The 104825-nt window shown below is 44.4% G+C and overlaps 2 protein-coding genes across 5 annotated transcripts; one reads left to right on the top strand and one right to left on the bottom strand.

Moving 5' to 3' along the window:
* The first annotated feature begins 2602 nt into the window (after positions 1-2602).
* On the top strand, positions 2603-32617 carry ADPGK (ADP dependent glucokinase). 2 transcript variants are annotated; one of them, XM_090029624.1, is made up of 7 exons: positions 2603-2945; positions 9905-10130; positions 10925-10987; positions 12177-12297; positions 16978-17174; positions 17948-18046; positions 21387-32617. In XM_090029624.1, the coding sequence occupies exons 1-7, from the start codon at positions 2737-2739 to the stop codon at positions 21936-21938; spliced, it is 1467 nt and encodes a 488-aa protein (XP_089885750.1). In that variant the 5' UTR covers positions 2603-2736; the 3' UTR covers positions 21939-32617. The 2 variants fall into 2 exon arrangements, with proteins under 2 accessions (XP_089885750.1, XP_089885751.1); XM_090029625.1 differs by having other exon boundaries at positions 2606-2945; positions 21390-32615.
* A 56-nt stretch (positions 32618-32673) lies between these two features.
* On the bottom strand, positions 32674-102820 carry BBS4 (Bardet-Biedl syndrome 4). Of its 3 annotated transcripts, XM_090029620.1 has the most exons (16): positions 101344-102819; positions 90572-90623; positions 66930-67009; positions 59302-59365; positions 57504-57615; positions 56556-56628; positions 55465-55518; positions 52649-52776; positions 49724-49778; positions 46213-46281; positions 43870-44022; positions 43563-43734; positions 42496-42565; positions 35945-36086; positions 34574-34781; positions 32674-32892 (listed from the first exon to the last, which is right to left on the bottom strand). In XM_090029620.1, exons 1-16 carry the CDS (start codon positions 101704-101706, stop codon positions 32750-32752), a joined length of 1938 nt encoding a protein of 645 aa, XP_089885746.1. In that variant the 5' UTR covers positions 101707-102819; the 3' UTR covers positions 32674-32749. The 3 variants fall into 3 exon arrangements, with proteins under 3 accessions (XP_089885746.1, XP_089885748.1, XP_089885747.1); XM_090029622.1 differs by lacking the exon at positions 34574-34781 and having other exon boundaries at positions 101344-102820; XM_090029621.1 differs by lacking the exon at positions 46213-46281.
* Between the last annotated feature and the right edge of the window lie 2005 nt (positions 102821-104825).

The following is a 104825-nucleotide window of genomic DNA, read 5'->3' on the forward strand; positions in this document are numbered from 1 at the left end:
TTTCCAAGGGAGGCTATAACAATAGCTCTTCTGTGAGCTTTATTGTCCTCATAGCTGAGTTGAATTGGCTCTTGAACAATAGAGAAGCAGCTTCAGAAGATGACCTGTTTATAGGGCAAGGGGTCTTGGCTTCCAACTGTGACTAGCTGGCAAAGGTTACAGTAAATGATCTTTTCATGGAGTTGATGAGCCCTGGTAGAGAAGGTACTGGATGACAAGTAGGAGACCTGCATTCTTCTAGCTCTAATGTTGGCTTGCTGGGTGATCTTGAACATGTTCCTTTGTAATGACTCTTGTCTTCTTTGTCTAGTGCTTTGAGATCTAGGTACGAAGACTGCTAAAGGAATAAATATAAAAAAATAAGCATTCTAGTTTATTACAATGACTGAAGCTTATGGTATTTCCAAGATCTTTCCTGGGTCATTTACCTCTCCCCAGAGTCAGTTACTTTATATTTTATTTCAGTAAGCAGAAAAAGAAGGGAATGATTTGAAACATCTGCAGGTGGTTCTGACCTTTGCAACTGAGAGGAGAGGGCGTGTGGGAGAAGGTCAGGAAGCCACCAGGAGTTGGGAGGAGTATTCACTGGGAAGTAAGTGACTGGAAATCACCAACAGGTAGGACAAAGAGTTGTGGACACTTGTGATGGTACTGGCTGTATAATGAAGATTGTTGGAGGGACTATAAATGGGAGAAACCCCTGCTGCAGGAGATAAAAGCTGCAGCCTCCTGTAATAAGAAAGCAAGATGTGGCCTAATGTCACACCTTTCAGCTCAGTGTCCACTAAGTCTCTCTGCATCTTCTAATCTCTGTTCCATTATGACTAAAAATGCATATGGAAAGAAATGTGAAGGGGAGACATGCTTCTGCCATACAAGAGGTGTGAAATTTTAGGCAACACGAGTTGGAGACAGAACTAGGGCTCTTATTTAAAAAAACGTGTGTGTGTCGGGGGGGAGTTTTAGTGCTGAAGCTGAAATGAACCCTTCATTAGCTGTAGGCATGTTGGAGGTGGTATGTGTTCTAGCCGCCCCACGGTAGGGATGACTGCTTCCCCCCAGCTGTTCTCAGAGAGGAGGTCACAGGGCTGCGCTGGGGAGTGCCATGCTTTAGTAATGTCATGGGCTTCTAAGGAGGCAGGCTAATCTGCAGCCAGGAGGAAAGAGGTAGGGTGGGGAACTGCAGGGAAGCGATGAAGGTGGTGTGGTGGTGTGCAGGAGGACTGAAGGGTGAACCAAGAGTGTGTGCAGGATAGGAGTCCAGCAAAGGGATGGAAATGGGAGGGGTTGGAGGAGATGGAGTCTAAGGCAGTGGTTTTCAAACTTCCTAGTCACACAACCTTTTTGTATCACTGCTGCCACAGAAACCCTACACCCATCTTAAAGAGCTGGCATGGCGTCAGGTGACTCAGCCTGGCGATGGTGGCATGCTGCTTCTCAGCCTGCTCAGCCATTACCCCGATCTCTTTGCAGAACCCCGATGACCAGGGTTTGGTGAAACATACTGAAAACCACTGGTCTAAGACACACAGGGGAAAGGGGTGATGGAAAAGAGAAACAAGAAGTGGGAAGCAGAGAGGCAGAGTGTGAGCGGGGAAAAGGGGTCTAGGGCTGTGCTAAGTGACTTGAGCGATGCCTAGCCCCTGTGCCCCGAGCTGCGGGCAAGGATGCATGGTGTCACAGGAGGCAGCCGGCAGGAAAGCCGTGTTTGGGAGGCTATGTCCATGGGCGGAGCTGAACTTTTGCGGAAGGGGTGCAGGTAGCAAGGGGCATCATCACGTATGAAAACAACACATTGTTTTCTCCTGTTAAAAATAAACTAGAAGCCTTATTAAGATGCTAGGGGCCCTAAGCTGTGTTACTCTGTTTAAGGTGGAAGCAGAAACAAACATAACTTCACGGGAGTTCACGCACAACAGCCGGCAGGGCGGCATGACCAGAGCGCCGGGAGCAGATGGCAGCCTTGCACGACACAGAGCAGCTTGACTGGTGGAGTGTCAAGACTGTAACAAGGAGAGAGGGGCCAGGGCACTTCTGGGAGGAAGAACGCAGAAAGGGGCAGGTAGATGACAACGAGCCGCGAAGTCCAGAGACTCCCTCAGCACTGCCAGGCTTTGGGGTTCAAACTGTGGCTGGAGCAGCAATCAAAACGGGGTGCAAGTGCACCAGGGCACCCCCACGTCAGTGCAAGCCGAGCAGTGGTGTCTGCGGGCGCTGGCTGGTGCGAGGGCTTGGGAGCCACAAGGCAGGTTTGCACACATCGTGGGGTTTTCTTTGTTGCGAATCTCGTTGTTCTGCGCCCATCTCAAGTCCTCTGGGGTCGCCGCCGTGATTCGTGATTACTGGGGTGAGGGCAGGAGGAGGAAGGGGCAGTCCGCGCGGGGCACCCCCAGCTCGGGCCATCTGCACTCAGGGCCCCTCAAGGCCCTCCGCTCCCCCCGCCCGGGCCTCGTGCAGTGGTACGTTCCGCCGCGGCACCTTCCCAGCTCTTCCCTCCCCTGATGTTGGTTCGCTCCAGCGAGCGAGGGCCAGCCGCTGCGCTCCGTGCTATTCTGGAAGCGCGGCCGCTGCGAAGACTGCGCAGACGCAGTTGAGGCGGTCCGCGCTGTTTCTGTAGAGCGCGGCGCTATTCTCGAAGGCGGGTTACGATGGGCGGAGGGCGGCGCGGGCCTGGCGCCACGCAGATGGCGTAGGGGGCGCTTCCGCCAGTGGACCCGGCGGCCGGGACGTGGCGGGATGCGGCACGCGCTGTGCGGGGCCCTGCTGGCCCTGGCGCTCGGCGGCCTCCTCGTGCTGCAGCCGGGGCTGCCCGACGCCGCGCTGCGCTACCTCACGGCCGCGCTGCGCCGGCTCCCGGGCGCCGCCTCGGCCGAGGGCAGCGTGGCGGCCGCCTGGGACGCGCTCATCCTGAGGCCCGCGCGGCGCTGGGGCAGGGTGGCCGTCGGGTAAGCGGCGCGGCGCGGCGCGGGGCCTGGGGGGAGGGAGGGAGGAAGGAGCGAAATATGAATGGAGGGATGGATGCACGCATGGAAGGACAGAGGGAGGGATGATGGATGGAGGGAGGGAGGGACAGAAGGAATGAAAGACCAGTGGAGGGGTGCATGGAAGGAGAGATGGCCGGATGGAGGGAAGGAAGGACAGAGGGATGACTGACGGACGGAGGGATGGACCAACGAGCAGGTGGAGAGAGGGGTGGATGGACAGAAGGAAGCAAGGACTGGTGAAGGAGGGAAGGCTGGATAGAAGGAACAAAAGACGAATGGAGGGGCGGATGGAGGGAGGGAGGGATGGAAGGAAGGACGGAGGACTGGACCAGCAGACAGACAAATGGGTGGACAGCTGGCTGGCTGGGCTTGCGCAGGGCAGCGTGTTGCATCCTCCTTGCCCCCTTGGCAGACCCCAGGCTGTGGGATCAGAGACTGGAAGGGGAGAGCAGAGCCAGCGACACCTGCTGCAAGCTGCTGGCTGGGAGAGGTGCGGGCAGGAAGAGCCACTTCTGTGGGCTGATGTGAACAGGCAAGGAGGCCCCAGCTCCCTTCTGCTGCAAGGCCCCTCCTGAAGTAGCGTCCACACTGAGCTGCTGCTCCAGTTGGGAGATATCTCACCTCAGGCCTGTAGTTGGGGATCAGATGCCTTGGAAGGGCCTGTTCCGATGAGCCTCCACCTGGACTAGGGCATGGCCCATACCTCACGCCAGCACAAGTGCCACTGGTGCTGCCTCATTGCATCAGCTGTGCAATGTTGAGTTGATTCCTTGCACACGGGGCTTGGCTTGCAGGTTCCCCCACTGCTTGGCCTCTTGATTTGAATACAGGAACATCAGACGCTGAGCCAGGACTGTTGCAACATTTGCATTTTAAATAAATCAAGCTCTGTACAACTTCAGGGACCCATCTTCCATTGGCCTGAGATCCAGCCACAGACATTAGAACACTTTTCTCCAGGAAAAATCAGTCATCTAAGGAAAGCAGGTGCATAAATATCCTTCTGATTTGGGTTCAGTCAGACTCCTCGCTCACCAGTCAGCATTCATGAGGAAGAAAGTTCTAGTGGTTAGAGCAGCAGGAGACTAGGAGGGGGCACCCTTATAGGTTTTTCTGATCTCCAGCACTTGCTATGTGACCTGGAAGTCCATTTATCTCTGCATTGGTGTATCTGCCTGTAGCAAGGATACATTAATACACCTGGGTTGTGAGTGCCCAGAATTCAAACAGCGGTCTGTGGTGCCTAAGCGTTCCTGAGGTCCTCCCCCAAGACTACTTCAAGGTCTAGATAACAGTTTAGGGGCATGAGCTTGACCAAGAAACCATAAATCTGAGTTTTTACAGTAGCACTCGAGTGAGGCGTCCTGGGCCTCTAGCCCTGATCTGCTTCCTCAGCAGACTGGAGACTTGAACGGATCGCTGCACATCTCAGCATGACTCCTGGCCAGACCTTTTCTCTGACATGGACTATGTTGTCCTTCTTAGGCAGGATGGAAATAAACAGAATTGTACTGTTAGGAGGAACTTTGAGAGTTACCTACTCCAACTCCCTGTGTCGATGTAGGAGTTGCTATTCCTGCATAGGTGCCTATTCAGCCTCTTGAATCTCTGCTGAAGGAGAGTTTCACAGCTTCTCTAAGCAGTTTGACCCTTTATCCCAATACTCTTTTTGTCAGGAAGCTTCTCCTAAGATTTAAGCTAAATCTGCTTTTTGCTGCATCTTAAACGCATAGCCATGGGTCCTCCCCTCCATGGTGCGGGAGCATGATGTTTCTCCGTCTTCTTTAGGGCAGCCTGACAGCTGCTATCATATACCCTTTTAATCTCTTCTCTCTAAACTAAATATACCTAGTTCCTTCATATAGCTTGGTTTCCAACCCCTTTATTAACTTTGCTGTTTACATCTGGACTCTGCTGTTTCTCTATATCCTCTTTAAAGTGTGGTGCCCAAGACTGCACTCCATTACTCCAGCTGAAGCCTAGCTAGGGTATGGCAGAATGGTACTATAACTTCTGTTGTCTTGTGTACAATGCTTTCATTAATGCAGCCCAAAATCGCATTTGCTTTTTGTGACAATATCGCATTGCCGATTTATGTTGTGTATGTGATTTCCTCATAACTTGTAGCAATCTTAAAGATGCACTGGAGAGCTTCTGGTGAGAGACAGCTACTTTCTGGCTACCGCTTTCTTATGCAAAGACCAATATCTAGAGCACTGATGCATTTCAACCTGATTAATGATCATGGAAGCAGTGGGCGATTGACCTACTCTAATTGATCAGATTAAGCCAGACTTATCGAGAAGGACGAACCTCACAGCTTCAGCAATGAAGGACCTTCATGTGGTCTGGAGTCAAGAAGGTGAAGCTGTCTGCAAAGGTATGGACCCATCAGACCTACTTCATTCCAGTGCTTGTGTATGGATCTGAGCATGCATAATGATTGGGAAAGATATCAAGGGACTGGAAGTATTCTATCTGCTCTGTCAGAGGCAGCTGCTTGGAATAAGCTGGTCTTATTTCCAGTAGAGGTAGCAGAGAGAACTGACCTTGGGAGAGTTAAAGTCAAAACAGTTTTCAGAAGAGAAAGCTCTTGAAAATTGGGCACTGAAGATCAGAAAGGGACACAGCCCCCCTCCGTGTTAGAAGTGGCTGCAAGGTCATCCTTAGTTTACATCAGATAAGTGAGAATCATGTAAATACTGATTCTGAAGTTGTAATGTACAGTCATGGACAGTAACACTGTGGACTCCTGCTGTCTTGTTTAATTGCTACTGCTGCTTCATATATCTTGCGGAAACTGGAGGTGGAGATTCTTGAATTCCTGCTAGGAAGAGCTCTGTTTCCCTCCTGCTGGAACATTATGCTGCTTTGAATAATAGGAACAGAAACCTTAATACATGTTATGACATACACGAGCATACTGTTGGCAGGTATTTCATAGATTTCATAGACATTAGGGCTGGAAGGCACCTCGGGAGATCATCGAGTCCAGCGCCCCGCCCAAAGGGCAGGAAGTCAGCTGGGGTCATAGGATCCCAGCAAGATAAGCATCCAGTTTGCTCTTGAAGGTGTTCAGTGTAGGTGCTTGAACCACCTCCGCTGGCAGACTGTTCCAGACCTTGGGGGCTCGGACAGTAAAGAAATTCTTCCTTATGTCCAGCCTGAAATGGTCTTGTAGTCGTTTATGACTATTCGACCTCGTCATCCCTTGGGGCGCTCCGGTGAACAAGTGTTCCTCCAGAAACTGGTGGTCACCCCGATAAATTTATAGGTGGCCATCAGATCACCCCTGAGCCTGCGCTTCTCCAGGTTTAAAGAGCCCCATGGCTCTCAGCCTGTCGTCGTAAGCTCTGTTTTCCTGACCTCTGATCATGCGCATGACTCTCCTCTGGACTCTCTAAAGCTTCTCCACATCCGTTTTGAATTGTGGAGCCCAAAACTGGACGCAGTACTCGAGCTGTAGCCTCACCAAGGCTGAGTACAGGGGGAGAATGATGTCCCAGGATTTGCTTGAGAAGCATCTATGGATGCAAGCCACCATTTTGGTGGCTTTACTAGCCGCAGCATTGCATTGTATTAATTATGATGCTAGCAGTACCTCAGCTAAAAGAACATTTCTTCTAGCCCAAGCTCAGAGAGGGACTCTTTAGTTCTTTTCCCAGACATTACACACCACATGATTTAAATACTTCCTTTTCAGATATACATGTCATCAGTTGCACATCCAGAGACTGGAAAAAGATGTTCTTGTTGAAAATTCATCATGGTGAAATGTGTTTTTCATCTAGATGCTGCTGAATACTGTGTGTCATAAACTAGCCATAATGACAGGTTTATTTTAGTTGCTTCTGTGTATCCTATAGACTTGTCAGTGCTTCAGTTTGTTAAGCCTGTAGCTTTTCCAGTGTGTGGACTCCCACAGATGGATGCTATAGTGTAAAAAAAAAAAAAATCTCAGATAGAGCTTACCCAGAGACTAGCCTGTGTTTACCGCCTTGCACAAGGGTCAGACAGAGAAGAGCAAATGCTTATTTCCTTACAACCCTGTTGAGAATCACTGCCCTAGAAACATGGCATTAGGAAATGGGAATAAGGAGTGTAGGAGGATGAGACAGAGACTGCTACTTTTTGAGGGATATGTGGAAAAAAAATAAATGTAAAGACTGCATGTAGAGGACATGACCTAGAGTAAGTGGACAGTAAGTAAAAGGTGGTGGGGAGGAGGGAAGTAAAGGCACTGAAACTTTAAGCTTTAGGCTGGTAGCCTTAGTCCTTGGACGTGGAGAAACTTCTAAAATCTTCCATGATTTATTGCATAGCTGGCATTGTAGCTGCTGGGGACTGAAGTGCCTGGGGGGTGAAACTTGATGGAAATTTTCCCTGAAAATGAGAGAACCGAAAGTGTGAGATGGCATATGGTGTCTGACTGACTTTTTGCTTTTTGCCCTACCTAGACTGAAAAAGCCCTTTCACTTTTATTCTGTCTGCACGTCAGGTTGTATCTGTGTAATGCCCTTAAAGAGACTGAACTCTGCGTACACTAAACACCTGCAGCCTCAAGGTTCACTAGTGGGAGCAGATCAGTAGTAGTTAAGGGAATTCATTAAAAACATGAAGCAAGCATGTAGGTAGAGCAATGGTATGGGAGGCAGATAGAAGATACCAGTAGTTAAATGATTAGAGGTCTAGGTGAAGCCTTCTCACTTGAAACAACTGTAACTGCTTCACATCATTACTGCATTGTTACTAGGATATTAAAACATGGGACTGCTGACCTTTTGCTGCTCTCAGTTTGAGGTTAAAATGCTGCTTGATCTCACTACAGTGCATGGGGAACGATGGCTTGGGGAATGATGGCTTTTGTAGCATGTCAGATCAGGGTACAGAGACATTTCTGACAGAACGAGTTGCAATACTGTATAAACTGAGAACCTGCCAGGCCTTTTATGCCCTTTAGTTTGTGTCATGCTGTTTTCACTTACAACAGTGCAAATTGCACAAGAAGGATTGCTGAGATAGAGCAGTACTGAATAGGTGTGCCTGCTAAGCTTATTTTCCTTGACCGAGGTCATTTAGGAAGTAGTTGAGTACAATGATGATAGGGCCATGGAAGCACATAGTGTCAGCTGGATGGACCGCGCAAGCTGTGTGGATAATAAGGAGCTCTGGAACAAGGGTGCGAGGAAAGGTAACACTGACTTGTATTCAGACAGGTGCCCCACTTCAGGGGTGCTCAGATAAGGCCTGCAATGCTGTGTCTTCCAGCCTGTGGAGCTCCCCATGAGTCCAGAAATTTGGTGGCGGGGAAACAGATTTCCAGACATGTTGGATTGTGTGCCTGATCCCAGGACACAGGGTCAGGTAGGGCAGCACTAGGCCCCAGGGCCCAATTCTGGCTTGTGGGGGCCCAATCTCAGAGTGGAGGCCTTAGAGGGTGCCTGGGGCCCAGTCCTGGTGTGCGAGACTGGCTCCAGATCACTTATCTGGCCTGTAGGGCCAAAAATTTGAGCACCACGGCATGATAGGTAATTACTGGGGTTTCTCTTGAAGCAGTGTTTTGAGGACTGTAATCAACTTAAGAGCACCATGCTCATATGCTGATATTTTGCACTCCTATATGTCATGGCAAAGAACTGTCTGTAATAGCCATAGAGTTTAGGTCTCTGAACAAATGTAAAATACTAACTCAGGGCTTGGACAAATGTACACTTAGAGCGGCTTCAGAAGGGGTAGGGGAGCTGCTACTTAGGACAGGGCAGCAGCCCTTTTTGTTGTAACAGTGGGGGGCCAACTCTTTTAGCAGGTATGCCATAAATTAGCCTCCTTGGCTGGGGTGCAGGGTGCCTCAAGATGGGGGAACAGGCAGCTCTGGGCTGGCTGCTCTCCTGCCTCCACATGCCTCAGGGCAGGCACTTTTTTTCTTCCTGCTGCTGGGAAATCCTGGTAGCAAATTTTGCCCTGGTGCTGCAAACTAGCAGCACCATGCATGGTTTAATGTGCAGTTTGTGGCACTGCACATGCCTGCACATCTGGATCCAGCCCCTGAGTCCACCCTCCCCCGCCTGATCTGCTGCTTTGCTTTCTGTTTCCTGCCCTTTCCACTGCTGTGTGTCCTGTCTTCTCCCTCTGCTGTGTGCCACATGCAGAGGCTGCCCATTCCACAGGTTGGTTACCTCTGCTGTAAAACTTGCATGTACATGATACTGTAGTGATCCAGGTAAGCTAATCTGCCCAAACTTTGAACCTGGAGGGGTAGGGTTAAAGCTGAAATTGTTTTGCTATATACTTGTAATGCTACAGAATCATGCTCTGAGCAGCTACTTCCCATCCCTTTTTGAAGCCTCTTCAAGTACACGTCTGTCCATGTCCTTAGGTGAGCATAGAAGACCAGTGGATTTTTTTTTTCCTGCTGAGAGGAAAGAAGCATCCATTGACTATGTTGCAGGATGATGAGAATAGGAGAGTTGTTATCAGAGAGCCCAGATACAGTCCTCATTTCTTGGTGTCACTGTTTTCCTTTTACTGCTTTCTGTCTGATCTTAGTTTTTAACTCTTACTGTGTCCATTCTGTTTGATGTGGGTACAATAGATACACAACATTGAATTGACAGGGGGAACAGAAAGTTGGTTTTGTGTGGAAGTAAGCAACTTGTTCCGGGCCCTGTTTTAATTTAAACACAGTGTTGGAAATAACATCCATTTTACATATTCTTGGAGCTCAAAAAATGTCAGAAGCAGGACACTGTAGTAGTAAATCAGCACAAGATGGTTTTCTTGAGGAAATTCTGTGCAGTTCCAGTGTCAACCAATCCTAAATGCTGTATGAAAAACTGCCCTGTCCCATGGCTCATGGGATGCCCCTGGTGTCACATTCAGTGTTCCCAACACCTCTTTTCCTTGTGTCCCCTTCTCTGCAGAGTCAATGCCTGCGTAGATGTGGTCCTCTCTGGTGTGAAGCTGTTGCAGGCACTTGGTCTTGATCCTGGGAATGGGGAAGATCATGCTGTTCTGAATTCCAAAAAGGACCTGAAAGAAGCGTTTTCTCATTTCATGCGAAAAGGGGCAGCTGCTGAACGCTTTTTCAGTGATGCAGAGTCTTTCCATCACATTGCACAGGCGGCCTCCGAGTACCCTGGAGCACAGGTATGTTTTTCATCTTAAGGCCATCCTTGAAAGCCTTGTACAGTTATTCATGGCTCTTTTCATCCTTGAAATGCATGGGGAAGAGATTCAGAAAACAAATTTTGTTCTGCTCTTTTAGTGTATTAATGAACCTTAAACAAACCTGCCTGTCAACTGATATCCCAGATTTCAGTTGCTTTTAATCCCCCACTTCTGTAACCTTCCAGAGTATGAGTTGCTTATGCTTTAGCTCTATTAATTTGAAGAGAATCAATGAGAGCAGGTCTGAAGGTGTCCCAAACATAGGTAAAAACCTTATATTTTATGGCAGCAGGACAGGGATGACACAGTATAAACAGCTCTAACTTTTCTATGTGGTGCAAATGGTAAAATTACAGATTTAAGAATAATGATCTGGAAACCATTTCCATACACTTCAACAGCTCCATAGAGCAAGATTTGGAAGTGTACATCTAGCTCACTAATTAAAAAAACTATAACTTGCCAAAAAAAGAGATTAAATGGACAGAATTCAGGAATACTTATTGGATGAATAAATTGATTCGGATGGTGCACTGGTCGGCCAGAAGGCAAATACTAGCTAACTAATAAGCTGGGACAAAAATTACTGAATTTATGGAATTATTTTGGCTTCAATCCCTCTAAAGCACTTTATCAGTTTTGTTAGTATCTCATAAGCTATTGCAGATCTACAAAACCTATTTAAAGTTATCAGACCATGCTAGAGACTAAGCATCTATAAAAAAAACTTTTGGAATAACAGATTGCACACGCATGTTTGATCCATCTTGCAGTTCTATGTGGGAGGAAACGCTGCTCTAATTGGCCAGAAGCTTGCAACAAATCCACACCTGAAGGTAAGGCTTTCAAAAACTTGGTTTCCTTCATTTGTTGTTGTCAGTAGGACTAGAATCACTTGTATGTTGTATAATTGAAAAATTCCTCTAAGATTTCATTTTTTAGTGGAGGCAGACACTTTGCTAGCAAAGATGCTGTTAACTGATGTTACACAAAGGAAACAAATAGCTGGCTTACAAGTTTCTCTGTATCTCTTAAACTTAGTATCTGTACCTGTAGCTTAGTAACAGCATTCTCTTTAGTGTGCCTCATGAATGACGGTCTTCTGCTCATCCGTAATTTTTATGTTGACATTATCTTTAATAGGCCAAATATGCATGATTAAGCGGTTTTGATCCTCCATTAATTTCTGCTATTCTTTTGGTGAGTTCAGTGAAACTCAAGACTTCTTTGTGGTGCAGTGAGTGAGCACCAGATTGTTTGAAACCCATTCACCCATGCATTTGATTATTCAGTTCCTTGTTGGATCATTAGGGAGCTACTGGTACAATTCTGTTTAACCTCGTGATGCCTGAAGTCAGGACTTTCTTACCCCACAAATGTTTCACAGCCAGTATTTACAGAATCGATCTGATTTGTTTGCGTTCACGCACGCACGTGCATGCGCACGTATGTATATGTGTGTGTGTGTGTGTGTATTACATTTCATACAGACACTTAGGTACATTCTTTGACAAGCAAATGAAGCCACTGGGTTAATACCGTACCAATTCATCATTTAAGGTAACACTTCAAGTTTGGAAAGTGTCTGATAGGCATTTTTCCACGATACAGTTATTGCACTCCTTCAGAAAGAGAAGTCTTTCCACGCATTCTTTTCTCAGCCAGGATTGAAGTAGTAAGGATGTTGCATGTTAGGATTAAAGGGATTGTTGGAAAAGTTTTTAGAAGCTTGACAGCACTTGGTCATTTGACCCTCACCTCCATGGGCATCACATTCATTATGTAAACAAGTTTTTAAAAAAAACATCCTGAAGAAAGCCTGTTGCCTTGTCTGCATATGACACATGTATGTGTTTGTACTAGCCAAGGAGATGAGCAGATATTGGACCAGTCTGCAGGCTGATACTTGATCTTCATATATTTTTGAAAGGAACCCAAAAGGAAATGCAGAAATGCTTATGGATCCTAGGTCCATATGGTTCATGCCAGTCTATCCTTGTTAATGTGTGTTCTTTTGGCTTCTAGGTCCTTCTTTGTGGCCCAGTTGGTCCTAAACTCCATGAACTACTTGATGATAATGTAATTGTCCCACCAGAATCTATGCAGGAAATCGATGAATTCCACCTTATTTTGGAGTATCAAGCAGGTACTTTGCCCGTTATAGAACATTGTAAGGCTAAATATTTATTGGGTCCAGTTATATTTCTGAGTACACTGTTCTGTAATGGTTTTCAAACTGTGGCTGGACTGTGGAGCCATTCTTTGTTACAGTTGTGAAACATAATTTGGTCTTTGAACAGGGAAAGGTTTACTGTTAGTTGTATGCCTGTGAATGAAATTTTTAGGATTTCTAGATGCATTAACTCAGAAAACAGGTAATTTGTTCATGTAGTAGTTCATTAAACTTTGAGTGTACTGTTATGGTATAAGTTCAGCACCAGTCAGAGATGCAGATGCCAGAACTGGGAAGGGCAGTGCAAACTTGAGAGGACAAAACCACACTGCAAAATAGGCTAGAGAAAATGGGGCAAAAAAGGAAGGGAGAGTCACACGTGAGACGTCCTACAATATATTGAGATAAGAAATAATGGTACTGGAACTTACCAACCACATCCATTGCAGCAACACAGGACTGTCCTTGTCTGTTTATATTGGCCTAATTTTCTTTTACAGTCAAGTTTTTATTGAGCATAAGAACATATAAGAAGACGAGAAGTGCCATGCTGGGTCAGATCATAGATTTCATAGACATTAGGGCTGGAAGGGACCTCGGGAGATCATTGAGTCCAGCCCCCTGCCCAAAGGGCAGGAAGTCAGCTGGGGTCATAGGATCCCAGCAAGATAAGCATCCAATTTGCTCTTGAAGGTGTTCAATGTAGGTGCTTGAATCACCTCCGCTGGCAGACTATTCCAGACCTTGGGGGCTCGGACAGTAAAGAAATTCTTCCTTATGTCCAGCCTGAAACGGTCTTGCAGGAGTTTGTGACCATTCGACCTCGTCATCCCTTGGGGCGCTCTGGTGAACAGACGTTCACCCAGATCCTGGTGGTCACCCCTGATAAACTTATAGGTGGCCATCAGATCACCCCTGAGCCTGCGCTTTTCCAGGCTAAAGATTATCCATCACTAACATGCAACCGCTGGTATAAAACATGGCAGCTAGCCTGCATCAGCTAGAACAGTACTTTTTAAAAGAAGATAGTGAAGATTAAGAAGGCAAGATGCAGTTTCTCCATATGCTAGTCTAATCCAAGCTTTCATATTCTTCCTAGAAAGAGCACAGAATGGATATGCAGGTGACCACAAAACAGACCTCTACCTTTGGTCAGAATGGCTCTGTTTAGAAGCTCAGTATCTGAAGTTATTCTTAGGCACATGATTCCTAAAAAAAGATGCCAGGTACTGAAATCACTGGGTACTACCTATCACCAAGCCAGGTTTTCCATAGTTGTCTCCCAAACCATGGCTAAGATCAGTCCTCTAACTCAGGCCAAATCCAGCCCATGGAGCCCCATTACCTGACCCCAGTGCTGCCTCTACATTTGATCTGACCTGAACCAACCCGGAGGGCAGGGCCTGGGATGCGGACTGTACATGGCACCCACTCCTGCCACTCCAGGAACCGTGCTGCACATGGTACCCATCCCAGGCACCCCCAGACATGCACTACACAAGGACAGCTTACAGATGTAAAAAAAAAGCGCTTTAGTTTATACTCGGTGCACCCCCACACCGAGCCGGGCACATGCTTAAAAAAAAGGTACTGTGCTAGTTGGATCTGGCTCGCGCAACATCTGTATAGATCAGGCACTTTAGTGGGACTTTTTGGGTGTTTTTATCTAATAGTTGATTGAATCAGCTATTACATAAAAGTGCCCAAAAGGCCTGCTAAAGTGTGCGATCTTTACAGATGTTGGGTGAGCCGGGTCCAACTAAGGTGCTGCTTCTTCCTGTAAAGTCCATTTTTAGTTTTTTATTCCCCACATCTGTCAGTAGTCATGGTGCCTGGTCCAGCCAGTTTGAGACAAACAGTGCATATGGCATCCACAGACACCACATACAGTGGTGGGTCCTGGACCAGCTGAAGCAGGCAATGCACAGAGGACAGTCCCAGAACAACCACCAGGGGTGCTGCATTGAACAGATTTGGGAGCAGCTGAAACAGGCACTGTAGGTGACAGTCCAGCCAGGGTGGGCACCACGTGTAACATAGTGCCTGGTCTGGGATCCATGCTACATGTGGTGACTGCCTCAGCTGGAATGTACAGCTTGCAGTGCCCATTCTGGCTACTCTGAGATTCACATGCTGCATGCAGTGCGGATCCTGGTGCAGCAGAAGTGGGCACTGGAAATGGCATGAGGGGGTTAGGAGTGGGAGAGTGGCAGGGGTACATGGACCCATTGTCACTTATCCAGCCCACAGGACCAGATAAACTCGACACCCCTCTTCTAACTGATGGTGGGTCACAGCGCAATGGCAGAGGTACTATAATGTTGTAGTTTCCCCTTATATAAGCTATCTAATAGGCAGAACACCTTGGTAATCACTTCCCATACACTTGCTATAATGAGGTGCAGGATGATGGCAAATGCCAGGAAGGGTAATGAACAGAGGATAAATTACTGTAGTCTAGGTACATGTACAGTTTGATGCCCTCCCTCTAATCTAAAGCATCTGCTCTTGCCACTATTGGAGACAGGATAGTGAGCTAGATGGACCATTGATGGAAGATCACTAGTCCAGAGTCTTCAAGCTCCTCTAGATTTTCTTCAGCTGTGGAAGAGGGGACTTAGGCTACCCAGTAACTGGTCCTGGTTGATAGATCATAGAAAAGTAGGCTGGAAGGGACCTTGGAGGGTCATCTGGTTCAGTCCCCTGCTTATCATCTCTATCTAGACCATCCTAGTCTGACCTGTCTGACCTGTTCTTAAAACTTCACGAACAACCCTCTCACTCAGCTACCGGTCACTTTGCCCAAAACATCAAAAACACTGCAAGTAAAGCAGAACAAGGTACTCTTAGTGTCCTCACACTGCAAGGACAGGAGTACTTATAGAAATTATAGTTAAGATACCTGCTAAACAAGACCAATGTATTCGTGAGATGATTGTCCTGCTTTTTTTTGCAAATCCAGTAGGGATTTAAAATAAACCTGCCGTGTATGGTATTTTAAATAGCAAGGTAAGAGATGCCTTGTGTAAAATTCTAATGTATTTCTGGTTTTGTAATATGTTTTCTAAACTTCCTGCGAGCCAGTTAGTTTCAGAACTGTGCAAGTTATCGGCATTAGCAGTTGGCACTGGGAGGCAATCTGATAGCTTCATTAGTTTTCCAGAGCTGAGGTAGCCTGCTAGGTGAATAAGCATCCTAAACTGTTTTGAAGGTCTTATTTTCCTTTGAACTGTGGTCTGTATAAATGTTGTCATCCTATCAGAGTTCTGTCAGCTGTGTAAGCCAAAAGCTAATCTAGAGTCGTCATGACTCTGATCCATGCCTACAGCTGTTATAAGTATATAGCCTAAGCAAAAAAAATCTTAGCTTACCAAATATGCCAATATTGAAAAGGACCCTAAGTACAAAAGGAGGGCACCAGTTAGCCTGAACTCTCTGTCTGCGCACAGCTAACAAATGACAGAATAGTCAGCTTTTTGCACCATGAGCAACAAACAAGAGAGGGAAATGGCAGCTGTACTTTCCAGCTCAGCAGGAAGATCGTAGTTAAAAAGCTCCACGTATGGTTAAAAAATTTATCCTTTGTCATATTTGCCAGTTCTATCAATGGCCCAGCACTTATGCAAGCCTGGCTGATTCAACTTTCTGATATTTCCTTTTTTTACTGCATTCTGTTTTGTATGAACTCAGTTTTCCATCTAAAGAACTCTTGATGTAGGTCAGTTAATGATGATTGATGACAGTCAATGGAAAACGCACTGGGTAGCTTCAGGTAGATCTTGTTCTTTCCCTGCTTCTGCAAGCATACCTGGAGTAGCTATGCTGTTTGGAAAAGGAGCACATCCTTGTCTTCTGGGCTTTGATTTGTTGGAATACACTGCTCTGTAGACCATAAAATCCAGTCCTAGATAGAATTTAGTGCATGCTTCATTGTGCAGTGCATTACTGCCCTTCAGGAAAGTTTATGAATTGTTGCTGGATAAACTGTAACATAAAGCAGCCTAAGAGTTTCTATATCAGGCAATGGCCATATTTACTGTTGGATATCTAAGGAGGGCTCTGAGGTCTGAGTGAACAGGCTCCCACACTAGCTGATTTGGAAGCTTGCTCTGGGATTAGGTCAAAAAATACTCTTGGGGAGTCTTCCATCATGCAAAATTTCCTCCTTTCAAATGACAGCTAACAATGCAATTAAAAAAAAAAAAATTCTGTTACTTGCTGTCTCTACACTTGGCTGCCTCTGTTGCCTTCATTCCTTTAATCCAACCCATTTAACATTGTAGGTGTGGGGAAGCTGTCTTTGTTTTGCTGTGGTACTAAGGCTGTATCAGTGAACACTTGGATATTGGTGCAGAGCTGCCCAGTTGGCATGGTTTACATAATCGGTGTCCCCATTTAGCAAGTCGTTGCTAATTCAGTTGTTTTCCCCGCCTCGGTGGGCTGGATGGAACCATTTTGCATGTATTCAGACCTGAGTATGAAGCACAGCTAAAGTGTTGGGTACTGATCAAACTCAGGCCCTCTGCAGGGAGTTGCCTTGTTAGGAGTGATGACAGCCCTGACTGATGCTTGTATTTTAACAGGAGATCAAAAAACAGCCCTCCAGTTATCTGGCTTGATTGTTTTCTTTGTTGACTGGCGATTTCTTCCTAGGTGAAGAATGGGGACAGATGAGAGCTCCCAATGCCAACCGTTTTATTTTCTCTCATGATCTGTCAAATGGTGCCATGAATATGCTGGAGGTGTTTGTGGCGAGCCTGGATGAATTTCAGCCAGACCTTGTGGTACTCTCAGGCCTTCATATGATGGAAGGACAGAGCAAGGAAATACGTGCAAAGAGACTATTGGAGGTAAGAAACCCAAGAGGCAGAGCACTGTATTGTCTCTTTAATTTCAGTCCCAGTGAATGCTGTAGTACAACCCCTCTTTCTAAGATTTCAGCTTCTAAATACAGGATGTCTTTAGACAGTCTCTCATCCCACTATTGCAGGTCAAAGGCATATCCTCTTAGACTCCTCAAACCTCATGATCATCCCAAAGGTTCAGTGGAGATCATTGAAAGCCCCTGTTGTTTCTTGGATCTAGTGGGTTCTGTCTAAGAGAGAGACATCACTTTCTGGTGGCCAGGGTGGAGCAGATTTAGCTAAGTACTAGAGCTAAATCCAATGGCTGAATGCATTGTTTCTATTCCATATATGACTATAATCCAGCCTACAACCAAGACTCAAGTTTTGTAGGCAGCAGGTATGTCAGGTTATCCAGTTGGGGCGTAAGGAATTTGTTGTTATTTTTTTCTTATAATAACATCCTGATTCATTGAGTTCTCCTTGCACTTCAGGGACAAACAGTCTGTGGCTACTACAGGGTTGGGCAGTCTTCTGTAATAATCAGTTAAAAATGCTGAATAGGGCATGGATGACAGTCTGATACCTTTTGCCTGCTTAGAGATTCTGAAAGCAAGAGGCTTTCTCTTACTCAGAGCAACATGTTTTCTTCTTTGACCCTTTGCTAGGCAGGTCACTTAAAAATGTAATTGCATCTAGACAAATACGCTAAATGGTACTTATGTTTCTGAGCTAAACACCTTTTGTTCTTAATAAATGTCTTCCTTTTCTTTCTGCAGGCTGTGACTTCCCTCTCAGATATCCCCACTGATATTCCTGTACACCTGGAATTGGCCAGTATGACTGACCAGGATCTTATGAGCAAGATTATGCTTCAGGTAACCAAAGTGATAAGACATGCCCCATTTCATCCCACCTTTTCCAGCACTGTTGTAGTGGACATGCTGGTGGGTGATTTATAAGTGGAGACTTAGAATTGAGACTGTATTTTGGCACTGATATTCTAGGATTTCCAAACTCTATGTGCAGTACTTGGTTTGACAGTGAAGCGTGCAGTCCTCAGAACAGAGAATATATATTTTTTGAAAACATCTTAATGGAGCACTCCATTGAGGAGCTGTCATCCACTGCCCTCAGCTGCTCAGCATACTGCTTTCTCTGATGTATTGAAAATGACACGCTGTGACACCTAAATCAGGTTTATGCAAAACTGAAAGTGTTCAGCATCTGCAGTCCCATGACTTTCCGCAGGGAAACACCATGTATTCTACAACTTCTTATACTTCCTTGTTGTTCAAATTCATAAGCCTAGTTTTGAACCACAGTAAGGATATGACCAGAGCTGGTGTCCAGTATGAATGTAATACTGACCTGTAGTCAGCCAGTTCGGATGATCTCCACCCTAGAGTTCTAAAGGAACTGGCCGAGGTCATTGCAAGTCCCCTGGCACGGCTTTACGAGCACTCGTGGTGCTCTGGTGAGGTACTGGAGGACTGGAAGAGGGCCAACATGGTTCCCATCTTCAAAAAAAGGCAGGAAGGAGGACCCGGGAAACTATAGGCCGGTTAGTCTCACCTCGATCCTAGGCAAGCTGTTTGAGAAAATTATGCTGGCACACATCCAGGAGGGGCCAGCAGGGGACTGCACGCTTAGGGGCAACCAACACGGGTTCATCAGTGGCAGGTCCTGTCAGACCAACCTGGTGGCCTTTTACGATCAGATCACCAGATCATTAGACGCAGGGGTAGCAGTGGATATAGTCTTCCTGGACTTCTGGAAGGCTTTTGACACTGTCTCTCACCCCGGTCTCATTAAGAAACTGGGGGGCTGTGGTGTAGACACCCACACAGTCAAATGGGTCGCCACCTGGCTGGAGGGCCGCACCCAGAGGGTGTTAGTGGATGGGTCCTTCTCAACCTGGAAGGACGTGGGCAGTGGGGTCCCCCAGGGCTCGGTCCTCGGGCCCGCACTGTTCAACATCTTCATCAGTGATTTGGACGAGGGGGTAAAAAGCACCCTGTTCAAATTTGCTGATGACACTAAGATGTGGGGGGACGTGGGCACACTGGAAGGATGCAACAGGCTACAATCAGACCTCGACAGGTTACAAGGGTGGGTGGATGAGAATAGGATGGGTTTCAACACAAAGTGCAAGGTGATGCACCTTGGGAGGAACAACCGGCACCATACCTACAGGTTAGGGAACTCCCCTCTTGTCAGCACAGAGGCGGAAAAGGATCTTGGGGTCATCACTGACTCCAAGGTGAACGTGGGGAGGCGGTTAGGAAGGCCAACCGCACCATGTCATGCATCCGCAGATGCATCTCGAGCAGGTCCATAGAGGTGATCCTCCCCCTGTATGCGGCACTGGTCAGGCCGCAGTTGGAGTACTGCGTCCAGTTCTGGGCGCCACACTTCAAGAGGGATGTCGACAGCATGGAGAGGGTCCAGAGGAGGCCACTTGTATGATCAGGGGACAGCAGGGCAGGCCTTATGAGGAGAGGCTACGGGACCTGAACCTATTCAGCCTCCAAAAGAGAAGGCTGAGGGGGGATCTTGTGGCCTGTCATAAACTAGTCAGGGGGGATCAGCAGGCATTGGGGGAGTCCCTGTTCCCCTGAGCACCGCCAGGAGTGACCAGGAATAACGGTCACAAGCTGGCAGAGGATAGGTTTAGGCTAGACATCAGGAGGCACGACTTCACGGTCAGGGCGGCTAGGGTCTGGAACCAACTTCTAAGAGAAGTGGTGCAGGCTCCTATCCTGGGGGTGTTTAAGATGGTTAGATGAACATCTTGCTGGGGTTGTTTGACCCCAGTATTCTTTCCTGCCGTGGCAGGGGGTCGGACTAGATGATCTGCTCAGGTTCCTTCCAACCCTAGAAACTATGAAACTAATTTGATTTGAGCTATTTCAGCCAGTTGTTATAGATATAGCAAGTTTATGGTATCATGATTTGAGCTGTAGTTAGTTTAAAGAACCATAGGCTGCATCCAGATGAGCACAGCTGTGCAGTATGTGGCGCACCAGATGGGTATACAGCACCACACACTGTACATTCATGCATTCCCCAAGTTGCTACCTTGCAGCACCTGGGGGTGCAGGGGGTAAACCCTGGGAGATCCCAGGGTCAAAAAAAAAAAAAAAAAAGTATGGGGAAAAAAAAGCAGGGCAGCACATGTGGTGGCAGTGTGTGCCGCCTGACACTGGAGCCTGGTTGGCTGAAGCCATACTCCAACTGCTGACCAGACTCCCAGCTGCAGGAGCATCATGGCTGCAGCTTCCCAACCCTCAGGACCCCAGGTAAGGCTGCCGGGATAACTGGGGTAAGAGCGCACCTGGTACAGGTGTTCCCCGGGGAGAAGTAGCAGTGGCACAAGATGCTGCTGCTACTTGTCCCCAGGGAACCAAAAGTCTGTGCTTGTCTGGATGTGGCCATAGGGGCTCTTGCAACATCTTCCAGATAGTAATGCCTACAATTCTTTCAGTGTTACCAAGTCTCATGAGAAGAAAAAAAAAGTGTGACACTGCTTTTAAAAACAAGCCCAACCGATTTCAAAGAGAGGGGAATGGGGGTGCTTATCAACACATGACTCTCAAAATATTAAAGCAACTTAAAAAAAAAAAAAAAAGCCCAATTTTGCTTCTTATAAGCAGATTGGCAACACTGAACTCTTCCTCCTGTAAGAGGATTTTATTCCTTTTCATTCTCAAATAACTTGTGCTTCACAGGACTTTGATGTGTTTGCTTTCACTGTTGACAGCTAATGATATTGAAATTAAAGAATTGAAAAATGGAGGCTAGAGAAAGTGAATTATGCTAAATGAATGTGTCTGATACCACATGAAGTTTCCTGCAGGAATAACTTCTTTGTGTGTCCCTTGCTGTTGGTTTTTTGTCAGATGGTGTTGGGCTTTGCCAAGTTGGGATGGGGCTCAATCTACTGTCATTGAGACCTTCCCTTTCACTCTGTCCCCAGTTGGGCAGGAGAATGTCTGGCTGCGGCTTCTGCCTTTGTGTACACCTGTAGAACAGGGTACTGTGCTGTTCAGCCTCTCCAAAGAACCAAATGTGTTCAGTTTCTGGCTTAAAGACCTATTAGGGGACCCCATGAGTACACTGTGAGGTATTGCTCTTAATAGTACCCCTGAAATAAGGAGGGATGGAAATCTGATTCTGTCTCCATAAAGAAAAACTGTTGTTCACTGTTTCTGTTAGCAGGTCTTTCCCCTGGTGAACTCTATTGGGCTAAATGAACAAGAACTGTTGTTCCTGACTCAGTCAGCTGCTGGTCCTCACGCCTCCCTGACTTCCTGGAATGGAGTTCCAGATGTGGGCATAGTCAGTGACATCCTGTTCTGGATCCTGACAGAGCATGGAAGGACCACAGACAAACCGTCTGATCTTACCCGCATCCATTTCCACACACTGGCCTACCATGTCCTTGCTACTGTGGATGGGTATTGGGGTAACCAGATTGCGGCTGTGGCTGCTGGAGCCAGAGTGGCGGGGACACAGGCTTGTGCCACTGAGACCATTGACACTGACAAAGTCTCTCTTAAAGCTCCCCTGGAGTTTGTGACCTCCCGGACAGAGACAAACACCAAAATCTCTCTCAATCCAGGGGAGCCAGTGGCACACTGGCAGAGGGAGAGCATCTCATTTCATTTCACGCCTGTTTTGGTGTGCAAAGATCCCATCCGGACCGTGGGACTTGGAGATGCTATTTCAGCTGAAGGACTCCTATATTCAGAAATATATCCTCAATAGACTATGGAAACAAGGCCCCCTTTTTCATCCAAGTCTACATAATGTCTGAGGCACCACTGTGTTCTCATAGGATTCCAGACTTTAGGGGCGTTAATCAATCTCTGGATATAAACTGAAAAGAGCCAAAGAATAATTCCAGGTATAAACATTCCAGCCACTACTTGGCAGTGACTTGAGAACATTTCTCATTTTAACGTAGAGGTTTTAGTATTTTAATGTGGAGACCATCTTTTTTTTTGTCTTCAGCTTGTCATGGGGAGGGAAGCTGGTATCAGAATCCTTGTTTGGTAATTTGTTAATTTGAGCCAGCCTTGTCTGTAGCGCTTGAATGCATGGCAGCCAAATGGAGAATTTCACGCCTATGGATCCCGGAGAGAACACAGCAGTCCTCAGCCCTGCCTTGCTTCTGATGAAGCAAAAAATAAAAGGATCTTGCTTTATCTCCTAGCAGCACATTGCTACATGGCAAGAGGAAGCCTTCCACTTGCTTGGTATTATGATTAAATTGTTCATTGACACAATTACCTCTCATCCGCAACACCCCAAACATAGGAGGAAGCCAGAGAAAAGTGCTGAACTGTGATATGTACTGTACTGGTTCTCAGATGCATGGAGCTGGAGAGATCCTGATTGAAGATTATATAGGTTGTTTGGCTACCAGTTCCCGTTATAACTGGGGATACTTAAATGCACCCATGTTTTCTACCTTTTTGGTTTCTGGGTAGGTCTGTGTAAGACAATCAATCACGCTTAATATTTTCACCGGTTGTTTAGTTACTTATCTTCAAAGTGAGCCATGAAACTAAACCGCATTAGCTATCTGGAACTACCCTGCTTTTCAGCCAGTGAGGTTCATGCCTTTTTCATTTGTTAGTTTTTGCCTAACCTCGTTCTCCAGTTCATGAATAACTATTGCTGCTGAATACTTGGTTTTTGGCTGGGTTTTTTTGTGCCAGCACAATCATATAATGCTCTTGGACCAGCTTATCTGACACAATGTGGGGGACATGTTCTTCTGGGTGGTCTCTCTGGAGACAGAAGTCATTTTTGTTTACAGAATAGCTGAACTGCACTATCCTTGGCACGTTAAAATTTCTCCTTAGTCAGTGGTCACAGATGCAAGGAGGAAGCTTTCCAGTCAAGTTCGGGGAATGTTTGTTTCTGTGTACACAATTTATTATTAGGGGCTCAAGTGTGGATATAATTCCACTGCTTAAGTCACAAAAAAGGTATGCATGTATCATCATTTGATGCGTAAGGGGACTGCTTTGTATCACGGCATATCTCACTGAGAAGTCATCTATGAAACGTTTCCATTTTCATCCTGGTACTAGCATCTCCTATTCATAACACTGTAACAGGAGCTTCTACAAGAGGCTTTTCAGAAACTCTGGGCATCTCTTTACACAGATGTGAAATATGAATTGACTTGGACTGTAAATTCCATATGATTGGCATGTCTGGGAGATCCTAGATTATAAAATAATTAGTGGTAGGGGCTTGGAGCTGGCACCCATATCTCTGTTGCAGATAGGATCAATCCAGTATTGCAGAGGTCAACACTGTGATCTGATTCACTATTGCTCTAAGTAGCAGTTTGTTTTAGGCAAAAACAAAACTGCTACAAGGGTCATAGACTTATAAGTCGAGATGGACAGACAAACTGAGGAGGTCAGTGTGAAGGTAAAACTTGGCAGCTCTTACAAGCCTTCCCAACACAACATGTGAAAGTGTTCATAAAGTAACTTGCTGGCTTCTCCAGAATTCAGAGGTAACAGAATGGTGCTAAACACCTGCTGAGGAAAGTCCCCTGTAGCACAAAGGCAGGACAAAAATTAGCTCTGTAGTGTGTGCTTGTACTTGCTGACTTACACTAGTTTTGTCTTGGGTTTGATGCTCATTTCAGTGAGGCTTCTTAATTACATGGACATTTTTTTTATTAGTGTGATTGTGCGGTATTTTGCAGACCTTGAACATATATTGAATGAACTCTCAACAATAGAGTCTTAATCTTAAAAGGAACACTGAGCAACATACATCCTGCCTTTATTCTTCTCCTTATTCTGTGTTTATGAGGGTCTTTCTAAGCCAGTATTACCTCTCTCTTGGACTTCTTGTAACGTGTAGGAGCTGTGCTGTTCTGTGTTACCACTTAATGTTGGAAAACTAGTCTCTGCACTGAGTGTGGGCAGGAGTCATGCTCTGCTTGGAGGCTTGGCGGCTTAAAATTAATGTTTGCTGGCAACTTTCAGAGCCACCAGATTCAATTAGTGAGAATGATCCCTAATAAGTGTGACTTGATGATTCATAAATTTTACTGCCATCTCCCTGGCACTCTTTCAGAACAATCCAAAAGATACCAAGGGTGAAGCTCTGGAAAGCAGCACCCTCCAGCTTTGTTCCATATTTTATTTTCTGTGTCCTAAAGCAAATCACATCTGCTTTGTAGACCAAACAGTGGAATGTAAGGACATGAAATTCACCCTAAATATTTCTCCTATGTTATAACACTATCTGCAACTACCTTGTTGCTGTGCGCAACAGCATTTAGTGTCAGCTGATCAAAGCCACTTGCTAGTTTGAATAGATTTTGCTGAACAGTAGAAATGGAGGGGTGTGGGGAAAGCTCTAAACAGCCCTAGGCTGGCATTTCAGTTATCCCTGCTGCAGTACCATTGATGCCAGCTCTAAAATACTGTGATCAAAACTGCCTTATTGCTAGGAAACATTGGTCTAGAACAATTCTGCAACATGAGTTAGCTCTGTTCTGTGAACATTTCCCCCAAATTGCATTTGATTGCCTCTCCTCCCCGTCCTTCTTTCCTTTCTTTGTAGAAGATACAAGCTCTGCATTGTGGGTATACAGGTAGGAGTCAGCATATCAACTGGACAAGGAAAAATTAAATGGAGAAGCAGAGATGTATTGAAATCATTGTTAAAACTTCCTGGGTTTTCATATAACTTTTTTTCTGTCTCTTCTTTTCTCTTCCTTCCCCTGCTTTTAATCATGCCTTGAAACTCTCACTGGTAGATTATTCAAAGCTTGATAAGCATGAGGCTCCTGAAAAAGCAGCTTTCCAGACAGTAATCTACACTCCTAAGTAGCGTGCTCAAGAATTGTCAGTGGCATGGCATTGAGCCAGCCTGCCAATGGGGGCGGGGGTGTGTGTGGGGGATGCTGGGGAGTGTTGTTCATTTGTTCATTTATGCATATTTGAATCTCATGGAGAAGAAGTTTAACTATTCAGGTGTGAGCTTGCCTGTGTTACCTGTGTTCGATCAAAACAAACCACCATTCAAACCTTGTTTAAAAAAAAGGGAAGTTTGGTACACTTCAGTAGTGTCTTTGCTTGTAAAGATCAAATGCTGATTAGCCTTGGACTTGCAGAACTGATTACTGCCAAGATGGCAACATGTAACCTCGCCACAGTGCTCTTTGTGATTGTGATTGCTGCCCTGCTGGGGGGAGCCCATTTCAAATGGGATCCAAAGACTCCTTTTTATAGACTGCTTCTCTGCCCTATAAAGATACTCAACATGTGTCTGAGTCACGTAACATTTTTGGTTCTCTTAATCTTCCCCTGTGTGACATGGAAAAGCTGATTAGGGCCACACTTCCTTTACTAGCTTTAAAAAACAAAACAAAACATTGCCATTTGCCTTGGCTTTTAGCCTGTCTCTGCAGAGACTCCTTCAGTGATTGAACTTTATCTGTTGCTGACACTTTATAATCTCATCCTGCCCTCTGCTGCAGTTGTGGAGATGCCAAGCCTTTCTGTCTGTAGACCTGTTTCCTTTGCCAACACTTTTTCATCATTTGATCATGCTTATTATTTTATGAATGGTTTGCTTAAGTTATGGTCAGTTTTGGTTTTCTTTTTTTTTAAATGAAGTGTACTGCAAGGGGCTGTAAGAGAAATAAAGGATGCCTCCTATGTTAGACTGTGAAAGCCATGTGATGGCTGTGCTTAGCTGTTTCACACATTGTAATTATGAATAATGACTGAGTAATTATGTACCACAGGCAGTTTTCCAATCACAGACTAAAACTTGTTTAAATGACTACTGGGAACAGACTTGAGAGTATGACAAAGATAGCATAATCCATTCTGGTTACAGTGATAAGATGTACAGTACTAATGTTAATGGCATCACACTCTTGGAGTGTGCCGCTTAGCTGGAAGTGAGCACTACTCTCAAAGTAGAGACAGCGCCGTTGGAAATCACGCCATTAGGTCTCTGTGTTAATCCTTCCCTATCTGGCAGAGGTTCAGGTACATGCATTTAAAGCAATCCATTCTAAAATAGTGCTGTTAACTTCTTTTGGTCCAACACATGGTCTGCTGGGACGGACATTAAGAACTTAAATTTTACTGTAAGGGGGAGGGAAACTATTCATTTTCTTTGCAGCAGTAGCCTGCTCACTTGTTAACAAGTACACTATGAACACAGCACCTGCATGCAAACCCTTATTTCACAAGTCACACTAACTACATCTTTCACTGGGCCAAATTATATTCATCAAGTAAGAAAGGACACATTAGTAGGATAAACAGTAAGATTAAACTAGTGAATGGCAATGATGCCATCTCTGTTTTTGAACACAGATACTACTGTCACTGAATAATAAAAATATAACATTGTGTGATTTAGAATTAGAAAATGTTAATTATCAGCTTGTGTACTAAGCATTTACCACAACAACAGAATTGCCTGAGCAGAGCAGAGGAATTGGTGTCTGTTGCTTATTAGTCCCATCAAACAAAGCACTTTTAATAAGCAGCAGCGAAGTAAAGAAAACTACCCCAAAAACAAAACAAGAACTTGCAGTTTCATCTGTTCAGTGTTAGGACTACTCTGTACATTGCATATTGATTCTAATAGCTAACAAGAAGAGGAACTTGTATGCATAGATTGTGGTTAAAATGCTGATTCTGTAAAAAAGATGCTAATAAGCAGTGAAAATGCCCATAGTAGAGTGCTGTTGACATTTGACTCCAATATGTAGCTGATGGGCGCTAATGCTCCTCAAAGTATTTGTCTTTTCCTTCCACCAAGTGAAGTTTTTTAACTTAGAGCAGGGTACTCTCTGATTTGCCAGCTAAAGGAGAAGCCACAACAGAACTGTATTTGAATGAGAAATGTGAGACTGGGTATGTGTCCACAAATACCCTGGCTGCAGTGTAAGCCAGGAGCTGAACTTAAGCATGTTACCTACTCTGTTGTAACTATCTGTATACATGTTCTCTTCCTATGGAAAGTGGGGGATAGGGTACCTCACTTTTGCTGAGGACTGAGCTACCTACAGGGTAGTTGATATACTTAAGGTCATCCTAGTTTATCTTGTAGTAACTTGTGTGCATGTACCTTGTGTTAGCCAGAGGGCCAGCATATATGAAGAGCCCCCTGTCAAAGCCTTCCAGTTGTTAATGAAATTGGAAAGGCTAAGTGGGGATATTAAGTGTACACATCTTGGCTGCCTTTTGGTCTTTAATATGCAGAGCCTGTGTGCTTATAATGGGAACAAACTGAAGTTGGAAAACCAGTAACTACCAAGGCTAGGATCTAAGGGTTTCTTTTCCACGCCACTTCTTGAGTGGCATGGAAAAGAAACATGGTCTTTATGTCTGTTACTAGTGAAGAGTCCTCCTACCTAGAATGCTCTACAAGATGCCTCTGTTCTACTGCATGCTGCCTGCTCACACCCAGGTCCTGAGGGTCATCAAACTTCCTCTTCAGCCAAAAATCGTTGCATCAAACTTGTGCCAGCCATATAAAACGGTTCCCTGGTCTGACTGGAGGTGGCTGTTTAAGTAAATTCTCTGATACAACAGCTGGTGAAGCTTCTTGCATATCTCAAACAGATATCAGCTGTGACCAGCCTGAATTCTCAGGGTGTTGTTGGCCCAAACTCCTGTTGCAGGATGTCAGACTGCTGAATGCTGGGAGCTTTGTGTTTCCCTGGACAAAAGAAATGAATGCAGGTGGGCCAGAGTGCATGCAGCATCTGCCATCTCAGTGCCAAGAAATAGGAAACGGCATACATTTCAAGCAGCAAGCTGTAATTTTTAAAACTCAAGCATGGTGTCATTCTGCCAGAAGAGTGGCTTACAGCAGCAGAAGCAGGCAAGCACTGGCAGCTAGGGGAGGAACAAACTTGTTAAAATGCAAGAGCCAAAAACCTCCCTTAAGAACTTCTCAGGAAAGCTGCTGTTAGCCAATACAAACTGAAGTTTGAATCTAGATTTACTGATATTGTGTGTGTGCACATGCAGGGGGCAGGGTTCTTCCACCTGTATCATTCCTATGAGGTACTGCCACAGGAAGTATCATTTCTGTGCAACTTTGCTTGAGGAGATGGTAGTACCTGCCTTGTGATCAAACTAATATAAATGGTTTTCACCGTAAACATTTTGGGAAGTGAAGTACTTTTTAAATTATGTGCTTTCAGTTTTGTCATGCATTTCTGTATAGCGCTTGACTCACTATTTTAGTAAAGCTTTTCTTGCATTCAGCTTACAAATTTGTCTGTCTTCATACAAAGGACCCTGCCAAGGGAAATCCAGCCTCTTAACCAATGACACCAGGTGTCTGACTTCTAGTTCTGAGCTACTCATTTTAGCCAAGAGTCTTTGTGTGACCTCTGAATCAATTGTGGCACCTCTTGCGAGGTAGAGGACACCAAAATGTTCTTGCAGCCTAATCTAAAGAGAGGCAGGGCCATTTTAACTGGTCTAAGGGTGTGACTATGGTCATAAAAAAGCAGATGGCTCCCATGTCCCTAGAAATCAAATTCATGACACTCTTGGATCAGATGGTTTTTCCATTGCAAATGTCTGTTTATGAAAGAAGGAAAATCATTCAGATACCATGTTTTGGGGCAAAAGCTGGTCTAAAACATAAGGAATAGATCTGCCAAACTCCTATGTTACTTAAGAACACAAGTCCCACTGAAAAATCCTGTTCTATACCCTGCCTTAGTTTTTAGACGGAAGTCAGCCTAGCCTCATCCTTGCCCCAGCACCAAAAGTTCACTGTAAACAGCTTTAGATGCAGCTACTGAGAATCCAGTTTATATCACAAGACTCAAAGGCCAAAACTAAATGGTGTCAATTCCATTTATCATCTTCAGCAGCTATGTCTCTAATTGTATATTGAAAAATGTGCTGCCCTTCTGCCCAAGGCTAGAGAGTAACAAGGTCCTGCTGTCTTCAATTTGTTTCTGTGCAAACTTCCCCTGGAAGGTTATTTTAAATCCATCTTTCAATACCTCTGAACTTTGTAAACATAGCACATGCATTGGCAGTATGTCAGTGAAATCCTTACATTACAGAAAACTTCAAAGCAGACCATCATCACAACTACAAGCATAAACAGGGACTCCAAATTTCTGGGGAGATATAACTTGACTATTCCTACTGTCTTGTAAGCTAAGGATTGCTGCTCTCTGTGGTCCAGATAAGAATCCTGAAGTTTGGCAGAGGCTGCTTAAATCAGTCAAAATAGAAAAGCTGCTTCATAACCTGCCACAAACAGCCTTAAATAAAAGTCCTTATTCCTGCCCTTCTCCACACCTGTTTGGTGTAAAGACTTAGGTTACCAAGTCCCCTCAAAGCAACATGTTACAGCCTGGCCATTACTTGGAGGTGAATTGCAGTCTTCCTGTTTCAGTTAGGCTATGGGATTTCTCTGTCACAGGCACTGTCAGTTATTGATCCATGCTCGGGTAAATTACTCTTTTTTATATAATACTCAAACTGAAATGGCCATCACCTCCCTAGCTGGAATGGAGATTTTCCTGGGCCTCAGCAGCCACCGTTAAAGCAACATTATTTTGCTCACTTCAGTTTTAAGCCTTCTTATAGCCCAATTTTGCTGGACTGCAGTTTCCTTAAGATATCATACAGGTTGTTTTTTTTAAGTGTTCCTTTCTATTTAATGCTTTCACAAGGCCATCTCTCTTTGCCATCAGTTTACTGAACTTGCATTAAAATGCAATCGGGAAGTAAAGTTAAGCTGAACTTGCCTTGGTGTTACTTTGCATGGCAGTGCATAATCAGACTCAATAGCCAGTGTTAGCCCTGACAGGAACCTGGCCCAAACTGCATTTACATTCAATAATGCCCATGCAGCTTTGCACCTTTAGACTCAGAAGGTGAACAAGATCGACAACTTGACTTCTGGAGGTGGTGGGCACCTGCTGCTCCAAACTGTCATTAAGATCTGTGAATACTCTTAACACCTGTGAACCTTGTCCCATAGTTCCTGTGACAACATTACTGAAGATGCCTTGCACCTGTTGTATTTACATGCTTTAAACATTAAATAATCACTTAAAACATAATTAGCAGCAATGTGCCCTGTGGGAGTGAAAGACAAGGGCTTGAAGAGCAATTCTGCTTTTGAGGTTTTATGCAGCAGTAGTTCTACTTTAATTTGTAGTCAGGAAATGGTTATTTTGGAGGAACTGTGACACTAAGAACAGGCCAGGGAGACATGTCTTTAGTAGTGAAATGGATGGGAGCATAAAATCTTATTTTCTTTAACTTAGTCTCAGTTTAAGCTAAACGAGCCTTTGAAAAACTCCCAGGACCTCAAGTGGGCATTAATGTTCCTTGCTGCATTTAGATGTGGAGTAGGTAGCCTGGCTGCAGCTGCAAGGGCAGTTTCTCCTGAAGGGACAGATCAGTCAACACATGACAGCTGTCTTAACAGAAAACCATAAGCCAACTAACTGGCATAACCCTCAGACAGCAAGGAGATAGAGCCTGGGCCCTGCTGTGTCCTTTCCTGAGGAAAATATGTACACAGGATCTTGTCAGACCTCTGCAAAACAGTTTACCACAGGCAAGGTTGTCTAAGTGCCCACCATACTTCAGGATACTAATGTAATTTTCTTCACAAAATAGTGACCATCATGAAGGGGGCTGTATTTGAGAGGCATTTAAGTCATCTTCCACTACTGTTGCTTCCCATCATATCAAGAAGGTTAAGCTGGCAGTTGTTTTTGAAGTAATCACCAAAAAGTTACTTTTCCAGCTGAAGGCTTTGAATGAAGTTTTATAAAAGGTTTTGCAATGCTCCCCTCTTGGGCCGAGATAACGTGGCATAGGTTGGCCTTCAAAAGCTTTTCTGTGAGGATGCTAAACAGGTACTTAGAGACTGTGGCTGTACAACTCCTCTTGCTTTAGCAGCGTTAAACATGAGGTTAGACTTTACATGGTTCAGCTTTATAGGAAGCGGATGGTTGAGAATATGCATGGGATCTGAAGATAAGTAACCCTAACTGGCTAATTCTGCTACCTGCTATCAATAAACTTACTGAAAAATGGACTTGCTGCCTCTGGAGAGAAAAACTTCCCTCTAGAACTTGAGTAGATAGAAGCAGCAAAATAAAAGACAATGCAATTTCTGTTTCTGCTTGGCTCCACGGGCCCGTCTCTTCTCCAAACCTAGGTTTTCCACTGACAGTAAGAACTGTTTTGTTTTTTGCAGTAAGGTGAATTATTACACATCTCAGTGGTGCAGCTGTCAGCCTGCCTGGGACTATTTACATGCCATTTATACCAGTGAGGTGACTCTGAGTTCAGCAGCAACTTAACTCATAAAGTTATCAGTTACTGTGATTAAACAGGCCGGCTCCTGCTCACCTGCAGCCTTTTACTAGCCGTGAATGAAGAACACAGTAACTTGCAGAGGAGCTGACAGTTAAAACCAAGTTGCCCAACCTATTTTAAAACTTCCAACAAAAAGAGGAAGTATAACTGGGACTTTTCAGAGGACACTGCAAGCTCTAACACTGGGGCACGTAGTATGAAACTGCACCAAGGTAAACTTTAACAAGGCTTATAAGTAAAAGCCTATTCTCCTTTCCCTTGCTCCCTGCCAAAAAGTCACATAGAGAGGAAGTGTCTCTATCCCCTCCACCTTGCAGGACAGGCATCACTGCATGATGGTTTCAGCCTGACTAGGGGCTCAGCACTGAGCACAGGCTGCAGGTTCCTTTCAGCTAGCTGCCCAAGGGAAGAGTATTGCAAATGCTTTTTCACACAAGGTGGAAGAGAGGTGTGACTTAATTAAACTTGCGCACTGACTGTGAACAACTCCACTGCACCAGTGCTCAGGAGCCTACAACCTCATCTCTACTGAACACAGGACTTGGCTGAGGCTCCTCCATCAGGCACAGAAGCTTTGTTCTAGGCTGGCAGCCCACAGACTGACCTGGCTGCCACTTGCTTTCTGCACTTCATCATCCTCCCCATCCCCCATTTCTACCACTGACCTTGCTGCAGGGAGGTGGCAGAGCTTCCTTGGCTGTTGACGAGGCTGCAGGCTCAGTTCCTAGAGGGGACTGATCCTCACTGTGTCCTAATGAGATAACTGCTTCAATCTGCTGCTTTAAAAGCTGCAGGATCACTGTAGTTGACAGTGCAACATGATGAGAGGCAATCTCAGCACTTCAGCACCCCTCTGGGTGGCTTACGCCTGACTTGTGTGTAAAATAACCAAGCAGCTGGTCCCTGAAGGAAAGAAGGGACCTTTCTGTCTATTCCTTCATGATGCAGTACAACAGCAATAGTGGTAACTACTTAGAAACCTCCTCTGGGTGCTGTTGAGCAAATACCCACTGTCACAGGGCAGAAGCTAACATCACTACCAGCACACAGCTGCATTTTGCCTAAGCTCTCAGTGGGGTGAATTCACTGCAGGCTATGCTAGAGGCAGCTGCCCTTCCCCACTACTTCAGTCAGCAAGTTTTGTGCTGAGTTTGCTCCCAAAGGGCCAGCAGTAGTCTGTTCACTGCTGATGTTCTATTCTGCAGCCAGTCTGCTCTTACACTTCTCTTTTCTTCGCTCTTGAGGCTCTGTAGACTCTTCAGGGCCTGTTTCTGAGCCTGGTTCAGGTTCCAGAGGCAGTGAAGGGGGCTTGGCCAGTGGAGCTGATATTCCACCACCTGAGTACAGAAGAGAGAAAGGTTATTCCAATCCTTCCTCTTTAGGCCAGAAGAAACAGTACTAGCAGAGGAGTCAAGGCTGTGCTGTGCCTGTATCATGACCTAGACATGACGTAACCCCTCCAGGCCTCAGCTTCTGCTTTCACCAACTAGTGTTGGCACATGCAGGCAGGAGCCTTTAGCAGTTTGTAACAATGCTGAGTGGAAGGGACATTGGTTAAGTAAAGCAAATAATGCTCTACTTTCAAAAAGACAGCCATGAGGAGAGAGAGGGGCAGCTGGGGATACCATAAATGGTCTTTGCAATGTTCTTGCACTCCTTACATCATTGGTGCCCTGTCTATTCTCTTCTGCAAGAATTCACTGTGCTGAGAAAAAACACAGAAGCGTGACTGAAAATGAATCACTTACAGATTGCTCATGTCTGTAATTGCAATTAGCTTGCCAATACTACTACATTCTTACAGGTTCACCAGCCACTGGTCTCGAAGCCCCTAGAGGTCTTTATTTCTGTTTCACAGAAATGGAAATGAAATGCAGGGACCAATCCAATCTGCAAAGCCAACAGTAGCCTAAAACAGTTCATATTATTTCCCCCCTCAGAGAGTCTCAAGTAGGGCTGGATTATACTCAAGTGGGAATAAAGACAGCTCACTGTTTTTGCAACAAAAGTCTGTGGGGAAAGCAGATATGAAAGAACTAAAACTACATAAAGTAATCAAAATGACCTAGTTATATTCTCAAGTAGCTATTTACATGCAGACTTGAACTGAATGTTGACTGAAGTTGCAAAGGAGCTCTGCATGGGGCTGAAGGCTGCAGAGGCAAGAAAAAAAAAATCCCTGATGCACATTTTGGCAGGCAAAACCCAATTCATTCTCTTTATATTTTGTTTTAAATTTTCCTGACAACAACTTCTGCAGGAAGCGGAGCCTGGGCTACAGAACCTCTTGCCTGCTTCAGCCCCTTGCAACTAGATTTACCTGAGCAAAAGCATCCCCACAAGCAGTGCTTTCTAACATTCTCCTCGAAACCAAAGAGTGAATGGGATAGGGAAGAAGAAGTTCAGTCCCGCAAGCTCTGGGTCAGAAGGTAGCCCCCCACCTTCCTCATATATTGCAGTTGCTCCTTCTTTGCTGAGGATGTTTCTCTCTTGAACTGCCCTGAGTAGGATGGAGCTCAGAAAAGGAAAGCCAGGTTCCATTACAAAGGAGGGCTTTGAGTGCTGCCAATGTGATCTGGACATTGTCAGACATCTCCCTTCTCCCATCAGCCTGCCCCTCGCTCTTTTTCTGTCAGCTCTCTGTCACCTGACAAATGAAGACAAGAGGCCTGGTTCCTGGGACCAGCTCCTTCCCAGAGCATGGGGGGAAGAATTAATGGTTCAGAAGTGTCAGGGACATTAAAAAACACAGGGCCAGATTTCAGGAACTGTGCAAGAGCCCTATGGTGCAACACAGCCCCAACACCAGAGTCAAAGCCCTTTTGTTCCAGGTGCTTTTACCACACAAAGTGAGGCTTGGCTGATGCTAAATTCTTAGATCTATGCTGTACCACCATCTAAGGGCCTTGTTAACATGTGCCATGCACCAGTATACAAAGAAAGGGACATACCTGCCCAGTTGCTGTACCTTCTAACACTCCCTCCTCTCCTATTTACCTACCCCATAGAGGGAATTACCTGAAGAAAGTTGAATAGTCTTCCCATACCCAGCTGCTGAAGACATAGCTTGGCCCAGGGCTTGGTTAGAGCCCAACGGCTGCTGAGTGCTGGAGGGTTTGCCAGATGCAGCTCGCTGCTTTGCTTTGGAATCTTTAATAGGTTTAGTCCAGACCAGACTCTCCCCCACCTGCAGAGCAGCTCCCATCTTCTGGGCCATGTCCACCATCTTCTCATGCGATAGAGAGCAAGAGAGAATTGCTACCAGGAATGCAATAAGGCATACAGAACAGCAGTGCCTGGCCCAGCCCAAATCACTGAGCTTCAGCATCCATGTGTGAGTTTTGGCAAAGCAATAAGAGAACAGCATCACCCTACAAGCAGTGGTGTTCAATGTTTTGGCCCCATGGGTTGAATGAGTGCTGTGAGGCTGGTCCATGGGTTGGATCAGCCCCATGTGCTAGTTTTGGGCCCTGCACTGCCTCTGCCTGGACCACTGGGAGCAGGCCGCCATGCACTAAGATTGGGCTCAGGGTCCCTGGGCCACCCATGCACATCAAGATTGGGCCCCTGCACCCCAGGATTGGGCCCTGGCACCCCACTCTTCCCCTGCACCATCCTGTAGTGGGTAGGGCCATGCTATTCAGCCTGCAGGGCTCCCCATGGACCCAGAAATTCGGCAGCAAGGGAGTGGTGGCACCACTCCCCTGCTGTCAGTTTCAGATCTGTGGGGAGCTCCATCGCTGGATGACACAGCTCTGGGGATGAGATCTGGTTCACAGGCTGAGGGTTGAGCATCCCTGCCCTAGAGGACTGACCTTTTCAGCAAGGGTGGTAGGAAAGAGCTACAGGAATTAGCTGAAAGAAGTGTGTTTCCCAGTTGGCTAAGGCAAGTCTTGCTATAAACACTTATGCACAGGAGACAAGCTTCTGCCTCCACCCATTATATTTATATCACCCAGGCCACCTTTTTTAAAAAGGTGACTGTACAATACAGCTGTAGACTCACCCCTATGGAAACGGCTGAGAGTTTCAGATAAGCAGTCTCCTGGGCTGTATGCAGGCACTGCCTTTCGCTCATTACCAATAGCTTAAAGGACCAAATTGTATGAGACTGGCTAGAACACAAGGAAGCACCACTCTGCTAATCTGTTCACTTAATTGAGAAGGAATCCTGCCTTGTTTCTTATTGATTGAAAAGCCTGATTTATTAGCGCTGAGATGAAGCAGGCCGCTTTCATGGCACAGCTGGTCTAGTTATACATGTCTACCTTACAGCTTTCTTTTTCTAATAAGTGGACTTTGGCCTCAAAAGCTGAACCTCCTGCTCTTTTAGTGCTACTCATAACAACACAGCTACTTGCTCACATCTGCTGCTTCTTACCAACCTACCTCAGGGTCAAAGTCCAGAGTGTTGGTCTCCTTCAGTACATTGACTTTCTTCTCCATTTCCTGGTACTGGCAGAGTGCTCCCTTCTTATCCCCCTGATTATACAGCAGAACAGCATAGTTCAGATTGATCAGGGGATTACACCTGTAGCAAATACACCACATAGGCTGCATGACACATGCTGCAAAGAGCTACAGTCTTAAGTTCTCTGTGTGAATCAACCCTGACTAGCCCAATACAGAGCTGAGCACAACCAGCAAAGCTGGAGCAAACAAGCCACAATGTACTACAACAACCCTGGTGACTCTCCTGGAGAACAAGGTTCTCCCTTCTTGAGAGCACGGAGGCAGAAAGGGATCTTGGAGTCATTATTGACTCCAAGATGAACATGGGCCAACAATGCGAGGTCACGGTTGGCAGGGCTAACCACACCTTGTCATGCATCCACAGGTGCATCTCATGTAGGGCCAGGGAGGTGATCCTCCCTCTCTATGCCACGCTGGTCAGCCTACAGCTGGAGTACTGCATCCAGTTCTGTGCGCCCCATTTCAGGAGGGATGTGGACAACATTAAGAGGGTCCAGAGGAGGCCACCTGCATGATCGGGGGACAACAGGGCAGACCCTACAATGAAAGACTGCGGGACCTAAACCTGTTCAGCCTTCACAAGAGAAGGCTGAGGGGGGACCTGGTGACTGTCTATAAACTGACTAGGGGGGACCAGAAGGGTTTGGGGGAGACACTGTTTCCCCTAGCGCCCCCTGGCATGACAAGGAACAATGGACACAAGTTATTAGAGAGTAGATTTAGATTAGACATCCGCAAGAACTACTTCACAGTTAGGGCGGCTAGAAGCTGGAACCAACTTCCTAGGGAAGTGGTGCTGGCTCCTACCCTGGAGATCTTTAAGAAGAGGCTTGATGCCTACCTGGCTGGACTCATTTGAGTCCAGTTTTTCTCCCGCCCAGGTGGGTGGTTGGACTTGAAGATCTACAAGGTTCCTTCCTACCCAACTGCTATGATTCTATGAAGGTACCAGAGTTATGCATGGAGGCTGCTGTCATACGAGAGTAAAGGTGGTTTGGAAGATAAAATTTGTAACCCTTGTTTTCAGTCACTTTTAACCTTTCAGGTTGACATACATGCTCTCTGTTGGATGACAAATTGTTTTTAAATAAAAATGCTTCAGGTATTTTTTGAGCAAGAATAAAGCACTCGCCCATCCCCACTCACAAAAAATGCATGGAGCTTTTGGGACCAATTCCACCAGCAAAATGGCTGGGGCTGTAAACTGAAATGCAGTGAGGAAGTGGCCTTGGAGAAATGGAGCATGTCAGTATGTTCTGAGTTTGACTTGCTACCTGGCTTTAGAGCTGCTACAGAGCAAGAGGGTCAATAAGCTTCTGTGCCCTTCATCAGGTGTGGAGCTATGGTAAAGCTTGACTGATGGGGGAGTCATTAACGATGAAATTGGTTTTGCATGGGCAATTATACACACCTGGTTCCCTAAGTTTTAAATGGGATCAGGCTCCCAGCAGTTTAATAGGGAAAGCTGTGCCCAGAGCCCATAGTCTTCCATACAAAGCCAATCTCAATATTAACAGCTCTTTTGAGAGCCCAGCATCCCCCCCAGGCTAGCCTAGTTGACCAAGTGTTCTTGTACCCAAAGACTGTGTAAGGATGACTGGAAGTGAACTATGGCTGTGCTCTTCAAGTCTCTGGCTAGAATAAGTGTTCATCAGTGAAGCTTGGAGCTGTGCTGTATTGGTCTCTCTCTTTGAGTGCAAATCTCCCCCATGTTTCTCACCTTTTGTTGTTGGATAAGGGCAGAAGGACCTTACAAAGCCTCTGTCTTGGCCCCCATACACATGGCAGTGCACACTGGCTGACTGTGTGTATGGGGGTGGGGGTGGGGGGAGGCTCTTTACAGTATACAAAGTGATCTGGATCACTGATTCACCTCAGTCTTCCAAAAGCTCCCTGCTCAGGATTATGGGACAAAACAACTTGGTGGCATGAGACCCTGTGGTTCCAGACTCCAGAACAGGCATGTGCTAGAGACAGAGCCAGCAGGGCCTCAGAGTACTGCAGAATAAATCTCTCTTTCTTTCTTTCATTCTGTTCCCTCTCCCTCGCTCAAAAAACCCCTAAACTCTCTCATGTGTAATCAGCCTCTCAGATAAATAGTAGGTAATCTAGTAAATAAAGATTCTCATAATGCATGTGCACAAAAAAGCATGGACACCCATAGCACTGCATTCCCAGATGTTCGTATGCTCTGCTGTGTAACCTCCCATTCTCCTGTGACAGCAGCGTACACAGATAAAGCATTTCAGAGATTTCTCTCCTGGAAATCTCATTCTCCAAGGCATCTAGGCTCTTTGCTAAGGCACAGCAGCCCTTTATACTTTTCCCTCTAACAGTCTCAGCAAGTGCCAGAGATATAAGCAATCTAAACAACTAAGAGAAGTATAACTCCATGCTCCACCAATTTATGGCATAACAAACTCCAATTCAGTGGTCAAGGTCTTTTTTTTAACTTGATTAGACAACAAATTTTGTTTTAAGTGGGATGCCCACATTTTGCCTGAGGGCTGCACTGACAATGCAGGAGGAGTCTGAGCTCAGTGCTTGCTTTTGAAGAAAACTGAACAAAGTGCATCTGCCTCATCTCTGATATAGAAAGATAACCCAAACAGAACCACTTCCAGCATGGAATCTACATAACCTGATGTCTGCAATTCATTCTTGCCACAGGCTAGGATGCAGACAACCAAGGCTTGCATCTGGCTAGGTCTTCTTTAAAATCAGAATTATCTTCTAAAGGGATGATTAAAAGATGCTAATAAAGTAGAGTGTAGAGTGACGGCATAATTTATAATTGTACTTCTTCCCCAGGGAGGAATGATATAACATGTATACACCAAGGTGAGACATGCACATCTATCATAACACACATGCCAGGATAATAGTGTTTTGTGCAGTCAATAAACAGTGATGCCTGAGGGGCTGGCACTTACTCCTGCTGCGCAGCAGCACTATCAGTGTTGACTAAGGAGTCCAGCACCACTATAATACCACTATGAGCCTTTCACCAAGGCTGCAACCTAGGTACTGAAGATTTAAGCTTTACAGATATCGTCCAACAAATAGAAAATCACATTACGTGCAGACCATGACAAGTCTTAGGTAACAGATGCAACAATGCTGCAACAAAGAAAACTGCTAGAAAAAAAAGATCTAGCAGCACTTAGAACTCAAATTGTTAATTTATTTCTCAAACGTATGGCCTACAGGCCAGATATGGCCCACAGAGTCCTCTTATCCAGCCCCTGGTGCTATCCCTGGGTCTGAATTGACCCAGACTAGCCCAGGGTGGGCATCACAAGCAACACCCATTTCAACCACTCTAGGAACTGCATGTGTGTTGCCTGCCCCAGGCATGCACAGCACACAGTGTCTGCTCCAGCTGGTCTGAGACTTATGCTGCATGTGGCACTCACAGGCACCATGTGCAATGTGGGTCCCAGACTGGGTGAAGCAGATACTGCATATGGTGCTGTCCTGGACCAGCTGCTGAGGGCACTGCATGGATCCCAGAGTAGCCAGTCTGGAATCCACATTACATGTGGTACTGGTCCTGGATGGACAATGTGGCCTGCAGCACCTGCCCCGGTCACTCCAGGATGCATGCTGTATGCAGCAAGGATCCCAGAGTGGCAGGAGTGGGAGCTGTGGCTGCATGGGAGGTCTAGCAAGGATCTGAAGTCTGTGAGCCTGCTGACCCAATCTGGCCCATGGATTAGGCCCATGTCACTCATCTGTCCCATGGGGCCAGACAAATTTAATACCCTTGATTTACCTTAATAGAGAAACTCAGTGATTCCACAGCTACAAACCTTGCTGCCAGTATCAAAGCCCAGGAAGCAATGCATAAAAGCTGTGAACTGGGGTAAGAGAGACCAGATTTGACTTCTGAGAATAGTAGTTAGAAATCTAGATTGATCTCTCTGTATTAGACTAGCCTTTCCCTAGGAGAGGGGAAGTGTATGGACAGGTCAGAGAATCTTTAATGGGAGGAAGAATAACCACATTCTATCCAGTGCCAGGAATAAGCAACTTCTTTTATAAAGACCTCTAAAAGGTCCTTTTCCTTCCAGACCTCACTCTGGCACCCAGGCCAGTATCATGCTGCTGCTTCTATAAAAATTATTCATGGATGTGGAAACTGAAACTGCAATCATCTTCCCAGCCAAACTGTACGAGTTATGCCAGCAAAGAATGCCCGTGGGTATGGGGATTCAACCGCAGAATAACTGGAAAAACTACAAGGGAAGTCAGCTGAACAAGCCACAAAAGATTCAAGGCTAAAAAAGTCTGGGTGTGCCTCCCAGAAGTCACTGTTAGCTCTAATTTCAGCTTTGATGAGGTTTTGTTTTTCTGGTAATTGTGCATGGCTCCAGTATCCTAAGACTGCCAGATATTTAGGCTGACTTTGTAAAGCTGAGTTCCAATTTGTGCTCTTTGATCTCCTCTCACAAACTCATAGTCATTGCTGAGCTGCCTGGATGCTCTCCCTTAAGTCATATGCCTCCCCAACTAGCCATAGAGGGCCCCTATACAAGAGCAGCGAGGATTCTCCAATGTGCTATAATTGCAGCACGTTGGAGCAGACTCAATTAATTAAGTCTGCTAGAGCATGGTAATTACTGCGCTCCAGCAGACTCCAGAGTCTTGTTTATCAGCATCCTGTACTTAAAAATGGTGGCAGGGGCACTTTTAACTAAAGCTCATTGAATGAGCTTTAGTTAAAGCACCCCTGCTGCCATTTTTAAGCATGGGGATGCTAATACACGAGATGCTCTGAGCGCTTTAATTAGAGCAGCTCTTGGGGCCGCTCTAATTACAGTGCCCCTCCTTCCCACCCCCACTCCAAGAGTACATGTATAAACGCCCAGAGTGCTTGGATTCTGAAAGTGAGGAGAAACAATGCAGCTGGACTTGCAGGCAATGACTTTGGTGGATGCTTGTTTTATAAATGCAGTGTGTTCTCTTGCTGTAACAATGCAATATAGTGTTTATGAGTCACCTCTGACATATTATTGGTGAATGTGCACTTCCACCCTGAAAAGGGATTCAGTAACTATAACATGGGGGATTCTGCGTGCCTTGTCTCTAGATGAACCTCTTGTAAGCGTGCTCTGTTGGCAAGGTTTCTGCCTGCAAATTTGTGAGCTCCAGAGTCAGCCTGAGACCTTTTCCCCTGGCACACTACGACAAGCCTGGTTGCTTCAAGGAGATTATCCGTAGTGGCAAATGAAGAAGCACCTTCCCATATAAACTGAACTTAGTTAAGAATTTGGCTGAAGTGACTCCAACTGCCTTTCCTAAAACTAGGTTGGGTTAACTGATTTAAAAAGCTTTTCTGTTCAAGCAAGCAGTGACAGCTATCCATGATAACCTATAGAGTAAGAAGGGGACACTTAAAGGGTTCATATAGCAGACGAAAACTGCAGTAAAATATCCTATGTTGTATCTGAAAAACTTGTGTCCCTTTTTATAGGGTACACAACTTTCAAAAATACCTATGACCATAAGCAAGAAAAACCATCTCATTCCTGCTACCCAGCTCTTGACAGCTGAGACTTGACTGGAGCTTTATAGTGCCACCTTGTGGCTTTTGCAGATGAAATGTTAACCTCCTATGATAACTTTTCACAGCCTGATTGTCCATATTAACAGAATGCCCAATCAGGACCACTACTTCATTGTGGCAGATGCTTGATGTATTTGCGAGGAGACACGGGTGCAAGGTTTTCATCAAATATGCTGAAAAATGCATTTTTGAGAGGCCAAAACTACTCACAGGTTCAAAATGAAATTGGTGAATGATTTGGCCAAAAATATACCAGGAAAAAGAAAAGTAAAACCCAGAAACATTAGAACAGCTCATTCTGGCATTTCTAAAACAAAATGTTCAATTTTGAGGTTGGGGACTGGGGAATTCACAGAGAGAATTGCAGGCATTGTTCACAAAATGGTGGAAGAGTCAGCTTTGCTGCCATCTGTCTCCTATGCAAGAACCCACTTGGTTAGATTCTCAGATGTTAGAGACATGAGTTCAAGTTCCCCGTGCTGCCCAATTCAGAGTAAGAACTTGTATCCAGACCTCTGCTTCCCTAAGAGAGAGCCCCAGTCTGTCAGCTATTGGCTCTCCGGAGGTGGTTCTCCTCAAGTTTCTCTTGCTGAAGCTCTTTCAAACTGGCTACATCAATACAGTAGAGCAGGGACTGGAACCTAGTTATTCTCTTTAGCCCACTGAATTCTAAAGTATTTCAGTTTGGGGTTGTTTCAAATAAAACCTTCCTCTGATTTCTTAGAATTACCACAAGTTATTTGCTTGGCTCTAATAATGAAAGCGTGCTCCCTTGTCCCAAAGGTTTTTTAAAGGAACAAAAAGATTTTACAAAGGAACAAAGTATAAGAAGGGACCCAAAGTATGAGAGGGAAGGCAGCTTGTTTAACCAACAGAGACAGGCACAATTAAGACTTACTGGTCCAATGCTACGGCTTGTTCATAGGATCGCTTTGCATTCTCAGTATCTTCAAGGTTTGTCAGAGCAACTGTACCAAAAACCAGAAAGAAGCATTTCAGGTCTCTTGCAAAACAGTAGACAATTTTTCTCCTTTTCATTTGCAAAGGGTACTTTTCAGCGTCAGCACATTATCCTATTGCCCTTCGAGACCCCAATATACAGCAAAGAAACCTCTTCTGGGGCCAATTTAAAAGCATTTAGCTCACTGAAAGCATAGTGTAAATATGCTTGGGTTACAAGAGGTCTCATTAAACCTGCCAGTCAAGGCAGCTGCAGACAACCATAATCTGTCCCCATGACGCAGCATGTCTTGCTCATATCCAGAGTCCAGGGCTACTACAATCACTTCCCTATGGATGACTGCAGTATCTCAGGAAGCAACTGGGGATGCAGCCATTGGTTCCCAGTTTGTGTTTGGATTTTAAATGTTCTATAGCTAAGCTGCCTGCTCAAAGGCTAGGTTTCTATACAGATGATCCTTATTTAATCTCTCAGTAACACTGTCAGACTGAGAAGGGCGATGAGACAGATTCCTCTCAAACATACAAACTGTTCGCCACTGAAGCTGCAATCTGGGTTTTTGTTTCTAGAAGTGGATTCAGTGCTGGTGAAGAATGCCAGACTGCAGATACAGCAGGAACCCACACACTCTGGCCCCAAAAGTCACTTCGTGAACAGAGAAGTTTCAGCTTCCTTGCATGACCTCCACAGACTCCTTGAAAAGCAAGCTGGGAAAGCAGTTCAGTGTCCATGGCCCCTTTGTTATCATACAAAGACGTGGGTTGTGATGGTGGACACCCATCTGTATCAAAAATTGTACTTAAACAAGGGGGTCATGACATGGAGTGGTCATGACTGATCTGATTCAAACCCATCAAGTCACCCAGCAGTGAAAGCTCCTAAACATGGATGTGCTGAGCTGACACTTCAACTCTGGGCTCTCTCCCATTAAAACTCTGCATGTCCCAAGGAGGATATGCTTGACCTGTTCATGTCCATGAGGAACACAGACAGAAAAAGTTTACCTGCCAGCAACATGTAGAGCTCCCCCATCTTGGGCTGGAAGTTGATGGCAGCACTTAGGAAGTGGAAAGCAGATGCATACTGCTGCATTGTCAGGTGGACCAACCCCAAGTTGTACAGAATCTTCCAATCAAAGGGAGCCAAGTAGTTAGCGCGCTTCAGGCAACTGATTGCCTACAAAAGAGAATGGCACTGTTCAATGACATGGCTTAAACAGGCCAGGTAATTCTCTAGCTTCTGCCACATGAAAAGGATTCTTCTTCCTCCACAAATAAAGTTAAACCACAGACAGAAAGGAAGGCAACTTACTGCCACATATTTCTTCTTGCCAAAGAAGCACATTCCGATGTTGTTCCATAGCGGGGGGCTTTCGGGCACAGCACAGGCTACAACCCTGTACTTGGTGAGGGCTACGTCAAAGTCTCCATGGGTCTGCATCATACTGCCTGCTGCCAAGATAGCCTGTAAAAAAAATATGATAGTGTTTGGCTGAGGGCACTCACTTCCACCATGCACAGTGGGAAGGAAATGCTACAAAGTCACTGAACTAAAAGCATTTTGAGTCCAATGCTGTGAAGGGCATCTTTCTTTTGGCAGTCCTCTGATCAGGGCTTTCAGGGTGAGACACATAATACAGAACAACTGGGAAATTCAAGAGCATGAAGGGAGAGGATTGGGCATTTGGTTCTGGCCAACATGGCTCATTAATGCTGGATTTTGACTAGCCAATAGTGTCCACTGCACAGAACACAGCTGCAGCTTCCAGAAGTCTGGTTTCTGAAAACGTCTGTGTACTTGTAGTTTCTCCCTTCCCTACCCTGACAAATTAAAACAGAAACATTCCCAAGGCAATGTAAGAAGAAATTAACACCTTCCTTAGCACCAAGACATATCCAGCAAAATCTGGCTAGCTCACACTACTGACTGCAGCTGACATTGCAAATCATTGAATAGACATGACTGAACAAAAAAACAAAACTATTTCACCAAAATTAATTTAAAACTGAACTATGCTTGTCAAATTATTCATAAGAGCTCACAGCAGTCTGACACAGAGGCTGGAAGAATAATGAACTTTTCATCTTCATAATACTTGGTTTATTCTTATATCTTGCTTTGCCACCCATAGTTCCCTGCCCTCTGCTCAGAGTCAGATTAATTGCCATATCTGGGGTCAGGAAGGAACTGCACCCCATGGTCAGACTAATAGGGACTGTGGGAGTTTTTGCCTTCCTCTGTAGCAGAGGGAGGTGGAGAGGAAGAGGGAAGCATGACCCTCTTACTGCAATCTCTCAAGCATATTTTAAGAACCTTTGCAAGCAGGAGTTTGGCTACTGTGGTCCCCCTGTTTTATCTGTGGTGGATTAGGTGTTATGTCTTGCGCTATGTCTGGGTTGACTATGTGGTTTTCCTAAAAGGTTGGATAATGGATTTATATAGGGTGATTTGGATAGGGATGATTCTGCCTCAGGCAGAGGGGTTGGACTAAATGACCTTTAGACTAGAGGTCCATTCCAGTCAAACTTCTCTCTATGATTCTATGATTATCCCCATTTTTCAGAAGAGGTAATAGTCACCAAGAACTGAAGAGTCCTGTTGGAGTCTTAACAGGGAATCAGCTTCAGAGTCAGGAACAAAATCAAGATCACATGTTTGGTTAACCAAGTCCAACACCCACCCCCCTAACACATACATACTAGGTCTAGGACGGAGGCTGAAGTTTGCATCTGGGCTGTGCAGACAAAGGAAGGTATGGACAGGATAACATGGTAGAACATTGCTTGCATCTTGTGCTTTGCTTCTGAACGTAGCAGAGGTATAACAAATGCACAGAAGCAGGACACACAACTCTTGTGATATATGTAATCAGTTTGAAACAACATGTACAAGATGTTTGCAGAAAAGTTCATTCTTCCACTATGAAAAACACACAACTTTTAATAAAAAACCCCAAAAAGACTCTTCAGCTAACATCCCCTGTTCCCTAGTGGATGAAGGTCACAGACATGTGTCCAGTTTTGGGTGCCACACTTCAAGAGGGTTGTGGACAACCTCGAGAGGGTTCAGAGAATGGCAACTTGTATGGTTAGGGGCTTGCAGGCAAAGCCCTACGAGGAGAGATAGAGGGCCGTGGATCTCTTCAGCCTCTGCAAGAGAAGGCTGAGGGGTGATCCTGTGGTTGCCTACAAATTTATCAGGGGGAGACAGCAGAGAAAAGAAGATGCCCTGTTCACCAGGGGACCCTTTGGGGTAACTAGGAACAATGGCCACAAACTGACAGAAAGCAGATTTAGGTTAGACATGAGGATAACTTCTTTACAGTGAGGGTTGCCAAAATCTGGAATGGGCTTCCAAGGGAGGTGGTGCTCTCCCCTATCTTGGGGGTCTTTAAGAGGAGGCTAGAGATACACCTAGCTGGGGTCATCTGACCCCAGCGCTCTTTCCTGCCCAGGGCAGGGGGGTGGACTCAGTGATCTGCTAAGGTCCCTTCCAACCCACACATCCATGAATCTATGCATTTTGGAACAAGTTTTTGGGGCATGGTCCCTTCCCACTTCCCCATGAACAGGAGCTGAGCATATCTAAGAAACCTCTTCCATAGGAATTAGCCTAAGGTAACCTTAACAGGCGCTTTTCTACTCCTGTTGGTACCTTATAGTTGCTGGGATCATATGTAAGTGCATTTCCAAGATGTTCAAATGCTTTCTGATAAGCCCCAAGCTGCAAAAATAATAAATAGATATATAAATAAATAAAGACTCAAATGCAGGCACAGATGGGTTAATAAATAATATACTAGTTCCAGATAACAGAGATTCTGGTTCCACCATCATCGGAAGCAAGGAATTCAGAAAAGTTACCTTTATTCTTTTCCTTCTAGGCAGTGTTTTTACTTCATAATCACCAACCAGTTGGATCCCTGCTACTCACCTAGCAACACAGGGAACGCCATGAAACCGAACACTGACCAATCAGACCAAAAGGCAGACTCCTCCATTTATGCAATGGTTCAGGCTGTACAGAAAGTCATTCTGGATTGCTATTCAGCCCCCCACCACCCAGCAGCATGTAAGGCCTGCACGAAATGGTCACATGTATTACCTACTGGCTTCAATGGAGCTAATCCAGAGATTCCATTTGCTTAAGCAAGATAAAATGTGGCCCAAAGTGTGGGGTTTTTTGTCAAAGAATTTATAATGGTTACCCAAATCCGAGATGACTCTGAATTGAAGATTCCCCCGATCCCCCAATAATTAGATTCTAGACATGGAAAATGTACACATTTGTTATAATTTTCCATGTACAGAATTTAATTTTTGGAGGATTATCTTAAATTAATTCCCCACAGCAGTAGCAGCAGCAGCAGCATGGTAGGCAGCAAAGCCTGATCTCCACCTCTTGCTGTTTGTCCCTTCTACCATTTGCTTGCCCTGCTGCCAGCCACCCCCAGTGATGCTTGTACACCAATACCTACCTCCCCATACTGCCTCCCTATGCTCGAGCACCCCACACTGTGCTCCCTGCCACTTGCTTCCCCTGCTGCCTGCCCCCCCGCTACCCAGGCATGGCCAGGTGGGGGTCAGAGGCAGCACGTGCTCCACGCTCTGTGCCCTGGGCGGGAGTACAGTCCTAGCTGGCGCTGGAGCCATGACAGAAAGGTAAGCAGTAGTGGTGGGGTGCAGGAGGGTGGGGGCAGGAAGAAGCAGAGGTGGTGGGGTGGTAGTGGTGAGAAGCAGAGGCAGGGTGTGGACAGTAGCTGTGGACCCAACTTCAACCTTCCCCCTCCATTCTCAAATCTAAAACAAGGGACTCCCCCCACCCCCAAACACACACACCATGTTGAATGAGGGGAGGGCAGGACCTCATCTTGGATTTGAATAAATATACTATTCAAACTCCATTCCCTCTCCCCGATGCACTGACACCTACTGATAGAATTGGTCTCATATCTCTTGTAGATCACAGAGACAATTAAGGCTGGTAAGAGATCTGGAGAAAGTCTTTAAAGGTTTTTAAAGTTAGTTTTAAAGTCCAAAGATGTAATAAGTTGTTAACAAAGGAAGTCAAAGTGTAGAAAGCTGGGGCTCAATTAACCAGGGGATACAGGCTCACATTGTCAAGCCTTGCCCCTAGATGCCCTGCCACCTAGTAGTATTTACAACTCTGTCAGACATTCAGGCTCCCTATACAGTGTGTGGGGAAAAAAATCAGTGCTCCAGAACTGGTTTTTACCCAAGTCACTGATGAGCAGGAAGCTGCCTAACTCAGCTAGCAGAAAACACGGAGGACAGCAGACTGGCTGGATCCAGCCCCCACCCTCACAGCCCCAGGCACTTCTCTATGGACTGGAGAAAAGTTGTCTCCTTTTGGGATTTACAGCCAAAAGCTCCTTCTACCCAAGCATGTCCATCCTTTCTTTCTTGCTGGAAGAAAGAGAAGGTGGTGGCAATGATGCTGGTGCCCATCTTTTGACTTAATCTCCTAATGGCTGGGATATGGGAAATACAGTTCAAATCAGTCCTTTACCTGAGGAGGTTCAAACCCACATTTCCCATATCCCACGAGAGTGCCATAACCCCTAGGCTACAGGATATTTTACAGTGGGTCTATCAGTCTCTTCTGTTGAAGCTGTTCCACTCTGCATGAAATAATCATTCATTAAGCATCAGGGAGAGGGAGAATGCAAGTCTCTAGCTCAGCGGCTAGGACTCATCTGGGATGAGAAAGACTTGGGTTTTGGTTTCTCCTCCAATGTATGTTTAAGTATAGAAAATGGAACAGCTTCAGCAGAAGAGATCAGGAATTTTCCAACCCAGAACAGCTTAAAGGCTAAGGGTTAGGGGGCTTTCTTGAATAAAGGAGGGATCCAAACCTGAGTCATTCACATCTCAGGTGAGTGCCCTAATCCAGGGATGTCAAAGTTATGGTCTAAGAGCTGTTATTTGGCCTGCAGGGCTGAAAATATGTGGGTGGAGTAGGTGGTGGTGGTGGTGGTAGTTGCTGTAGTTCCTAGAGCTGCAGCAAGTAATGCAGCTGCCGCTCATTCTCCGGACCCAGCTGACTCTGGTTCCTGCTTGCAGGGAGCCCTGCACTGCTTACCTGGCCTGTGGGCCTAAATGAATTTGACACCACTGCCCTAATTAATCACTAGCTTGTGAGGTAAAAGGGTGGCACTTCCTCCTGGCTCTGTACTGTGTGGAGTTAGAGGTACTTGAACATGTTTATGGAGCTGGGCCCTACAGGCAATACTAGCACAGGTATGTCTGTCACGCAGTTTGTGAATGCAGCTGGGCTCCAGTTTGAGAGACGGGTCAGGGCTCGAGGGGTTCTTTGCATGCCTACCTGCAGGTGCTGGCCCCAGCCTCCCCTACCTACCCCACCTGGGGCAACATGCCACGTGCCAGAGTGCATGTGCACAGGCTGCTGCTGTTTGTCCCCAGGGAAACAAATGTTCCAGCTCTTGGGAATGCACCCTAAATGTTCACCTTAGGTACCTAAAGAAGTAATAGCTGCCTAACTTCCCCTAGTGAATCTGGATGTGAGTGTGCAAGTTTCTGGTCACACAACCCTGGCAAGGCACTATCCCTTAATTCCCCTCTTCTGCTTCTTCCATGGCTTTGCTGGTGGACTTTGACTTGAGCCTAGTGCACCTTTGCTCTGAAAGTCCTGTAGTTCTCTAGACTGTGGTTGTACCAAATACTGCAAGGAGATAGCACTTTCAGGGAAAGATGATTTTTCATGTATAACCCCCAAGTCCACAGTAATAAATGTGCTTTTGATATTTAAATTGATTCTGTTTTTTTCTAAGGTGCATTAGCTCACAATTTCATGGCTCTTTTTCTAGGTGAGTAGCTTGCTAAGCTCCTGCTTGAGAAACCAGGGAGTGACAAGTCATGTTTTATTGCACTTGAGATGATTTGTATCACAATTAGAGCAGCTGCCAAACAGAATTCCTGCTGTGGCTCAGATCCAGGAAATCAAGGCACTTTATTTTAAATGGCCAAGTGTATAAAGAAGACACAAAAGAGCAAGTTCTGTCCTGCCTGATGCAGCCTGTAGAAAAACGTATCACACTTAAAAGGAGATACACAGATTAACTCCACATACTATCAGGACATTTAAATACACTTAAATCTACATAGTAATTAATAGATATTAGTACCTGCAAATACAGCAACCCCAGTGTTGTAAGGAGCTCTGTGTTTTCTGGAGAAAACCTGAAATACAAATTCCATGGTTTTATAGTCTCTTGATAGCACTAATAGAAAGTAAAGCACAGACCACCTGAAATGCTACTAAAAATAATAAACCACCATCTGTGAAACTATTACTCTGACTTGAACAAAACAACATCACCACCACCATGTTGCCTTCAAATAACATGTTACGCACGCACATCTCAAAATTCTTTACGAGAATGAATGAATCCTCATGAATCCCTGTGAAGTAGGTCGTATTCACTATGAGTACACCCCAGGTGTGAAAGACTAGATGACTTCAGGTCTCACAACAGGTCAGTGTAAGAACTGGAGAAAGTGCTTGGGACTCCCTTTCTGCTTTCACAACTAGGCCATTGCCCCTTAGATATAATGCAGGAGATACCTTTGTAGTTAATGGGTAACGCACACTATTCTGCTCAACAGAACTAAGACATGCTCTAAATAAAGACTTAAAATGAGTGTGCCATGTTTTTAATGATATATTTGTGATGCCCAAGCCCTCATATCTAACTGCATCTATGGACACCAGGTTTTTAAATCCTTGAAAGCCTCCCCATCACCAGGGTATTTCAGGCAAATCACAATTTGATGAAAAATCACAGCAACAAAGAAAAGGCAGGTCAGAAGCACCAAGCATTAACAAGGCAGACATTTATATATGAGAATCAGTTTTCAAATCCTAGCTAGGGTTGCAAGAAATGTGACACTTATACTGCACTGACAACTATAAGGTTTCAACCGGCGTGAAGCCTGGTGTGCCAGGTGCTGTACAAAAATATAATGACTGTCCATACCCCAAAAGCTTCCCATCTACAAAAAGCAAGACAATAACAGGTGAATGAGAGGGTAAGGGGTAACAAAAATAACAGTATGCTTTACCACAGACCAGTTGTGGGCACAGTTGTTAATTAGTAGAAATAATTGCCAGTTGTCTATCTTAAGCATTTGTCCGCTGGCTCATTTAACTTCTCTATCAATCCGTGCTCAGGAATGGCTTGACACAATGCAGATCAGGATTCAGAGACACGGATTGGGTGGCAGAAACTCACATAGCACCTCTCTGTCTCTACCAGCCTATTTAGCCCTCATGTTCATTCACGAAATAGTATATAAATCTCTAACAGGTAGGGCTGTGCGAAACAGCACCATATCATTCCAACTTTCATTTGGCTGTTTCGAAGGGACAGTGTTTCATTTCCTCATTTCATTTTGAAGTGCTGTTTCATTTTGTTTTGTCAAAACTGTTTCGTTGTTTTGACACATTTTGACATTTTGCCCATAAGCTATAATGGGGAATCATGAAAATGCCTATAACCTTGTCATTTCTTGTCTGATTCCAATAAAAAAATGCAGGGATGGCAGCCCTTTCTGAGGGCACAAAGCCTGCCAAATTTCAAGGAGATAGGTACAAGGGATTCTGGGAAACTTCATCTCAAACTGTTCAAAGCAGAACTCATATTACTTGCCAGCAGTGGCAGCCTGCTGTCATCCTGCACGCAGATCTGGGGGCCCACGCCCCCTGGGAGGGCTGTAGGGCTGTGCTGGACTCCTCCCAGGGGTGCAGACCCCCAGATCTGCACATGGCATGACAGCAGGCTGCCGCTGCCAGTTGGGGCCAGTGTCAGCACCCGAGTCTGCTTGGCACAGCTTGCACTGAGCTCCAGGAAGAACCCAATGCTGGCACTGGCGCCAACTGGCAGCGGCAGCCTGCTGTCATCCTACATGCAGATTGGGGGGCCCACACCCCCTGGGAGGAGTGGCACAGCCTCACAGCCCTGTCAGGGGGTGCGAGCCCCCAGATTGGCACGTGGGATGACAGCAGGCTGCCACTGCCGGCTGGGGCCAGCAGCAGCAATCAAGCTTCCCGGCACTTGGCACAGGCTGCACCCAGCACCAGTCCCAGCCAGCAGTGGCAGCCTGCTGTCATCCCACATGATCCAAGGGCCCGCGCCCCCCGGGAAGAGCTGGGGAAAGCAATCAGAGACCTGGGGGATCCAACCAGGAACTGGGGAAATGTTCAGGGACCTGAGCATTCCCCCAGCTTCCGGTTTGATTCCAAAGCTCCCAGCTTGATTCCCCAGCTCTTCCCGGGGAGGTGTGGGCCCCCAGATCTGCATGCTGGGTTTCATCAAGCTGCCACTACAGTTTCAGCTGGGGAAATGATCGGAGAGCTGGGGAATCGAACAACGAGCTAGATGTCAATATCAGAGAGCAGTCCTTCCCCGCTCTTCCACCTCCCTCGCCTTAGTTTCTGTTTAGGTTCAACAAGCCCAGCTTCCTTCGAAACTCAAAATGTTTTGAAACTTTCAAAACGTTTTGAGTGCCCTCCTTTCATTTTAAAGCTGTTTCAAAGCCTTTTGTTTCATTTTGATTTTGCTTTTTCGAGCTCAAAATGCGTCGAAACATCTTCGAAACGAAACACCCATCAAAATTTCACACAGCCCTGCCAACACAGGCCCAAAATTACATTTGATGGCACTGCTATTGCCAGCAATGGAGTTGTGACAGTCCCAAGCAGTTCTCAATCATTGCTAGTTCTTAAGCTTTCACACATGAATCTTAGGAGTTGGGAAGTGTAGTGTAAACACATTTGCTCCTAGGCATCTTCATTCATTTGTTCTTAATCTTTCTTTTGCCAGAGGTTTCAAATAGTTATCTCTGCCCTGACATGCTGTTGGTTGGAACAGGAGTATTGTAACTTAGAGCAATGGTGCCTAGCTCAGAAGTGCCCACAGAGGCATTGGCTGAAGTCTTGTTTTTTTAATCATGCATTTTTGTTCCAAATTCATATATAGGACACCAATCAAATTTCTCTCAGCATAGACAAAAAGGGGGAAAGGAGGGGAAAAGAAGAGTAAAAGTCTTACTCCACTGCTGTCTTATAGACTTCTATGGCTTTGTCAGTCTCCCCTTCCAGAAGGTGAATTTTTCCCAGCATTATGTATGTCAGATCATGTCTGTTCAGCTGCAGGGCTTTGTTCAGTTGGTCTCGTGCCTACATACAAACACCATGCAAACCACAGAGTGAAAATTAGTGGGGTTGTAGAATTCAGAATGAAGCAAGGGCCAAAGAGGCCTCATCTCTGAGCAGGAATGCACATGTGGCTAGCACCTCAGGGAAAGGGGATCACATTGCATGACCTGCCTTGATCTTATTACAAAGGCTTAGCTTACGGGGCAATTCTGGAAATATGTTCTGCACCAGGAGTCATGTATTTTTTTAGGGAGGGAGGAATGCAAAGCAGAAAACTTTAAAGCAAAACAAACTGATCCATCAAGGAAGAGAAATAGAGGCCAGTCTGTTCCCGTACAGAATGAGATCACTTGGGGGCTGTTAAGTTAGTTAGTTTAATGTATACATTTCCAGCTCATTTCTCTCCAAAATGCTCAGCCCACGGAGGAGCCAGGATTTCCATGTAAATGTTGAGAGAATGAATCAGCTCCAGTCACGGACACATAAATCCCCTCCAAAGGGAAACACTTCCAAACTGGGGTTACTCTTACATCTTCCTCTTTCTTCTCCATGCTGAGCCAGCAGGAAGGCAATGAACATTTGCAGTTTTCTAGCGTATGACACATTAAAGTAAGAGATGCTGACAAGGCAAGAAAATGGAAAACGAATTATGCAGTGCTGGATATTCATTACCAGTGAATGTTAAAAAACAAGTGGTCTCCCTGGGTTTCATTATATTTTATGCGTCTATGTGATAGCAGACAAGAAGCATGCACTCCCCAGGGGCTACCAATACCTCTCTCAGACTAATGGGACACTTAAGACATTAGTTGGTCTCAAATTTAAGATCCTCTTTACAAAGGCTGTTTCAGGTACATATTTTCCCTCAGCCCTGGTATGAATACAGGATCTTCATCAAGAATGGAGATGAACCTCTCTCCTAAGCATTTTATTCTTACTTTATCATAACACCCCTAACAGGGAAATGGGCAGATGCAAAAGCTTCACAGAAGCAGACTAAGAGCCTCTGACCTAAATGCAAATGAGCAGAGATACTGACCTTAACACCTGCAGAGACCTCTCAGCTCTAAAGGCCAGAAGTTTTGTTGGTGTGGTGCTCAGGTTGATTAATAAAACAGTGAGTTTTAAGAGGACTAGAGATCTCATGTTAAGGACAGACAGTACTTTCTCTCCCCAAAGGACTTATTTGTAAGGAAATTCTTACATGTTTAGTAGCAGAGAGCTGGAGTATCAAACTGGGAGCCAATCAGTCCTTTAGAAAGCTGTTGTCTTCCTGCTAAAAAGTATTTCTCATAGAATCAACAGAAGCAGCTCAGCTCTCATCATGAGCAAACAGGCAGTAAAACCTAAGGGTAATCTAGACATATGAGCAATTTACTGTGGGGTGAAAGGGGTTGGAGCTTTACTGCGTGTCAAGTGATCAATGTTAACTGCCCCTGTGCCTGACTTTACCCCAAGATAAATGACAGCTAAAGCACAGTACCTTAAGTCCTTAGTGAAAGAGGTATAATTTACAGCAATTTCGTTTTCACTTACCTTAAGGTAAAAGCAATATATAGGTAGTTACTACAGAATAGCTATAACTGTCCCACCCCTTGTTCCCAGAGATAAGTTGATTGTATGTCTATGCCCTGAATGAATAGCAGGAAATGGGATGCTCAGGTGTTAGGTTAGCAAATCCAATTTCAGATTTCTAAGGTGTTCTTTATTACTTGCTAAGCACCAAAAGCTCTGCATATATATCCACAATCCCTGCCCCTCACAGTGGCTGAGCTGCTCCAGACACAGCATGGGGGTGGTTTCTGCACCCAGTGAGCCCCTTGTGTGGTGTGAGAAGAGGGAGCAGTGAACTTTCATATAGTGACTCTGCACTCAATCTTGTCTGCTCAGTAATGGAGAGGACTTATGGCTCCTTGCTGCCTCCTACATGAGATTTCCAAATCCTGCCTCCTGCCCTGTGTGGTGGACCAACCCACTCAGCACTTGAGAAATTCCCCCAAGACATAGGCTAAATGCAGTGGCCAGGACTTAGCACTTAGACCATTCGTATCTTTTTTGCTTCAGGAAGACAACAAAGCAATAGCTACAGTCTAAGGGTTATAATTGCCTCATTAAAACTAGAAATGTATCTGCATTTCCTTTTATAAAGGCCTGGAATACAAAAGCACCTTCTTGGGTTTAGAGTGTGGTTTATTAGCTGCCTAGTCAGACCCTGCGTGGTTGTCTAATAAGGGTGAGAAAGCTTCTAAAAGCAGGCCTTTTGACTTGTGTTGAGTCACTGAGTGCCAGCTTGTTCACATTAATTCACAATATTGTAAATGCAAACAGAGATACCCAGCAAACTTGTGTGCCAATAAATGTATGTTTATTCTATGCTTCAGACTAAATCACTGATGCCTGAGACAGGGATTGCTGCATTTACATTTACAGTCCTGTTTGTTAAACCAAGTTAACTGGCCTTCTTGAATTAAAAAAGGGTATGAACTCTAGTCTATGTAGGGTCTTGGAGACTTCTACCATGAGCCACTGGGCAACTCCAAGCCTCACTCTATATCCCCTTTGCTGGCAATATATCTTTTAATGAGTGATTTTCTACTGATGAATGATTTGTAAAGTACACTGGGTTGTTAGACGAGAGTTCAAACTAGCTTGTGAACAGTTATTCTCAGCCAATGCCCCAGTCTCTGTTTGGGCAAGCACCTTAATTACCTTGTTGAAATGCTTCAGGTACATGTAGCACACACCCAGATTGTGGCTGATCTCCTAATGAGAATAAAAAGGAAAAAGTTGCATAAGGTTGAACTGTGTGCTGGACAACTAGAAAGATGATGAGCAGCAGTTGTCTTTGGTTGGAGTGGAACCTCCCTGTATCAGATAAAGCCCTTTTTTGCTTTGTAGTTCAACAAAATCAATACACTTCAGTCATTTTAAGAATCTGAGTTTAAACTTTATCCTAAAGTAAACAGCACAGCCCAAGAGAGATGAAAGCACAAGAAAAACAAAGACAAAAGACCTGTTTCAAGCCTGCCAAACAAGCAGTAAACAAAGGGTTAACACTATGCCCAACACATGCCTCAAAGTTTGCTTGATTAAGGGGAACTTGGATGAAAAGGAGGTCCATCTGCTAGAAGATTGCTTCTTTGTTTAGCATGGAGTGGGATGAAGAAGAGAGTGGTGCCAAATATACCCACGTACTGAGCCTGATTTTGAGAAGTAATGAGTTCCCAAAATCCTAGCTGAAGTTGATGGGAGTAGGGAATCAGGCCCACTACACTTTAAACCGGCAGATTAGCCATAGCTTGCTTCATGAAACCATGTACAGGAAGCCTATGCCAGCAACACACCATTTCTTCTGTAGGTATGCATTTGCATACAGAATGCTGTTCACAAGACACTGTACAACATATCCTCACTCTTTCTTCATCTCGCTCTATCTTTTACAGTCATTGCCCTTTATCATAGCCTTTTTTATCTCTCCTTTCTTCTTCTTTGTGAAGGCCTGATTTTTGCCAAGATGGAAAATACTCAGTGCAATCCCTGTCACTTGTTTTGGGAGTAACCTTTTTTAGATACTGTTTTGCCCTGGTTGGATACCAAAGGGATCAGTGGTACTGGAGGGTTTCTAGCCTGGGCAGTCATTTCCCTTGTTTATCCTTGAAGCAATTTAGCTCATTATGTACTAGAAGGCTAAGCTGGGTTTAATTTGAAGTCTGATACCCTGCAGAGCGCGCGCACACTGTTTGAGTCTAGGTTTGTGACCAAGACTCCTATAAACTATGTGAAAAAGTCCCTAGACTTACCCAGTCCTTTTCATTCAGTTTAGCTGCTTCATTGTACACTTCAATGGCTGCTTTGTGTTTCCCCAAAAGAAACCTATGAAAATAAATCAACTTTTAGTTTCTTTGCCCTGAACATGTTCCCTCCAACATGCCTGCCAAGGAGAAGTTACATTTATTCAGCTTCACAGGTCTGTAAGCTACTTTATAGCCTAACATGACAGATTTGTCCCAAGAAATTTAAAATCTAAGGGAATGTCCATACTGTATGTCTGGTGTGACTGGGGCACTACTCTCAAGCAAACCCCATCCACTTACTGGCAACTGCATGGACCAAACCAAGAAATCTCAAGCTTTCTGCATCCAGCATGCTTAGCTGTGGACATGGGGGTGTTGTGAAAATAGCTTCCAGGTCACATTTCCAGGTGTGGCACATGCAGGTGGCAGCAGGTGGGTGGGGTGCACTCAAAAGTGGACATCTCTGGCAGCACTAGGAAGGTGGTATACACACAGGCAGTGTATTAACACTGTTCCCTAGCTACTCAGAAGGGTTGCATTGACAGACACAAGGCACTCCAATCCAAGAATACAAATATACTGCTTCTTCAGTGCTGTGTTTGATGCAGGGAGAGAAACAAGTGACCAAAGTTGAACCTGTCACCTACCCCAAGACAAAGCTCTGCATAGTGCAAGCTTGATTTCACAGCTCTAGACTTAATATTCTGTCTTTAGCATTCAAAATATCAAGGCAAAAAAATGATACAAGTGCATCAGTGACGATGACTAGACAGATGCACTGTACCAGAGATTCTAATTTAATGAGAAGTGCTTGCCCAGGAAAACCAACTCAAGTGTTGATAGGAAGGAAGCATACCTGGAATTTAAATGGTATCAACTTTGCATCTGGAAGATAAACAAAACCTGCAATGTCCTGGGTGACACTTCCCAGTTTAGTAAGTAAATGACACTCACAGTGATCGTGCCACCTGCTTGAGGTTGTCAGCACTTTGAGGATTCAGAATGGAACACGTCTGGAAGAGTTCTAGAGATTCCTGGATTTTCCCTTCCAGGCGAAATATCAAAGCTGCAAAGCAACATATGCAACGTATGTTAGTTTAGTACTCCACGAAGGAGAAAGCTGCATCTCTGGCCTGCACTGTAAAGCAAGGATGAATAGATTGAAATAGTATGAAGTCTGTTTTTCCCTCTATTGCAGCAGTGTAGCCAGAAATTCTTATTTGGAATAAAGTGAGGTGCATACAGGGTTTTTCGGTTGTTTGAAGGCTACTTTAGAAGAAAGCAAGCCCCAAGTAGTAGCCTGAACCTTTCTTCAGTAACAGAAAGCCTTGATTCTTTTTCCCTCTGCTGTGTACTATAGTTTAACTACAAACACTGATGCTGGCTGATGAAATTCAGCTCTCCCCCATCCCTGCATTCTGCAACCTATCACATGGACTCTCAGATTTTAGGATCTAGTTCTGCGGGAAAAAATAATCTTGCACCCTTCCTCTTTTGCATAACACAGACTACAATGTGCTCAGGAGCTGCATGTTAATGTTATTAATTATAATACCTGTAATTTATTAGGGTAGCGCTCCAAGGTCAACCAAGAATGGGGCCCTCTTGCATAAAGTACATTACAAATATAGAGTACCAGACAGTCCCTGCTCAGAGAACCTTATGCTCCAACATTACAAGACTGACAAAGGTATGTCTATACCTCTCTCTGAAGTGAATCAAAGGCTCCCCCCTCAAGCTCCTCCCTGTCATATCATCTTGCTGCAATGGGATGTGGGAAACAGATGGAGAAAAAGTACTGGGCGGACAGACTCTTAGAAGGGAATGAATTCAAATAGAGCCTTTCTAGGAACTGCCTGCCCTTCTGCGCTTTGCTTTAATTACAGTCAGTAGAGAGAGTAGTGTAGGGCAGTGGCAGAGTGTGATATAGTCTGCTCAGAACAAGGCAGGGGAAACCATGCTAGAAGGAAGATCAGCTTTGGGGCCTGATGCTCAGGACAGCTTCTGAGACAAGTTGGACCATTTCTGGGAGTTTGTAATGTGGCACATCAGTGGAGTTTGGGCTAAAGCACAGACCTGTGAGCAGCCCCAAGCAGCAATACAGACAGTCTCTAAACAAAACAGCAGAGTGAACAGTGAGACTGCAGCACAAATGTCATGTTAACTGCATTTCTGGGGTATCAGTTTTATATAATGACTTTCATTTTCACGCCGTTCCACAGCAATGAATAGGCACTGGTAATGGATGGATTGTACAAACAAACACAGCAGCCACTGTGTGCAGACAGATGCCACACAACCTTTGACATTAAGGTATCCTTAAAAGAAACTGTGACCTAATTGGTTACCTAGAAGCACACAACTAACAGAGGCAAACATTCTTAACACATTTCAGAGGATGCAGTGAAATGCACAGGGCCAATTATAAAAAGGGGTACGCATCATTACTTTCAAGAGGATATGAAGATATCAGGTCTCCAAAAAATCCTCATACTCAAGGAGGTAAAAAAAGACCCTTAATCTGTTCACTAAACTGATAATCCTGAGTTTCAAAATTAAACCCAGCAAGTAGAAAAATGTCAGAAGTTATATCGCAAGCCTATGTACTCGAGCACGGTTTTATGAGCTCTGCTAGAGATCACATATGGAACTTGTATTTGTGAAATTTTTTTTCACTAGCAAATGCATTTTAAGACAGCAGCATATTTCAGGGTGACAAACAGATTCTTTTCATAGTCTTCATCTGGCATACCTTGAACGTAGACTGCGTATTCACACATTCCATGACTCTCCTGGAGTTGTTCTTTGATAATCATCTGAAATAGTGAAGAGATAACATTATGCCAAATGGCAGTCCTGTCACCAAAAAGCCTGTGGGACAGTGGACCGTTATTCCCTGACATAAGGGATCTAATAATAAAATACTGTAGCTTTCCTGTAAACATAGCCAGCCAAAAAAGGACTGGATAAAGTCATGAATGCTAGGTCTATAAATGGCTATTGAACAGAATGGTTGGAGATGTTTCCTCTGGCATCTCAAACCCAATAAATGATAGATGCCAGGAAGGGTACTGAATCTATAGCATCCATTTCTGCCAGTATCAGAGACAAAACACTGGGCTCAGTAGACCACTGGTCTGACCCAGTATGGCACTTATATTCTTAGGTAAACGATAACATCGCTTCATATACTAACAGTTCAGTAAACTGTAAATTTAAAGTGATGTTTATTTCAGACTGACCAAATGACTCCCTTAATCCAGTCGGAAAGCATGTTTTCCATGTACTACATTCAACTACACTATACTTCACCAATGCTTCTTACACAAGGCCCATTATCTTAATTACAGTAGAACCCCGACTTACAGATATATTGCGTTCCTGAGAAACCTCACGTATCGTGAATTTGTGCAACTTAAGGTGAATTTTCCCATAGGAAATAACAGAAAAGTGAGGGGTTGCTTTCCTTGGAACTCACATTTATGACACCAAAGGCACCAAATCAACCTTTTTCAACCAATACTTTATTTATTATGTTACAAAAACGTATTGTAAACATATTTATTCATTTACATTATAAGTAAAAGAATAAAAGAATACAAAATGGACATGCAACAATCTTCAATCCATCCATCAATGGGGAACCGAGTCTTCATCCAGGTTGAACACATCAAAAGATGGTGGTGATATCTCTCCCCCAGAAGTGGGTGGCTCTCTCCCAGAAGTGGAGGTCTGAGAGTCGGTTGATTGCGTCAAGATAGTGCTGTCCCGCTTCCTGAAGATCTTGTCCGAGGAAGACTGCACCAAGCAGCACCGCTTCTCCCTGTAAAGCTCTGTGTAGCAGGCATTGGCTTCCTTCATCAGCCTGGCAACCTGAGCACTTCTTTCACAATTGAGGTCGTTTTCATCACAGAAGGCTAGGTAACCATCCAAAAGTTTGAACGCATCAGCCATGCCTTTCATCGTGAGAACTTGGGGGAAGGGCCTTTCATTTCATTTTCTTCCATGGGCTATTTCTCTTCATAGCGCTTCCTATTCAGCCCAAGAAGATCCTCATCTGAGAGTTCCTCCCTATGGGAATTGAGCAGCTCAGCCCTGTTTTCCTCGTCGACCTGCTCAAAGCCCACACTCTTAGCCATCCCAACGATCTCATGCCTTGCATCACTGATATATTCGTCAGCAGTAAAGCCTCCAAAATCATTCACAACAGCAGACCCGATGCTTTTCCAGACACCATTAAGGCACTGCTGCGTAATATCATTCTAGGCATCTCTGATGACGTTTATAGCCATCTTGATGTTAAATGCCTTACAAAATTCTTTGACGTTTGCCTTTTCTTTTAACTTTATCTTATTGATAAGCTTCTTGAAGGTCCTCCATAGGTAACAGCTCTTGAAAGCTTGATTAGCACCCTGATCCATGGGCTGGATGAGCGACATGTTTGGTGGCAAGAACAGCATCTTAATGTTCTCACTGAGGTCGCCAAGTCTTGGGGGTGTCCTGGAGCATTATCAAGAAGCAGGAGAACTTTGAAAGACAGATTTTGCCCGTCATAATAAGCCCTCAATTCCAAATGCAGCAGACTAGAAAAATAATCTTCAAACAATGTTCCAGCAACCCATCCTTTCCAGCTGGCTCTCCAGTAAACAGGCAGGTGCCCCTTAAGCGTCTGAGGGTTTTCAGCGTAGTAAACCATCAATGGTTTGAGCTTGAAGTTGCCAGCTGCATTTGCTCTGAGCAGCAGTGTGCAGTGATCCTTTGCGGCCTTGAACCCTGGGGCTGTTCTTTCCTCGACTGAGATAAACATGTGACTCAGCATCTGTTTCCAGAAGAGACTGGTTTTGTCCAAGTTGAAAACGTGCCTCGGATCATAGCTTCCTTCCTCAATGGCAGCCTGTAGGATTGAAGGAAATTTATCTGCAGCACTTTTATCAGCAGCTGCTGCTTTGCCTGTCAGTTTGAGATTATGAAATCCATGGCATGCTTTAAATCTATTGAACCATCTGGGGCACTTGCATTAAATGGCTTGGCTTCAGGATCATCACACTTTAACACTTCATAAGTGCTGCGTGCCTTTGCTTGAATCACCTGGGTCAAAAGCGGCACATGTTCTTGATTCTGGTGCTCCATCCACGTTGTCAACATGCGTTCCATTTTGTCCATGATGGCTGACCTTGTTATTGAAACATGGGCTGTAGATAAACGTGTAGCACTCTTACAGTTCTCCGCATTGTCCCTAACTGTATGGAGAGTTGACTCACTGAGCCCTGTAGTGCACCTAATTTCCTTTGTGTTCTCACCGCTCTTGTATCTCTTCACAACTTCAAGTTTTTCTTCCAAAGTTATAGCTTTTCTTTTCCTTGTAGAGCTGAAAGCACTTGTAGTATCAGTATTAGAAGCACTCATCTTGAACATAATGGTGACACTGAGGCTGAATCCTGAATCCTGCTTGGGAAACCAAACTGAACGTAACTCCACTTGACTCAGTCTGCATATCTTATGTATATACGCGAATGGCGAGCATCTTAGGGTATATTTTTCTGCTTAGGTGCTAATATTAAATCACGTAAACGCGAGACTCGGGTGAATCAAATATGCGTAAAACAGGGTTCTACTGTCTTAGATTTCATTTGGATTCAATAAACTGCCTTATTGTACTGCCTTTGCTGCTGCTGTTTTGCTTATGAAACCAGAAAAAGTATCATTAAGTGGCTTTCACATATGATAAAACAGCAACATTCATGCAATCCAAGCCCTGCAAAATGACTTTTAAAATAAATATTCATATATAAGCCATATTGAATTATTGGAGCTAAACTCCTGTTCTGTGTTATATTGTAAACTTCCAGCATTTTCACTGTGGTTGTAGCAGCAGCCCGTACTCAAATTCTCTTATTAGCACAGTTCTTCTTTGCAGATTGTAGTTCTCCAGCTCCATTACACAGTATCTTTGCAGTTAAAAGACTAGCCCTAAGCAACTAGAGGCAAAGCATGTGGCTATATATTTTTTAAAGTTATATTTCTGATCACTTTTTTGCAGCAAAGGAGGAAGGGCATTCATGATAAGAAAAGTACATGTAACTGCACAGCAGAATTCCTGGGTTTAGAAGGTAGGGGTGGAGGAGAGGGAGGGCAGAAAATTAATCCAAACTAGAAAGTAACAGTAAAATCCAAGCACAGTATTGCAGTGTTTCCCTCGTCATTCTCATGACCAAAGAAAATTAGATATTCTTCAAGAAAAACACCACAAGGAACCTTTGAAAACCTCCTGTGCCGATAAAAGCCTCTACTCCAGGCTCTTTGTGAAGAAATAAATGAAACTGGGACAGCTGCAACACAGTCAATGAAAGTAGAATGAACAAATAACACTTGTTGGAGAGAGGAGAGGAAGGAGTTGATAAAAAAGTGTCAAACCCTTATTTGGCTACATACGGCAGGGCTGGGATGAGGGCAGAAATGTACAATAATTGCCAAATGATCTGCAGCTGCTATAATCTACTATATTCTGCTCATGGGTCAGAATGAAGAATTACCAAAGCTAGATTGGACAGAGTGGTCTTTGGAAGGGCAGGGGTTATGACTAAGAACTGGCTGTACTCATTACCAATGAAATAGAGCTCTGAGGTTTCTCCCTCATCCACAAATTGGTTTTTTGAAGAGGGGAGAAGGCTGGAATGGGTGAGGTGAGGAACTAGGAGGAGGTTAGGAGGGAATGTCTTTTTCCAATCTAGAAGTTAACTGATGCCGCTCTGATACTTCTGCAAAGGATATATACAGCACCAGCAGCCCCTGCCTAAGAGAAAGAGAGAGAAAGAGAAAGAGGAGATTGGAAACAAGGCAAGAAATAAGCCAAAAAATTAGCTCATAAAACAAATGAGCGTTCATAGGCTTATGGGTGTAGGGGAGCCTTTATTGCAATGAGTCTTTATGAAATGATTGAAGAATCTTAAATGAGGACATTCTCACTTTAGCTTGGATGTACAGAAGAGGTTCATTTGAATATCTGAGAGGAAAGAAAACCAAAGATGAGGAAAGAGAAGAAATTAAAAGAAACTCTGGGCCTCTCTTCCCTTTAAATCTGGATCTGTCAATCAAACATATTCGTTCCATACATCTTAATTTTGGCATTACACATTCAATTAGTAGTAGATGTTCATAAACAGCTCTCTCAGCTATTTCTAAATACCACTCTTTGATTATGGAAAGTGCAACATTTTCACATCCCCCACTGTATTAGCTTCTTAGTGCCAGAGAGGGCAAATTTAACTAACTCTTCAAGTCCTGTAGCCACAGGTGCCAACTCTGTGGGTGTTCTGGGACTCAAGCACCCACTGAAAAAAAATAGTGGGTGCTCAGCACCCACAGCACTCCTGCAGTGTGCAGGGCCAGCCCAGCCTGGCCCCAAAGTGCACGGCTCCCTGCACTCCCAGCCCCTTTTCCCCCAACAGGAGTCCCTGGCCCCAGCCTAGTGAGGCCTTCATCTGCATTTTCAGGCTCATAGGCAGGGAGAGCAGAAACAGCCCCAGGGTGGCCAGGAAAAGCCTCTGTCAAGCAGAGGCTTCTTGTGTCTAGCGTCCCCTGGCTCGGGGTAGGGTGGGTCAGACTAGGCTGGGGTGGGGTGGTTGCTTAACAATCAGAGCCGCAGAGACAGGGCTTACAGAGGGGCCCTGCAGGTTGGGAGGAATCACTTAGTGGGCCAGATCTGGCCCACAGGCCATATTTCACCCACCCCTGTTCTAACTCTTTAAGATCCCAAATCCTATTCCACCTCTAGGGCACCTATGTGGCACTTTGGCAGATTTCAAACACCTAAGTCACTAAACGTGATCATATTTAGCCTGTACAACTGTCAAAGCTCTACTAAGATGCTTAGATTCTTTCACGTTAGCCTGTGAAGTCCTGTATGCAAGTAGACCTGGCTCCCTGCTCTGAGGTCTTCCAGTATGGCCACCCAGGCATCTCACTGCACTTCTTCTCTGTTGGGATCTCGTTCTTCCTGGAATATGCATACATTCCCTGCAAGTCCCCAGATCCCTTCTCTGAAAAAATATGTCATGCACAGGGTAACTGCTGGATGCTGATATGAAGGCGAGAGTGGGAGCAGTGTGATGGTGATCACCTTTTAGGCAACAGTCTCATGGTTATAGCATTTACTCAGGAAAGGAGAGGTTTGGGTTGTAGGCCTACCTCACCCTCTAGGGATATGAACCCATGTGTCTCTCTCAGGACAATGCCCAAACCGCCATACTTTCTGGTTAGGCAAAGCGGAGACCATCTCCCACCCCTCCTGTTGAAGCTGGACCAGTAGGTGGAAATGAATGCAAGGAGCTCAGGTGAGTGAGAAAGAGGGAGTGTGACCCTGCCAGCCCATGAGGAAGGCAGTCATCTGGGAGAGAAAGTACAGTGATCTGCCCCCTGTTTTCTGCTCCAAGAGCTACCTATCCATCCTACCCAATGATCATTAGATGTTAAAGGGGGAAAACAGGTCTGGTAGCAAGAAACAATCCAGGATGGCCTCTGTGGCAACCATGAGTGCCTTAACTGTTAAATTAAGAGTCCCACTATCTCTTGCTCATTCCCTGGACTGTTTAATGCATACTGCAGTAGACAGACATTGGTTAAAGAAAAAAAAAGCCTGGTAGACAACCTTGTGTGAGGGAGAACCCCAAAGCACCTCCCCTCCTGATGAGCAGGATTGAGATGGATCCTGATGTGATGGAAGAATGTTAGATTGCCCTTAAGCCTGCCCAAAAATAGGAGATGGAGGAGATTCACTCTCCCACACCTTGATGCATAGGTTTAAGGTGAGCAGCACCTAAATCTTAATCACCTTACAGGCAAAATAGGATCTGGGCCTAGGACTTCAAATACTTGATTCTATAGATCACTGTGTGTGTGCACACACGTGTGTATGCACAGGGTATGGTCCAACCCTCCTAATTTAATTCTAAAAATATTTTATTTTGTGAGCTCTGAAGATCACTGGAGCTTCACAGACTAGTTTATGAGCTACTTTTTCAATGCTAACTTGCCAAGGAAAAGAAAATCACCTAGGTTCCCTGGGTTTGTCCTCCTTTTCTAGCTCTTTATGATGACCAATAAAGACCAAAATGATTCCTCTTTCCTTCAGGCCTTTATAAAGTTACTGTCCTATTTGTTTCTCATATTTGAAGTTCATTTCTTTTCTGCCTCATGGCATTCCATGTCAGACTACAGCACTGATAAATTAATAATAAGAAGCTAAAGAAATGCAAGCAGAATAAATAGATGAGGAAGAAATTTGTCTTCTATACTTTATTTGTTTATTACATTCATTTAACTTCGAGAGAAAAGGTTTCTGTCAAGGATTTAATACCCCAGATCCCTCAAGTGAACTCCTGGTCCATGTTTATTGGTCATCCAAGAAATTATCCAACAAAGATAGAAGAGACAAGACCAGATATTCCTTGATATAAAAAAACCACCAACCCAAACGAACCAACAGGACTAGCAACAAAACAATCTTTTCAGTTCTTCATTATACATCACAGAAACATACAGGCTACTCCAATTTCCGCCCCCCCCCGTCCCTTTCCAAGTCACCTTTAATAGATTGCGTTAATCTTGTCTAGAGAACATACTGTTTAAATGACTTGCTATACTCTATGTCCACTTACCATTACAGTTCTACATCAATGAACAGGCTCAAGCTATTCACTGAACCCAAGAGAAATCAAAAGGTGCAATGTATCATGGGCAAAAGGAATGAATTTCAATCACACAAAGCCAAGACCTTTCCTCATACTCTCTTGTGGGAGTGTTTTGCTCTACAGAACTATTTTCATGCTGTCTCTAAAACATCATGAGGAGACTATGCTGTTGTCTAGTGGGAAGACCCTGTTTGTCACCAAAAACAATGGAGGTCTGTATTTGCTCCAATGTTTGAATTTTTCAAGACAGACAATAAGTAAAGCCCACTGAAACCCCTGACACTGTAGAGATTTGTAAACATAAAGGTGTAAATGTTGTTGAGCAAAGCATTTTTCACATTTGCTTTGCTTATGGTCTCTCTCTGTCTTCAGGCTCCCAGGGGAAATAAGGGAAGAATGTGATTAGGACACATACTACTTTCTCCCTAAGACACTAACATGGAAACTACCATTATCCCCCTTAGGCTTTAGTAATACTAAGCCCTGTAGGCCAGACCTCAGCTAGTTTAAATTATCATTGCTGCACCGAAGGACAGAGAGTTACACCGATTAACACTGGCAGAAGATTTGAGCCTGGTGTGTTTGCAAGAGGAAGTTTAAACTCTAATAGAGAATGCAGATCAGGCTTAGGAACTAAGCAATGAAACCAGTACAACACTCCTTATTGCCATTCCTTCAAGATAGCTCTTACCTTACATGCGTCATAGTCTTTGCGGACATAGTGCAGGTGGATCAGCCAGTTCCTTCTTTCCAAGATTGGCAGCTCTGGCACTGGATTAAAAACATCGGCAGAACACAGACAACAATCAGAAATGATACAGCAGGAGCTTTTCTGTATAAGACAATGGAAATTCCCAAATGAAAAAGGAAGCCTCTGTGTGCTGTGCAATCAAACTAGAACTGCACTAGCAAGTGCTATTATTTTTTTTACCCAAAGCCTGGAGTTTGGCCTTACATGTCATAAACTACATCACAAGATGGGAAGGAGTTCAGATGGATGGAATACACCATGGGGGCCAACCTTCTTGGCAGCCATGCTACAAAGTAAGCCCTGTACCTTCACCCATGTGATGCACTGAATTATTTTCCTGCCCAATCTGCAGCTCTGCTTTCTGCTCTCTACCCTACCTGTTACTGTGTTTCCTGCTCCCTCCCTGGTCTGCCACATACCACACACACAAGCTGCCACTTGGCCAACCCTGCAATGCTCTGTTCAGCATAGAGACTAACTATGCCTCCTTAGCAGAAAACAGAATACCAATTCAGACTTGCTGCAGGCAGTGCCATCACATTTACCTGCTCATATGTTTTAACTGAAGGTTAATGCTGGTTTGATGGGGCTTAGGCTTCCACATATGCAGAAACATCTTAAGGAACAAGTTCAGCTCACGCTTTAAAAGTGCAACACAGCAGGTAAGCCACTAGGGCTGGGGGAAAAGAGAAATGGATAATAAACACAGAGAGACATTGCCATTCTGGATACACAGGAAAATACAAATAATTTAGAGAGACTAAATTTAGTTCTCTGAACCATCACAGGTGTGGGATACAGTGAAGCCAGCAGCTGATAATGTCTGTTGGATGTAGCGATAGATGAAGAGACATATGCTCCCGTACACCAACTGTAAGAAGCCTGCAGCAGCAATTATGGTAAATCACGAATGGATGTTGCTTGGTAATATTCATGTTGGGTTTAAAAGTTTAACACACTGCTGTGCATTTCATTAGGACTTGAAATGTATTGCTTGGTTACTCATTTCTGCAGCTCAGATGCTGGTAGCCCAGAAGTAACCATAGCAACTGGCAAAAATGCTATATGTTTGCAAGTCAATATTATGACAGAAGCAGGGAAGCAAAGCAAGGCAAAGACTGTTGCAACAGTAACAGCAGAAGCTATTATGATATACCATTAGACCATCTTCCTTCTAACCCCCACCCTGTGCAGTGCAGACCCAAGCAATCTCCTATAGCTGTCAAATGGAGGTGCACACTTGGCTTTAATAACTAGAGCATAGAAAGATGAGGATATCATTTTAAATGGTCCATACTAGCTGCCACCAGCCTTCAGCACAGGTCAAGATCAGCTATGAGAAAAGAGAGAGTTCAGCAGATGAATGGAATGAGTGCTGTCAGAAGACAATATAAGGACAAAATATTAGCATCTCCTAGAAACTTTGAACTTTACTAGTGTCAGGGCTATAAATTTCCACTAGTAGTAAATACACATTTCTTCATTCACCCCATGGTATAACAGTCAAAATGCTGACTGCTATATGACATTGTTTTAGCAATGAAGAGTACACTTAGACAAAGACTAAAAAAGTGATTAAAATAACAAATTTCTCTGAATATTAAAAACACCAGTTAAAATAACTGAAAATTAAAAGAATTTGTATAAGCTAATTTGCTTTTTTTTATGCTGCCAGAAAAATGAAAGAGCTGAGGTTAAGAGTAAATATCACTAATTTACACTTAAAGAGATTACAGAGATACTTTAATTATAACCCATTATAAGCCCAGGAAAGTCAGAATTAAATTTGAAAAAGAAATCTATATATGATAAAGTACAAAAAAGGCATCCAAAAGTCCTTTATTCTGTTCTGTTGTGATACCATGTAATAACCAGATGATTATGATTAAAGCTTTGTAATATGTATGGTTCCAGATTGATTTAAGATACTGCAGTTTTCCTTTTGCAGGGATGTCATTACAATGATAATGTTAAGGTTGTTGCTTAAATCTTTATTGATTTGTTGAAAATGCTGGCTTCATCAGGAGGTCAAGCAGGACAAAGCTGTTATTTTGTGATTCTCTTGGGTTAAATGGTGCATGTATACAGATTGAACATAACTTCTTTGCAGAAGGTAACCAGGGTGCAGGGGTCTGGTAGAGCTCCCTTTTCATAGAGCAGCATGACATAATTGTAAATTTAAAAACCGAGAGTCACAAAGGATAAAGTCAATCAGCCACTATGCACAATCCTAAATCCTGCTATAAAGTAACTGAATTTTGATCATCAACATTTCAACCATAGTAAGAATTACAACATACTTTGCCAGTATTGTGCTGTTTAGAGTAAGAAATCACAGTAATACACTTCAAAATGAGGAGTCTCAGACTTGCCAAGAAATGGAAGCAAGTTCTGTGCCCTGGGTGCCCATGGGAACTACTGTTTTTTGCATCCCTTCTGAGTGGACGCACAAGGGCTGGTGCCGGGTCACCTACACATACTTACACTACTGAGTGGAAGATTCAGGCCAAACAGACATAAGAAAAGCTTTTAGTGCCCTGGAAAATGGAAAAACTCCTGAAATGGAGAGAGTACATAGTCAAGCTGTTAAATGGTCAAATTCCACTGAAGTGCCTATGAATTCACCAGTATAAGCTGTAGATTCCTTAATGAGTGAAAGCAAAACCTCTTGCTTTAACACACAAGGAAATTAGACCTTTGGCAGTGTGACAGTGGAGGAGGCATTATGCCCTTCTCCACAATAAGCAAATCCCTGGCAAAAATATGGAACAAGTTAGGAACAAGTAGGGTGGGTGCAGGAAAGAAAAATATTGCACTGATCGTATTATTACCTTGATAGCGATTACTAAATAGAGTATCTTTATAAATTGATGTATTTGTCATATTTTAGAAATTACATGGCCTGAATGGATATGAAGTGGGGAACTAGACAGAGGAACACAGGAGAGACCCACTGATGCTACCAGTAAAGAAAGAAAATGGAATTCAACTAGCTATATTCAAAAAAGAAATGAGGTACTGCATGTTGTTAGATAAGCCCTAGTGAGGAAGCCTCAGGGGACACAAAGGGTACACCCACACAAGATGCTTTAAGGCGCATTAGCTTAAATTTAAGGCACATTAGGACACATGTCTACACATGAGCACCCTTAATGTGCTTTAAAAATTGTGATTTTGGGTTAACTGTGCCTAAATTTGATACCTGCAAATGCAGGTATCAAATTTAGCTGTGAACAGTTAAAACACATTAATGCACATGCAGATGTGTCAAAGCGCATTAACGCTGTGTGTGTGGACTGCCTTGGGACTAACTTTATTCCCAAGTCAGTCCACACACAGCATTAATGCATTTTAATGCCTGCATGTGTAGATGCCTGCCTAAACCTGCTTAATTTTCATTAAACTAATGTGTATTACATTTAGGTGCACTTAAATGCACATGTAGACATGTTGAAGAGAAAGAAAAGCAGAAACATTCTGGAGAAAAGGAATACATCACAAGCTAAAGGAGGCTGGTGTGACCTGAAGTTAAGTGAAACAGTGAGCCAATGACAGGAAAAGATAAAGGATTACTGTGAAGGCCCTATACTCCTCCCAGAAAGCAATGAATTAATGTGACCAAGTACTCCATCTCCTCTGGGCCAAAAAAAGCAGTTCATTCCAGTTCAAGCCTTTCCAAGTAGATGACATAAGTTTATCTCTGTAAGTTGTGATACAGAGCACTTTAGTAAGATAGACAAAACCCAAAAAAACCCCCATCTTGATTACATTCATGCTTCTAGCCAGTTAAGGAAGACTACTTTAGTGCAAGAGATCATTGTGTATTTTCTGAAGAAAAGAGAGAGGACTTGCAGGTACAAGAGGAAGGTAAAAAGGCCCTAATCAGGAAGAAAGGACAAAGAACAGGTTTTATTTCTTTTTTTCCCCAAAGGTCTGCTGCAAGGAAGATTGGTGCTAAGACTAGGCTTTATTTCCATACTGACTTTATTAAAAAGCACTGGAAATAGAGCAAGCTGGGCTGGAAAGAATGATAAAGACATTTCCACACATCCAGGTTTTGTGCGCCACATCTCCTACTGTAATGGCTTGAAGAATGGGGTCTGACTGGGTCCAACCCACTGGGGGCTGCAGTGAGAGGTCAAAGGAGCAGAGATGAAAGAGGGCATCATGTCTCAGCCCTCTAATGAGTTAGCATGAAGAAGATCAGGAACCATTTATAACAGTGGTACACTGGGGACTTCTACATGGCATATAGTATATTTGGAATCCCATCCTAATTAGTGTCTGAAACACATACTCCCACTTGACTCAATCAAAAGGCCTTTTCCACACTGAGAGGGGCTATTGAACAGGGTTAGAACCTTGCCAGACTAACGCACATTTATCAAGGTCTTTATGCAATCTACATAATTCCAGCCACGGACAAAATCAGTTGTTTGTTAATCAGTTTAGCCAAGACCCGTCCAGAGAAGACACAATTACTTTGGCCAAAATTTTTACATCTCTGTTAAGAAGGGAAGTTGGTCTTCTACTTTCATAATTATCTTCTGGGTTCTTTGGGGATTACAATAGCCTAGCATCATTCTGTGATTCAGACAGGGGGTTAGGCATCAATATATGATGATTAAATACCACAGTCAGTATAAGTGTCAGTTTCTCTGGAGGGGTCTAATAGAATTAAAGGGGCCTGCATCCAGACCCACTGTTTTCCTGGTAACCAATGATTAATTGCAGAGCCCATTGTCACCTATGTGATTTTTCTTTTCCGACAGTGCCCCTTTAAGAAACTCATTGTCATGGAAAGAAGTGACAGAATCAGTGCAAGATCTCCAGGACCATGTCTTTGCCACATTGCCATCACTCTTATTTTGCTCCCACACTACAGATTTTCTCAAAGGATTGAAATTTAGGATTCTTATCTTTTATGAAAACTTCAACATGAAATTAAACTATTTGTGCTTGCTTCTCCATATTTTGTAATTACAGCATATTTATATACATGCTATTAAACAGCTCTCTTCAAATTTAATTACAGGTTTTTGAAGTCACTGGAGCATTAAGGAGAAATATACTCTCAGGCTCCAAATACAGTGAATAAAGTATTGGGGTGAATGACTACTAGAGCAGGAGCCAATCTCTCAGGGAGGACACCAGGAGTCAAAGGAACTCTAGCTGTGTTCATAGTACACAGTACTTCAAGTTAACTGTATTATTACAATGATTATGTAGCCTTCACCTGCCAGTGGATATCTTCCACCATGCAGGTGTGCCAGCCAAAGTGGAGGACCTTAGTACTGTTAATGGCTCTCTTGGGGTAGAGAAGAACCAGATGCTCCCTGTCACCAGCTTGGTAGCTCTTGGCCTCCCTGGATGCAGAACTGAACCAGGTGAGACTAAGCTAAGGACCCATTACAATGTGCTGAACACTTCTACCACCTCTGCCCTTTGAGACGTAAAGCCTCACTTCATTTCCCTTCCCCCCAAGCTCAACTTTGAAACCCAAGATTTAGTGTATTGAGGTGAGAGTGGGAAGAGACTAATAAGGGTAAGAAAGGGCAGCAGATATGAGGAGGGGGGTAAAGATGAGAGAATCAACACGCAGAGAATGTACCAATGCCATAATATCCCATAACATGTGCCCTGTAATAGAGCAACAACAGAAGAAAAACATCTAAATTTGCAAATGAGGATTATATTTATTATTTTAACTGCAGTAGCATCTAAAGTGCCTGATGAGGGCCACTGTCCTGGGCACTGCACACACAATAAAAATATTGTCACACGCCAAATGATTTAGGATCTCTGCATACATGAAGACACCAGACATGAAGATATACAAATGGGGAAGAGAATAAGATAACAATAAACAAGTACCATAGTTTACTTACGAGCAGCAGCCACAGTTGTCTTGCTACCTAGCTGCTATCAAGCATGAGATATATTTGAGTTTCTCAGAGATGTTAATCCAGTTGTGCATAGCAATAAAACTAGATCAATAGCCAGAAGAAATTCTGAATTAAAACCTATTAAAAATCTGAATTCCCTCATTTGAAAGCATGTGCAAACAATTCTGCCTTGAAATTAAAGCTCTCAGAACAGTACTATTTACTACTTGCACTTCTGTCTTTGAGTGAAACTTGGCAATCACAGCAGATACCTTTTACAAACCCAGTGGTGCTAAAAAAAATCCAGCTTGCAAGTTGGCAGATGAACATGAATTTTGAGCAAAAGAAAAATTAATTGAAAAAAGATCAATCAGGTGTACAGGTGAAAGAGAGTAAGAAATATTGAATATGGAAATTAAGTCAGCTGTTCAGCTATTCTTTGCTAAGGTCTAACTGAAAAGTCTTTTTTAAATTCTGGTAGGTATTTGGGCTTTAAAGTGAATTCAAAATCAAAAAGAAATTGGCACAATGGGTCAAACCTGTCCCTAGTGTAACTTTGTTGGGAGTTAATGTAATAACACTGAGGAAACCTCTGGCCCAATCTAGAAGAAATTCTGGTCCCTTGAAAGTCAAGAGAGTTCCTTTTTCAGATATTATTATTATTATTTATAAGTATTATTATTACTTTAAAATATTAGCTGTCTGTTGACTTTACAAAAAAACTCATGATGGTGTATAGCAAGGTTTGGCAACATGAGGGTTGGATTTGGTTTGCATACTGGAAAGCTGGGTGGTATTCTGGTACTGGGACAAGGAAGGGAAGGTCTCTGCCCCCACCCAAACCATGGTTAGGCAGCAGGGAGTTGTGCTGGGGCTGCAGTTACAGGGTGGGGGGGGAGAAATAGAGGCAGAGATGGTGGATCCGAACACCAGCCCAACTTGCACATGAGCCAGGTCATTCTGGCCCATAGCTCTGAGAGGTTGTCAGCCACAGCTGTATAGGAAAATTCACAGCGGTGGCACTGTTATATGATCAGAAGTCAACGGAGGTTATACTGAGAAACCAAATCATATCACCATTGAGCCACAACAGTGTCCATATAGTCCCTTTGAACTTTCAGGGTATGTCTACACCAGTGGTTCTCAATCTTGTTAGACACAAGGCACCCCAATTAGACTAAAGGATCTCATTAAAATCAAGGCATGTCTCAGAAAATGCCAGCTCTTAATTTTCATTTTTTTTTTTGACTTGGGAAATGCACACTTCTGTTGCAAACAACTCAGACAGACCGCAATAGGTCAGAACATTTTTGTCACTATGGAATCCTATTTAAACTATCTGAGTTTATCTTGTGAATTATGTTTGCACACCTGGTAGTGTTAATGTTGTGTGGCACCCTGGAAAGGATCTCAAAGCACCCTGGTTGAGAATCACTGGTCTACACTGTAGCAGCAGCAATGTGTCCTGGCTGGGATATTTCTGAGCATGTCCCACTCATCTGATCCTTCTCCCATGCCCCAAACATAGAAATACCCCAGAAGACCAGAGTTTTGAGAGTGGACCACAGAGGGACCACCCCGGAGCAGGCTCAGCAGTGAATTTTCAGGTTTGGAGCAAACTCAGGAACATCCTGGCCGAGACATGCTACTGCCATATCGCAGACATACCCTTAATACACTGTAACCCAGTCTTGGTGAAATGCTCTGGCCTGACTCAACTCCTGAGCCTCATTTTAGCCACAGAGGAGTTTATCCTCATGCTAGTTCTGCAGGGAACATTAGAAGCGAAAGGGAAGTTCAGTCTCTGTGATCAACTGGTCCTGACTTTACTGCAAAGGTTACAATTACCTTAGCACGAGAGCCCTCCCACACTTTTATGCAGCACCTGTCACCATGGTATCCAAGTGCTCCACAAAATTAATGAGCAAATGCCTCAATGAAGAGGTGTTTTTCTCTCCCTCAGCTCCCTGCCAGTATTTTTCTTTTTAATTAGAGAACTGATTACACAGGAAATCCTTTTTAGAAAATGTACGTGTTATACCTTCATCTGAGCTAATAGAGTCGGTATAAATAAGTGAGCTCAGGGATGGGACCACAGTTCAGGCACCACCATAGGTGGGATTAATGCACCAGCCATTAGGGCTCAGGCCCTAAGGCTCCCTGAGATGCCTAGGTTTCCCCTTGGATGCCTGGGTTCAGTGTTGCTAGGTATACCATAATTATTCTTCAGTTTCGATCCAGTTCTCATTCACTCACGTGCCAGTTAGGGTAAGCAATATAAAGCAAATAATAAGAATACTTATATGCCTACTTATTTGTATATTATATACCAAACAACATGCAAATAAGTAGGCAAATAAATCCTCTTCTTATTTACTTTATATTGCTCACCGTAACTCACCAGTGAGTGAGAACTGGGTTGCACACCTCCACAGCACCAGGAATAGAAGATGGAAAGAGATCCCTTCCCTTCCTGCAGGGCAGAGGGGCCCCCTAACCCATTTCTTACACAGGGCCCCAAAAAATCTTAGTCCACCTCTGGGCACCACAGCCTAATTCAGATCTTAGCTTCTATGCTGAGACTAAGCAAGAAAGTGCAACTGGTACGGGGTGGGCAAAATGCAGCGTGGGGGCCAGATGCAGCCTGCCAGGCCATTCTATCCGGCCCATGGGGCCCCTAAAAAATTTAGAAAATTAATATTTATCTGCCCTGGGCTGCCTGTCATGCGGACCTCGATGGCTTGCCAAAACTCAGTAAGCAACCCTCTGCCCAAAATAATTGCCCGCCCCTGAACTAGCATCACTTGCAATACTGACATGGTACACAGTACATGTCAGTAATAAAAAGGGATGTCCAAATCCTGTGCCTGAATGATATCAGTCCATTACAAAGCAGCAAGCTTCTCTTTATCAGAGCTGACCAAGAAAGAAAGAGTATCATGGAACAAGTAATGTTGCATTCAGTTCTGTAAGCTTTCTCAAATTCAAGACATGTACCAGTGTCCTGCAGTGCTTTGTTATTTCCAGAGATCCTGGTTTTCCCTGGTGACAAAATTGCAAATTCTCTGATAAAAAATTGTAAATTATCTGACAAAAATCCCAAAATCAATTATTAAAATGAAAGGTCCCTCACTCCCCACCACAGCCTCTCCAGCCCTGCTGGTGTCCCTCACTCCCCCTCCCCAGCTCCCTGGCCCTGCTCATGCCCCTCATTCCCCTGCCAACCCCCCCTGCCCTGCTGGTGCACCTTGTCCCCCACCCACAGCCCCCCCGCCCACCCCTAGACCTGCCAGAGAGGACCTCCAGCTGCCAGGACTACAGGGCCAGGGACCTGGGTCCAGAGCCTCCTGTCCCTGGCAGCAGGTGGGGGCAGCTACTGCAGAGCAGAGTGGAATCAGGCTCCCCCCTACCTGCAGCCTGCCTGATGGAGGTTTGGGCAGGGTAGAGGGGGTGGCTCCCTGTCACTCTATGCACTCTCAGATCTGTGCACGTGGCGGGTGTAGGGTGGGCTGCCAGCTGTGGGTTCAGGCTCCTGCTCTGCTGCCCTCCCCCTGGTGTCTTTGCTGCCTGGCCTGTCCAGCCTGGCACTGCAGGGCCGCACAGGGATCTCCTTGACGCTGCAAGCTCTGAACTGCCCTGGCGACATGTCCCCTGCATGCGCAGCAGCAGTGAGGGGCACAACCCCATGTCTCCGCCCCCACTCTGCCCTCGGGGGAGGGCAACAGGGAACCCAAGCCTGCAGTATGCAGCTTGAGCCCACTCCCACCCCGCATACATCTGGGGGACATAGAGTGGTGGGGAGCCCACCCCCTTCTAACCCAGACAAACCACCTACGGCCATGTCCCACTCCCCGCTGGGATCCTGCAGCCACGCATTGTGGCCCCAGGCCCAAGCCCCATGCACCACCCAGCTGGCCAGCAGCCCCAGCCCTGCCAAACTCCCTCCCTCCTTATGGGGGCTTCAATCTCTCTCCACCCCACTTACCTGCAGGAGCTGCTCTCCAGGCTGCCTGGCAGCCATGTGCCTATACATACACATGGTGCCCCCTGCCTGACTGTCCTCCTTGTGCTCCCTCCCAGCCTCTTGTAGGCTGGAGCTCTACCAGCCTGCAGGGAACTCTTTGCAAAACTGCAAAATCCATGCGTTTCTCTATTAAAACGAGAAGTACACATTTTCCTCCAGTAAAGGGGGAAATCCGTGGTTTTCTCTGTTTTTCTGTGGGAAGCAGAAAATCTGGATCCCTAGTTATTTCTTAGTCTATCAGGGAAAGAAAATGGAACTTTCCTGTTCCTAAGGGGTGTGATGAAGCTCGCCAATGGCTGACAGCTGGCCAGGGCTGGGCTAACACTCCAGATTCAAGTCCGTTTCTTTCACTGCCATGTTTATTTAAATCTGACAGAGGTTTAGAAGAATAAAAATGTCTGCCCACTTTTCCTATTTGCCTCACTTCTAAAAGTTGTCAATGCAGTGAGTTAAAATGCATTTTTTTAAAACAGGAAGAGTAATAATGATACAGGGCCTTCATAAAAAAAATCGTATTGCAAAGGAATAAGGCTTTTTTAACAAAATATAATAGCTATAACACTACAACGAACTCCTTACATACCTGGGGGAATTGCATTTCCCACAGTAAAGAATGGAGGATGGATAAAAGGCATTTGTGAACCCTAGTATTGAGATGTCCAGAATTTAAAACAATATGCTGCTTTGATAATAGTGGAGCATTCTGGAAATCCGTAGGTGGGCAAGTAGGCAGACAGATTCAAAATGAGATATGGTATCCGCTCAAAGGCAGACTGCAAAAATACAAGTACATTGCAGCTTTAAAAGAAATATCATTACAAAAACATTGCCTATGATAAACACAAACTCTTTCTTCGGGGTTTGAAAATATCCTAGCCAAAGGTACAATTAAAAAAAATTTATTAACTGTGACAGACAAATACTACAAAATATAAAACCATTTTATAGAAAATAGTATATCCTGCACATTGCACACAGTATATGTGCATGTATGTACATACACTATGAAAACAAGGAGAGATCTTTTTATACCGCTCTTCTCCCAAAGCTGTATCAAACCCAGTCCCCTTCCCCTTTCCTTTCCTTTTGCAAATTGCTGCAGGAGCGGCTTTAAATCAAGCAATAAACCTGCATGGTTTTTAGTTATTTACAGTCAGCTGGGGTTAATAAAACTCATCATATACAATTCTGATGCTGGCAAGGAAGCCATAATTCATAGCTGTGATCTTACTATCATGTATAAATAGCTTTACTATACACGGAGAAACCTGTATGGATGCTGTTTCTATTTTTCAGTTGTTTGAAACAAAAAGCAAACATTCGTGACTCTACACCTCCCCCTAGTGGAAAATAAGCAAAAAGTTAAACCCAAGGGCTCTGTGTTACTATAAAAGCCTATCTTCAACAAACTCCACAAACGGAAAAAAAAGGAAAACCACGAAAATTTTCTATTTGCGAAACCTAAAAAGTTATTAGCCCAATGTTTAATAAGGTCTTATCTGAGATGGTCACAACTCTGATTTATTTCAAACAAAAAATATTTTTATTTGAAACTCACAAACATGTCCATCAATTATTTTATAAAGAAAGTTTCACAAGCCATACGGCTCAGGCTATACCCTTTAAAAGTGAAAAGGCAGAATCTCCATATGAATGACAAACTTGGGGTCATTTAGGTCTTTACAGCTGCGGGCATTTGGAATTTTACAATGACAAATTTCAGCAGTGACTGAATCACTTGGGCTCTTGGAGAATCTTCATTAGCTATTAGCATGACAGAGTCTGTAAGACATAGCTGAAGACTTCTGATACTGTTCAACAGATGGTGGTGACGTGTCTGTATGAATACATGCACACTAACCTGTTTTTCATACTAAAAATACTATTTCTAAGTCCTATCAGGGAACAACACCTGGGTGAAATTGAACTATAAATGCATACATATTAATATTTTAGAAATTATTTCTATACAGGTATAACTGCCCCTTCATACAGGGTTTCCAGATAGCTGTACAAAAATTGCATTTAACAACTGGCTTGTGGCTTCCCCTCTCATCCAAATTTTTCCTTTTCAAGATATCTCCCAAGTTTCCAACCATAGATTACTACTGGTCTCTGTGTATCCATCTCATCTCAGCAGCTCTCAATGCAGTAGCCAGAGCATGAAGAGCAACCCAGCCAAATGAGGGAGAATGGACAGAGAGAATATGGTATATTGTCACCATGGGGGAAAAAAAAAATATTTTAAATATTTCAGGGTAATCTAGAGTGAAAAAAGTCATCTATAGCATGATCATTCCAAATACTCTTGAGGGTTATCTGAATCTTAGTCATAGTCTTGAAAATTTCTCCTCATCCTATTTAAAGCACTCTATCTTTAGATCTCGCCTCACACTTGTCATCTTGATAGCCAAGGAGTGGGTGGTACTCCCTTTGGTCAGTGCTGTTCCTAAGTTGGACAAAGGCAGTGGAGAGAGAAGGTAGTGAGTCATCTAGGATATTATCATGTCACTGAGGATATAAACGCAGGATCATTACATATTTGATGTAACCACATATCAACACATGAAACCTAACAATGCAAAATATAACCTTATACTTTCTCTTATTTTGTTTAGATTTTGGTAGCACTCAGAATGTGCTAGATGTTTTTAAGTGCATAAAATGACACAGGCCTTGTTCCAAAGAGATTAGTATCTCAAAGATAAAGGGGAAGGAGATGGAACATGTATGCAGAGTGGACAGAAGCTGGTTGAAACGTGCATCAGTCACTGCTTTTGTATTTTTACTTGGATAAGCTACTTCTCACTACCCTCAGTTAACAACAGACTAATTTCGTATAAGCTGCCCAGCAGAAATCAGTCCTTAAGTGGTACTTGAATGGTCAGAGGAGAAGCAGCCTGGGGCATTAGCTCTCAAAGAGTTTTCTGTGTGCAGTATACAAGATTGCAGAGGTGGCAGTGGGATAAATGCATCAATAGGGCCAAGTGGAGGGAATGGACAGATGTAGAGACAAACTCAGGTTAGTAAGGAAGGGAAAAGTTACACCAGACACATCAGACAATGACAAGAAGATGGGGCATGGTGCAAAGCAGAAGAAAGAGAAGCTACCAGAGATAGTTTAAAAGTGGGGTAATAGGCCCAGAACACTGAGCAAGTGTGTTTTGTATGAGTTGGAAAGGCAAAAAAATGGGTGTTGGAGAGGTCAGCTCTACTGTGGTAACTTACATAGAAGGTTTAATGCACAGTGAATGAGACTTTTGCTGTTTGACTAGAAAAAAAAATGTCATATATTAGTAAGGTGCCGAAGCAAAAAGTCTAGAATATGGATAAATTGGAAATGAGGGTCAAATAAGGGGAATCAAATAAGGGAGAATTAAAAAGTGCTTCCAGGGTCATGGCTTCAGTGACAGAGAAGAGGTTGTGCTACCTATGCTGCTAACGAAAGGGACAGGAAAGAATTCTGAGTTCAGTTTTGGCACATTATGTTATTGGGGAAGCAATCACAAGATGTCAGAGAAAAAGATGAGAAGCAAGACTGACTGGAGATAGAAAAGGAGTGCATGCAGATTTGTGAGTCGCTGGCAGAAATGTGGTAGTTGAAGATGGCTGGTAATGAATGTAATGGTCCAAATCAGCATATAGCACAGAACAGCTCTACACATGTCATATGGAGAGAGCAAGAAGAATGCAGGCCACACTCAAGACAGAGGCTTAAAGCAGAAGAACAAGTAAAAGAGAAGCCAAGAAAGAACAATGTATCAAGCAGGAGAGTATGACTGACAGTGTTGCAAGCAGTAGAGAGGTCAGTGCTAAGGAAAGAAGAGAGTAGGTGTCAAGACTGCAGGCAAGAGTGGCTTCAACAATGTAGAAAGGGTGAAAAGCAGGAAAAGGGAGATCCAAGATGGAAGTGGAAAAGGGGCACTTGAGACACTCGTAGGTGCCACATCCAATATGACATGGATTGCAGGAGTGAAGGAAGTGTAGCATTTTTCATGTAGACAATGGGAGAAGATGGAACAACTTTTTAGGGAATAAAGTCTAGAACTGAACAGCAAAATTAATTCCTGCAGGTAGGGATTATTCAGGATTATTCTTGCAGTTTAGATTCCAGCACTCATTAGCTATGAAATGTAGCCTGAAGAGTAGTTTAAAATGGACATAGGACCACACCAGCAAAAAGGCAGAGGTTTTGCCTGCTCAAAGCTGGCAGTCTCCCTCCCATTTTCCAAGTGAGACACTTTTAAAAGTGAATCTTTGTGTGTTAGTGGGGTTGGCTGAAAAACTGTATGTACTATATTATTTGACATACTTGATCATATAGAGATTTAAATGAATGCACACAAGGGGGCAGAACTGTACTGGCATGTTCAGTCTTAACTTCCACACTCCTTAATGTTTGAGACATTTAGGCTGCAATCATAACATGGGCAGGGAATTACATCTATGAGAGAATCTACAGATTTTCCGTAAAAAGGGAAATTCAGTGAAAACAGTCCAGATTAATATTCCCCTTTAAAATGGCAACTTAAATTAAAAATCCTCTTTATTCAACAATATCTACATCCGATACTGAGTCAAAGTGTGCATGATAATGTGCATGCATGATATGAAGGTTAGAATGTATTACATAGTGAAGTATGTACCCAAGTAACATATATTTAAAACAAAAAAAAAATTCTCCTTCAGTCTTATTAGGTTAAGATGGGCCAAAAGACTTACTTCACTCTAACTAAAAAAAAAATTATTATTATGAGAATTTCCTTGGTGTTTCTTTTTTACATTCTTTTAAGCTCTTCGCTATTTGGCACACTTAAAAGCATTAATTAATTTAATTCTGAGTTTTTGTTTTTATCTGGATTTCTCAGGCAGTTTCACTTTCACAATTTCAAAGAGAGCTTTGAAGTTGGCTGAAGGAATGGATTTATATTGATTTGAAAATATTAGGAGTTCAGAAAGGGCCACCTCCACAGCACACAAAATCAACTCAGCAGAATGCTAAAAAGTTAGCGCTGTTCTAATGGATTGAACAGTCTGAATATTTCCAGGAACAGGAATGCTTCCCATCAGTTCATCTGCCTGGAGATGGAGTCAGGCATGTCCAAGGAGAGATCACTATTCATCACTTGTCAATTTTTGTATAATCTGAAGTTGCTTTATTAACCACGAGTCATGAGACAAAATGTGGATTTTGAGTTTTATCTCCGAAAGCCCATATGAACAAAATCAATACCAGATGAAGCAGGACTTGAATTAGTGTTTGGCAGATCAAGAGATACGGCTTTTAATAATAATGTATTTGAAATCATTAACTGTTTTCTCCCCTTCAAAAACAAACACCATGTCTATACAAATATAAAAGAGGGAGACTATTAATATTACTGCATACTAGATACCAACCAAATTTATCTCCACAACAGCAATGCAAATTGCTTAGGAAAATTTCAGAATCCAACTCTAGAAAGAAAACTGTAATCTGTCACATTGACATTAGCTGTGGGAACAGTATATAGAGGTCAATGGTGTGTGAATCAAATCTCTGTGATGAGTAACTGACAATTTTAAGCCACACATTGGGATAGCTAGAATAACTCTTGGTATATAGATTATAACTACACTTTTAAAACAGTTTTACACCACAGGCTTCTTCCATTCCTATTATTCCACTTTTCTGCAATAGCCAACTCATGCTGTAGCCTGTTATTTGCACACAGAACCGTGGATCCTCATGCATATATATTTGATAAACGTGTTTAATCATTTATTTTAATCTTAGTGAAGTAACTAAATGCGTCTCAGCAATGGAGAGTATATTAAAGATAAAATAAATATCAGAGATCTGAAGAAGGGTTCTGAGATACCTGAAAGATTGTCTAAATCTATCCCAGCCGTGCAGCTGATCCAATAAAAATATCACCCACAAAAACTCTTTCCTTCAGTCCCGCAGGTTCAAAATCCCACCTTGGAGCTATGTGATGTTTTGACTTGATGCCATGGTAAATTAAATACTATGCTGCCAGAAGTTGACTAAAGAATACAAGGTAGATACTCACAGGTTCTGAAACATCTAGGCACTTAATTTATTCTAAAGTAAAACTGTTGATAATATCCAAGGCACATAAGTAGTATTAGGCTCTAATTCAGCAGAACTATTTAAAGTTAACTTCATGATGATGATCATATATTTTGCTCATATGGCCTCATAACATGAAGTTTCCGGTACTCTACACATGAAGTTTCACTATACTGTAGTGTTATTTAAGGACACCATGCAAAAATTTAAGTTACCAATTCCCTTGACAGTAAAAGATTAAATTAGTTGTACCTCTTTAAACACTTTTGGGTGCTGAATTTTTTACTGATTTTAAACCTTATGAAAGGAGGAGGTTGAGAAGGTCCTGTACAGTGATTCCCTGTTGTGACAAACATGTTAAAGATCCCTGGTCAGATAGCTTTTACTGCATTGTATTGGAATGAAACTTGCCTATGCTGTTGCACATATCCAACTTTCACTTATCCTGCAGTGCTGGCCATTACTCCTTTAGAAGTGACAGTACAGAAATCAGTGAGAGATGACAACAGTCAGTGTTTTTACAGAATCCTCTAGCCAAGGCCTCAAACACTCTGCTAGCATTTACAAAGTCCCACAACATCTATGTTTGGTAACTAAACATTAAATCCACTCATGGATTCTCATTTGGGAAAATGAGAAAAAGAGGTGAAGTGAGTTGCTTAAGACCATAGTGAATCAGAGGCCAATTTAGGAGAAGACACCCCTGCTCTAATCACTAGAGAATGCTTGCATATGATTTAAGAAAGACTAGGAATTCAGGGAATACTTATCTTTCATACTCAGTGGGCCTTTATAATTCACACTGGAGGACTACCACTTAGAAAATAAACTACATGAGTCCTTTGGATAAGCAAAGAAAAAGCAGGGTGCCTCCTTAGCAATCTACTTCTTCATAATCCAACAGAACTGCATCCTCAATTTTCACCATATAGAGACTGTAAAGAAGAAAGCAACTCTGTTATGTTTTGCTATGCTACATCTCCTATATTTAAAAAAAAATAATTGGGATCCAATTTAAAGCTCTTTTACCCTCTTATAGGAAGGCCACAGTTGTATCTGAGCAAAAGTAATGAGTCTAAAATTGGTGCATAAAGCACAATATATTTAAAGTAATTCCAAAAACCCAATCAACCATGACTGGACTAACAGGAGAACTCAGGACTTCCTTTTGTAAATAATTTTTTCCATGATAAAAGGAAATAAATTGGAGTTATGTTCCGTAAAATCAGCAATGTACACTGGGAAAAAAGAGCCTTCTCCAATATAGTGCTATCAATTACTGTAAAATGATTCGATTGCAGAGCTTAGGAAAAGGAAAGTGGGAAGATGGGAGTTAGTCTATTTCAATTCAAAACCAGTAAAGCATTTCAGAAAATATCTGATTAATGTAAAATGCAGTTGGGAGATTAAAATCCTGTCTCAGCAGGCTGATATTAACTTCATACCGCTTCAAGAAGCAGGACTCCCTTTACTGTGCCACCAATTGCTTGGGGAAAAAGAATATCAACACAAGGAGAGCTATAGATCTTGATGTGGCAACAAAGGGAATTGATTTTTAGAGCCGTTCTCCCCACTGGGGGTAAAAGACAAAATAATGAATGATTTTAGCTACTAACGTGTCAGTTCCTGAATAATGGTGGGCACTGAACATACAACCAGGGGCTCCAAATGGTTCACCTCCCACCAATCCCTTTACAATTTAGAGAGTTAGATTTTAGAGATTTGAAACAAGGTTGCTGCATCCCCTTCCCCCCAGTCTGCCCCAGAACATTTACACATTCACAGAAGACTCATCACTGAGCTTTTGGATTGAACAGGACTGTGAAAAAGACACCATTTAATTTTAGCCTTCCAGCATCTAACAACCAAACAGCCATGTGATAGGTTAGCCCTGACATGCAGATAATCTGAACTAAAATTCTGCCTTTAAAAAGGTTTACCATGAGCTGAAAGAGTCCTGAAAGCAGCTTGGGAGATACTGGTTCTGGGTTTCTATCCAGGACAAGCTTGCAGAGAAAGAAGCTGACTTCCCAACTCTACAGCAAAGTGAAGAAGGCACTACAACAACAATGTGAAATCAGTTCTTCTATAGCTGCCTAGTAATAGTACTCCTGAAGCATTGTGTGCGTCAGCTTCAGACTTGGTGGAAGCAGCTTCCCTTATGTTTAAATAACTGCCTATAGCTAGCTTTAAATCTGTATTTTGCCCTTTCAATTATGATTAAGAAACAGAACCCATACTCTCATGAAAGGCAATTTAAAAGCTGTCTTCTATCCTGCACAAATACAAATAGGTCTTTATGAGATAAACTCAGCAGATTAACCTCTCCTGTCAAATAATGGAATAACTTATTTTATTTGAAAATAAAATACAAATGAAATGGAAACTTCTGCAAGGTAAAATTGGCCTGTGATACTTGGGTACCTGGACAGGGTTCATTTAGAACAAGTTTAAATACACTTTTTCATACAGCAAAGTTTACGCAGATCTCTCTAGTCTCTTAATTTAGTTCATCATGTCTTGGCTGAATGAGAACAGGCTGTTTCATTACAGCAGGCTCTCTTCATCCTGAGACTCTGGTGAAGTACTAGAATGAACTGCTGGAAAGGAACACAGCTCTTCCTTCCCAACTCCTCTCTTGCCTTGCACAGAAGTCCACACAAACCTGGCTTCCCTCCCTCCCCACACTAACCCCCTCGCCCTCTCATGCAAACACTCACACACACACCACTGTTATACCATTTCCTAATACAAATCTTGCTCTTGCCCTCCTTTTCAAGAGATTAGTATAGTAAGCAGGCAGACAAAATCAGCTTTTGCTCACTGCACTAAAAGCAATGCAGGCCAAACAGGAACTGGCAAAGCACCAAGTATTCAAAGTTTTTTACCAAAAACCCATGAGGCATACCAGGTACCAATTCTAGATCAAGAGATGTTATTTTGATTTAAAAAAAAAAAAAGTCTCACAGGCCCAATTCCCCTTTCAAAACAGGGATCATTTTAAGTTAACTGATGAAGGCAATAGAGCTGTACTGCTGTACAGCAGAGGTTCAGGCCTATAAATAACTAGAGCAGGATATTTGTATTTCCCTTGAGCTGTCCCTTTGCCAAGCCACGCACATACGTAGCTCAAGTGTTTCCTCACACTTCCACTTACCCAGTCTTCCAACCAGAGAGGAGCAATATGAGTTAATTCCCTCTCATTTCTCCATCACTACCTAACAGCAAGGTGCTCCCAAGTGCACATGATATTGCAGGAGTGGCCTGACAGTAACATACCTGCTATCCAAAGACTGCATTGGAAATGCAAAACTGATTCACTGCCTAGTGTCACACACACTTCTAGTATGGCTGCTCCATGATATTCCTTAATTTGAATTTATGCTAAGCAATATCAAATTAATTATTAAAGAACTCTGATTTACAATTTCTCTTTAAATGCCAACTGAAGGCTGAGAGGTGTTGTGGCTTGATGGCCAAACAGATGACAACTCCATTCAGAACAGAGTACTGCCCTTTAAATACCGCAAGAAAGATGTTCATAGTGTTAGCATGCAGAATATTCAAGATTTCAGAAATGTGTCCCAAACGTCTTCCTAAAAGATTTATTACACAGGCATTTCGGCTAGGGCCAGACATTCAAAAAGCCAGAGCTTGAACTGATTTGACCTTTGTAGGTTAATCTAACCTGCCCAGGTTGAACCAGTTTGTCACAGTACAGACATTCCCTCTGAACTGAGGCACTGTGGGTACATGCCTGAAGTTGCTCAGGCCAGGAGCTGAGGGGCATTAGAGTGTGCCCTTGGCTGCACGGAAGCTGGGCTGAGGAGCCATGATCAATCCAGACCTAACTGGCCAGAGAGAGGTTTAATCCCCCACTCAGCGTCCCACTGGCAGGGACCTGAGCCGGGTCTGCTGGGTGCTCCCCGCTCGCTGCTGCAGCAGTGGGCCAGTGTGGTCCAGGAAGCAGAGGGGGCAGGGAGGGGGGTTATTCTACCCCCACTGCTCCTGGGGAACCGCAGCCAGATCTGCCCACCCTGCCCCCCACTGCCCTGACCGCTGCTGACTCTCTCTGTGCTCAGGGCAAGTGGTGGGAAAAGCCCCCTCCATCAGATGCCACAGGGAGTGGGGCAGGAGCAGACTTATCCCGCTGTTTGCTCTGAGCACAGATTGAGCAGCGGCAGCAACCCAGCCAAGCAGACCCTGCAACGGTGCCCCAGGGCCAGAGGAGAGATTAACCCCACTCTCTGTGCCCCCCACAAGGGGCACTGCTGGTGGCATGTGGCCCGCTCCACCCAGCCACTGAAGCAGCGAGGGGGAAGTGCCCACAGGGTAGTGACCATGACGGAGGCAGCAGCCCCTGTCATGGTTTCCCAAAATGCGAGTCCCTTCCTGGTGGAGGGGGAAGGGGGAGTGGCAGTGCGTTGTGGGAAAGCTGCTATGAACCACAGTGCTGCGGGAAGTTTGGAGGGCGCTGGCCCCATCCAGGCCCTGGTGCTGCTGTGCACAGTCTGCTGCAGCTCTGTCCCCCCAGCAGTGCAGTGTCTCCGCTGGGAAGGCGTTCGCATTTCCTGACACTATGACAGGGGCTGCTGCTCCCATCAAGGGCCCTGCCCCCTCGCCGCTGCAATGGCTGGCAGGGATGGGGGTTATTCCCCCTCATTCTGGCATCTGGCAGAGGGGACAGAAGGAGGCTTATTCCACGCTCAGCGGTGGCGGGGGTCAGGGCGAGCAGACCTGGGTGTGGTCCCCCAGGGGCAGTGGGGGTAGAGGGGAGAATAACCCCCCTCCCTGCCCCCTCTGCCTCAGGGGCCACACTGGCCTGCCACTGTAACAGTGCGGGGGGAACACCTAGCAGACCCGGCTCGGGTCCCTGCCAGTGGGACAGGGAGGCGGGATTTAAACTTTTCTGGCCAAACCCACACCCCTGCCTGTCCCTTCTCCGGCTGGAGAGCAGAGGGGCGGGGCCAGCCCTGATCCGCTGGACAGACAGCACAGCCCACAGAGCATGCCCAGAGGCTGGGGGACTCTGGTTTACATTGGTGATGCGTATGGGGTACGTGTGGGTACATGTGCACCCCCTGAGATTGACAGTGCACCCCCTGACAGAAGCACTGCTGACGCTGCTGGTAGTGCCTGCAGGTAGTTGCTGCTCACCCCCCCCGCTGACTCTGCCAGTGGCATCTGCGGGTGGTCACTGACCAGCGGCCACCCCTGCCCCCACCGCCGCTGTGGCTGCCTGCGGGAGCTCCCTGCTCACCAGCTGGCACTTGCCCACCCCGCCAGCCTGTTGCCACCACAGCCACCTGCAGAAGCTCCCCACTCACCACCGCCACACCCTCACCAGCCTTCAGGGACACATGTCATTCATGCTGGTTTAAGTTAAACCAGGAAGCAGTCTGGGACAGACATTGCACAAACTGGTTTGAGCTAAATCAGTTAAGTCTGATACTACATTCAGCCAGGTTTATCTCAAACCAGCTTCAGCCATTTTGAAACTGGTTTATGTGCAATGAATGTCTGTTGTTACCAGTTTCTGATCACTTGAACTGGTTTATGTGTAATGCCTATTCCTAGCCTTGGTCAAAAGCTTGCACATAATATAAATCCTACCTGTCATAATGGTGGCCCCATCAAAAAAAAGTCTTAACTACCAGAGTTAGTCCTTTCCTGACCACCCATATCAAATTATGCACAAAGGAGAAGACAGACACTCGAATAACAGTTTAGCAACCAAATTGATGGAGGCAAGCCACCTTCTTTCACAGCCCACCTTCACGGCTTTACTATGCTGAGGGCCACATCTCTCCTTTTGGATTTTTTAAATTTACGTATAAATGGCAAAGGAATGGCAAAATAGATCTCCAACTGCAAGAAGAGTTGTCCAAATACTAGTTCATTCTTTGCTCTTTACAACTGCTATATTTATAGTCCTGTTCAGGGAGATGGTGCTTTAGAAAAAGACAAAAGGACAAAGATCCTTCAACCATACACAATTAATGCAAATATGACATAATACACCTGAACATCACTGCAGGTGGGGGAAGAGGGGGGGAGGAAGGGGTGGAGCAGACATTAAGGGGAAGAGATCAGGCTAGAAAGCCTTCCAGAAAAACATGACTAAAAAGGATCAGTCTTTCCATGAAGTCACAGGTTGATCATTTGATGAAAATACAGTCACAGTTGACTGCCAAGAAATCTCTTTCAGAGCAAAGGGGATTTTTGGCTGAACTACTTGGTGAGAGACCTGACACAGTAATTCTCTTTCTCTCAACTCCAAGTGGGAGTCAGTAAACTGCAGAGAAGTTGACCTCATTGCACAGGCCAACTTTAGATCTGGGTTCTGAAAATCCATGAAGGATCTTTATGCTTGAGGTATGCTGTTGCTGAAGTGCTAAAATTTGGCTGGTGAAACTAGGAGCCATACATACTTTCAGTCCGTCTGGCCTCCATTCAGGAGAGACAAAAAGTTTCTCTGAATTTGTGGACTCAGCCATAGCAGAATTCCAGTGTGATGAACAAAAAGCATTGCCTTTGGAAGCCAGCAGTTTTGGCACAGTGTGTAGTTGTCAAATAAACTCCTATTTACATGAACATCAGAAAAGGTATTTCGACACATTATCATTAAGGCTGTCTCCCATAATGGGGAATATCATGGACTTGTCACAAAGAGAGGGACGGAGTGCATTCTGACATGCATCCCCAATATCAATGAACTAAAGACATGAAATAACTTGTTTTAAAGATGTGGCTAATGGCATTGTTGATTTCACTATTAATTGTACTTCAATGACTTCCTGATTCAATTTGCTCTATGTGCAAAGAAAAATACTGTTTTAGAGCTGTCAGCTTTACAACTTCTGTCTAGGATCCAAGTGTCAAGCTAGGTTATTCCACCATTCCATAATGCAATAAGAAAGGCTTTGTAGGACAAAGGAAGCCCTTGCTTACATTTATAAAAACCCAAATATATACCAGAGGGAGTGGTTAGCTGTGGAAGCCTTTCCTCAGACACATCTTTTTACTTCCAAACCAAACAAGCTTCACATAAAAAACAAAACAAAAACAAACCTAATGAAACCCTGGGATTGTGGGGTCCTGCACTAGCATTTTTATGGCAAGACATTTTAAGAATTTAAGAGTTTATAGAATCTGCAATAAACAAACACCTTACTCAAGAAGGAAGGTAAATGAAAAACAATCAGGTGAGCAGTCCAGAAAGTATCTTACTAATACAATAAGTGGTTTTTTAGAAAGTTTTACAAAGTTTATAACAGACTGGATACTACAATAAGTAAATATTGCTTCTGTAAGTAAATGATTTTACAAACAGATGTTGAACAAGAATGAAATGAATTTACTATTATTTATTACGTGTATTACCACAGTGCCTAGGATCAGGGCCCGTTGTACTTGACACTGTACAAATGCCAACAAAAAGGCAGAACTGGACCCAAAGGGCTTGCAATCTAAATAGTCCCATCTGTTTTTACATATCCCATGAACCCTTTTTACATATCAGACCACTGCAGACATTACAGAGTAATTTTTAAGTCATCTTGGCTAAGAGAGCCCCTTGTAAACAAATCTTAAAACAAACCTTTTTTGAGACGAGGTTTCTGGGGTTCTTTAGCCACTGGAAATGAAGAAACCTGAAATGACAGAAAAGGAGAGAGTCAAAATACATCAGGCAAGATTCCCAGAGGAATCTCTGGTTAAAAAAATCCTAGGAGGACAGCCAATGGATCTCAAAGGATGAAGCAAAAATAACAGCATCCTTGCTAAACAGAAATTATTCAATCAGATGCTAGTTATTTCTAACAGAAACCAACTTTTGATTTCTGCTATTTGTATAGACTGAGAAAATCCTCTTTTCTTTATAAATACAGCTGCTTTCACTGCCAGCTAGAGACAGTTTTGTTAGTGTACCTATACTTATTAAAAAACAGAAGAATGACGACTGCATTTGGATCATAGAAATATTCTGCCATATAAAAAGCTCTTTCAAATCATACTGGGAGTGTCTGCTCCACAAGATCTACAAATCTAATTACAACACTGGGTGTTTAGTGGTTCCAAAGTAAGGAGAATGAAAGGTTTTCCTCAGTTATGGGTAGTCCCACCGAAATCACTAGGACTACACGTAAGAGCAAGGGTTTGGATTGGGCTTTTAATGAGAATAGCCAGCTCTAAGAAATGTTTGATTAACAGGGGATTTCAAAAGGCTCTTTGGGATAGTCTGAAGATCATAGGCAGCACCAAGCACTTAAAAAGAGTGGTTTCATTCTCATATCTCAACATACTGCCCTTTCTTGATTAGGCAATGAAGTCTACAATAATTACTCTGCTATGATCCAAAGGAAGGAATAAAGTAAAATGCTCAGCATCCCTGCCAGCTTAAACCAACTTGTTTCCACACTGTGTTTGATGCAAAGCTAATTGTTAAACTGCTAAGTGGTAGCAAAGAGATCTTTTTACAGGGACAAAACAGGTATAAAGAATCTGTGGAGCAAGCCCATCTAGTTCAGGCCGCTGGTTCTGACTGTGGCAAAACCCTGCACACACAAGTGTTTAATTTGAAGGATGTCAGATATCTCAAGCAAAACTACAAGTGCTGCCTGCAGCAGACCTCACATATAATGGATGTGCCTTGCTGACTACAGAGAGGAAAGATCTATTTTAACCAAGTTTTAACAAAATAAGATCTTTTTGGGACTCTTAGATCTCAGTCTCTCTAGACAGTTAAGGAAGACAAGTACTTCGGTAGCTGAGGAAGGCATTCACAAAGGAAAAGCATTATTACAGAGCTTTATAGCCGCGAAAAGCATGGTCCTTGGTGTTTTTACTCTGGAAACTGGCAAAAAGCAATGTGTTCCAGTTGAAGAGAACTGCTTCCTGAATGAACTCAGGATCAGCCCTTCTGTCTTGCTTTTCACTCCTGTGAGATAATACTACAAGTGTGCTGGATTCTCTTCCCTGTCAGGCATTACCAAAAAAATCAGTCTCTGCTATCCCACTAAAGACAATAAAGTTGTCCTTATAAAGACACATTTTTAAGCTGTTGGGGTTGGAGTGGAGTCACTAACAGCAGAATTTGACTGAGAACTTCATTGCTAGTGATTATATCCAAAAAGGAAAGAATCCAATTTGACCTTGTGTAAATTTGAGGAGTTTGCATTCAGAAACCAAACACCTATTGACTGGTAAGCTGAGACAATTTGATCAGGAATCACTGATGCACAAATGTGCAAAAGTCACCCTATCTTTTTCTCAGTCATTTTTCAGAAATGAAATCACACAACAAGGACAAGTTATATTTCTTGGGATGTCTTTTCAGCTAACAGGCTCCTCAATAAAAATATTCCCAAATAGACTGAGTGGGTGAAAATAAAATCACATCATTTGACAGTAAAGTTACCCATATGTTAGCGTGGCCATTTGGTGACTGGGGATGCACAGAATTTAAAGGCTTTATTATGCCACAACCAAACTGTTGAGATTTGCAGCTGATCCAGCCTTCTGACCCAAGAGCCAATCTGAATGATGGTATTTATTACCTGTAGCAATGCAGTTGTTTGGACCTTTGTGTTTAATCACCATGTGTTTAATGTTTTGCTCTCCGCACAGATTATTGTTATAAAGGCATCAGGATATTTTTTTTTTGTTTGGGGCAAAGAATAGACATTCTCCATTAAATACATATGAATACCGTAAGTAAATGATTGGCCATCATTAATTTTTTCCTCCTTTTCTAAGAGCTTTTCATAGCTTTTATTGCCTGCAGTAAATGATACATGAGAAATATATAGCTAAAGAGGCAACGCATTCATCAATGCACGAAAGTATAACTACATTGCATTAAATTGCATTATGAGGCCCTGTTTATGCCACAACAAATAGCTGTGGGACAAAATCCTTTTTCCCTGAAGAAATTATTTTTTTAAATCAGCACGGAGCACAGGGAACAGGGCATAATGTTAGTAAAGTGTTTTCTGAAAACCAATCAAGACCAGGAAAAAAGCTCTTGTAATCAAATCAGAAGGTGCTGTTTTTGGCAAGAACTTCAACTGATGAAGAAAGGGCAAGTGAGTTCAACAACTTTGGTAGTCAAGTAAGTGTCCAACAGTTCATCCCACAAAAGGTATTAGTATTGCTTGACTACAACAGCTGCTGAAGTCTGTTGTCCATTGCATCACCAAGGGAAACAGCTTTCAGTATCTTTTGTCAGAAAAAAAAATCTAATTTTCCTAGTAAGCAGGGCATCTATGTTAGGTAGTAAAACCACATCAGGGGTATTCTTTGCAGGAAATTGTTTGCTGACACAGTTGCATCTGCAACAGCTCTTGGCCATACGTACAAGAGCTATGACAGAATCCTGGTCCTGCATACACACCAGATTATACCAAGCCACGAACACTGTGAGTGGACAAAATATTCTTACATAAAAGTAGCAGGCTCATACCACTGCAACAGAGGTTAGTTGTACCAATTTTACACCTGGTATAGTCAGAGTCTCTTTCCTAAATGAAAGACAAATATCCTACTGGCATCCCAGTGTCTAGTTCTGAAAAGCTTTAAGATCTTATCTGTTTTTGGATGCCACATCTATGAACCGCTGTTTAATGAGAAACTCAAAAATAGTTAAACAGATGTCTGCAGAGAAAAGTCAAACTCCCCCAATTCCTTTCTCTAACCTGCCTAGCAAATCCTTTCACTTAGCCCAGACATTCTGTAATATCCCAAAAATCCAAACATGTTAAATGCTAGCCTTTCCTATCTGGCATTTTTTAATAGAATTGCAAAGGACAGAGAAGGAAGTGACCCTATTGTGCCATGTCCTGTCTATTCCCCAAGGTCCTGAGCAAGCTCATTCCCTACAGAAAAAATTTTCCATTGCTTTGTTCAGTCTAAAAAATATCTGAATCCTGTTTTTCTATTTCATGCTGCTAAAATAGATGATGTCACAGCACAGACTTAATCACAAACTGAAGTTAATATTATCAGGCTCCCACTGACATAGAAACACACACTGGATTTCAATACGTTTGTGGAAAATCCATTCAGACGAATATCACCATTCTTCCCTTATATGTTAGAAGTAATTCAGGAAAAGTCAAGCTATATTGCTACAAATACCACAAAGCTTTTGGTTCCCAATGAGGTGATAAACTCTCAGAGATCTTACAATTTATCCTGTTCATCAGATAATGAACACTTTTTTTGATACCCCAGGTCATGACTGCAGGATTCTTGTCTTATACTTTCAGAAAGACTTGGATTCAATGAGAAAACTAATTATGATTATTACATTTTGTTCTTGTCAGTTCATAAATCCCTCATGCAGGCTACTCTAAGTCCTTTCTAAGATTAAATCATAATCTGATTACACTGACAACAGAGGATGATGAGTTGGTAACGCATCAATTTGAAGGAAAACTCCTCAGCTGAATGAATGAGGCTGCATTTAGTCTGTTGAAAGCCAGAGCAAGACTGAATGCCTTTTATATTGTGGCTATCAAATGTTCAGAGATGTAGCAAAGAATCATTTTATGGCAGTATGGAAAAAATATAGGCCAATTCAAAAGATTCACCTGTAAAAGTCTCACTATTGTGTGCTGAATTTTACATAAGTAACACTCAGGACAGAAGACTTACCACAGCAAGTAAAATGACACTTATTTAAGTTTTGATACAAGACATTGGTTTGTGATAAGTTCTGACACTGTTTATTGCAGGGACTTAGTGACAGATAGCAGGCACAAGGCAGAGCTCTTCAGTGAGTTTTTTGTCTCTGTCTTTTTAAATAGGAATCTAGACAAACCCTCAATACACATCATGGACATCAACAAGGGGAACATCAGCTGACCAACGGTCAGTGCTGACATGGTAAAAGGACACTTGGAGGGACTGGATGTGTTCAAATCACCAGGATCGGAGGGACTCCACCCACAAGTAATGGAGGAATTAGCAAGTGCCATAGCTGAACCACTAGCAAGGATGTATGAGCACTCATGGTGCTTGGGTCAGGTCCCGGAGGATTAGAAGAGGGCCAATGTCATCCCAATCTTTAGACCGGTCAGCTTTACCTCTATCCCAGGGAAAATTCTAGAAAAAATAATCAAGGAACACATCTGTGGAAGCCCACTGGCTAATGTGATGCAGAGGGGCAACCAACATGGGTTTATAGCAGGCAGGTCTTGCCCGACTAACCTAGTTTTTTTTGTTTTTGTTTTAACAACAAGGCCACCAAATGGTTAGATGCAGGATCGAGGTGGATGTTATCTATCTGGACTTCAAGAAGGCCTTTGACACAGTATCCCACAGCATCCTTATTAATAAACTGAGGCAATTTGCCACGTGTGATTACACGGTAGACTGGGTAGCAAACTGGCTCAGGGGTCGCACTCAGAGGGTGGCAGTGAATGGGTTAATGTCAACCTGGAAAGATGTGTGCAGTGGAGTTCCTCAGGGCTCAGTTCTGGGGCCGGTGCTGTTCAACACCTTCATCAGTGATCTGGACGAGGGGGTGGGAAGCACCTTAACCAAATTCATGGATGACACAAAACTATGGGGTGAAGCTAACAACCTGGAGAGGAGGAACCAGATCCAGGCTGACCTCGACAGATTTGGGAAATGGGCGGAGAACAACAGGATGCAATTCAATAAGGACAAGTGCAAGGTGTTGTATCTAGGGAGGAAAAACTGCCATCATACCTATAGGCTGGGGGGCGACCCTCTCAGCTCCACTGAGACAGAAAGAGATCTTGGAGTCACTGTTGACTCCAGGATGAACATGAGTCGCCAATGTGATGAAGCAGTTAGCAGAGCCAATCGCACCTTGTCGTGCATCCGTAGGTGCTTCACAAACAGGTCCAGGGAAGTGATTCTCCCTCTCTATGCAGCACTGGTCAGGCCGCAGCTGAAGTACTGTGTCCAGTTCTGGACACTGCAGTTCAAGCGGGATGCAGACAACCTGGAGAGGGTCCAAAGAAGAGCCACTCGTCTGATTAGAGGCCTGCAGGGAAGACCCTAGGAGGAAAGGCTAAGGGACCTTAACTTTTTCAGCCTCTCCAAGAGAACGTCGAGAGGGGACCTTGTTGCAGCGTAAAAATTCGTAAGGGGAGACCAACATGAAGTAGGTGACGATCTGTTTACCAGGGCACCCCCTGGAACAGCAAGGAACAATGGCCATAAGCTACTGGAGAGTAGGTTTAGACTGGACATTAGAAAAAAGTTCTTCATGGTCAGGGTAACTGGGATCTGGAATGGGCTTCCAAGGGAGTTGGTGCTCGCCCCATCCTTGGGGGCCTTCAAGAGGAGACCGGACAGGCACCTGGCTGGGATCACATGACCCCAGGTTTGGTGACCCTTTTCTTGTCTGCCAGGGGGTCAGACCAGTCGGCCCACTGAGGTCCCTTCCGACCCTGGAATCTATGAATCAGAAGTCTCCCACTGTAAACATCAAACTGAAAAGCTCATTGCTGTCACACACAAGTGTTTCAAATAGAATCAAACTCTCAGACTGTGCTTTTTTTTTTTTTTTTTTTTTTTTTTTTAATACCAGAAGCATCCTACAGAGCTGGAACACAGCAAATACGGTTATCGGCTGCCAAAATTAAATTTCCATGCAAAAACAAATTAATCTCAGACTGGACTTCTGAGAATCCAGTCTCTAGTCTAGCTCTGCAATGGTGGATACCGAAAAAGGATTAAGAGTTCACTCCATCTCTAATAGGTAGGGGTATACTGATAGCTGATTTTTAAGGAGGCATATCAGCTGATACCAATCTGATTTCCGATACCAGCCTGGCAGCTTGGAGATCTGCATGCAGCTGGTAAGTCTGTTGTGGTGGAAGGGGAGGGGGGAGGGAAGGGGCATGGTGGGGTAGATCAACACCCCGGTAGTGAGGGAGAAGTGGGGCTAGGGGAGGGGCTAGGGCAAGTGCTGCCCAGCTGTGGTGGGGGGTGAGGGCCTGGGAAGGAGCCATGGTTTGTCTGGAGGGGAAGAGGGGGTGGCAGCTCCTGCTGCTGTGTGCCACTTGTCTGGAAGCCATTCATATGGCGTTTGCCTGCTTGTCTGGTGGTTCGCCACTGGTCACACCACTGCTCCGGGAGGGCATGGGGGAGTGTGTGCCTCCAGATCTGCTCAGGGTGGGGCGGGCTGGGAAGAGCCCCATGCAGCCCCAGGCCCTGCCCAGCACATCCTGCACAGATCCAGAGGCACATTCCCCCCCCCCCCCATGGCCTCCTGGACAAGGGTCAGAAGCAGCAGCGAGAGCTGCCAGACAAGCACCTCCTGGACAAGCGGCACACAACAGCAGGAGCCGTCCCCACTCCCACCATGTCCCCTGGAAAAGCTGCGGCTCTGTCCCATGCTGGCTGGGCAGCACTTGCCCCAGCCCCACTCCTCCCTCACCACAGGAGGCTTGAACTTCCACATGCCACGCCCCTTCCCTCCCCTTTCCCCTTCCACCACAACAAACTTACCAGCGGCAAGCAACTCTCCAAGCTGCTGCACTGTGCTCCTTGCCACCTACGTGCTGTGCTGCAGCTGAGCACATGCACGGGCCATTTATTGGCCAAATTATTGGCCATATCAGGCCAATTTCTGATACAGACAATTTTCTTTATATAGGTACCGATCCAATATCAGACCAATGTATTGGTGCACCTCTACTAACAGTATGATGTCCTTGAAAACCCACTGTTCTAGCAAAGCACTAGTCTACCAACCAATACTCTCTGGGTGTATTTTGAGACATATCTCCTTATTCAGTGACTGAATTGTGACTGCATTTCACCCATATGCCACACAGAGCCAACTGAACTCTGAAGAGCAATCCAGTTATGGATTCCATTCTAGATGGCTCATCATTAACAGAATCATACCAATGCATGAACTAGAATGAACCTAGCCTGACTGTCAGAGCTGCAGCTGAGTTAGCAGTGTGCCCAGTTAGGGAACAATGAAAACAAACATACAAAAAAAAAAAAAATCAACAAGTGATTTCACTAGAAAGTTGCGATTTCTAAAGCTGAAAATATAAACATGGAGTCCCACAAGGCTATTCTTCAGAGCACAATAAATAGTTATTTTCAAAAATCACCTATTATTTTGGTAACATGCCCACTTACATATGTCAATGCTGAAACTACTCAAGAACAAGGTTGCGCATGATCTTCAGTAGCAGCTAAGTGGTAAATTTCCGTAAGTTCAATAAATGGAAAGATCAATAAGTTAAAATGCAGACCAACACAGGAGGAAATATCCTCTCTCTTCCCAGTGACCACAAGACTCCCTTGTTGCTTTACAAGGCAAAGAAAAGTTTACACAATCCTTTTCTTTAGACCAGAGGTTGTCAACCAGAGGTACGTGTACCCCTGGGGGTACCTGGGAAGGCCCTAAGGTATACGCATGGGCAGGCAGGGTCGGAGTACCACCACCCAGTGCCACCGCCTCCCAGGAGCAGGGCCTGAGGTGGGGGTGAGGGCAGCGGCACCCATCTGCAGACTACATAGGCACCACCCAGCCAGCTGGACGCAGGGGGTGGGAGGGAACCTTGTATGCAGCTCACACGCACCTACCACCCTGTGCTGCAGCCGCTCTGTGTCCAGCCATATCCCCCACCCCTGCTCTGTGTCCGGCTGCCAGAGGTACACTTATTAAAAAAGTCTGAAAACTCCTGCTCTAGAACAGTGGTTCTCAACTTGCATACAGTCCAATGTGGCCCAAGTGACATCCTGTTAAAACATTTTTTAAATGGATACACAGGGCATAAGTTATGTGGATGCAGCCCACATACCGCATTGAGAGCTGCAAGTGTGGCCTACTATGGCAAACAGGTTGAGAACCTCTGGTCTAGACTGTCTCAAAACAGAAACTATACCAGCAGCAGCTGGACAAGCAGCATCTTTTGCTGTTTTACTTTTATGATCATGGGTGTCATTACAGGATGTCTTCCTGCTACATTCTAGGGAGCAAGCTGACGTGGGAAAAGAGGAGGGGGAGCTGGAGGCCTCTTAAGTGAAGGCACCTTGAGTAAATAGCCAGCTGGAAATGGAATACAAGGAGGAGTTATCCAACTGCAAAATGAACCACGGGATTTCTGTCTACTTCCTAGAAGGCAAATATTCACCTAGCACCAGTTCTCCCTTTTCTTAAGAGTCTCATCACAAATGCCCAGAACTGAAGCAGATCTGGAGGCTCTACTAGTCCTTAACTCAGTGATTCTCAGCCAGGGTGTAGCAACACCCCCGGGGGCCACAAGATCCTTTTAAAAATCCAGTAGGACACTGCACAATAGCTTGTTAGGCACCTGAGGGATTCATGAGATAAGCCAGAGACTTCAGTGTCAGAGACATCCGGACCTGCTGGGGCCTTTCTGAGCCCTTTGCAACACAAGCATTGCTCTATTATTTGTCCATAGCCAGAAAACAAAAGTGAGCCAAGAGCTGGCATTTTCCAGGGAGCATCTTGAGCTTCAAGAGGTCTAGAAAGTTTGTGAACCGGTGCCTTCATTCTTAGCTCCCAGGTCAAGGCTAAAGGCATGTTCACGCAGGAACAGAGAGGCCTGCACTGCAGGGCCCTGCAGCTTGGGTTTTTATGTGGAACAAGAGAATTTCCAACCTGTTGACCCCACATGGGTGGCAGCAACGCCTGCCGGCAGCAGAAAAAAGCATCACCAGGGTCCAAGCCAGTGTTGCCAAGTGTACAATAATTATCATATTTGTATCATAATTTCAACCCATGTACAATCAATACTGTAACAGTAAGTGTTCAAAACGTACAACCATTTTTGAGGCAGCTAATTGACGCATTATATGCAAAACCCAAGTCACTCTCAGGGAGTCTTAACTGACTTTTGGGTTTTTAGTTTTTAAAAAAAAAAAATGTCACGTTCCAGGTCAAATTAGCCAAATCAGTTCCAGATCAGATCAATTGAGCAGAACTCAGTCATTCTAAACACTGTGCATGGTGCTACAATCGGCAAGCATCCTCCATCCCAGACCTATCACCCTGGGACTTCAGATCCTCCCAAATCCATTGGCAGGCATCCTCTGTGCAGGCCCAGACCTGGAGGTCTTGGGGCTTGGATGCCCCTAGGTACTTCAGATACTCAGGGTTCGAATGGGTTTTTGGTTGTAGCCGTGTTGGTCTTTGGAGATCTCAGACCAGCAGAGACTCCCTATGCCTGAAGAAGGATGACTGCACTCACATTTGTCAAGAACTTTTCTCCAACTACTCAGTTGGTCTAATAAAAGATATCACATTTACTCAAAGAACCTTGCCAGGGTTTGAATTTTTTTTTAAATTTAATTTCTATCGGACACCAAATTAGCCAAAACTCATTCCAAATTCAAGAGTCAAGAACCGTAAGTGGCCCTACTATTGGCAAACACCCTCCACCCCCACCTGAGGCTTCAGATGTTCCCAAAACTTTTGGAAGACATCCTACTTGCAGGCCCAAGCCCAGAGGTTTGAGGTTCGGATGCCCCCGAGTTTTCCTTGTCCTTAGCCATAAGGGCCTCAGAGCAAGCTAGGGAGAAGACTCCTATTTCCATAAACTGGGCTTAAAGCCATTGCTCCTCAGCAGGTACCAAATCACGTCAGAAGTGCAGGTCTCCTGTGAGGCAGTTCAGGAAAACTGCCTTCATGGACACAGACGCATGGTATTTCCCCTGCCAGGGTAAGAAGCCACTACGCTGGCCCTGAGCTTTTAAAAGGCTGGTTTGAATTACACTTTGACTCTTGAGAGGGGTTTAACACTAAGTTAAACCAGTTAATTGATTAACAAATCCAATCAGAGACCTCCCCTCGCCCGGTACGCTTTTCAAGTCTTATGGGGGGCTTTCATCTCTTACAGAGGCTCAGCCCCCTGAGCTGCCCCATAATTCAGACCCTGCAGATACTCCCTACGCTCCACCTTTGCCCACAAACTTTTTTTTTTTCTGTGGTTTGCAGTCAGCACATCCTTATGACTAATGGCCTAAAAGCAAAGAAATACTTCGACTTTGCAGACCCAGGTCACTCTCACTCACTGGAGACAGCGAGCGATAGAAAGCAAATAAGCTGACTCGCTTGCATACTTATTTGAGCATTTCTTTTCAGCCTACGGCAGTTTTTCAGGCGACAGTTCTGAGTTGCCAAGACGAGCATGTCACATTTAAGACCTGGCAACGTGGGCCTGAACAGGGGACAGAGCCGGGCCCCGCGCGAAGCAAACCCTCCCTCACGCCGGCGGCGGCGGCAGGCCCTGGCGCAGAGGAGCCCGAAGCGGCTGCGAGCCGGGCCCCGCAGCTAGCGGGTAGGTTGCGGGAGGCCCCGCCGGCCGGGGAAGGGTGAGGGTGTGGGTGGTGTATGTGCCGCCTCACCAGCTGGGCGCCCTGCCCCGCCATCGCGGCCCGGTCGGAGGCGGAAGTTGTCCGTTGCCAGGGGGACCGGCTGACCCGGAAGAGCTCCGTGGGGGCGGGAGGAGCGGGTCGCGCGACGGGTGCCGGGAACGCCCAGCCCTCCAGGTTCGGCGGGGTCAGTCCCGCCGCCAGCCCCAGGCAGCGCCGCCTTCGCTGGGCAAACCCACTGTGGGCCTGTGCTGACCCCGCGAGGCTGGGCGGGACGGCAGGCGCTGGCAGCGGTGCCAGGTGGACAGCAGGGAGCCGGGTGTAGGATACTTTCCACCCTTGTACAGTCAATAGCAAAAAATGTTCAGGCCTTTCCGAGGCAGGTCGCTGACGCATCCCGTGCAGAGCCCAGCGCCAGGCTCAGGCAGGCGCTGCGGTAGACGCTGTGATCTCTTATTAGACGGTAATCCCTCAGGAAGGCTCAACTGACTTTTAGGGCTGCTGTCAGCACTTTCTTAAGACTGCTTACCTCGAAATAAGAATATATTTTTAACGTGTATACGTTTCATGTTCCAGGTCAGATTAGCCCAATAGGTCCCAAACCGCATCTGTGGAGCAGGCAGAACACTCTCGTTCTACAGAGGGTGAAGGGGACTACAATTAGCGAGCACCCTCCATCCCAGACCTCTCACACTGGGATTTCACATCCTCCCAACTCCAGTGGTAGGCCCAAGCCTGGAGGTCTTGGGATTTGGATGTCCCCAGATACAAGGCAACATCATCCATTCCAGACTATTTAGTTCAGAATTTCAGATTTTTATTTTTAATTTGTATCCTGGGCCAAAGTTAGCCATTAACTAATTCCAAATCCAAGACTCCAGAACCATAAATGGCCCCACCCCCAGCAAACATCCTCCACCTGCAGCTGGGGCATCAGATGTTTCCAAAACCTTTGGCAGGCATCCTACTTGCAATCTCAGACCTGGAGGCTTGGGGTTCAGGTGCCCAGAGTTTTGCTTGTCCTTAGCCATAAGCCCTCAGCAAGCAAGGGAGAAGACTCCTATTTCCATAAACTAGGCTTAAAGCTGCTGTACCTTGGCAGGTACTGAACTATGCCAGAAGAGTAGGTATCCTGCAGTGCGATTCAGGAAAACTGCCTTCTTGCACACAGATACATAGTATTTCCCCTCCCAGGCCAAGATGCCACCATGCTCGATCTGAGCCTCCAAGAGGCTGAGAAGAACTTCAGATACACCCCACAATCATAGCCCAAAAGCAGCCCCCAAATAAAATAAAAAAAATGCTTCAAACTTTGATGACCCAGTTATCATTCACTCACTGGGTCAGTTAGTGAGCAATATAAATAAGAAAGACTTATCTGCATACTTTTTTCACTGTATATAAGTTTTTCAGCCAATGAAACCAGGTTCTCTGGGTGAATCTGATATCTTTTATTAGACCAACTTAAATAGTTGGAAAACCATTTTTAAGCAAGCTTTCAGCTTCAAAACTCCTTTGTCAGGCTAAGGAAATTCCTGCAGTTGGTGTGTGCTCTTCCTGGATGGAATAAATTGAAATGAAATGGCTTCTTTACTTTTCATTCCATGCAAGAAGAGCACACACCAACTGCAAAAACTTCCTTAGCCTGACAAAGGGTTTTGAACCTGAAAGCTTGCTTAATTGTTTTCCAACTATTTAAGTAGGTCTAATAAAAGATATAAGATTCACCCAGACCCTTGTCTGCCTATGTCCTTAGACCAACACGGCTACAACCTACACCTCAGTAAACATAATTTTGAGCTTCCACTATGATCATTTCGTATTTAAGACCTGGCAACACCAAGCGCTCCCCTCCTCATGGCAGGTGCCATAGGGATCCACTACAAACATACACCTCAGCTACTGAAATAACAAAATAAAAGTTTATTAGACTCAGGAATGCTCCCCCTCCCCAGGACCCCTCCGCACAGCCCAGACCTGCACTTACAACGCAATTGCCTCCGAACACGGATTTGTCACAGCACACAGTGGTCTCTCCCTGGAGAACTAGAAGGTCAAGGAACAAACCTCCATATCCTGCCTCCCCCTCCCTCTCAGGCACAGGAGCCCAAGCCCTCCATTAAAACAATGGGGCTTTACTTTGGTCTCCAGACAACTATGATGGAAAAGTTCCAGTTGTGATAGAACAGACTAAAGTTAAGGGTTTCAAACCTCAGAGCTAGTTACAGATCTGTAAAGCACAGAAACAAAACGGCAGCAGGTTGACGGGGAGTCTGAGGATGAGCTGCTATAGCTTGGTGCTAAAAGGCAGATACCCCTTTACTGGCTTCCTCTTGATATTCATAGGTCTAGTTGTTACTTTGTACAGCTGAAGTCAGCCAGTCAGTCAGTGCATCTTATTTGTTAAAATTTGCTCTTAAAAAAAAAAAGTGATGGCGGGGGGGGGGGGGGGGGAGGGGGGGGGAGGAGGAGCACTACCTGACAGGACCAATCAAAAGTGCCTTAGTGGGAAGGAGGTCTTTGTAGAAGGAACATAAATGGGGAGAATTCTTGTGAGAGAACTCAGAAGTTGGACTAAAAGGAAAGTGATAGATTGCCCAGCAAAACTATTAGCAGCACAGTGATTTTAAGTCAGTACTTTAAATGGAGGCCCATGTACAGCCATCAAGATCCAGGAAAGGACACCAGACAGGTTCCCGGTCACAACTGGATCTACAAGGATGTGCTTGGACTCTCAGCTCCCAGAACAGTCAGCAAAAATAAGACAAAAACCTTACTGCTGGAAATTTAAGTGGAATATTTTGTTTCAGTGACCCACATCCACCCCTGTTCATCCATGCACCCAGCCCTGCCGGTCATTCCCCTGAAATCAGCTCCAGGTGGAAACACTATCTTAGAAAGCATTTTTATTTAAATTTTGAACTGGAAATACACATTTTGGGTGTGAAGCTTTCCAAGAGCCAATCAGTGAAGCCTGGGCGGCATAGAGCTGCTAATATACAGCAGGGAAAGGTAAAGGGAGGCCGGACAGTTTCAAGGTTTGGGTAATGTCTAAGTTGTGGCTTGTCCACATTAAATCAGAGCAGAGCCCTTCACTATATACACGTGAACCCTCATTACTTTCTCTCCACCCAGGAACAGCCTCATAAAGAAAAGTGCACAGAATACAAATTATGAGGGTGGGCGTATTCATTCTGCTCCAACATTATGGTAAGAGGGTTTGACACAAACAAAACCTTTTGGGGGAAATAAAAGATGTGTAAAGGGTGTGGAGGCACACAGCATTTACTGACAGTAGCTCCAAATGCAAGAGGCTCAAGTGACCAAGAAGACTTCAGCTGAGGCTGGTGTTTCATATTAAGGATCATATTAACCTGCCTCCATTATTCACCCCTCTATTTTCTCCCCTTGAACCTCAATTCAGGTTAATCAGGAATGTTCTTAGAACACTAGCCTGGTGAAAAATACCACAGAAGGAAGTCCTATACAGGAGAAATTTAATAAAACCACCACCA

The sequence above is a fragment of the Crocodylus siamensis genome, chromosome 15, assembly GCF_052110815.1.
Source record: "Crocodylus siamensis isolate JL-2025a chromosome 15, ASM5211081v1, whole genome shotgun sequence".
NCBI classification, from domain to species: Eukaryota; Metazoa; Chordata; order Crocodylia; family Crocodylidae; genus Crocodylus; species Crocodylus siamensis.

What these genes read in the sequence shown, in the direction of transcription:
- ADPGK (XM_090029624.1), top strand. Translation starts at nt 2,737, where the DNA reads ATGCGGCACGCGCTGTGCGGGGCCCTGCTGGCCCTGGCGCTCGGCGGC. An exon ending in CAACAAATCCACACCTGAAG is followed by an intron (nt 10,988 to 12,176) that starts GTAAGGCTTTCA and finishes TTTGGCTTCTAG; the next exon opens with GTCCTTCTTTGTGGCCCAGT. An exon ending in GTGCAAAGAGACTATTGGAG is followed by an intron (nt 17,175 to 17,947) that starts GTAAGAAACCCA and finishes TTCTTTCTGCAG; the next exon opens with GCTGTGACTTCCCTCTCAGA.
- BBS4 (XM_090029620.1), bottom strand. Translation starts at nt 101,706, where the DNA reads ATGCGTCAGCGACCTGCCTCGGAAAGGCCTGAACATTTTTTGCTATTG. An exon ending in GAAACCTCGTCTCAAAAAAG is followed by an intron (nt 67,010 to 90,571) that starts GTTTGTTTTAAG and finishes TTTTTAATCCAG; the next exon opens with TGCCAGAGCTGCCAATCTTG. An exon ending in GACTATTCAACTTTCTTCAG is followed by an intron (nt 32,893 to 34,573) that starts GTAATTCCCTCT and finishes TTCTGTACTCAG; the next exon opens with GTGGTGGAATATCAGCTCCA.